This window comes from Mercenaria mercenaria, chromosome 13 (genome assembly GCF_021730395.1).
Source record: "Mercenaria mercenaria strain notata chromosome 13, MADL_Memer_1, whole genome shotgun sequence".
In the NCBI taxonomy this organism is placed as follows: Eukaryota; Metazoa; Mollusca; class Bivalvia; order Venerida; family Veneridae; genus Mercenaria; species Mercenaria mercenaria.
In genome coordinates this window covers 14,203,014-14,338,078 of record NC_069373.1, presented here as the reverse complement: position 1 = coordinate 14,338,078, position 135,065 = coordinate 14,203,014, and the positions used below count along the sequence as shown (strand labels likewise).

At 35.5% G+C, this 135,065-nt stretch overlaps 3 protein-coding genes across 5 annotated transcripts; all 3 read left to right on the top strand.

Annotated features, from left to right (window-relative positions):
• Positions 1 to 14,916: 14,916 nt before the first annotated feature.
• LOC123529739 (serine/arginine repetitive matrix protein 1-like) lies at positions 14,917 to 56,002 on the top strand. Of its 3 annotated transcripts, XR_008366677.1 has the most exons (9): positions 14,919 to 14,995; positions 22,495 to 22,628; positions 25,931 to 26,040; positions 30,306 to 30,431; positions 34,226 to 34,355; positions 39,178 to 40,308; positions 42,028 to 42,129; positions 43,295 to 51,954; positions 52,051 to 56,002. XR_008366677.1 is itself a non-coding variant. In XM_045310252.2 (8 exons), exons 2-8 carry the CDS (start codon positions 22,532 to 22,534, stop codon positions 44,602 to 44,604), a joined length of 3,006 nt encoding a protein of 1,001 aa, XP_045166187.2. In that variant the 5' UTR covers positions 14,917 to 14,986; positions 22,495 to 22,531; the 3' UTR covers positions 44,605 to 56,002. The 3 variants fall into 3 exon arrangements, 2 of the variants coding, with proteins under 2 accessions (XP_045166187.2, XP_045166186.2); XM_045310252.2 differs by having other exon boundaries at positions 14,917 to 14,986; positions 43,295 to 56,002; XM_045310251.2 differs by having other exon boundaries at positions 43,295 to 56,002.
• A 3,852-nt stretch (positions 56,003 to 59,854) lies between these two features.
• On the top strand, positions 59,855 to 87,803 carry LOC123529741 (uncharacterized). The gene is made up of 3 exons (XM_045310256.2): positions 59,855 to 60,304; positions 79,274 to 79,459; positions 86,766 to 87,803. Exons 1-3 carry the CDS (start codon positions 59,875 to 59,877, stop codon positions 87,389 to 87,391), a joined length of 1,242 nt encoding a protein of 413 aa, XP_045166191.2. The 5' UTR covers positions 59,855 to 59,874; the 3' UTR covers positions 87,392 to 87,803.
• A 7,370-nt stretch (positions 87,804 to 95,173) lies between these two features.
• On the top strand, positions 95,174 to 127,715 carry LOC123529743 (synaptotagmin 2-like). Its single transcript, XM_045310257.2, has 10 exons — positions 95,174 to 95,283; positions 102,147 to 102,327; positions 103,444 to 103,641; positions 104,154 to 104,271; positions 104,884 to 105,026; positions 105,588 to 105,761; positions 106,410 to 106,486; positions 108,872 to 108,998; positions 109,907 to 110,035; positions 123,935 to 127,715. The coding sequence occupies exons 2-10, from the start codon at positions 102,169 to 102,171 to the stop codon at positions 124,007 to 124,009; spliced, it is 1,200 nt and encodes a 399-aa protein (XP_045166192.1). The 5' UTR covers positions 95,174 to 95,283; positions 102,147 to 102,168; the 3' UTR covers positions 124,010 to 127,715.
• Positions 127,716 to 135,065: the final 7,350 nt, after the last annotated feature.

Below are 135,065 nucleotides of genomic sequence, written 5' to 3'. Positions count from 1 at the left end.
CTCTTTTTTTTCTCCTTATATCTGTAATTACTTATGGATTTATTTCAAACTTAAAATAGTTATTCCTCATCATCACCAACATCCTATGGCACAATGACCATAACTCTTACATCAATATTTCATGAATTATCCCCCTTTTTACTTAGAATTTCAGGTTAAAGTTTTGATGCACCTTCGCTATATCTTAATTATTACTAAATGGATTTGATTCAAACTGAAAGTAGTTGTTCCACATCATCTCCCACATCATATGACACAAGGTCCATAACTCTGGTACCGATATTTAATTTATTATCCCTCACTTTTACTTAGAATTTAAGGTTAAAGTTTTGATGCACTTTCACTCTATCTCAGTTATTACTAAATGGATTTGATTTAAACTTAAAATAGTTGTTCGACATCATCACTCACGTCATATGACACAAGAGCCATACTCTTGCACCAAATTTGATGGATTATCTCCCCTTTCACATAGAATTTCAGGTTAAAGTTTTGGGGCACTTTCACTCTATCTTAGTTATTACTAAATGGATTTGATTCAAACTTAAAATAGTTGTTCCACCTTATTACCCACATCATATGACACAAGGTACATAACACTGGCACCAATTTTTCATGAATTATGCCCCTCCTTTTCTTTGAATTTTAGGTTAATTTTGATGCATTTTCACTATATCTTTGTAATAACTAAATGGATTTGATCCAAACTTGAAGTAGTTTTTCGACATCATCACCCACATCATATGATACAAGGTGTATAACTCTTGCACCAACATTTTATGAATTAAGCCCCCTTTCTTGCTTAGAATACTTATTTAGTGTTTTAATACACTTTATCTCCATCTCTCTTATAACTTAATATTTTTTGACACAGACTCAAGCTATTGTGCAATATCTTCATCCACCATTGGAGTCATTAAACACTCCAGTGACAGCTCCAGCTTCCTCAGATGTGCCCAGTATCCAGCATCGAAATAGTCGAGCGCGCTGTCTTCTGTGACAGCTCTTGTGATACTTATTGGTACTGGTAATACTTCTTGCGTACTATTCTTGCCGATTGTCCGTTTTATAAGCCCGTTTTATTTATGTGATGGCAAGTTCGTCTGTCCGCCCGTCCGTTCGTCATAACTTTACAACTATTAAAGGTATTGACATTAAACTTCGCACATAGGTAGATGGCTATGAGATGATGTGTAGGGTGCTTGAAACGGCTCTGGTGGTAGCAGATTAAGCTAAAATGTCAACACTGTCCATCATAATTCGTGTCCGGAGCATAACAAAATAACCATACATGATATTGAATTCAAACTTGGCATTTAGGCAGATAGTGATGAGACGATGTGCAGCGAACATGAACATGGTCTGTAGGTTAAAGATCAATGTCGCAAATTGAGCTAAAAGATCAAATCTGTTCGTCATAATGTCCGGATCATACTATAACATGTTTTTAAGTAAAATATTTGATCAAATTTGAAAGCTATAATATCACATCGACGTGATGTCAACATAATATCGATGTGATGATAAAAGCATTGTCGCCACGACTAAACGAAGTTGGTTGATGACCTTATAATAAATATTCATCAAGCAGTTCATGAGAAAAAATAATTTCTATTTTCAGCAATTGTGAGATCCTTTAAAAAATATGGGAGATGACCTTATAATGATGCTACAGACTAAGTTTGATGAACATCTATCCATCTACCCATCGGTTCATGAGAAAAAGTCGTTTATAAAGATATTTCTATTTTCAGTTGTAATCACTCCTAAGAGGCCATCAACCCCATTTGGAAAATAAGGTCGAGAGGGCCTTATATTAATGCTACAGACCAAGTTTGCTAAAGATCCACCAAGCTGTTCATGATAGGAAGCTGATTAAAGGCATTTTCAGTTTTAGCCATAGTGGCCCCTAAAAGGGGCTGACTGTTCCCATTTGAATAAAATTAGGAGAGGACATTACAGCGATGGTACACTGATCAAGTTTAATGAAGATCCACTATGCGGTTCATGAGCATTCTCGCATATCAGAAGTTTACTTTGGTTCCCTACTTCGTCTCGGACTTTTGATGAACTCTGATGGATGAAAAAGTCGTTTAACATCATTTCTATTTTTAGCTATAGCGGCTCCTAGCTAAAGAAGACATTATAATAATGCTACAAACTAAGTCTGATGAAGATCCACTCCATACAGCGGTTCATCATTTATATATTTTTTTTTCTATTTTTAGCTCTGGTGGCCACTAAATGGGGCCAATGTGAACCATTTGAAAAAACTTGATAGAGGTCAATGCAAGGATGCTACTGACCTGGTTGGTGTGTAAATATGATCAGCAGATGATGACGCAGGACTACGGACGACGGATACCGGACCATCCACCTGTACAAGAATCTCACCCTGAATAAAGTTCAGAGGAGCTTAAAAAAAGTTGTAACTTTCCATTTAGAGAAAACATTTCATGCAAAATATTTGCATCATCGATCATTTTTTAAAATCAATATATGCTAAAATGGTTCTCATGATTAAAATTAACTAGCAGACATGATGTTTCCGCATTTATCTTAAGATGTAGCCTGCGGCATGACATGAAAATTTAAAATTAATGTTTAATGACTTTAACATTTTATATATATCTAAGTTGGAAGTTAGCTTCTGTGAAACGCAGGTGGCAGTAACTACCTAAGATACAGTATGGGTCCATGAGCCGTATACACTTAAATATATTACATTTTTAATAATATGTTTTCTAAGAAACAAAATGACAAAAAGTTCATTCGCTCATTGTCACGGGTGTCAAAAAAAAATTCTTTTAGAAAACATAATAATTGTAATATATTTAAGTGTGTATGGCTCGTGGACCCACACTATATCCTAGGTACGTTACCGCCACATGTGCTGTGAAACGGCTGTTCATGATTCCTGTAAGCAGACCAATTAGTTTTAAGATATTCTCCAAGTCATGATCTACAATTAGGTAAAATATGCCGTGTTATCGGTAAAATTATCCCCCTTGAAATCACCTGGCTGTGCGATATCGATTTTTATCTGGTTGATATTTTCCAATAGAAACAAAGAAGGAAAAAAAGTTTGAACAGGTACTGTTTTAATTAGAATGAACACACAATATTTATTATCCTATTGAAGTGTTCGTCATTCTTTTCTCTTTACAAAGATATAAAAATTATTTATCTAAAATGAAGAATTAATGCTTCCCTTGGCGGTTAAAAAACACCACTATCAGTCTCTGTTTTCGGCATACAGTTACCGAATAAAATAAGCAAAAAACTGTGATACGTATCTTATTCTTTCCTCTGTAGCCACTTTATTCATAATTTGAGAATATTTATTATCCTATTGAAGTATTCTACAGACAATAAATTTTTTAAATATGTTTTTCTTTTGAAATTATTTTAATGTCTTCTTGCTTCCCTAAGCGTTTAAAAGTTGGTGATTTAAAATGCGGATAGATATAGTCTATACTGCAAAGGATCAGGCAATATAACTAGAATGTTGAAGCCCAAATGGCAATAACGTCTAGCCGGTTATTTTTTGACACACTACCTTATTGACTCCAACAGTTGAGCCAACTGACATATAGTTCCATACGATTCATAGTTACAGCACAAGCAATGGTTAGGACCTTTGTCCTGTGGCAATACTCTGTTTCACTGAGGGAAATTTATCTGCCGCATGAAAAAGTATTGCTCCATATACGTGAAAGTTAAGGTAAGACCCGGACAAGTTCAAAAAATGATCTTCGGCTTCTAAGTGTGACCTTGACCATTAAATCAGTACTGTCTCCTTAGTTCGTCAAATCGTGAACGTCACTCCAGTCACAAATAAGATTAAAAATTTAGTGGTGATTACATCAAGAGACAGACCTAAACCATCAACATTGTATCTCTGGTTTGTGAATTCTTTGACATAGATATTCGTTACACTTGTTCTCTTTCCCTCAACATTTCTTTGTCCCTATAACTTTTGACCAAAGCTCCGTCTAACGTGTCGTCCTTTAAAGAGCCTGTAGTACTGTGCTGGAATGAAGTTCCAAGTAAAAGTATACGCTGGTCTTGAAAACTACTCGCCCTCCATATCTAGAACTGAAACGAAATAGTCGCCTGTGCTCTGGATGAAAACTTCACTGGAATTGACACCCTCATCAAACAGTGTTTCATATTCTAACCATCACCAGCTGTTTCCGTAACTCGAGTACACAGAGATAATAGTTCGAGTTATTGTTGCTAATGCGAAAATATCAACCTCAATCCCCATGTATCATCAGTGGCCATCACTGACTGGTCACCGGATCACGCATAACACTCCTTGTTCTATACAAAGAATAACCATCCCTATGTATGGAAACCGCGCGTGCTGGTATGTACCTAGACTGGCTCCCGTCCCTATGTTTGTTCTTATTTACATATATCAGTTTTCTTCATTAAGAGGGAAGTAACTCCAGAAGGTTGTTTCTACATTGAGATTTTTTATTGCCCCTGGCTCCGAACATAGGTTCAGCCATCAGATAAAATTGTGCTATTTTAGAGGCGTAAAATTTTCTTACAAAATGTTTCCAGTACTTATATAAAAATAACCATGCAGCCAGGAAGCCAGGCTAGTATGTACCAGTCCTGTGGCTACCGGTAGTATTGTAAGAGGTATTCACCTTTGCATGAAATACGTTGGACATTTTGTCCTTGTCTATCCTTGTCCACAGGCTCGACTTGGAACGATTCATTGGAACTTTTATGAAACTTTAATGACAGTTACATCGTCGACATTCATTAAACTTTTCTCGTTTTAAGAGAGAGTTTACGCTCATCCTTATTTTCTGTTATAAACACTTGCTCTTCACACCCTAAATCATGCTTCGCTTCCGTCGTAACCTACATCATTATAGTATAACATCTTATACAGCTGTTATTGTACAGTGTTCTAACCCGAAAGCCTCATGAATATAATACTAGGCATTCTTAATGAATTAACATATCGTATGGGTTCTTCCGTGTGCGCATGTTTTATTTAATTGGAATACTTTAACATAAACTAAAAGCTAATTATTTGCAGCAGACGGACTGACAGACTGAATCTTAGGCCTACATCCTGTAGTCATATGCATCGTCTTATTTCCCATATACATATGCAGAATATCGCTGGACTGATGCAACAAGAAGCTAATCATATTTTTCCTGAAACAGTTCATTAAAGGTCAGTCAGACCCGTTACAAACATGGCTAAACATGTAAATCTGGGGGTGCGCCACACTGTGCGGTACCCATACTCTCAGCCTCGGAGCACCAAGCAGTAAAATGGAGAATAAAAGAGAACTGAAACTGAAAAATTGACAGACAGTCTGTTAAAACATTGATGGGTGGCGCATTTCACCTTAAACCGAATTACAGCAGTAACATGAATTTGTGACATTGAGTTTATATGAATATTTCAGTAAAAAAAGTACGAGTTAGAAAAATGCTAGTTAAAGCTCATGCGTGTTATAAACAAACTCTTCTCCCGTTACCTGTGAAAACTATCATCATAAGGAGACGTCGCTATATATAGACACAGTTGTTTATGTGAAAATTGTATGTTTTATGTTTCAAAAAAGTATCACAGGCGTGGGAATGGGGACGCCCGTAAGTTCGGCGGACTTTGTCAATAAAAGAAATACATGTGTCATGTAATTATTTCAAAAGTTAATATTGTCTTTTCAGAATAGCTGATACACGTATAAATAATCATGAATGGTACCAACAGTTGTATCATAGCTCGGTGTTTTTTCTTAACAAACTTGGTGCAGGTAATTCGTATACACTGAGTACAGGGTGCGGTAAATAAAAGTGTGCAGGTATTTAATACCCGCACGCTAGTTACCGCACTGTTGGATAGGAAAGTATGCCAACGTGTCTGGAACAATAGACAGCGAAGTGTATTTGTAATAGAAAGAGCATTGAAACTCGAGGGTAAACGATTTGTACGAGGGGGCGTAGCCCCCGAGTATAAATCGTTTACCCGAGAGTTTTAATGTTCTTTCTGTTTTGTATCATAGCCATCCATATATGGTTGTTGTAGGCGGTCTACATTGCCATATACAGCAGTTCAGTGAGTACTTAAAATCCTTGCTTTACAAATGTGTAAAGCCCAGGTAAAATAAACCAATGTGAGAGCAGAAAATCAATAAAATACTCTTTGCTGTCTACTGTTCCAGACATGCTGACATACTTCCCTATCTACCAGTGCGGTAACTAGCGTGCGGGTATTAAATACCTGCACACTTCTAGTTACCGCACCCTGTACTCAGTGTATATGAATTATCTGCACCAAATTTGTTAAGAAAAAACACCGAGCTATGATACAATATTGATTTTCTGCTCTAGCATTGGTTTATTTTACCTGGGCTTTACACATTTGTAAAGCAAGGGTTTTATGTACTCACTGAACTGCTGTATATGTCAATGTGGAACGCCTACAATTACCATATATGGATGGCTATGATACAAAACAGAAAGAACATTAAAACTCTCGGATAAACGATTTATACTCGGGGGCTACGCCCCCTCGTACAAATCGTTTACCCTCGAGTTTCAATGCTCTTTCTATTACTAAACGGGATGCTTTAATACATGCATTGATGGTTTAATTTCATGTAAAGTCGTTCTTTCTGACATATTATTACATTGTGAATTGAAGTCATATGCTAATTAAGGGTGACTGCGGTGAACCGGTACACATCAAAGGCTTTCCGGTAATCATTTTGTAACTATAATGAACTTATTTATTCGAAACTGTCTAGATTCCAAACGGGACATTCTACAGTGTTTCAGTTATTAGAGATATTCCATCAAGTTGTTGAATCTAGAAATTTAACGATAATTTGCTTTCGATAAAGTATGACACAAAGACATTTTTAACTTCAAAAAGTTATTTGTTAAAACAGATATAAAGTTATCTTGCAAACAGAGCTCTTCATTATCTGTATCACTGAATGCAAATGCCGGAATTCCCTATGGTCCAGTCTTGTATACGTGTAAATGACAAAACAGAAAATTTAACATGCATGTATTACAAATGTTTTTTTTTTCAGATGGCATATCTCTACCTAGTGTAACGTCTTCTATAGTAAAGAGTGCAGAATAACTCTGTTCTTGAAGGAATTGTTAACCAAGACAAGTTTAGAACTTTTCGAGGATTTTAAGACATCATTGTGTTGATATATTTAGAATATGCCCAAAAAGTTAACATATCGTAATTTCATCAATATTTTATAATGTATTTGATGATTTTATATATTTCAAGAACCCATCCCGGCCAATTCTACAGTAAGAAATAGTAGTACATGGATGGTCAGTTATATTAATACATATTGAACTGAATTGCTCCTCAACAAGGCCAATAACCAATGTTACATTACATACATGAAAAAATTCAATATTTCTACAAAATATACGTAGAAAACAAAAAGATTTGATTCATGTTAATAATGATTTAACAAACTTTTCAACTCTGTATGCTTAAAGTGACTGCCTTGATCTATTCCTCAGCTCTTTTTATCCTATTCCACCTTTTTGAATACATGAATACAGAAAAAATGGCGTTACATTTCAGATATGTTTGTGTAGTAACGTAGGTTATTTTTTTTTACGTAGGTTAAATTATTTATTTTGTTATCGTATAGATTTACATTATGTATAGGGAGGGAGTTTCTAGGGCTTACTATTCAGTCCGCTGTTATTTGTAATACTACATGCTAAAATGCATTTTTGTTTTGTTTCTGTAGGGTTTAGCGTCACACCGACACAACTGTAGGCGACTTCCAGCTTTGATGGTGGAGGAAGACCCCAGGTGCCCATTCATGCATTTCATCACGAGCGGTCACCTGGGTAGAACCACTGACCTTCCGTAAGCCAGCTGGGTGGCTTCCTCACATGAAGAATTCAACGCCCCGAGTGAGGATCGAACCCACGTCGTTCAGGGGCAAGTGATTCGAAGTCAGCGACTTTAATAACTCGGAAACGCAGGCCCAAAAAATGCAAATTTGGTTAAGAAATATTTAAGAGTTCGTTGAAAAAAGTATTTACAGGCCAGAGCGCGACAATTAGTGTTCCACAAAGCCATTAATACCAAATTGTAGAATCATGCCTATGGTTACAGTTTCAATTGTACCTCTCTCAACGTGCAGGACTGGGCGTCCGCGACCAAGCGGAATTATGATGTCATTTAAATGACGGTCAAAACAACATGAAATGTATTTAATATGTGTAATATGTGTGCTTTGTTTATTCAGAAGATGGTACTTCTGATACTTCGTAACTGCTAGCATGAAGGAAAATAAAATTATACGCGTTTGAAGTTATTTTTTGTAAAACAGGTTTCACTCCTAAAACGAACCATTGTCAATAGGAAGAGCTACAGCACTATAAAACGAAAAATCTACAACAGTGTATGTATGGACATATACACCACAAATAAAGACAAATAAACATACTACAAGGACAAAACAAAAGATAATGGTCAGTGGTATAATATCATTTGAGCCGTCTCTTTAAATCTCCACCATGTACCAACAATAAAAGTTATGCCCGCCAGGTTAATCCTCTATACCCGTAACACAACAAGAGGGTCATAATGACCCTAGACCGCTCACCTGAGTAATATTGCCTACATGTCATCAAAAACAAGAAAGCAGGTTAGAAGGTAAAATAAAGTGTAAGTATTGAAATCTGTGAACATGGCTGATGCTAAAATATTCAGAAAGTAGGTCAGTAGGTCAAAATTAAGGTCATTCAGCGTCAGAATAATTAAAAATCTGCATAGTACTTATTTCCTCTTTAAATACTTCAGACTGACCACTGCTAATTTACAAGTATGAACATGCATTTTGTGTGATGTTCAGAAATTTCCATTCTATAGAAAACTATGTTGTCTTTGAATATGGAGATCACCTAAATAGCCTCTTTTTTCACCTTTTCAGGGGCCATTAACTCTGGATCCCATGATGGAAAATGGCTGGTTCAAGAAAGAAACCTAGATCTTATGGTGATACAAGTTGTGTGCAAGTTTGGTTAAAATCCAATCATAAATGAAACAGCTGTTGTGCAGACAAGACCAAAATAGCCAGTTTCTGGCCTTTCAGGATCCGTATTAAACTCAAGAACCCATAAAGGAATATGGCTGGTTAAAAAAAAAGAACCGAGATCTTATCGAGATACAAGTTGTGTGCAAGTTTGGTTAAAATCAAATCATAATTGAAACCACTATCGTGCAGACAAGACCAACATAGTCAATATTTGCCTTTTCAGGGGCTGTAACTCTGAAACCCATAATGGGATATGGCTGGTTCAAGAAAGGAACCAAGGTCTTTTGATGATACAAGTTGTGTGCAAGTTTGGTTAAAATCAAATCATAAATAAAACCACTATCGTGCATACAAGAAATTATTGACAGACGAACGACGGACGACACGACGGAGATCAAGTGGTCACAAAAGCTTTGGCTTAGGTGAGCTAAAAATGCTCGTGTTAATAAGTGTAGAAAAAAGATAACCCTGTGAGCCAAACACGCATGTACTCAATGTCTAATGGCAGAAGGCACATCAACAAAAGAAACACGAATAAGCACACGACGAGCATTATTTCAGTCACATGCGGGTACTTTGGTATAGAACCACTGGCTCCGTGCAAGAATGAAATAATTTAAATTTATACCCCAAGCGAGGTTTGGAACCCGCAACGGTGTAAATATGCAAATGTTGAGTTCTGATCGATCAACCCAGGGCTGGAGTAGGTGGACGGTGGCGTGCTGGGCGGTCTGTGTAGTTTCTACTTTTTCAATTTTATAAATTAGACATAGATTCTGTTTTGTTGTGTTTAACATTAGAATCTTCTTCCTGCTTCCTTACACGGTTACGTGCAGGCGTCGACAAATTAAGGTAGAACACCACAAGTTTGCGAACTTTCAAGTAGCGTCTTGAAACTTGGCATGTGTAACGTTGACCATATTTCAAACAAGATGCAGTTTATCTTATACCAATAGAGCCAACCAGTTTTTGTACACGAGACGTCAAAGTTGACCACCAAAGCCCGTTTTTTAAAATGACGTCGCCGCGTATCCTTGGCAACTGTTACGGGTACTGCAACGGCACCAACCGACAAATTTTCTTAAATTATATACTTTTCGACGAGAATTACTTTTTCCTTTATGGTGATGTAAATATCATTGTTTTACACCGACAAATATTTGAAAAATGGAAAGCCTAGTAAGTAGCATATGACAATAAGATTAGTTTCCATGGGCTTAATTATCCGCTCCACGCAAATGTTCACATATTTTGACGGCGGGACTTGGTTTTACTATTCATTATTTTGAAATTTTGTAGCAAAGGGCACTATTTGAGATATGAGTTCCATGACAATCATGATATGAGCCGTGCCAAGAGAAAACCAACATAGTGCGTTTGCGAACAGCATGGATCCAGACCAGCCTGCGCATCCACGCAGTCTGGTCAGGATCCGTGCTGTTCGCTTCAAAGCCTATTGTAATTAGAGGAACCCTTAGCGAACAGCATGGATCCTGACCTGGATCCATGCTGGTCGCAAATTTGAACTATGTTGGTTTTCTCATGGCGCGTCTCATATAAGAGGTTTCGCTTTACATACTATCCTAAAGTTATATAAACGCATAAGCGTAGCTTTATAAAATTCTGATGAGTTAAGTGCTAAATTGTTTGAAAATTGTTACATTCTGAATGTTGACATCTCAGACGCTTAATAAAATAAAAATAAATAGAATATAAAATCTTACACATATACTTGTACTCGTACAAGTCCTAGTATCTCGTAAATACGAAACCAGGACTAACAAGTTTGAGCCGTCGGTCCTACGTACAAAGTTACGATTCTTGAGTCGCTCATATAGATAACTGCAACATAGAATTATACATTTTTAACCGCTGTTGAGTTACAGCGAGTTTCAATCACAACCATTGTTTTCTGTCTTTCTTCCTTTTATCCCCTCCGCTTAGCTCAGTTCTATAAATCGCTTTTTTCGATCCCTGGGTAGGGCTTGACAATTTGGTAAAAGGAAGAAATCATTCGTCCTCCATCTCCGATTTTATGTGGTGAAGTTGGAAGTTACTTGTTGAGGAACAGTGGTTAGGTTAACCGCCTATTGTATCAGAAAACAGCGCTAAACCTAAAACAAATAAACAATTTTCTTTCTTTTTTATTTTATGGAATAATATTTATCATTTTTGGCAGAGTATTTACTCGTATTTGTTATGTTTGATAGGTTTCTAATATTAGGAAAATTATTATATATGGAATATGATTCTGTTACGTTCTATGAATGCAAGAATAACCTTCCTTAAAACACATCTCCGGAGAGATAAATCTATGGGCGGCGGTTACCGCCAAAATTAGTAAATATACAATCCATTCATAAATAAGTCAGTCAGCGCATAGCATTTCAACGCCGTCTACTCTAAAACTCCATCCCGTCCAGTAAATTTGCATTCAACGCATTGTATTTTGAAACCATTTAATACAAAACTTCATTCCATCCATCTAACAATGGAACGATGCATTGAAAAACTTGTTGCGATGCACCGTACTATGAAATCATCCAACAAAACATGATTCCATGCAGCTCAATGTGACGCCGTTTAACACAAAATGAGTACGTGCATTGTAAAATGAAATGATTTATTACAACTTGACGCCGTCTAATGCATATTAAAACCGCTTTGTGTAATTAAGAGCGGTGTATAAAAACTTGATGCCATTCAGTCCAATGTGAAGACGTTTAACGCAACATGAGTTCTTGCAGTACAAAATGAAACGATTCATTAAAGCTTGGCGCCGTCTAATGCATACTGAAACCGTGTTGTGTGATTTGGAGCGGCGTATCAAAATTTGATGCCATGCAGCCAAATGTGAAGTCGTTTAACGAAACACGAGTACGCGCATTGTAAAAGGTTAACAAGACTATCAGTTCATAAGTTTGACCTGTTATTATAATTTCTTTCCATTTTTCGAATATCTGTCGTTGTAAAATAATGGTTTTTACATCACGATAAAGGAAAAAATAATTCTCGTCGAATAATGTATGATTTTAGAAAATGTGTTGGATGGTGCCGTTGCAGTACCCGTAATAGTTGCCAAGGATACGCGGCAACGTCAGTTTCAAAAACGGACTTTGACGTCTCGTGTACAAAAACTGGTTGGCTCTATTGGTGTAAGATAAACTGAATCTTGTTTGCTATATGGTCAACTTTACACATGCCAAATTTCAAGACGCTGCTCGAAAGTTCGCAAAGTGTCGTGTTCTACCTTAAAGGCATGTTACCACTATGTGACGACAGCCTTTCCTTTTGCAATTCATACAAAATTAACATCATATATAATTATAATTTTCTTTGGGAAAAATTGGAAAATTTCTTATAAATGTCTGTTTTATTCATAAAGGAAAACGTCCAAATTACCTTCATTCTGTCACATTGTAGACAGAAATCCGTGACCATATTAAATGGCTCGTTATTGAATCATAATCTGTTCAATAGTTCAATAATAGTCAATCATTTGAGGCAAAATAACAGTATACTATAAATAATTTAACAGGCCTATGCCACCTTACTTTCGTTTTTAGGTTGAAACCGTATTCTAGACACTGCAAGAATTCAATACAAGACCACAGTTATTTGCCCTTGGTTGACCCACAATACGGAAGTGGTTACGCGGAAAATAGTTCCTCTGTTTGATGGTGAATATTGGTGAATTTTTGAGTGAAAGACCTGCAATAAATGGCATGATTTAATAGAGGAGATATGAAATAGTAGGTACATGTACAATTTGACAGAATGAAAATGTCAGAATATGCATAACATGACTTTTTGATAGGGCCTGTTTTGCCTGTTTGCGGCCATCTAGAGAGTATTCTTCATACGCATGTAATTTGGTTCAAAATGGTGGAAAAAAGAGCCGGTCAACCCAATGTTTACTGTGGCTGGAATTTTTTCTCTTGGATAGTTCTGTTGAGTTCAGGTATTTTTATAGGGGTTGGAATGCATGCAAAATTGCTATAGTGTCCAGTGCCTATATAGAACATATAGTAAAAATAACTGTGGTCTTAGTTTTCGCTGAAGCAGATTAATCCGCCGTTCTATGTCCGCACTACTTTAATTGATTATTTACAAGTATACCGACCGCTTATCTCTCTACATAATTTCTATGTAAAAGTACCTGGTCAGGTCTAACAATCATTTCAATGCACATGATAAAAGAAAGTATATCAAATTATACATTTTTGAAAAGCTCAATTCACAAGCTTTCTAACGGTGTATAACTTTAGAAAATCGAAAGAGAAACTATGACACACTGGCAGTTTAAAAATAGCATTTTCTATAGATTTCTAGCGTAAAGTAACGTTTATATCTTTCAATAAACGGCAGTATAGATTAGAGCTATGGAGGGCGTATTAAATATAGATATTTATAATCGAGACAGTTTACTCCCAGTAAAGCGTTACAGCGTTTTCAATTCTCATCGTTAAAAAGTATTATTATTATACCAGATTTATATAGCGCCCTTTTCATGATAAACACGTTCAAAGGCGCTTTACATATAGCGAACGCAGCCACACAGGACGCGAAATTCATCCTCTACTAGTACAGACACAGAGCGATCTGACCAGAGGGACAGAGTGAGATAAAGCCCCCAGAACAGATACTTTGTAGATACAGGCCTGTCCGGCTAACTTAGCCTAGCTCTTTGTGAATAGACAATCTGGTTCTTTAACCTGCCCGGTGTATAGCACCGATACACGCAAAGCCGTCTTTCCTGGGAAGAACCAGTACAGACCTCTAGTTGGGTGGGAGACACTCAAGAGCATCTCAGAAATTTCCAGTGCCTGGACCGGGATTCAAGCCTGGACCTCTGGATTAACAGTCAAGCGTGTTACCACTAGACCACCGGCCCACAACTAATTTTCACGTGTTTCGTAACATATAGTCAGTCAGTAATTAAATCATAAAGCATTCTTAAGAAATATAGCATTTATTTCCAGGTATCTAAAATCTTCTCGTTTTGTTGTTGTTGTTATTGTCGAAAGATCTGGAGGCCAGTGCCTTTAACAGTTAAATATGAATCAAGAAATTATAAATCCCAAACAGTGATTTGTCATTGAATAAAATCACTGTTTGGAGTTTCGATGCGAAGGAATTATAACACAAATGCGCAATTATCGAGGATTATGATGTACGCCATTGACGATATCCATCAAATATGTGCCTGATTTGTGTTGATTTTTTCCCCAGCGCGCCGCTTTGCCGTCTAACACTCAGACGTAATAATTATGACGTCAGAAAAATCAATTGCTGACCAATAACATACAGTTTTCAGCCTTCTTTGTTTCATAGGAAAACAAACTGAGTCGTGTTAGAGTAGCCTATCTAATATTTCTATTATCTATATTCTCTTTGAAACAGACACTGTATTTCATTTCTCAATGGTAACATTATAGTAAATTTTAATTAAGCCGATATATGGTTGCCTTACCCAATTTGTCAGAGTGTTTCAAGACACATGATGGTTTTAGTCAGAGCAGAATTTCTACTATATAATGTTACATTGATGCAAATGGTTTGAATGTTATACTGTTTCATGGAAGTGACTTATACTATTACAGTTGAGTGGTTTATTGCACATCAAATGCGGGTTCCAACCTTTCCGTGCTGTCAGCGCTTTGATTAATGAGTCACTTTGCGCAGAAATCGATCCTCATTACTGAACACGTGCTGAGTGTAGTTTATTCCGTAGCTAACCCGTACAATAATGTTATTTACGGTACGGCATGGTACGGTAAGAAAATAACGCATATTATTTTTATGGACAGGTGAGTCAATTATGTCAGGTAAACATCTAAAAATAGAACTAAAGTGTCATGGCGTCTAAACGGAAGACACACTGTGAAGTTGACAGAGACAATTAATGAAGTATACCTGTACGGGCTGTAGGTTTTAATAATTTTAATTCTACCCATAATATGTTTTGTATTACACTGTTTACCTGTATACCAATCAAGGTGTGTGAACACACCTGGATTTTTCAAAAAGAATCTTGCCATTTGAACTGTTTTGAAAATTTGTTTTACACATTTTTTCTACTTTTATTGTTTATAATTGTCAGTTTGGGTAATAAAGAAGACTTTTGTATAATTTCAAAAATTGTTCAAAAATTGTGCATCACGGGTCAAATTATGCTGTGAACAGTATTGGAAGCATCTTCTAAGGGACTTTAATTGTGACTGTTTTACTTACCTGTACAGGCTGTACGTTTTGAGAAGGCAGTGGCTACGGTACGGTAATCCTAGCCTCCGATTCTAGGATTACGGAAGTTCCGTATTCGTAGACAACCCTTTGAGAATAGGCTAGGATTACGGAAGTATTTAAGAGGCATCAAATAAATGTTAAGACATGCATACATGATGTTGTAAACTTACTTATTTCACTTAAACAAAACGTATTAGGGTGTTGATTTCGCCCGATTCTGATGCGTGGAAATCTAAATTTAAAAGACAGGCAATTTAATCAAATCATGAAATTTAAAGCATATATATATGGATATTTTTTTTATAATCCTTTTGAGCTATTATTCAGAATATAATTTTTCGTTTGTCGGCCAGTTTTAAAAAAAAAAAAAAAGAAAGATAAAAAAATAAAATAGAGATCTATTTAGTATGGTTTTGGAAAGAAAAACTTATGTCTACGGGTGTCAATTTCGCCTGTTTCTTTAAGATTATACTAACCCAAAATGGCTGATCGATAACACAAGATAACAGGGCAGGCAAGAAATAAACGCTATTTTAAGTGAAATAAGTAAGTTTACAATAACATTTATACATGTCCTAACATACATTTGATGCCTCTTAAATACTTCCTTAATCTATCCTCATAGGGTTGTCTAGTAATACGCAACTTCCGTAATCCTAGATTCGGAGGTTAGGATTACGGTACCGTAATCGTAGCCACTGCCTTTTGAGAAATATATAGATCTATTAGGTTGATGGGGTCAAGGTGCGGCATTCTAAATCTTTGTGAAAAGATCTCTTGCAGTGGACTACGCCAAATTGCAGTGGACTAGGCCAAAAAACAGGACGTTTTGGGATAGCCTGTTAACTTTTGACAGGTGGCTGTCCGGTCACGTCCAGACTTAATTATTCTGCATATTTCTGTTATGAAATCCGTTGGGAACATTTTCTGGTACACGTACAATGTATTTGTAATGATTACGTCTCTGATAATGAATTTATGTTGACATTAAAAGCATAAAATTGCCTCGCTGACATTTTTTGAATGTATAATTAAATACATTGTGTTATGTTTCTGCAATTCATTGTGATCCGCAGTCAGCTGACACTGTATTAATGGAAAAAAATGCACTCTTCCTACAGAATGACCTAACAGAAAATTCCATTATGATCCTCAGGCCATTTCTACACAACTGATTTCCAGGAAATCAGTAATGCAGTGAATTTACCAATTAATGAGACCGTCCTGGCGGAAAAAAAAATACGCAATTTAGGTGTAATGTCATTATTAGTTTTTTTGCCATTTATTACCAATTCTGCATGTATCATGTGTCCAGAATGAAACAGGAAAGAGGTTGGTACTTGCAGGTAGCTGTGTGTTGCTATCATGCAGATAATGTAAATCAAAATTTTCATAGGTTCAAAGTATTTGCATGTTGTCTGCAAAAAAGTGACAGATATCCAAAAATTTCAGGACTGGTGAATCTTGCTTAGTATGAGGCCACATTTAAAAAAGACTTTAGTTGCTGTCACCTGACCCTACTTTTTTAAGTTTGGTAGGTAGGTAGGTAGGCAGTTCTGTTGTTTTTTGCACACATGTCACACAGTGACAGTGTGAGCTTTTGTGATTGCGCAGCGTCCGTCGTCTGTCATGCGTCCGTGCGTAAACTTTTGCTTGTGACCACTCTAGAGGTCACATTTTTCATAGGATCTTTATGAAAGTTGGTCAGAATGTTCATCTTGATGTTATCTAGGTCAAGTTCGAAACTGGGTCAACTGCGGTCAAAAACTAGGTCAGAAGGTCTAAAAATAGAAAAACCTTGTGACCTCTCTAGAGGCCATATTTTTCAATGAATCTTCATGAAAGTTAGTCAGAATGTTCATCTTGATGATATCTAGGTCAAGTTCGAAACTGGGGCATGTGCCATCAAAAACTAGGTCAGTAGGTCAAATAATAGAAAAACCTTGTGACCTCTCTAGAGGCCATATTTTTCATGGGATCTGTATGAAAGTTGGTCTGATTGTTCATCTTAATGATATCTAGGTCAAGTTCGAAACTGGGTCACGTGCTGTCCAAAACTAGGTCAGTAGGTCTAAAAATAGAAAAACCTTGTGACCTCCCTAGAAGCCATATTTTTCAATGGATCTTCATGAAAATCGGTCAGAATGTTCATCTTGATGATATCTAGGCCAAGTTCGAAACTGGGTCACGTGCAGCCCAAAACTAGGTCATTAGGTCTAAAAATAGAAAAACCTTGTGACCTCCCTAGAGGCCATATTTTTCAGTGGATCTTCATGAAAATTGGTCAGAATGTTCATCTTGATGATATCTAGGCCATGTTCGAAAGTGGGTCATGTGAGTTCAAAAACTAGGTCATTAGGTCTAAAAATAGAAAAACCTTGTGACCTCCCTAGAGGCCATATTTTTCAATGGATCTTCATGAAAATTGGTCAGAATGTTCATTTTGATGATATCTAGGCCATGTTCGAAAGTGGGTCACGTGCGGTCAAAAACTAGGTCAGTAGGTCTAAAAATAGAAAAACCTTGTGACCTCCCTAGAGGCCATATTTTTAAATGGATATTCATGAAAATTAGTCAGAATGTTCATCTTGATGATATCTAGGTCAAGTTTTAAACTGGGTCACATGCGGTCCAAAACTAGGTCATTAGGTCTAAAAATAGGAAAACCTTGTCACCTCTCTAGAGGCCATATTTTTCCATGGATCTTCATGAAAGTTGGTCTGAATGTTCACTTTGATGATATCTAGGTCAATTTCGAAAGTGGGTCACATGCAGTCAAAAACTAGGTCATTAGGTCTAAAAATAGAAAAACCTTGTGACCTCTCTAGAGGCCTTATTTTGAATGGATCTTCATGAAATTAGTCAGAATGTTCACTTGATGATATCTTGGTCAAGTTCGAAAGTGGATGACGTGTGGTCAAAAACTAGGTCATTAGGTCTAAAAATAGGAAAACCTTGTGACCTCTCTAGAGGCCATACTTTTCATGAGATCTTCATGAAAATTGGTCAGAATGTTCACCTTGATGATATCTAGGTCAAGTTCGAAACTGGGTCACATGCCTTTAAAAACTAGGTCATTAGGTCAGATAATAGAAAAACCTTGTGACCTCTCTAGAGGTCATATTTTTGAATGGATCTTCATGAAACTTGGTCAGAATTTTTATCTCAATATCTAGGTCAATTTCAAAACTGGGTCACATGAGCTCAAATACTAGGTCACTATGTCAAATAATAGAAAAAAACGACGTCATACTCAGTTCAAAACTGGGTCATGTGGGGACAGGTGAGCGATTCAGGACCATCATGGTCCTCTTGTTTTTTGGGTGGGGGGATACTTTTACCATTAGATATGTATAGATACCATATGATCGTTTCTTACAGAACATTTCTTCTGTAAAAATAATTTAGACAGGTCTGTATATATGTTGTATAAAAGGATGAAATTAATGATACAATTTAAACTTTCTTACTTATTATTTTGCTTACTTGAAATATTATTGCGGCACTTGTAATATCGCAACTTAAAAAAAATTTGACCAGCATTATCCAAATTAAAAACTTTCGGGGAGCAGCATTTTAAGCGGCAGGGCCTCCTCTGCCATTCGCCAATGTAGCCAAATGCTACAAATACACGCAACTCAGGCTACAGATTTTTAGCTCAACTATACAAAGTATATGGAGAGCTATCCTACTCACTCTGGCGTCGGCGTCTTTCCACATTCCACCTTGGTTAAAATTTTATGCACTTTCTCTTTTTTCTCCTTATTTCTGTAATTACTTGATGGATTGCTTTAAACTTAAAATAATTATTCCTCATCATCATCCACATCATCTGGCATAAGGGCCATAACTCTCACACCAATATTTCATGAATTACCCCCCCCCTTTTACTTAGAATTTCAGGTTAAAGTTTTGGTGCACTTTCACTCTGTCTCAGTTATTACTATATGGATTTGATTCAGATTTAAAATAGTTGTTCCACATCATCACCCACATCATAGGACACAAGGTCCATTACTCTGGTACCAATTTTTCATGAATTATCCCCCCTTTTTACTCAGAATTTCAGGTTAAAGTTTTGATGCACTTTCACTCTATTTCAGTTATTACTAAATGGATTTGATTCAAACTTAAAGTAGTTGTTCAACATCATCACTCACATCATATGACACAAGGGCCATAACACTGGCACCAATTTTTCATGAATTTCCCCCCCCCCCCCTCTTTTTACTTAGAATTTCAAGTTAAAGTTTTGATGCACTTTCACTCTATCTCATTTATTACTAAATGGATTTAAAAAAATTGATACAAACTTAAAACAGTAGTTCCACCTTATCACCCACATCATATGACACAAGGTCCATAACTCTGGCACCAATTTTTCATGAATTATGCCACCCGTTTACTTAGCATTTAAGGTTAGTTTTGATGCATTTTCACTATATCTCAGTTATTACTAAATGGATTTGATTCAAACTTGAAGTAGTTGTTCCACATCTAGTCTGTGTTCAGACCTAATGTTTTGTTCATAGGAGAGAACTCTTGAGACTATTCAAATTCTGTGTAATTATGTCCCTTTTCTTTCTCAAAACATTCATAATCAGAGCCAGGACTGATGGTCAGAACTATTTACAGATTTTTTTTCTAAAAAAAAAAAAAGATCTAGTCGGTAGCCAGACTATTCCACATCATATGACACTAGGTGCTTCACTCTTGCACCAATATTTCATGAATTATGCCCCCTTTTTGCTTAGAATTATACTTATTTAATGTTTTGATACACTTTATCTCTCTTATTACTTAATACTTTTGACACAGACTCGAGCTATTGTCCAATATCTTCATCCACATTGGAGTCATTAAACACTCCAGTGACAGCTCCAACTTCCTCAGATGTGCCCAGTTTCACTATCCAGCATCGAAATAGTCAAGCGCGCTGTCTCCTGTGACAGCTCTTGTTGAAAGTGGCTACAAGAATTTTATTAAAATATTGCCAAATTTCAGCAATTTAGCTTCAATTTGGCAATTTCTCTCAAAAAGTGGCTACAACTTTCTGAGGCCCAGGGGAGGCCCTGAGCAGGAAGGTAGGGAGACAACAAACAAACATATTTTTAATTTTGGCCTGAGTAACAATTGTAAATCATTAGTCCTGTATAACTGAATTTTCTTTTTAATTGTTCCCTTCTTTGGTTCTTTAACATGCACAGTCTGTCCAGGAAAGCATAAATACACTCTGAACTGTTTTTAGCTCGACTATTCGAAGAATAGTCTAGCTATTCTACTCACCCTGGCGTCGGTGTCGGCGTCGGCGTCACACCTTGGTTAAGTTTTTGCATGCAAGTACATACAGCTATCATTTAAAGGCATATAGCTTTGAAACTTATTTATTCTTTTCTAGGTCAATTACCAACCTCACTGGGTCAAGTTCCATAACTCTAACATGTATTTTGAGCAAATTATGCCCCCTTTTGGACTTAGAAAATTCTGGTTAAAGTTTTACATGCAAGTTACTATCTCCAAAACTAATGCAGATATTGAATTGAAACTTCACATGTGTCTTCGGGGTTATAAAACTAGTTGATAGCACCAAGTCCCATAACTCTGACCTTCATTTTGGCCAAATTATGCCCCCTTTTGGACTTAGAAAATTCTGGTTAAAGTTTTGCGTGCAAGTACATACAGCTATTACTAAAAGGCATATAGATTTGAAACTTATTTTTTCTTTTTCTAGATCAATTACCTACCTCACTGGGTCAAGTCCCATAACTCTGGCATGTATTTTGGCCAAATTATGCCCCCTTTTGGACTTAGAAAATTCTGGTTAAAGTTTTGCGTGCAAGTACATACAGCTATTACTAAAAGGCATATAGATTTGAAACTTATTTTTTCTTTTTCTAGATCAATTACCTACCTCACTGGGTCAAGTCCCATAACTCTGGCATGTATTTTGGCCAAATTATGCCCCTTTTGGACTTAGAAAATTCTGGTTAAAGTTTTGCGTGCAAGTACATACAGCTATTACTAAAAGGCATATAGATTTGGAACTTATTTATTCTTTTTCTAGATCAATTACCTACCTCACTGGGTCAAGTTCCATAACTCTTAACATGTATTTTGAGCAAATTATGCCCCTTTTGGACTTAGAAAATTCTGGTTAAAGTTTTACATGCAAGTTACTATCCCCAAAACTAATGCAGATATTGAATTGAAACTTAACATGTTTCTTCGGGGTTATAAAACTAGTTGATAGCATCAAGTCCCATAACTCTGATATGTCCCCTTTTGAACTTAAAACTCTTTTGATATTTAACATTTTGGGTAATAATTTCCAGCTTCTGTGACAATATTTCGAATAGTCGAGCTTGGCTGTCTTATGGACAGCTCTTGTTCTTTGGTGGAACAAGCTGTCGCCTCTTAGTTTGATGGGAGATACTCTAGGAGCATGATGTATCTCAGAAGTTTCAGGTGCTTGGACTGGGATTTGAACCCTGTAACCCAGGATTAAGTTTACCGTGTACCTGTAGACTACCAGGCCCCTTCAGGTCTAGAGCGTTGTACAACCCTGTCTCGTAACAGCATGGCTATAGCGACTACTGAGGCAACACCTTGGTTATTTTTTTTGCCACATTTGCATCTTTCTTAGAAACATTTCTTGATAGTTCTTAGTCATTTTGCAGGGGATGCCATCTCCCATCATTATCCTGTCAAAGCTTTCGCATTTAAGCTCCAAGTAAATGTATTAACCTATGAAACACAAATCAAAGTCCTTTCTCATTTCCCTTGTTCATTGGTGTAGGATGCTTAACCCCAGGGATGACGTGTGAGCGCTCTTTCAGTTTGGGTAACAACCACTAAGTCTCATATGACACCAGTACTGGATTTTCAGGGTGGCTCAAATAAGCTTGAAGCTTTCATCACAGTCAAGCTAAAATAAATTAGTATAAACCAAATATAGGCTTTAGCATCTATGGCTCTAGATATGGATATATGTAATTCTAAGATAATGGATTTTTGGACGTTCTATTTTTACTAGAATTACAGAACTCAGTGACTGTGTCAAAAGAAGATGAAATGCATTACTTTTACAAAAAGTAGATCTGTCATTTTGAATCGTAAATAATAAGCACTAATTGTTATATTGATAAATTATATATCTTCTGTTCTAATTGTATTTTCACAGGAAAGCATTATGTAAGCATCATCTGTGAGACATTGCCATGAGAGGTAAAAGCAGAAAAGTTATGGAAGTTTACAGTGTAATAGTAATATTCTGTATGCTGCTTGGAAAGACAGTGGGGATAACTAAAAAAGTTTGTAAGTAGAATTATAAAAACACTGATAAAAACAGTGATTATGCCTGCCACTGCATCTTCATAGTTATAAAACACTAGTTAATTATGCTGTAGATTTCACTACTCTTTAAGTTTTAAGACTGCCAGTTTATGACATTAGACAGACATTCCCAAAATTTAAACCTACTTATTAATGAATAGTATATTACTCTGCATGCTTTTCTGCTTGAATACAGATATTAATCTAAGCAGTGGTCCTGGATTCCTTACTGGTATAAATCTGCTCCAGTGGTCCTGGATTCCTTACTGGTATAAATCTGCTCCAGTGGTCCTGGATTCCTTACTGGTATAAATCTGTTCCAGTGGTCCTGGATTCCTTACTGGTATAAATCTGCTCCAGTGGTCCTGGATTCCTTACTGGTATAAATCTGCTCCAGTGGTCCTGGATTCCTTACTGGTATCAATCTGCTCCAGTGGTCCTGGATTCCTTACTGGTATAAATCTGCTCCAGTGGTCCTGGATTCCTTAATGGTATAAATCTGTTCCAGTGGTCCTGGATTCCTTACTGGTATAAATCTGTTCCAGTGGTCCTGGATTCCTTACTGGTATAAATCTGCTCCAAAGAAATAATTGACAACTTCCCAACATGAATCAGTGACAGAAGCCATATTGAGAACAGTCACCTTGCTAAGTATTGCAACCTGTGACATCCTGATTGAACAGTCACCTTGCTAAGTATTGCAGCCTGTGACATCCTGATTGAACAGACACCTTGCTAGGTATTGCAGCCTGTGACATCCTGATTGAACAGACACCTTGCTAGGTATTGCAGCCTGTGACATCCTGATTGAACAGACACCTTGCTAGGTATTGCAGCCTGTGACATCCTGATTGAACAGACACCTTGCTAGTATTGCAGCCTGTGACATCCTGATTGAACAGACACCTTGCTAAGTATTACAGCCTGTGACATCCTGATTGAACAGTCACCTTGCTAAGTATTGCAGCCAGTGACATCCAGATTGAACAGTCCCCTTGCTAAGTATTGCAGCCTGTGACATCCTGATTGAACAGTCACCTTGCTAAGTATTGCAGCCTGTGACATCCTGATTGAACAGTCACCTTGCTAGGTATTGCAGCCTGTGACATCCTGATTGAACAGTCACCTTGCTAGGTATTGCAGCCTGTGACATCCTGATTGAACAGTCACCTTGCTAGGTATTGCAATCTATGACATCCTGATTGTTTAGACACATTTCTAGGTATTGCAACCTGTGACATCCTGATTGAACAGTCACCTTGCTAAGTATTGCAGCCTGTGACATCCTGATTGAACAGACACCTTGCTAGGTATTGCAGCCTGTGACATCCTGATTGAACAGACACCTTGCTAGGTATTGCAGCCTGTGACATCCTGATTGAACAGACACCTTGCTAGTATTGCAGCCTGTGACATCCTGATTGAACAGACACCTTGCTAAGTATTACAGCCTGTGACCTCCTGATTGAACAGTCACCTTGCTAAGTATTGCAGCCAGTGACATCCAGATTGAACAGTCCCCTTGCTAAGTATTGCAGCCTGTGACATCCTGATTGAACAGTCCCCTTGCTAAGTATTGCAGCCTGTGACATCCTGATTGAACAGTCACCTTGCTAGGTATTGCAGCCTGTGACATCCTGATTGAACAGTCACCTTGCTAGGTATTGCAGCCTGTGACATCCTGATTGAACAGTCACCTTGCTAGGTATTGCAATCTATGACATCCTGATTGTTTAGACACATTTCTAGGTATTGCAACTGGTGACATCCTGATTATTTAGACACCTTGCTAGGTATTTCAACCTATGACATCCTGATTGTTAAGACACATTGCTAGGTATTGCAACCTGTGACATCCTGATTGTTTAGACACATTGCTAGGTATTGCAACCTGTGACAACCTGATTATTTAGACACATTGCGAAGTATTGCAGCCTGTAACATCCAGATTGAACAGACACATTGCTAGGTATTACAACCTATGACATCCTGATTGAACAGACACCTTGCTAGGTGTTGCAGCCTGTGACATCCTGATTGAACAGACACCTTGCTAGGTATTGCAACCTACGACATCCTGATTGAACAGACACCTTGCTAGGTATTGCAACCTATGACATCCTGATTGAACAGACACCTTGCTAGGTATTGCAGCCTGTCACATCCTGATTGAACAGACACCTTGCTAGGTATTGCAGCCTATGACATCCTGATTGAACAGACACCTTGCTAGGTATTGCAGCCTGTCACATCCTGATTGTATTGATACCTTGCTAGGTATTGCAACCTGTGACATCCTGATTGAACAGACACTTTGCTAGGTATTCAAACCTATGACATCCTGATTGAACAGACACCTTGCTAGGTATTGCAGCCTATGACATCCTGATTGAACAGACACCTTGCTAGGTATTGCAGCCTGTCACATCCTGATTGTATTGATACCTTGCTAGGTATTGCAACCTGTGACATCCTGATTGAACAGACACCTTGCTAGGTATTGCAGCCTATGACATCCTGATTGAACAGACACCATGCCAGGTATTGCAACCTGTGACATCCTGATTAAACAGTCACCTTGCTAGGTTTGCAACCCATGACATCCTGATTGAACAGACACCTTGCTAGGTATTGCAACCTATGACATCCTGATTGAACAGACACCTTGCTAGGTATTGCAGCCTGTGACATCCTGATTGAACAGACACTTTGCTAGGTATTGCAGCCTGTGACATCCTGATTGAACAGACACCATGCTAGGTATTGCAACCTATGGCATCCTGATTGAACAGACACCTTGCTGGGTATTGCAACCTATGACATCCTGATTGAACAGACACCTTGCTAGGTATTGCAGCCTGTGACATCCCAATTTTACAGACACCTTGCTAGGTATTGCAACCTATGACATCCTGATTGAACAGAGACTTTGCTAGGTATTGCAGCCTGTGACATCCTGATTATATAGACACCTTGCATGGTATTGTGATCTATGACGTCTTAAATAAAGACTTACTTGGCTTGGTATTGCAACCTACAACATCCTGGCCAGACTGACACCTTGCATAGTGTTGCTTATTATATGGTTGATGACTGTCTAATGTCAATTAATAGCAATATTATATAGTTGATGACTGTCTAATGACATTAATGGCAGTATTGTATGGTTGATGACTGTCTAATATCAGTTAATAAACTTAATGCATGTATTATATATATTATGGTTGATGACATCTAATGTCAATTAATGGCAATACTGTATGGTTGATTGCTGTTTATTTAAGATAATATGGACTCTGCCCTTGACTGTGGTTACATTGGTTCACAGACAATAGAGAGTGGCCAGTCTGTAACTGTCAATGCTAAGGAGACAGATACATCATCATCCTCACAAGTAAGTGCACAATTTCACCAAATTGTAAGGTTCTCAAGTCTGAACAGAACATAACTGTATCTTCAATAACATCTAAGACAAGTTTAAACAAGAGGGTCATGATGACCCTGGATCGCTCACCTGAGTAATGAGCTACATTGACAAGTGTATGAGATCAGGTAAAACATCAAATGTAACTAAGTTAGCATTGAAATCTTTTCCCAGTTGTGTGAACATGTTTCAAGTATCAAACTGAGGCTAAAATATTAAGAAAATAGGTCAGTAGGTCACATTTATGGTCACTGAAAGTCAGTTTTAAGATCGGTGTGCAAAACTGTACATGTCAGTCAAATTTCAAGGCTGTATCTTAAACAAGAAAGTAGGTCAATAAGTCAAGGTCACAGTTTGGTGACCCCTAATTACTTGGGGTCATCAGGTAATTATAATTAAACTGTCTAGGAAATATGATCTGATAATGTTTGAAGTATTTTTTCCTATATAACTCATATAACAAGTGAGTCGCAAGGCGGGGCCTCTTTTCACCCAAGGGGCATCTTTTCAACTCAGGGTAATAATTTGAATATTATTGGTAGAGGACCACCAGACAATGCAACATACCAAAATCCTAAGACTTGCAGTTACAGACAAGAAGATTTTTAAAGTTTTTTTCCTATATTAGTCAATGTAAACCTTAAGACCACTGGGCGGGGCCTTTTTTCACCCCAGGGTAATAATTTGAACAATCTTAGTAGAGGTTCACAAGGCAATGCTACATACCAAATATATAAGGCCTAGGTCTTGTGGTTTCAGACAAAAAGATTTTTAAAGTTTTTTCCTATATAAGTCTATGTAAAACTTAAGACTACCGGGATGGGGCCTCTTTTTCGCCCAAGGGACATAATTTGAAAAATTTTCATAGAGGACCGTTAGATGATGTCACATACCGAATATCAAGGCTCTACGCCTTGTGGTTTTGGACAAGAAGATGTTTAAAGTTTTTCCTTTCATTTGCCATGCCAACCAGAGTTCTGTGTTGAATTTAATTCTTTGAACAATTTTAGAAGGGGGCCATCCAAGGACCATTCCTGTGAAGTTTAGTGTAAATCTGCCCAGTGGTTTCCAAGAAGAAGATTTTTTATGCCCCTGAAGGGAGGCATATAGTTTTTGAACCGTCTGTCTGTTGGTCTGTCGGTCTGTCCGCAATTTTCGTGTCCGGTCCATATCTTTGTCATTGATGGATGGATTTTCAAATAACTTGGCTTGAATGTGTACCACAGTAAGATGACGTGTCACGCGCAAGACCCAGGTCCGTAGCTCAAAGGTCAAGGTCACACTTAGACGTTAAAGGTCATTTTTCATGATAGTGCATTGATGGGCGTGACCAGTCCATATCTTTCTCATTCATGCACGGATTTTAAAAGTATTGGGCATGAATGTGTACCACAGTAAGACGAGGTGTCGCGCGCAAGACCCAGGTCCGTAGCTCAAAAGTCAAGGTCACACTTAGACTTTAAAGGTCATATTTCATGATAGTGCATTGATGGGCGTGTCCGGTCCATATCTTTGTCATCCATGGATGGATTTTCAAATAACTTGGCATGAATGTGTACCACAGTAAGACGACGTGTCGCGTGCAAGACCCAGGTCCATAGCTCAAAGGTCAAGGTCACACTGAGACGTTAAAGGTCATTTTTCATGATAGTGCATTGATGGGCGTGTCCGGTCCATATCTTTGTCATTCTTGCATAGATTTTAAAATTATTGGGCATGAATGTGTACCACAGTAAGACAACGTGTCACGCGCAAGATCCAGGTCCGTAGCTCAAAGGTCAAGGTCACACTTAGACGTTAAAGGTCATATTTCATGATAGTGTATTGATGGGCATGTCCGGTCCATATCTTTGTCATTCATGCATGGATTTTAAAATAACTACACATGAATGTGTGGCACAGTAAGACGACGTGTCATGCGCGAGACCCAGGTCCGTAGGTCAAAGGTCCTAAACTCTAACATCTGCCATAACTAGTCATTCAAAGTGCCATCCGGGGCATGTGTCATCCTATGGAGACAGCTCTTGTTAGCTCACCTGTCACAAAGTGACAAGGTGAGCTTTTGTGATCGCGCGGTGTCCGTCGTCCATGCGTGCGTCCGTGCGTCCGTAAACTTTTGCTTGTGACAACTCTAGAGGTCACATTTTTCATGGGATCTTTATGAAAGTTGGTCAGAATGTTCATCTTGATGATATCTAGGTCAAGTTTGAAACTGGGTCACATGCCGTCAAAAACTAGGTCAGTAGGTCTAAAAATAGAAAAACCTTGTGACCTCTCTAGAGGCCATATATTTCACAAGATCTTCATGAAAATTGGTCATAATGTTCACCTTGATGATATCTAGGTCAAGTTCGAAACTGGGTCACATGGGGTCAAAAACTAGGTCAGTAGGTCTAAAAATAGAAAAACATTGTGACCTCTCTAGAGGCCATATTTTTCATGAGATCTTCATGAATATTGGTCAGAATGTTTATCTTGATGATATCTAGATCAAGTTCGAAACTGGGTCACGTAGGGTCAAAAACTAGGTCATTAGGTCTAAAAATAGAAAAACCTTGTGACCTCTCTAGAGGCCATATTTCTCAATGCATCTTCATGAAAATTGGTCAGAATGTTCATCTTGATGATATCTAGGTTAAGTTTTAAACTGGGTCACGTGGGGTTAAAAACTAGGTCAGTAGATCTAAAAATAGAAAAACCTTGTGACCTCTCTAGAGGCCATATTTTTCATGAGATCTTCATTAATATTGGTCAGAATGTTCACCTTAATGATATCTAGGTCAAGTTCGAAACTGGGTCATGTGGGGTCAAAAACTAGGTCAGTAGATCTAAAAATAGAAAAACCTTGTAACCTCTCTAGTGGCCATATTTCTCACTGGATCTTCATGAAAATTGGTCAGAATGTTCACCTTGATGATATCTAGGTCAAGTTCGAAACTGGGTCATGTGCGGTCAAAAACTAGGTCAGTAGGTCTAAAAATAGGAAAACCTTGTGACCTCTCTGGAGGCGATATTTTTCAATGGATCTTCATGAAAATTGGTCAGAATGTTTACCTTGAAGATATCTAGGTCAAGTTTGAAACTGGGTCAGGTGGGGTTAAAAACTAGGTCAGTAGATCTAAAAATAGAAAAAGCTTGTGACCTCTCTAGAGGCCATATTTTTCATGAGATCTTCATGAATATTGGTCAGAATGTTCATCTTGATGATATCTAAGTCAGATTCGAAACTAGGTCACTTGGGGTCAAAAACTAGGTCAGTAGGTCTAAAAATAGAAAAAACCTTGTGACCTCTCTAGAGGCCATATTTCTCAATAGATCTTCATGAAAATTGGTGAGAATGTTCAGCTTGATGATATCTAGGTCAGGTTCGTAACTGGGTCATGTGCGGTCAAAAACTAGGTCAGTAGGTCGAAAAATAGAAAAACCTTGTGACCTCTCTAGAGGCCATATTTTTCACGAGATCTTCATGAAAATTGGTGAGAATGTTCACCTTGATGATATCTAGGTCAAGTTTAAAAGTGGGTCACGTGCCTTCAAAAACTAGGTCATTAGGTCAAATAATAGAAAAACCTTGTGACCTCTCTAGAGGGCATATTTTTCAATGGATCTTCATGAAAATTGGTCAGAATTTTTTATCTTGATGATATCTAGGTCACATGTGCTCAAAAACTAGGTCACTATGTCAAATAATAGAAATAACGATGTCATACTCAGTTGAACACTGGGTCATGTGGAGATAGGTGAGCGATTCAGGACCATCATGGTCCTCTTGTTTTTGTAAATGTTGACGGACGACGGACAATGGCCATTCCCTGAGCGGTCTCAAAAGCTCACCATGAGCCTTTGGCTCAGGTGGGCTTAAAAAAATATTTAAAAATCATGTCTCCCCATCTAGGGCCATCATCGCCTTCTTGTTGATTAGATATGGTTATATACAATTTCTCATACAATTTTGGACATTACCATTATATTTAAAAAAAAACAAAAAAAACTTGTATCAAAAAATGTCTTTCTGATATAGTGGGTATTGCGTATCAATTCACCTTTCTGTTTAGATAAAGTAGCAATTTCTAGTTTCATTTATGGATTCCGAATTCTGAATTCCACAAACCTGTTAAATCACTTCCTTCCCTAGCAGGTTAGCTCTGAGGAGTAAGCGGTTAACACTTTAAATTTTCACCAAATAAAGTCCTGTAATTTTGTGTGACATGTGAGGTTTGTTTTTATATTTTCAGCTTGGATGTACGATAAATTTCCTAACAGCAGACAATGATGCAACAATAAGGGTGGACTTTGAAAGCTTTATTATCAATACTTGTGCTGTGAAACTCTATCTCTCAGGGGACGGAAGTGGAAGTATGGTATGTAATAGAATTTATTTTTCAAGGTTGAGAAACTTACACTTGCCTTGCTTAATCCTAGTTATTATGTCTCCCACCACACAGTGGTGTGGGAGACATATTGATTTACTCCAGTGTGTGTGTGTGTGTGTGTCTGTCTGTGTGTCTGTCACAAAGCTTGTCCGCACTCTAAGTCGAACATTTCTCATCCGATTTTCACCAAACTTGAACAAAATGTGTTTGACCATAAGACCTCGGCCAGGCTCGATAACTAGCCAAATCGGTCCAGGCGTCTTGGAGTTATGGCCCTTGAATTACCAAAAATCGGTCTTTTTTTACTCTTGTCTGCACTCTAATTATGTCTCCCCCAGGAGACATATTGTTTTTGCCCTGTCCGTGCGTACGTCACACTTCATTTCCGAGCAATAAGTGGAGAACCATTTGATCTAGAACCTTCAGACTTCATAGGGTTGTAGGGCTACTGGAGTAGACGACCCCTATTGTTTTTGGGGTCACTCCGTCAAAGGTCAAGGTCACAGGGGCCTGAACATTGAAAACCATTTCCGATCAATAACTAGAGAACCACTTGACCCAGAACGTTGAAACTTCATAGGATGATTGGTCATGAAGAATAGATGACCCCTATTGATTTTGGGGTCACTCCGTCAAAGGTCAAGGTCACAGGGGCCTGAACATTGAAAACCATTTTTGATCAATAACTAGAGAACCACTTGACCCAGAATGTTGAAACTTCATAGGATGATTGGTCATGAAGAGTAGATGACCCCTATTGATTTTGGGGTCACTCCGTCAAAGGTCAAGGTCACAGGGGCCTGAACATGGAAAACCATTTCCGATCAATAACTAGAGAACCACTTGACCCAGAATGTTGAAACTTCATAGGATGATTGGTCATAAAGAGTAGATGACCCCTATAGATTTTGGGGTCACTCCATCAAAGGTCAAGGTCACAGTGGCCTGAACATGGAAAACCATTTCCGATCAATAACTAGAGAACCACTTGACCCAGAATGTTGAAACTTCATAGGATGATTGTACATGCAAAGTAGATGACCCCTATTGATTTTGGGGTCACTCCATTAAAGGTCAAGGTCACAGGAGCCTGAACATTGAAAACCATTTCCGGTCAGTAACTTGAGAACCACTTGACCCAGAATGTTGAAACTTCATAGGATGATTGGTCATGCAGAGTAGATGACCCCTAATGATTTTGGGATCACTCTGTGAAAGGTCAAGGTCACAGGGACCTGAACATTGAAAACCTTTTCTGGTCAGTAACTTGAGAACCACTTGACCCAGAATGATGAAACTTCATAGGATGATTGGTCATGCAGAGTATATGATCCCTAATGATTTTAGGGTCACTCTGTTAAAGGTCAAGGCCACAGGGGCCTGAACATGGAAAACCATTTCCAATCAATAACTTGAGAACCTCTCGACCCAGAATGTTGAAACTTCATAGGATGATTGTTCATGCAGAGTAAATGACCCCTATTGTTTTTGGGGTCACTCCGTTAAAGGTCAAGGTCACAGGGGCCTGAACATTGATAACCAGTTTTGATCAATAACTTGAGAACCACTTGACCCAGAATGTTGAAACTTCATAGGATGATTGAACATGCAGAGTAGATGATCCCTATTTTGGGGTCAGTCTATTAAAGGTCAAGGTCACAGTAGCCTGTTCATGTAAAATCATTTTTTGGAAATAACTTGAGAACCACTTGACCTACAATGTTAAAACTTAATAGGATGATTGGACATGCAGAGTAAATGGCCCCTATTTATTTTGAGGTCACTTGATCAAAGGACAAGGTCACAGGAGCCTGAACAGTGACTTGAGAACCACTAGGCCAAGAGTGTTGAAATTTAGCGGGATGACTGGACATGCCAAGTAGATGATCCCTATTGCAGCCAACCATCAGTGTCTCTTTGACTTTCGCTCCTGACCTCTATTGACTTCTTGCCTATAGGACTTTGCATTGGGGGAGACATGTGCTTTTTTACAAAAGCATTTCTAGTTCGAATATTTCTCATCCAATCTTCACCAAACTTGAACAAAATGTGTTTGACCATGAGACCTCGGCCAAGTTCGATAACTAGCCAAATCGGTCCAGGCATTTTGGAGTTACGGCCCTTGAATATTCGAAATATTGGCCTTTTTACTCATGTCTGCACTCTTAATCAAACATTTCTCATCCGATCTTCACCAAACTTGAACAAAATGTGTTTGACCATGAGACCTCGGTCAAATTTGATAACAAGCTAAATCAGTCCAGGCATTTTGGAGTTGGGCCCTTGAATTATCGAAAAATCGGCCTTTTTACTCTTGTCCGCACTCTAAGTCAAACATTTCTCATCCGATCTTCACCAAACTTGAACAAAATGTGTTTGACCATGAGACCTTAGCCAAGTTCGATAACTAGCCAAATCGGTCCAGGCATTTTAGAGTTACGGCCCTTGAATTACCGAAAAAATCCGTCTGTTTACTCTGGTCCGCTCTCTAAGTCGAACATTTCTCATCCGATCTTCACCAAACTTGAACAAAATGTGTTTGGCCATAAGACCTTACCCAAGTTCGATAACTAGCCAAATCCGCCCAGGCACTTTTGATTTATGGCCCTTGAATTACTGATTGGATCCACTCATCCAGACCATCTAATTGGATCCACTCGTGTAAAACATCTAGAAAAACTAACATTTTTCATAGGGGCAGTTGTGGGAGACATGTGCTTTTCTCAAAAGCATCTCTAGTTAAGGTGGCTGTTTGTAACACAGATTCCTGGAATTCTATCCATAGTACCCCAAACAGCTGAATATAAAGGATAACCTCTAGATGAGCATGGGTGACCATTGGCGCGAACTGGCCACGTGCAGCACATTCTTGGTTCTAAGCAGCATTTCTCAACTGATTTCAAAATTTTCATTTCTGTCTATCTAGAAACTATAAAATGGGTTTAAACTAACAAATAACTTAAGACACAAACCATACTTTCGTTACACCCTATCCTTATAATATGTTTTACTGTCAAGGAAATGAATTATGTCTCCCACCACACAGTGGTGTGGGAGACATATTGATTTACTCCTGTCTGTGTATGTATGTATGTGTCCGTCTGTCACAGATCTTGTCCTCACTCTAAGTCGAACATGTCTCATCCGATCTTCACCAAACTTGAACAAAATGTGTTTGACCATAAGACCTCGGACAAGTTCAATAACTAGCCAAATTGGCCCAGGCACTTCGGAATTATGGCCATTGAATTACCGAAAATCGGCCTTTTTTCTCTTGTCTGAGCTCTAAGTCGAACATTTCTCATCCGATCTTCACCAAACTTGAACAAAATGTATTTACCAATAAGACCTCGGCCAAGTTCAATAACTAGCCAAATCGTCCCAGGCACTTCGAAATGATGGCCCTTGAATTACCCAAAATTGGCCTTTTTACTCTTCAAGGGTATATTTATAATGAGTAAACAGTATATAAAGACTGACTTCCTATTTAGATGATTAGGCAGTTGTGGGAGACATGTGCTTTTCTCAAAAGCAGCTCTAGTTAGTATAAGTTTTCAATGAAAGCTTGTTTTCAGATCCTTTACATTATTTTGAGAGTAAATTTTATTGTATGTATGTGATTTATGTACACGAAATGTTAATAAAAACTGTTTAAACTAAACTAAAGGGTAACCTCCCTATATACATGTTAAAAGTTCATAGCTTAACCAGTTCCTACGAATGTTATTAAATTATCTGTTTAACTTGACTGTCATTCTTATTTCTTAAACTTTTAAATACAGAGCTCCTACAGTTGTGGTGACAATCCCAGCACTTACTTTTCTGTTGGACGAACAGTGACCATGACTTTACACAGAGCGAGTGTATCAGATAACCAGTATGGTTTCAAGCTTAAAGTTACAGCTGTTCGAAGTAAGGTTATTTACATTTTTCCCTACTTAGGGTAAACATTGTTAGAAAACAAAAGAAAATATCTTAATTTCCCCTTGAAATGGCTGGGACTAGGCCCCATTAATTTGGAAAAAAATTCAACTTAGGACATTACATAAAGCTGCTAGTTTCTAATTTTGAAATCATTTATAAGTTTGCTATACCTTCTGGTAATAATTATGTCTCCCCCAGGAGACATATTGTTTTTGCCCTGTCCGTCCGTCCGTACATCACACTTCATTTCCGAGCAATAACTGGAGAACCATTTGACCTAGAACCTTCAAACTTCATAGGGTTGTAGGGCTGCTGGAGTAGACGACCCCTATTGTTTTTGGGGTCACTCCGTCAAAGGTCAAGGTCACAGGGGCCTGAACATTGAAAACCATTTCCGATCAATAACTAGAGAACCACTTGACCCAGAATGTTGAAACTTCATAGGATGATTGGTCATGAAGAGTAGATGACCCCTATTGATTTTGGGGTCACTCCGTCAAAGGTCAAGGTCACAGGGGCCTGAACATTGAAAACCATTTCCGATCAACAACTTGAGAACCACTTGACCCAGAATGTTGAAACTTCATAGGATGATTGGTCATGAAGAGTAGATGACCCCTATTGATTTTAGGGTCACTCCGTCAAAGGTCACAGGGGCCTGAACATTAAAAACCATTTCCAATCAATAACTAGAGAACCACTTGACCCAGAGTGTAGAAACTTCATAGGATGATTGGTCATAAAGAGTAATTGACCCCTATTGATTTTGGGGTCACTTCGTCAAAGGTCAAAGTCACAGGGGCCTGAATATGGAAAACCATTTCCAATCAATAACTAGAGAACCACTTGACCAAGAATGTTGAAACTTAATAGGATGATTGGTCATGCGGAGTAGATGACCCCTATCGATTTTGGGGTCACTCCATTAAAGGTCAAGGTCACAGGGGCCTGAACATTGAAAACCATTTCCAGTCAATAACTTGAGAACCACTTCACCCAGAATGTTGAAACTTAATAGGATGATTGGTCATGCGGAGTAGATGACCCCTAACAATTATGGGGTCACTCTGTGAAAGGTCAAGGTCACAGGGGCCCGAACATTGAAAACCATTTCCGGTCAGTAACTTGAGAACCACTTGACCCAGAATGATGAAACTTCATAGGATGATTGATCATGCAGAGTAGATGACCCCTAACGATTTTAGGTCACTCTGTTAAAGGTCAAGGCCACAGGGGCCTGAACATGGAAAACCATTTCCAATCAATAACTTGAGAACCTCTCGACCCAGAATGTTGAAACTTCATAGGATGATTGTTCATGCAGAGTAAATGACCCCTATTGTTTTTGGGGCCACTCCGTTAAAGGTCAAGGTCACAGGGGCCTGAACATTGATAACCAGTTCTGATCAATAACTTGAGAACCACTTGACCCAGAATGTTGAAACTTCATAGGATGATTGAACATGCAGAGTAGATGACCCCTATTGATTTTGGGGTCAGTCTGTTAAAGGTCAAGGTCACAGTGGCCTGTTCATGTAAGATCATTTTTTGGAAATAACTTGAGAACCACTTGACCTACAATGTTGAAACTTAATAGGATGATTGGACATGCAGAGTAGATGACCCCTATTTATTTTGAGGTCACTTGATCAAAGGTCAAGGTCACAGGAGCCTGAACAGTGACTGGAGAACCACTAGGCCAAGAGTGTTGAAATTTAGCGGGATGACTGGACATGCAAAGTAGATGATCCCTATTGCAGCCAACCATCAGTGTCTCTTTGATTTTTTGCTCCTGACTCCTATTGACTTCTTGCCTATAGGACTTTGCATTGGGGGAGACATGCGCTTTTTAGCCCACCATCATCAGATGGTGGGCTATTAAAATCACTCTGCGTCCGTGGTCCGTCCGTCCGTCATTCTGTCCGTCCGTCCGTCCGTCCGTTAACAATTTCTCGTTATCGCATCTCCTCAGAAACTACTAGGGGGATTTTGACCAAACTTTGTCAGAATGATGTATTGGTACCCTAGTTGTGTCCCCCTGAAAATCAGACTGGTTCAACAATTTATGAGTGAGTTATGGCCCTTTGTTTATTTCTATATTTTACATAGATTTATATAGGGAAAAACTTTGAAAACCTTCTTATCCAAAACCACAGAGCCTAGGGCTTTGATATTTGGTATGAAGCATCATCTAGTGGTCCTCTACCAAGATGATTCAAATTATTTCTCTGGGTCAAATACGGCCCCGCCCTGGGGGTCACATAGTTTATAATGACTTATATAGGGAAAAACTTTGAATAACCCCTTGTCCAAAACCACAGGGCCTGGGGCTTTGATATTTTGTATGTGACATCATCTAGTGGTCTTCAACTAAGATTGTTCATATTATACCCCTAGGGTCAAATATGGCCCCGCCCTGGGGGTCATATGGTTTACATAGACTTACATAAGGAAAAACTTTGAAAATCTTCTGGTCCAAACCACAAAGCCTAAGGCTTTGATACTTGTAATGTAGCATCATCTAGTGGTTCTCTACCAAGTTTGTTCAAATTATCGCCCTAGGGTCAAAAATGGCCCCGCCCGGGGGTGGACATGGTTCATATAGACTTATATAGGGAAAAGCTTTTAAAATGTTCTTGTCAATAACTAAAACATTCAAATTTGGACCACATGTATATTTTTGAGTGGCAAGATGAACCTTGACACGAGTTGACCTTGATTTTGACCTAGTGACCTACTTTCACATTTCTGTAGCTACAGCCTTCAAATTTGGACCACTTGTATATTTTTGAGTGGCAAGATGAACCTTGGCATGAGTTGACCTTGATTTTGACCTAGTGACCTACTTTCACATTTCTGTAGCTACAGCCTTCAAATTTGGACCACTTACATAGTTTTGTGCACTGGAAAAAACTTTGACCTTGATTTTGACCTAGTGACCTACTTTCACATTTTTGAAGGTACAGGCGTCAAATTTAGACCATATGCGTAGTTCCGTGTTTCAAAATGAAATTTGACATTGATTTTGCCCTAGTGACCTACTTTCACATTTCTCAAGCTACAGCCTTCAAATTTGGACCACATGCATAGTTTTGTGTGCCGAAAAAAACTTTGACCTTCACATTGACCTAGTGACCTACTTTCACATTTTTAAGGTACAGGCTTCAAATTTGGACCACATGCATAGTTTTGTATTCCGAAATAAAATTTGACCATGATTTTGACCTAGTGACCTACTTTTACATTTCTCAAGCTACAGCCTTCAAATTTGGACCACTTGCATAGTTTTGTGTACCGAAATGACCTTTGACCTTTACATTGACCTAGTGACCTACTTTCACATTTTTAAGGTACAGGCTTCAAATTTGGACCACATGCATAGTTTTGTATTCTGAAATAAAATTTGACCTTGATTTTGACCTAGTGACCTACTTTTACATTTCTCAAGCTACAGCCTTCAAATTTGGACCACTTGCATAGTTTTGTGTACCGAAATGAACTTTGACCTTTACATTGACCTAGTGACCTACTTTCACATTTTTAAGGTACAGGCTTCAAATTTGGACCACATGCATAGTCTTGTATTCTGAAATAAAACTTGACCTTGATTTTGACCTAGTGACCTACTTTTACATTTCTCAAGCTATAGCCTTCAAATTTGGACCACATGCATAGTTTTGTGTACCGAAATGAACTTTGACCTTTACATTGACCTAGTGACCTACTTTCACATTTTTGAAAGTACAGGCTTCAAATTTGGACCACATGCATAGTTTTGTATTCCGAAATAGAATTTGACCTCGATTTTGACCTAGTGACCTACTTTTACATTTCTCAAGCTACAGCCTTCAAATTTGGACCACTTGCATAGTTTTGTGTACCGAAATGAACTTTGACCTTAAGATTGACCTAGTGACCTACTTTCACATTTCTGTAGCTACAGGCTTCAAATTTGGACCACATGCATAGGATTGTGTACTGAAACAAACTTTGACCTTGACATTGACCTGGTGACCTACTTTCACATTTCTCAAGCTACAGCTTTTGAATTTGGACCACATGCACAGTGTTGTGTACGGAAATGAAATTTGACCTTGAGGTAGTCAGTAAGTCTTGAAATTTGGAACACTCAAAAATGGCACATTGGTGGGCGCCAAGATCACTCTGTGATCTCTTGTTTACAAAAGCATTTTCTAGTTTTGTTTTCAATTAGGTACAAATTTATTTATTTTGCAAATTGTTGAAAGTTCTATTGAGTAAAGCTTACTACCCTGTAGACATCCTTTGCCATCCAATATTTTCAGCCCTAATTCTCACTGAAAACTTGAGAAAAATTTGCTGTATACTTTCGTTGATACTATCCATCTCCATTCAGATTTTACCATAGTTTTATATGCTGCCATTATAATGTTCAAATGCATACTAGTATATTTTGGGTAAGAATATTTAATTATGACAATTATGAGCCCCTAAATGTTTATCTAGACAATTTCCATAGGAATTAAAAACTACTTGAGAATTATTGGGCAAACACTTCTTGAATTGCCTTCAGTTATTTGCTTAAAATAAATTAATGGAAGACGCTGGGCGTTATATTTTTTCATTCGGAAAATAGTTGGCAAGCTTTAGATACATAGATTGCATGCAGTAAATGACAGAATTGCAAGCCTTTAAAATTAGAATTGAAACATGTTGTATGTACACTTCTAATTATGTAACTTTTTTTTACCTAGAAAACCTATGGTGCTAAATAAGGTCATGTATAAATTTTAGCAGCTTTGTCTTAATAAGATACCTGTTAACATTTCAGATGACAGGTATCCACTGCCTTCGGATTCCAATCCAATTGCTGTAGGGCTTGTGATAGGTATTGTTGGATCTATTTTTGGAGTCATATTCATTGCATCATGTGTTGGAATCTGTTGCTTTCGAAAGTACCGAGCTAGGCGCCGGCCCTTCATTTTTGAGCACAAAACGAGAGAAAATTTTGATGAAACATCAAATAGTGTTAGTGTAGGGTATACAAATGAAAGTATGAGGGGATCACCTGCATCTAAGAAAAAACTTCTGGCTCCCTCTGATAGTAGTGATGAAAAAGGGGATACACATAAGCGGAATGGGTATCCGGGAAATGGAAGGAGTCAAAATACTGGTAACATACCGGCTCCTCCTCCAGCACCTAGACCAGACATTCTGATGAATACAGGGAACAGAAATGATTTCAGAAGCAGAAATGCAGAAGCAATGAACGAGAAACCCTCAGAAAGTCAACAAAATAATCCCATGTTAAGTGCTCTGCACTCAAATCCGAAGTTTAGAAACTCTTTCAAGGAAAATGAAAGAGATGCTAATGAAAGAGCGAAAAGAATTTCATCAACATCTTCATTTGAACGATTTGGGCAGGCACCAAGTCCTCCATCGTCACAGGAAAATGTTTCACGTCCATCAGTTGAGCCAGTTCCACTTTCTAGATCTCCAAAAAGAGACAAACAAAAACGTGCAGGAATTGGTCGTCAACCAAGGACACCATCTTTTTCTTCTGATGAGCTAGGGCAGATAGAGCGTGGTCGTATGAATGATGGTAATAGCACAGCGTCATCAAGTGAGGCACCGATTTCTAAAGCAGAAGGAGAAAAGAAAAAAGCAGACACAACACATTCTCTAAGACCAGATAGAAAAGGTCCTAAAGGTCGGAAGAAACAAACACAATCAGTGTCAAGTGCATTAGATCCTGAACCAAAACCTAGCCCAAGGACTGGGCGGGATATAGTTGCGTCAACTGACTTGGTGATGGATGTTAAACCTAGCCCTAAGACTCAGAGGGATCGCTTTCTTGAAAGTAATAGAGAACCCAATGATTCATTTGAAAAGATGGGTTCAGGCAGATACAGTAAGAGGTCTACTGGGAGAAAGTCACCTAGACCACCCGGAAAAAATTCAGGTAGGAAATATTTTTTTAAGAGTTACAAACATTTAATATATCCCAGCTAGTGCCTGTGTGGGTATATGTAATGTGAAAAAAACTAAATATGTGTAAGTACGATACAGAAATAATAAAAAGATTACATAAACAATAAATGTAGTGAAAGATTATGTTTTGCATATACGTAAATTGTAATACAATGCTTTAAATTAAAACCCTTTGTTATAATATATAAGTATTTTGATTCTTATTAGATACATTGCTAGAACTGTTACACATTGCAAGTGAAAGATTTTTGGAAATATCTGTCTTTTATTACAAGATAAGATCATATTGCATCAACTGTTTCAGTCTTTGTAACCATAATTAGCTCTATTATTTTCTAATTTTCTGTATAATGCAAAAAGTACTACTTACATGTAATTTTAATTTCTATTTCAGTTTGTGCTTGTTTACATGTATTTTAACAGGCTTTGTGAAATTTCTAGTAGGAACTTTTTGCAAGGCCCCTGACTAGATGTCAGACACTGAGACAAACTGCAATGCATTCTAAAATAAGAGTAGTTTCCCTTGACTAAAACAAATATCAAACTTTGCTATTGACTATTTATGTTCAGCATCCAATCTAAACATATTTTGTATAATACTTCTTCATTAGAAAACCTTTTTTCATTAATTGTAACTAAGTGTTATTACTGTCATTATATCAAAACTATTCTTCTGTCTAGGAATAAAATATTCTGTATATGAGCCGTGACATGAGAAAACCAACTTAGTGGGTTTGCGACCAGCAAGGATCCAGACCAGCCTGCGCATCCGTGCAGTCTGATCAGGATCCATGCTGTTAGCTAACAGTTTCTCTAATTGCTATAGGCTTTGAAAGCGAACAGCATGGATCCTGACCAGACTGCGCGGATGCGCAGGCTGGTCTGGATCCTTGCTGGTCGCAAACCCACTATGTTGGTTTTCTCATGGCACGGCTCATATTTTGTCAAAGTTTTAATGATAAATTAACCAATATTCATGGTTGAAACAAGTTTAAAACAGTAATACACCTAAAACATTTATAGCTTAGCAAAGTATATATACTGCAATGTATGTACTAGCACTAAAAAGCCTGGAAGTACATTTTAACAAATGATTGTTACTGTGTGTTACATGACAATTAATTGTGAATGTTAAAAGCTTCACAAACACAGTTAGTTTATATATTTAGTCTACCGGTAGTTGAATTTTGAAATAAAAAGTTAAAAGAATAAAGAGATAAATATTCATGTTTTTAAATCATCTATTTAGTGAAAATGACCATTAAAGGGAGATAATTAAAAATGGCAAACTATATAAAGGGATAATTTTATAGATTGAGCAATTACTTTTGTTTAGAAAATGTTCTTGAAAATGGTTGAGAAGATTAAAAACTATTTTTGATTTAATGTGATATTAGGATAGACTGGTTCAAGAGCAAATTGCATGGTTACTGTAAAGAATCAAATGAAAAAGAAATTGAAAAAGAAAATGGTATGTCGCCCATCACAGACTATTGGCTCAAAGTTGAGAGCCACTGGCGCAAACTTTTCCTGATTGGCGAATTTGTTGGCGCAAAGTGAAATTGACCCAGAGGAAACCCTGATTCATTTGATGATTTTCTACATTTACAGTTAATATCAAAAAATAAACTACTTTAGTGAAAGATGCACATTGGATATCTTTAAAAAAATAATTTTTCTTTGATAATAGGCCGAGGTTTTAGCCATCGCAGAGCACGCAGTACAGATCAGTTTGATTCCCGTCCAACAACACCTAGCATGTACGGATCTTTGGAGGACCTTGACTTGCCACGTAAGTCACCCATTAATTACCGGTAGCCAACAGAGAATGTATGCTTAAAACTTTTGTGTTATGAACTGTCCATTCATTATTAGATTTGTCCAGAATTTCTCTACTTTTGGGAGAGAGCCTTTGTATAAATGTCCTCTCCACTATAGTAGGTAGCTAAGAACAGCATTTGGCTACATCCTGGAGTGATGTATATTTTGGTCTGAAAACAAACCAGATGTTTGATTTTTTCCTCCAGGACTGTGCCCAGTTGTTTGAAACTTTACCGTAACCGGCTTTTAAGATCACACATTAAATTTTGACTTGGTGGGCAACACTAGTATGATGTTTTGATTTTACTGTGAAGAAGTTTTTAGTGTTAAGTCTTAACTCATACATTTTGTTTTTTCTAAGTCTTCTAAAATGCCGAAATGTAACTAGAATAGTTAATCAACAGTTAGCTTAATCGTCGGTTAAAGTTTCGATATAACTGGATCCAGACCTTCGAACGTATATTTTATGAAAAAGTTTTTCAGCATTCCCAGGCCTGTATCACACTAGCACATACCAGTAGACAGTTGCAGCATATTTTGTTTTTTGAGTCAAGTGCAGAGCTAATATATATTACAGAAAATACCCAAATATGACTTCTTTAATCAATACCCGTAAAAAATGAGACAATTGAAAATGATTAGTACTAAACACATTAGGGGGAATAAAATTCTAGGTGGTTGATCTAGACACTGAATATTGTGCAGAAATATAAAGTTAACATTAATTCTGTTAATAGGAATGAGGAAAATTCTATGTTTAATTTCATCCCAGTATAGCCTTAAGTGAAATAAGTAATTACGGTAGTTATCTGTCATTGGTTTTACCTGTAATATTACTTGTATTTTCACATCTTGTTGGTACACAGTAGGTTAGGGTTCCATTGTAAAGGAGTCCTCTTTAAGAAAATTGAGAACATGTAGTCCATAAATATTAAATTAAACTTATCATGTAATCTCAATGTTGAAGGAAAAAAGTCCCTACTCTTTTGATCAGAATATGAAAAACAAATTTCCAAGTATCATTTTCAAACACATTGTGAAAATAACTAGTTAATTTCTGTAACAGTTGTCTTATTACTTTGTATGAAGTCCCGTATGAAAAGTATCTTTCAAAGAAATATCATTATGTTTTACAGCTTTGAAAAGGTCAACATCAAAGACTTCTCTTTATTCTTCCCGATCTTCCCTTTATGACCGACGCCGACGAAGGAAGGGTTCAACTTGTTCTTATGGAGAATCTGTCGCTTCGCATGTCAGAGATGATATGTCAGTTGGTCGTCATTCAAGGGGCTATGATGATGAATTTTATTCAGATGAGAGTGACTTTGATGGTTACGAGAAACCTCTTTCCCGGCGAGATCGGGACAGAATGTATAGGTCAGAGAACGATCTGGGTCGCAGAGTGAAAGAAATTGCGACTCAGACACTAAGAGAAACTGCAACACAGACTGGTGCTGAAGATTCAGTGACTTTTGAATCCAAACGTCTAGTGAAGAAGAAGCGCAGATCAAAAAGTGTGTCTTCATCAGCGACTCAGACTACAAAGAAAAAGAAAAAGACTAAATCAACTGAAAGATTAGATGAAATTGGGAAGGAGAAAGGGAAAACAGGAACAAAACGCTCAAAAAGTGTACCTGATATTCTTCACAGTGAGGAACTGGAAAAGCCTAAAATAAAACCAAAACCTAAACCCAGGAAATCTGCAAGTGCTGAAACACATCTGGATGAAATAGTTAAAAGTGCTTCAAAAGAAAATCTGGCTGATCCTAAAAATACGTACTATCCTCAGTCAGAAGGATTTGTTCCACAACCTTACCCTCCACAGCCAGCTTACCCAATGATGGTGCAACCAGGCTACCAGGGGCAACCAGGAATGCCTGTAGGATACCCATACCCTATGCAAGGGGCACCTCAGGGCTACCCAGGGTATCCTGCTCGACCCCAGCAGCCACCTCCCCAACAAATGGTGCCACCCCAGCCTCCAAGGAATCAGCCAGCACCCAGGCAACCAAGAAAGTCTAACTGGGAAATGCTATGTGAAATGACTGATGGTGAGTATAAAAAAGATGATGTGACAGAAACAGGTTCTGTTGCTAGCTCAGTGTTCACAAACAATCCTGCAAGTATGCAGGGATACGGACCCTCGTATCATCCACCAGCATATAACACACATCAGTTTTACTTACCGGTACAGCCGGGAACCAATCAGGTGCAAGCTCCGCCTCCACAGAATAGGAGTGTGGACAGTTATGAAAATGCTATACATGGAGTTCCCCCTCAGGACTATGAAAATGCAAATTTTGTAGCTAAAAACATTCCAGGTGGCCGACAAGATGATGCTATGAGTAAGCAGTCATCTTGGAGTCAGCTGAAAGAAATGACTGAACCTCCAAAAGCTACCACTAATGTAAATAGCAAAAACTCCAGGAATGAAAGTGTTGTATAAATGTACATGATTTTCTTATTGAAAAAGTTTATGTAATGTCATCAGTTACATGAATAAGACTTGTCATAGCAGTGCTGTACTTTATGTTTAAACATTTTTAGTTATGGGAATGATTTACAATGATGTTGTTCACTTCTTTTATTTATGTTGAATATAAATTACTTATGTTTTAATGCTGTTTTCAGCTCAGATTTTGAGTAATTAAAGACTTCTGTTAACTGTAAAAAAAAAAGTAAGAAAAAATAAAATAAGCTGTGATTTACTTCCCTCCTTTAGTGTTGTACCATCCTTTCATTAAGAATTTCCTTATTTGGTTTAAATATTTGAAAAAGTTTTATTTTTAAATCAAATAATTTTAGTAGGAAAATATCAGTTGCTTTTTAAAAAAAAAAATAGACATAGAACTTGAAGTAATGCTTATAAAAGATACAAAGTAGTTCATAAGGTGGATTTTTTTTTTTTTTTTTATATATATAGAAACACAAAAATTTTTAGTTTGATTTATATTTTTATTTTTTACATGTGAGTCAAGAATTATATAAATTTTGTAGATTTGTTGTATTATTATTGTATATTTTAATCTGTCTGATGTGCTTGAAGTATGTCTTTAGTAGTTTTGAACTTACAGATACTGGATATAATTTTCAAACTCTCTGTTGATTTTAATAAAAATTAAGAAAGTAAGTCTGAAAAAAATTATAACAGCATAACAGTTTAGGAATAACCATTGTTTAGGAATGTTTAATTTATACACAGTTTTACTTCTGTTGTGTTTTACTGTAAAAATAAGAAAACAAGCATTTTTATTGTGTGTATGGTTTATTTCATACTTTCAGTTTTTAATGTGTTTTAATTTCAGAACATGGGCTGATTTGTAGCACATGTTAAAGACAGTAAAGCGCCAAAATACATTACATTAGCCAGTACACTCAGGTATAAATCAAAGTACCTAAACACAGAATGGGGAAGTGATTGTCTTGCATTTTGTATTCATTTTTAGCTTGACTATTCGAAGAATAGGGGACCTATCCTACTCGCTCTGGTGTCGGCGTTAGCGTGAGCGTCACACAAAGTTTGCGTACCACCCCAAATATTTTCAAAGTCCATTGAGATATTGCTTTCATATTTTGCATACTTGTTTACCATCATGACCCCAGTCTGTAAAAAGGAGGCAACTCTATCAAGCATTTTGACTGAATTAAGCACTGAGAATAGTCGAGCGCGCTGTCAACTGACAGCTCTTGTTAGCTCAACAAGAAGAGCTATCCTACTCACCACAGCATCAGCGTTGGCATCACACCTTGGTTAAGTTTTTCGTGCCAGTCCACATTTTGACAAAGTCTTTTGAGATAAAGCTTTGAAACCTTCAACACTTGTTTACCATTACCTTGTCCAGTTTTAGACAAGAGTACAGAACTCCATCAAGAATTTTGGCTGAATTATGGCCCCTTTTAACTTAGAAACCTTGGTTAAGTTTTTGACCTATGGCTTTGAAACTGTTATCACTTGTTTATTAGAACAGTCTCTATCTGTAGGCATGAGTACATAACTCTGTCTACTATTTTGGCTGAATTACTGCTCTTTTAGGACTTGGAAATTGGTACAATTTTCATACAAGTCAGCGTTTTGTCAAAACTATTTGACCTGTGGCTTTGAAACTTTGAACACATGTTTATCATCATGATTTCCATCAGTAGGCAAGAGTACATAACTATGTCAATTATTTTGGCTTAATTATGGCCCTTTTTTGGACTTGGAAATCAGTTAAAAATTTCATACCAGTCCATATTTTGCCTGACCTATTCGTCATATGGCTTTGAAACTTTGACCACTTGTTTACCATCATAGTCTACATATGTAGGCAAGACTACATAAGTAGGACAAGGACTTTGCTCAGTAAAGGCCCTTTTTAGCTCATCTGATTTTTTGAAAAAAAATGATGAGTTATTGTCATCACTTGAGCGGTTGTCGGCGTCGGCGTTGCCTGGTTAAGTTTTATGTTTAGGTCAGCCTTTCTCCTAAACTATCAAAGCTATTGCTTTGAAACTTGGAATACTTGTTCACCATCATAAGCTGACCCTGTATAGCAAGAAACATAACTCAATCTTGCTTTTTGCAAGATTTATGGCCCCTTTTGTACTTTGAAAATATCAGATTTCTTGGTTAAGTTTCATGTTTAGGTCAACTTTTCTCCTAAACTATCAAAGCTATTGTTTTGAAACTTGGAATACTTGTTCACCATCATAAGCAGACCCTGTACATCAAGAAACATAACTCCATCTTGCTTTTTGCAAGAATTATTGCCCCTTTTGGACTTACAAAATCAGTTTTTTTGGTTAAGTTTTATGTTTAGGTCAGCTTTAATCCTAAACTATCATAGCTATTGCTTTAAAACTTGCAACACTTGTTCACCATCATAAGCTGACCCTGTACAGCAAGAAACATAACTCCATCCTGCTTTTTTGCAAGATTTATGGCCCCTTTTGGACTTAGAAAATACCAGATTTCTTGGTTAAGTTTTATGTTTAGGTCAACTTTTTCTCTTAAACTATCAAAGCTATTGCTTTAAAACTTGCAACTCTTGTTCACCATCATAAGCTGACCCTGTACAGCAAGCAACATAACTCCATCCTGCTTTTTGCAATAATTATTGCCCCTTTTGGACTTAGAAAAATCATTTTCTTGGTTGAATATTATGTTTAAGTCAACTTTTCTCATAAACTATCAAAGCTATTGCTTTAAAACTTGCAACAGTTTTTCACCATCATAAGTGGACACTGTACATCAAGAAACATAACTCTATCCTGCTTTTTGCAAGAATGATGGCCCTTTTTAGACTTAGAAAATCATGGGTAGGACAATATTTCTATTATACAAAAAAAATCAGATGAGCGTCAGCACCCGCAAGGCGGTGCTCTTGTTTGACATAGAAATTAGTTAAGTTTCCCATACCATGTCATATTTTGTCTAAACTATTTGATATATGGCTTTAAAACTTTGAACACTTGCTTACCATCATTGTCACACATTTGCCATATGGTGCAAGACTTATCCAAATCCACAAATACAGGCACATTGTTTGTCTTATCTGTTATTTTTCTTTTGTCTGAAAATCTCAGGTAATATTTTGACCCCATACTGCCATCAATGCTTCGAATAGTCGAGCACGCTGTCAACAGACAGCTCTTGTTAATGCAGATAGGAAATGTTTCACACCTGTGACTATAAGAGACAATCATAGTTAACAAAATGGATAAATAATCAGTTATATCATAAGCAGAGTTATTCTGTATAAGATATACATGTTACCTACATTCCTTGTGCAGATATCTACACAAGTATTTACAGTTCCCTCCATCGTCCTCTAATTGGTCTCCCATCTTTGAGATTAATGATTTTCTCGTATTTTCTTCACTTCCCTATGAATCTCGTTTCAGAATCAAAGGTCATAAAATCTTTAATGTTTTCAATATTAATTTTTTGTTTTTTTTTCATTGTTGAGGATAAACATTATTATCATCTTAAAGCTTATATACCATGCAAAAGCCACTAACTGGTGCCTCACATTTCACATTGTGCAAGTTAAATTCTACTGAATTACATTTTTGTATATTATTATATTCCTGTAAGTTACATTCCGATGAGTTACATTCCTTTAAATGATACTGTTGAAAGCTACAGTCCTGTCCATCAAAATGATAGTTTGAAAATCAAAAAAAAAAAAATTCAGATATTTTAATTATAGCCTTACAAAAAATAATGTTTAAAAGAAAGGTGATGTTATAGAACTATTTGTAGTCAGCATTGTAGAGGTATGCTTAGTTAAGTTACTGCCTGGCTGCTTTGTTAAAGGGACATGCATTCAGATTTTTATGCCCCCAAAGGGAGGCATATAAGATTTCAACTGTCCGTTCATTCATTAGTTAGTTCGTTCGTTCGTCACAACGTTAACTTTTTGCATGAAGGCACTTTACTTGCGAACCACAGCACCCAGGACCTTCAAACTTCACGTGCTGATAGTACTTATTGAGTACACCACCCCTACTGACTTTGGGTTCACCAGGTTAAAGGTCAAGGTCACAGGGGCCAGTGTTAACTTTTTGCATGAAGGCACTTTACTCGTGAACCACTTCACCCAGGACCTTCAAACTTCACATGCTGATAGTACTTACTGAGTACACCACCCCTACTGACTTTGGGGTCACCAGGTCAAAGTTCAAGGTCACAGGGGCCAACGTTAACTTTTTGCATGAAGGCACTTTACTCGCGAACCACTGCACCCAGGACCTTCAAACTTCACATGCTGATAGTACTTACTGAGTACACCACCCCTACTGACTTTGGGGTCACCAGGTCAAGGTCACAGGGGCCAACGTTAACTTTTTGCATGAAGGCACTTTACTCGCGAACCACTGCACCCAGGACCTTCAAACTTCACATGCTGATAGTACTTACTGAGTACACCACCCCTACTGACTTTGGGGTCACAAGGTCAAAGGTCAAGGTGCTGCGGGGGCATTTGTCACCATTAGTGACAGCTCTTTTTGTTCTATTTTTTTTAATTGAGAACTTGTCAGTAATTGCATGTGTAAGAAATGTGAAATGAACATAAATGCCATTGCAGTTAGGAAGATCTTGACAGTAAAATTGATTACAACGTTTATGTAGCCTGTGTGAAATATGTTGAAAAGTTGTCTATTGTACTAAATTAATTGTTTCTATTTAGCTGTGCATTAAAAATTCTTCCACATCTGCCTGCTTAGATCAGTAAGGAGAACCCAGATCTACGGTTCGCAGGATCATTCAATCCCGAGGCAAGGCCTTTGTTCTATGTGAGGATAAAAAGACATTGTATATGCAGTCATTCATCCCATAACTTTGATGCATGTGTGGAAGTTGGCATTTACTTGTGGAGAATAGGTTAGTACTGGTACAGGATACAGGAATACGGCTAGGTTAACACTTGCAGTTAAATAACTGAAATACTGTTGAAAATCGGCACTAAACCCAAAACAAACAAACAGATATAATGAATATATAAAGAGGTGTAAAGCTTCATTTCATCCCATAAAGCTTGCCTTTATCAGTGCATTTTGACTAAGACATCATGATTGCATTTAAGTTAATGTAAGCATGTCTCATAGATTTTACATTTTGAAAATATCGCTGTTATATTCACCTGTTTACATGCTTTCATTTATAAATAAGTCGCTTTATGTATCAATATTTTAGTTGCACAATCATGCTATGCATAATTTATGTAAAATGACTCGACAATTATCAATATTATGTGTGATAATTACAGTAGTTATACAGGGATGGTGTGCCTTAAAGTGATACTGGCATGCTAGAAGAGGTATTGGCTCATAGGACTTTATCCAGAATGCCAATACCTGTCTGGTACGCCAATATTGCCCAGAGGCACACCATCCCTGTATAACAGTCTGTTCATTGCATATGTTCCACTCTACTGCTTTACTAAAAACAAAATAAAAATATAAATTTATGTTTTATAGTGCCTTTGAATGTTCATTTCATGTGCGGGAATGTCAGTGTTTTATGATGACATTGATACCATTTCATTTTAAACATCTGTTATAAAATTATGCATTCCAGGGCCGTAGTTTCTTGTGTCAGCATTATTTAATCACACTAGAAAAGAGGAAGCAAGCAAAATATTGTTAATTTACCATGTTTTCTTTTGTAAAATAATGTTAGGTTGTAGATACTTGTCATCCTGTCAATGGAAGTACAAAATTAGGATGTTGTGGGCACCCGAAAATGTGCCTGATATCACCAGAAGTGTGTCAGATATCAAAATCTGACACACCAGCTCATAAACATTAATATCAGCCATATGCTGCTATATACGTTTAAATTCAGTGCAATATTGTTACAATATTTAGTAACATATGCAATAAAGTCAAATACATAAGACTTTAAACCATCCTTATTTCTGGTGTCTTGAAGTTTCTGTTCTTTTGGGAAATAGATTTTAGTTTTGCATGCTTTGTTGGCAAATAAAACATGGTTTTGAGTTCAGATGTGTAGTAATCTAATCATGAAGGTCAAAGGCCAACAAAGCACACAAAACTAAAATCTAGTGCCATTCTAACACATTCAATTACACCAGGAAGGGATACTTATCTTGAATCTTTTCTGAGGCGGAATAGCCATTTTGCGAAACGTGTTTTAATCGACATGACAATACACGGTAAAAAAAGAAAATCTTAAAATGTTAGAATTACATATATTTCATTTAAAGCGACTTGTTCACAATTTTTAGGTGAAAAGTTTTTTCTTTTAAAAATCTGTAAAATTTGGGTACTTAAAAGTGACCAGCAGTATAAATTTTTTGACATGATTTTTGCAAGGTGCCCTATTAAATAACCAAAAATATTGTGCAGAAGAGAGTAAACGTTTGTAATTCTTTCATTTTTCTTGTCATTTTACCAAGTTAGACCATCATATTCATGTATTGTAGCATTCATCTTTGCATATATAAAATACGGTACAAATAATACAGGGTTACACATGTGTACTCATAATTATATAGTTCAGGTAGGTTCTAGTCACTACATAATATCTATCCAAAACCATTCATTGTGGTATTTCACACTTTATAGAAATAGGTCTAAAGTCGAAAAACAACAAATTTAAAATTATATTACAAGGTGTTTTTCATATATAATATATTGCTTTAACATTACTATATGTAAAAATACATATTATTATCAGTTACCTTGCAATGATTAGGCATTTTTCTGAGTGGATTTTGAAGTTTTTGAGAATAAATCAAAGGACACTGGCTGTGAAGTGTATCCCAGTGTAAAACAAATCAAGCCAAATGTTATTAAATTATTCAGTTTGTTTAGACTCGAACCTGGTTTGAAACTAAGAATAATATGAAAGTTATATATAGGAATGTGCTTATCATACTTTGTTAAGGCTATTGTTAACTTCATTAACTTATATTTTTAGTTGACACAAAGTGTACCTTGATCAGGGAGATTTTCCTTGTACATATGTTTGCATGTAGATGTTTATTTTACTTACGTGTTAAATGTTGATGCAGAAGAGCAGATTTGTAATACAATAAACTGATTCTTGACAGTTGATTTATTCAGCTGATAAAACACATGGTTAATAGTTGCTTAAAATTTTGTTTTGTCAGTTAAGTTAAAGTGTTTTGTATGTGAATTACTAAACAGTCAAACCTTTGCCAAGGATGCCCATCAAATAAAGGCAACAACAGTAAATCCTGCTTAAAAAGGTCATTACCTTCCAGGTTTGACTGTATTCAATTATTGTGCAAGTTGGAATTATAAAAGTAGAGATCTAGTACTAATTGTTACCTTGATAATTTTAATAGCCAAGAAAACTCTACACAGCTTTGTCAGATTTTGATATAAATGAGTTAGTATATATATATATATATTATAACAGGTTCCCAATTTTGTAAAACAGTTTGAACACTCACATGTTAAGGTTGTAAACATTGCATAATTTTGGAGTGTAAGTTGATATACCAGTTCTGCTAATAACTAAGATGCCCTCCCTTTCATACAGAAGGGAAACACTCCTAATTATATGATTAGTTAACATTTTATTTTACCTCACATCAGAAAACACCAGAAGTTTTTATTTAAAAATTTGAATAATAGAAAAATTTTATGCTTAAGTAAGAACATTTTTATATGATATTTATTGTTCAAAATTGTTTTATTGTTTAGTTTATATTTAAAGAAGGACAGCTTTTTTAACAAACAAGTAACCAAAGAATGTTAACAGTTACGCATAATTCATTTTAGTCTAAGTACATTATTTTTATCTGAAAGTATTACTGTTTTAGATTAATTATAGAATTTTGTTCTTAAGTGCATGTTTTTAAAACATTTGTACTATTTCTGTCCAAATATGTATACTTGTAAAAGAAGTTTGAAGTTTTGACCTGTGAACTGTCAGCAAGAGTAAAAATTACTGTTGGACAGTTTCCTGTTGTACAATATGTTTAAGGTGGCATGTAACACTTTATAAAATTTGATTCACTAACGTATGAAAAGGTTTGTTATATTTTGTTAATTTAAGAAATTTATAAAGCTGTACATTTTTGGTAAGGCATTTAAATCTCAAAGCAGATCAGACAAATCTGACTATAGAGCTGTAGAATAAGATAAAAGTCACTAAAGGGAATAATAATAAATTATAAATTTCGAGGGTTCAATGCAATAAGGGCGTATCTACATATAATTATTATATGTAGATACGCCCTTATTGCGTTGAACCCTCAATATACTACCATCAGGCTAACAGCTACACCCCTATGCTAAGAAAATTTGCTATGCTTTATACACTATTGCCTGCTGAAGGGAACATTTTCACATTAAAGCAATGAATTGATTCAAATGTATCACCTTTCTTATATGATTAAGAAGGGTATAGCCCTTTGTCACTGCACATATAAAGGCATAAAATTAATTTGGGCTGGAAATACATTATAAAATGCAGTATTTTGTTATTAGGTATAATGGTGTAACCCTTGGTCAAAAACAAGATTATGGGAAAGGCATTCTCTTAAATAACACTGTCTTCTGGCAGACGTAGATTTTCAACCTTTCTAAAAATGTACAGGATTGTATATTTTCTAAATAAAGTTTTAATAAAAGATGTAAACCTTTGAAGAATTAAGTGTATCAAATTTTCTAAAGCGTTGTACTTTAAATTTCCAGCTGTTTGATCCTTCAGAACCATTAAAGAGTTTATCATAAATTGCTGCTTCATTTTGCAATATAAGTTATGTCATTCTAAAGCGCTTCAGGGGAGATAATAGAGTCTTTCTCAATGTAAAAATATTCATAATGTCGGGTCAATAGTCAATGTATTTTTCCCAGTGTGAACTCCAGTAGATTTATATGTGAAATTAAGAAACTGTTTTCCACAGTCTATGATATATTTACTTTAGGATTAAAATATTTTTTCTTGTGTTCTTGTGAGAGAGAAAATTTGCCATTTGTAGAATATGACTTGTGTCTGGTTTATCACTGATGCAATGCAGAAAAAAGCTTGCAAATACAAAAATGATAAAAGAGGAACTCATCAGTGTATGAGCGTCTCAGCTTAACCAATCAGATTGCTCAAATTAATAGATATTGGGACTCTATGGAAATGATACCTAATGCTAAGGTACGCAAAAAAGTTTGGTGATGATCAATAAAGAAACAAAACAAAATTCAAAATATTAAAACGATTTGGTGTCCTAAGTGGTTGAAATTTACAACGGAATACACACTTTTAAAGTTTGTTTCTTGATGGTAAATTTAAAGCTTATTAAGATGTTGTGAGAATTAAAAATGTACCCCTTACCAACCTCAGAATTCTTTGGCATGATGTATAATTTGAATTGTATTGTGGGGCCTCCGTGGCCGAGTGGTTAAGTTCGCTTACTTTAAATCACTTGCCCCTCATTGATGTGGGTTTGAGTCTCACTCGGGGCGTTAATTTCTTAATGTGAGGAAGCCATCCAGCTGGCTTACGGAAGGTCGGTGGTTCTACCCAGGTACCCGCTCGTGATGAAATGATGCACGGAGGGGCACCTGGAGTCTTCCTCCACCATCAAAGCTGGAAAGTCGCCATATGACATATAATTGTGTCAGTACGACGTTAAACCCAATACAGAAAAAAGAAATGTAATGTTTCGTTATTATTGAGAAATCAGGGAAAAATGTAATCACAGAAGAGGAAGATCAAACAAAAACTTCTTATATCTTCGGTGTGCTATGAATGCTATGTGTATATGTGCCATAAACTTGTTGTAAGATATTCTTTTTGTATAAATAATATTTATTACATCTAGAATTAGGATTGATAGCCTAAGCATTAACTTGTATTTAAATATTTGATGGTACAGTAGACACTCTTTATTGTTTGTTAGATAAAACATTTGTGACATTAGCTCTTGTCCAGTCCCTATCTAGAAGATATGTTGTTAGTGTGGGCTTCGGCTCTTAGTTAGTTGATTTCAGTTTAGTAGAAAGCATGTGACATAGGTCTGTAAATACATCACTGACCTCAGTCTTATATATTTCCACTTTGACACAACACTTTATGCATTTCAAATTCTTGTTTAATATAAACTCCACACACTTTTCTATAACGTACCAATTACATTTAGACTACATGTATATCTAAACACTGTAGCATACAGTAACTGTTCAGGATCACATGTTTAGATTACCTGATTGGGACATTTTGTAAATATTTAACTTGTCTTACCTGTAACCTGATCAAAAGATAATTTTTGTCTTCAAAACATTCCTTGCCAGATACATAGTATTGTGTGTGTGATAAATTGTTAGATTATAGTTATAATATGGCTGCGTATATCATGAAATATTTTGTACAGGTCATTATTTGTAAATAATTCTCATGAGTCCATGAAAAGATGTATATATTTTATAATCTTCATCATCATATATACATTCCACATTTTTTTTTACATTATACACATATATCTTCTTTTTTTATATGTTTGGTATCTTGCAATATACATGTAATAGACATTACACTGGTACATTTGTTTAGCTGTAACACTTTGTATGCTCATTAACCTTGAGCCTGCTAAATTTCTAAAATGGACTGGTCCATCATTCAATTTGGGGGCAATACCATTTATTATTCGAAGGGGTGTTCACTGAAATTTAACTGGCTAAATAATGAACGGTGCAGATCATGATCAGCCTGGTCTGCACTAGTCGCAAAAGCCGAATCACTTGCTGCCAGCAGGCTAAAGGTTAAAGAAAATTTAAAATAAAATAAAAATTAGTGTAGAAAAACCTTGTGATTGAAAAATAATCACTAAGACAGATTTTAGTAATAAAGTTAGGCAGTCTGGTCAGGATCAATGCTGTTCGCTTTCAAAGCCTATTGCAATTAGAGAAACTGTTAGTGAACAGCATGGATCCTGACCAGACTGCGCGGGTGCGCAGGCTGGTCTGGATCCATGCTGGTCGCAAAGCCACTATGTTGGTTTTCCCATGACATGGCTCACTTTAGTATTAATCAAAACATGGTTAGCAGATAATAGAACTCTGTGTGTTCTTTCCTTAGACAATATTTCTTCTGTATTTATAAGAAAAGGTATATAGTTTTTCTACTTTCAGAACAAGAAACAACTTTCTGTATTCACAATATTTTTAATTTAGCATGGTAAGGATTAATGTCAAAATTTTCTTCCATAATGGTATTTTTTTGATGTACACTTGAGATATATTTCTGTAAGTAATAAAATATAATGCTGATCCTTGGGTAAATATTTTACAGACTGCAAGTTAATTGTTTCATAAATGTTTGTACCAGTGTAGATTGAAATAATATAATGTAGTTAAAATATCACAAATTATTTAGTTTCTTTTGTTTTTCTTCCCGTCATGATAGATCTTGATTTCTGCATGCCAAGTAATATGCTCAGAATAGCTATATACATTATTGTGGACATGCCATTTGTACCACACTACCAGTCCAGAAAAAAAATGAAACTTGCACGTAGGTAATAATTCTAGAGCATTTTTCGAGAAATTTACGTATAGACTGTATAATTATGTTATATCGTAAAAAATCATGCAAATTTCTATAATTCACATTGTTAACAGTATATCATGCCACGGACATGTTCGATAATTAATGGACAATATTTAATATTTCATTTGTAAAAATCATTTGAGTTCTGACAGTTGTGAAATAATACCAAACATGGTTTCTGAGAAAAAAGATCCCATATGTGACACAACTAATTATGCTTGTATTTAATGACCTTGTCCAATCAGTGAACAACAAACAACAAATTGACCTGATACTATTAGATTTTGCAAAGCTTTTGATAGTGAGCCATGAGAAAGTGACTGTTCAAAATGTACAACTATGGTATATACGTAGCCAAACCCTGAAATGGATTAAGTTTTCCCGACAATCGGCTACAATCTGTAAACCTAAACGGCAAGGGTCTGTGCTTGTGTCCCTGCTCTTCCTTGCATATACATAAATGACCTCCCACATCATATATAGTTTATTTGTAGATGACAATGCAATATACATGTCACTTACCTCTGTTAGATAATCAAATACCTTTCAAAATGACCTTAAAACACTAGAAAAGTTGGAGTTGGACTGAGGTATGGAATTCAATCCCTCTGAGTGTCAAGTTATCCACGTCGCAAGAAGGAAACATATCATATTCCTTCACAATACTGCCTGCATAATACGCTACTAGAATATGTCCCCTCAGCAAAATACTTTAGCGTGGATATCTCAGACGATGTCTCGTGGGACACCCACATAAATATAAGGTCAACCAAAAAGGCAAATCATTTTAACTAGGTTTCCTCCACATAAATATAAAAACAAGTCCATATGGCATATCAGAACCTAGCCAGACCACAGCTGAAATATAGCTCTGAAGTCATACATACAAACCCAAACAATCCAAACAGAAGCGGTCCAAAGACGGGCAGTGTGTTGTGCTATGTCCAACTTTGGCCACACCTCCAGTGTCACTGAACTGCTATGCAGTCTAAAATGATGTAGTCTAAATCTCCTGCGCATTGACTCGACTCTCCTATGTATAAAATTTCAAATCAACTAGCTGCAATCCCTATGGAAGATTATCTTATCCCTCTAACAAGGCAATCCTGCCATTATCATCCAGTCGGTTCAAAAGCTCTTCAGAGCTTATGTTGTAATGTTGCCTTCTTGTCGACTTTAAATAAATCTTGTCTTGTCTTGTTTTTTGTCTCGTCTCATCTTGCCTCGCCTCACCTTGCCTCACCTCGCCTCACCTTGCCTCGTCTCGTCTCCTTGTCTTGTCTTACAAGCTGATCCCTGCAACCACTGCTACTACAAATACTCCCTAAAATTTCTTAGGACTATAGTCCTATGGATCACTCTTCTACCCGACATTCCCTTCCTTCTAACCCTTGAGCAGTTCAATGTTGCTGTTTGCAACATTAAACATACTTCACTATAACCTAAATCTTCATCTGTTTTTAGCTCGACTATTCAAAGAATAGTAGAGCTATTGGACTCGCCCATGCGTCCGTGTCCACGTCGGCGTCCGCGTCCCGATTGTGGTTAAGGTCTTGTATGTATAAGCTGGTATCTCAGTAACCATTTGTGGGAATGGATTGAAACTTCACACACTTATTCACTGTGATAAACTGATCTACATTGCACAGGTTCCATAACTCTATTTTGCTTTTTTACGAAATTATGCCCCCTTTTCGACTTAGAAATTCTTGGTTAAGGTTTTGTATGTAAGCTGGTATCTCAGTACCCACTAATGGGAATGGATTGAAACTTCACACACTTGTTCATTGTCATGATCTGACATGTACTGTGTAGCTCCCATAACTCTAATTTGCAATTTTTTCAAAATTATGCCCCTTTTTGGACTTAGCAGTATTTGGTTAAGTTTTTGTATGTAAGCTGGTATTTCAGTATCCACTTATGGGAAAGGATTGAAACTTCACACACTTGTTCACTTTATGAGCTGATATGCACTGTGAATGTTCCATAACCCTTTTTCCCATTTTTACAAAATTGTGCCCCTTTTTCGACTTTTGTATTCATTCAATTCTACATCTACATCTACAGGTTACTCCTCAACAATCAACAAAGATTATGACTGGGAGGTGCTAGTCAGGGAAACAGTGTTTAAGTCTAAAATAAGATAGTTAAGTGCATTGGTTAAAAGATAATAAGATAAAAGGAGAGTGCAAAGTTAAAATTAAAATGGAGATAATGCACTAGAGACTGGCCGTCGCCAGCCTCTCTGTAAAGATATTGAGGCTGGGACTAGCTTGGATGTGACCTGGGAGAATATTCCAGTAGCGGATAGCTCTAGGAAAGAAAGAGTTGAGATGGTACTGTGTTCGAGACTGGGGTATAAGGAAATTCAGGTTTCTAGTGTGGGTCAGGTGATCATGAACGACAAAAACTAGCTGGTGTTGTATTTTGTAGAGAAATATTACTGAGTTATAGACCCTTCTTTTGTATAATGTTTTCCAATGTTCTTCTAACATCTGAGTAACACTGCTCGTGAAGTCATAATTGTTACAGACGTACCTGTCCACAGCTCTCTGCACATGTACACTTTCTACCTTATTGGCAAGATGTTTCTACCAGGGGTGCCAAACAATTGAACAATATTCCACCTGGGGTCTAACGTAAGTTGTGTAAGCAGCCTCCTTAACCTTTTTGTTTGTTGTTTTGATGTTACGTTTAATAAATCTAAGTGAATTGTTTGCTTTGGATGTGATGTTATCTATATGCTGTGACCAGTCTTTTTAAATGGTAACCCCAAGGTGTTTTGCCGAGTCAGTTGCTTTGAGTATTGTGTTGTGCAAGGTATAAGGGAATATTAATGGTTGTTTTTTTCCTAGTAATTCGAAGAACCTCACACTTGTCAGGATTAAACTCCATAGCCCAGTCTCGTTCCCAGTCTTCTAGTTTGTAAAGGTCATTTCATAGCTAACTAGATGGATTCAGGAAGATCATTAATGTATGTTAAGAGACAAGGACCAATAACCGAGCCCTGTGGGACACCTGATAGTACTGGGAGTTCCTCAGATAAGTGACCATCAACTGCTACTCTTTGAGAGCGGTTGTGTAGAAATGACCTAATCCAATTGACAGTTTCTGAGTTAACACCATGCATATCTGTGAAATTCATGGATAAGTTTATGGTGGTCTACTTTGTTGAACACTTTTGAAAAATCCATGACTATCACGTCTGTTTGTTGACCTTTTTCTAAGCTATCAAATACTTCTTGTGTAAAGCTGACTAGTTGTGTCTCACAGCTGCGTTTTGACCTAAATCCATGTTGACAAGGCTGTTGAATAGTCGAGCGTTGCTGTCCTCCGACAGCTCCTTGTTATCTTTTAAATCACTAATAAATTTTCCTATCCCTTTTATTTGACATTTGACCTGGTCATTGAAAAAAGTATCTCAATATTTTCTAGCCCTAGGATCGCGTCAAATTAGTTGGACTAACATTTGACCCTATTTTCTACAGTACTAAGATCTTAAACTTGCCTCAAGTCCAAATCTTTGAAATCATTGCACACTTTAATTTTACTAATTGTCTAAGTATATCCTAAAATTTGAAAACAAAATCGAGGTTAAGTCAAATTCCACATTTGAGAAAAAATGTCTGAAGGAACGTGAAAAAAATATATGATTCCGGATCCCGGTTCCGGATTTTAGTCCCAGCCTTAATCATGGCGGAATCAGCTGGAGAAGCGATCGAAGTGCCAACAAAAAGAATCAAATTCGAAGATGCCGAGAAGCTGTTCTTCCAAAATTTTCTGTATAGACGTGAAAATCAAAGGACTTTATTGTCTTTACGAAATAACGCTACTGAGGTGGCACGAGGACTGTCTGATATGACCGTAACGTTTTTGAATGTGAAGACTGAAAATGCTTGCGGCTCGACTAGTTTTACCAACGCTACTTGTGAAGTGGCCAGTATACTGGAACCTGCAGATGGTGGCAATAAAGAGACAATTGTGTTGCCTTTAGGGGCACTTTTTAAAGATGGAATGCAAACTATTTTGCAGTTTTTGAATAAGAACAATCCATCCATACCACAAGATGTAGCGAAAAGACGAGCTTTAAAAGATTTGCTTACATTTCTTCATATTTCTTCTGGTAAGTACAGTGCTTTAGGGTATTCTCGATATCTACGTTATAGGGTAAATCCAGTTTTCCGGTATTACCCACCAGTAACACCCGTTCCCAGTTTTACGGTGAGTGGGTATCAGCCATTACTCTGTACTGTATAGCGGTAGTGTTTAATATTAGGCAGTGGCTAGAGAACCGGAATCGGTTCCCTAGACTGCGATCTTATTCGTCCGGAACCAGTTCTCTAAGCAAATTACCATGCATAGGCTAGGGAACCGGAATTTTATTTCTATGCATAATGCTGCCGAAATCCACTTTGTTTCTGGTTATAACACACTAAATAGTTGTTGTTCTTTATTCTATATAAAATTGACCTATTTCCAATGACCGCAGCACACATCAGGACCCATTTTAAATTTCTGTAACTTACATTTTCTTGAAGAATATTGTCAGTGCTAACTAAAAATCAAAAGAAAAGTGGGGGTCATGTTTGATGCAAGAAAAATAATTTCAGTCAAACACACAAACTGCAAAATCAGCTAAAAATGAGACCCCAAATTATACTGGTGGTGTATGATCTAAGTTTCCATGCAAAATTTTGTCATGGTGTTATTTCATGATCAAAATGCTATCTTCATGTCAAGCATAGATCTGTCATGTGATTTTACCAAAAAAATTGCAAAGAAAATAAGGAAAATAGCTCTACACAGCGAAAAAACTGAGGACTATTTGTATCCGCCATTATGCGACTACCATTTTTTTCGCGCCATTTTTCTGTTTAGTGTCTGTATGCCTATAAGAAAAACTTTTTTCTGACAGTGTGCCAATTTCATTTGAAATGTACAAGAAACCCAAATGCATGAAGAAATCCAAGGTTTTAGCTTGATATCAACAGTTTCCAGGTTTTTATGGCATTTTCAGTACCATAAGACAAAGCGTCAGATTTTGTCAAAAATAGCTGTCGCGACATAATGTTGAAGCAGTTACCCTAAATTCAGCCTTGTTTTGCCCTGTTTTGACATTTTCTACTCTGATCTGCATGCAAATTACACATTTAAACTGTTATATATCTTCACTTTTACCTCTGATGGACAGAAAATAGCAATCAGTAGCCTATAAATATGCAGTTTATGAAAAAAATACACCCAAAACAGTGAAAATGTGATATTTTTGGGTTTTATCCTCATTTTCAACAAAATTGCCATTAATTTGTCATTTTCTATCAAATTCTAATCAAACTAGCCCATTTCCACCATTATCTGGCCAGATTTCATTTTTAGCTCATCTGATTTTTTGAAAAAAAATGATGAGTTATTGTCATCACTTGAGCGGTTGTCGGCGTCGGCGTCGGCGTCGGCGTCTGCGTCGGCGTTGCCTGGTTAAGTTTTATGTTTAGGTCAGCTTTTCTCCTAAACTATCAAAGCTATTGCTTTGAAACTTGGAATACTTGTTCACCATCATAAGCTGACCCTGTATAGCAAGAAACATAACTCCATCTTGATTTTTGCAAGATTTATGGCCCCTTTTGTACTTAGAAAATATCAGATTTCTTGGTTAAGTTTTATGTTTAGGTCAACTTTTCTCCTAAACTATCAAAGGTATTGCTTTGAAACTTGGAATACTTGTTCACCATCATAAGCAGACCCTGTACATCAAGAAACATAACTCCATCTTGCTTTTTGCAAGAATTATTGCCCCTTTTGGACTTAGAAAATCAGTTTTCTTGGTTAAGTTTTATGTTTAGGTCAGCTTTTCTCCTAAACTGTCAAAGCTATTGCTTTAAAACTTGCAACACTTGTTCACCATCATAAGTTGACCCTGTACAGCAAGAAACATGACTCCATCCTGATTTTTTCAAGATTTATGGCCCCTTTTGGACTTAGAAAATATCAGATTTCTTGGTTAAGTTTTATGTTTAGGTCAACTTTTTCTCTTAAACTATCAAAGCTATTGCTTTGAAACTTGCAACACTTGTTCACCATCATAAGCTGACCCTGTACAGCAAGCAACATAACTCCATCCTGCTTTTTGCAATAATTATTGCCCCTTTTGGACTTAGAAAATCATTTTCTTGGTTGAGTATTATGTTTAAGTCAACTTTTCTCATAAACTATCAAAGCTATTGCTTTAAAACTTGCAACAGTTTTTCACCATCATAAGTGGACACTGAACATCAAGAAACATAACTCTATCCTGCTTTTTGCAAGAATGATGGCCCTTTTTAGACTTAGAAAATCATGGGTAGGACAATATTTCTATTACACAAAAAAAAAATCAGATGAGCGTCAGCACCCGCAAGGCGGTGCTCTTGTTTACCAATGTCATCTTATAGGTTATAACACACTAAATAGTTGTTGTTCTTTATTCTATATAAAATTGACCTATTTCCAATGACCGCAGCACACATCAGGACCCATTTTAAATTTCTGTAACTTACATTTTCTTGAAGAATATTGTCAGTGCTAACTAAAAATCAAAAGAAAAGTGGGGGTCATGTTTGATGCAAGAAAAATAATTTCAGTCAAACACACAAACTGCAAAATCAGCTAAAAAATGAGACCCCAAATTATACAGACTTTATACTGGTGGTGTATGATCTAAGTTTCCATGAAAAATTTTGTCATGGTGTTATTTCATGATCAAAATGCTATCTTCATGTCAAGCATAGATCTGTCATGTGATTTTACCAAAAAAATTGCAAAGAAAATAAGGAAAATAGCTCTACACAGCGAAAAAACTGAGGACTATTTGTATCCGCCATTATGCGACTACCATTTTTTTTCGCGCCATTTTTCTGTTTAGTGTCTGTATGCCTATAAGAAAAACTTTTTTCTCTGACAGTGTGCCAGTTTCATTTGAAATGTACAAGAAACCCAAATGCATGAAGAAATCCAAGGTTTTAGCTTGATATCAACAGTTTCCAGGTTTTTATGGCATTTTCAGTACCATAAGACAAAGCGTCAGATTTTGTCAAAAATAGCTGTCGCGACATAATGTTGAAGCAGTTACCCTAAATTCAGCCTTGTTTTGCCCTGTTTTGACATTTTCTACTCTGATCTGCATGCAAATTACACATTTAAACTGTTATATATCTTCACTTTTACCTCTGATGGACAGAAAATAGCAATCAGTAGCCTATAAATATGCAGTTTATGAAAAAAATACACCCAAAACAGTGAAAATGTGATATTTTTGGGTTTTAATCCTCATTTTCAACAAAATTGCCATTAATTTGTCATTTTCTATCAAATTCTAATCAAACTAGCCCCTTTCCACCATTATCTGGCCAGATTTCATTTTTTACCAATGTCATCTTATAGGTTATAACACACTAAATAGTTGTTGTTCTTTATTCTATATAAAATTGACCTATTCCAATGACCGCAGCACACATCAGGACCCATTTTAAATTTCTGTAACTTACATTTTCTTGAAGAATATTGTCAGTGCTAACTAAAATCAAAAGCAAAGTGGGGGTCATGTTAGATGCAAGAAGAATAATTTCAGTCAAACACACAAACTGCAAAATCAGCTAAAAAATGAGATTCCAAATTATACTGGTGGTGTATGATCTAAGTTTCCATGAAAAATTTTGTCATGGTGTTATTTCATGATCAAAATGCTATCTTCATGTCAAGCATAGATCTGTCATGTGATTTTACCAAAAAAATTGCAAAGAAAATAAGGAAAATAGCTCTACACAGCGAAAAAACTGAGGACTATTTGTATCCGCCATTATGCGACTACCATTTTTTTTCGCGCCATTTTTCTATTTAGTGTCTGTATGCCTTCTTGGTAAGTGTCATGCATATTATTTACTGGTACTGATGATAAACCCGAACAGAAAATGAGGTTTTTTACCTGTAACTTTTTTATTTCTGCAAATTGAAATCAATGGTCGGTATCAAAATAAAGCTTAACCTTTGCTGAAAACTTTACATAATTCAAATTTTTATTTAGTAAGCAAACTCACACGAAGTGAGGACCTGAAAGGGGTATGTAAAAGGAAGTGTCTAGGGGTACGGATCCGTACCTCTAGAATCTGATTCTAGAGGTACGGATCCGTACCTCTAGACAAGCCTGTTAGGTGTTTTCTAGGGGTACGGACCTCCGTTTTTCTAGAGATTAAGGGTCATTTACATTTCAAATTTTGTTGAAAATGAAATAACAAATAACATTTCACCAGAATTCACCTTAAACTTGGATCTAAATGGTTTACAGATAACAACGTTCATCCGATTTGTTACATTTTCTTTCGGAACGTAAATAACCGAGGAACACCAAATAAATCACGAGGATTCGAACTGGCAGAAAAAAAAGATATAAAGCTTAAACAAAATAATGTTAAATATGTTGGGGAAAAAACTGTTTTTAATTGATAATTAACCCTTAGTGTATTTATGTTTTTCACACATTTGGTAGCCGTTACGAGATACATGGGGCGTTTTCACAAACAGTTTCTTTTACTTACATTTGTATACATTGTAATGTCTCTTAATTGATTATTAAACAATCAGTTCCGTGCCGATTATCATTATACCTTGTTAAATAACAAAATGAATTGGTGCATATTATTATACCTAATATTTATTTTTTTTTTTTGCTGAATTTGAAACAGACTTTATTTAAGGGATAGATTCATTCATTAATCTAACTGTTATCAACAGTTTATTTGACAACAAACTAATCGGCACGGAACAGTTTATTCATTTGGAAATCCTCGGTTATTTAGGTTTTGAAAGAGAAGGTAAACAATCGGGTGAACGCTGGTATCTGTAAACCAATTAGATCCAAGTTTTAAGTGAAGACTAGTTAAAACTTATCTGTTATTTCATTTTCAACAAAAAATAAGATATAAATAACCCTAAATCTCTAGAAAAAGGAGGTCCGTACCCCTAGAAAACCCCTAACAGGCTTGTCTAGAGGTACGGATCCGTAAGGGACTTTATGAACGCTGACTGATGATAAATTCGAACCCTTTGTCATCTACAAAATTTTCTTGGTATTATTATATTGAAACTTTCCCCAAAAAGCTGCAACAGTCATTCCTGGTCAAGTAATGAAAAGTTAACAAATGTCAGGTCTTCATGTTTTGACAGTGAGCATGCGCAAAAAAACACCCTCTTCCCCAGTAATTTTGGATAAATATGTTTTATACAAATTTATGTTAGTCATTTATTTATACAGAATATTTACCAATTTTGTTTATGTTTACACCAGTTGGTGTTGTAAGTGGAAACTGTTAGATGGTGTTCAGTTTTATAAATAACCGATTGTAATCGAATATTTCCAAGGTGTTCGACTTTATCATCTGTCCGGGTTTATCATCAGTACCAGTATATTAATTAATTTTACGATGCCCTTGCATTTATCTGCGTTTAAAAGTGTACTCGCCGCATATATACTGTCTGCCGTATTGGAATGATATAAACTAGTACGAATGAATGCATGAAAACTACTTTGCAGTTTTTAAATGTTATTAGATTTTGCTTTAAACTTGTACTATGTTTAAATTATTTAAATATAAAATAATACTGGTTTGTATTTGTGTCATTACATGTTTATAGATGAACAAATTAATTTAATTGCCCCATAAAACATCATACAGATTCTTTGATCACTTTAAATACTGGTTTGTAACACCTCGGCATTTCACGTTCAGAGATATGTAATCAATACTAATTAACAGAAATTACTTAATTTGTTTTAATCGTTTCTTTTATTGTCTTATACCTTTTAAGTTTAAATTTCAAGTTTATTTCGGCTCCAGTGCCGACGATTTCGCATTCATTCGTACTAGTTTATTTTATCATTCCAATATTATATGGCGGACAGTATGCGGCGAATACACTTCTGGAGACACAGTAAACACAAATAAATAAAAGGGCATAGCTTGCTGAAATAGTAAAATTAATTATCTTATTAAGATAAGAACATGCACATGATACTTACAAAAAGAAACAAAGTGAATTTCGACAGTTTTATGCATAGAAATAAAAATTCCGGTTCCCTAGCCTATGCACGGTACTTTGGCTAGAGGACCGGTTCCGGACGAATAAGTTTGCTGTCTAGGGAACCGATTCCGGTTCTCTAGCCACTGCCTTAATATTATCGCTTTTTCAAGGTTGAAACAAAGAGAATGAATAAAAAAGTATTGCAGATTATCATAAAACATTGTTGTCATTAAGATTTAGCAAAACTATCCTCAAAGTTTAATTTATTAGCTCACCTGAGCACAAAGTGCTCAAAGGTGAGCTTTTGTGATAGCCCTGTGTCTGTCGCCGTCCGTCATCATGGTCAACAATTTGACTGTTAACACTCTAGAGGTCACAATTTTTTCCCAATCTTAATGAAACTTGGTCAGAATGTTACTCTCAATAAAAAGGCATTGATTTGCTGATTTGCCAAATAAAACTGTAAATAAAATTTTGGACAAGTTCGATATTGGGTCATCTGGGGTCAAAAACTAGGTCACCAGGTCAAATCAAAAGAAAAGCTTGTTAACACTCTAGATGTTACAATTTGGGCCCAATCTTAATGAAACTTGGTCAGAATGTTACCCTCAATAAAATCTTGGATGAGTTTGATATTGGGTCATATGGGGTCAAAAACTAGGTCACCAGGTCAAATCAAAAGAAAAGATTGTTAACACTCTAGAGGTCACAATTTGACCCAATCTTCATGAAACTTGGATAGAATGTTACCCTCAAGAAAATCTTGGATGAGTTTGATATTGGGTCATCTGGGGTCAAAAACTAGGTCACCAGGTCAAATCAAAGGAAAAGCTTGTTAACACTGTAGAGGCCACATCTATGACTGTATCTTCATGAAACTTGGTCAGAATGTTAATCGTGATAATCTTTAGGTCACGTTTGAATCTGGGTCAAGTAGGGTCAAAAACTAGGTAACCAGGTCAAATCAAAGGAAAAGCTAGTTAATACTCCAGAGGCCACATTTATGAGCATATCTTCATGAAACTTTGTTAGAATGTACATCTTGATGATCTTAAGGTCCAGTTGGAATCTGGGTCATGTAGGGTCAAAAACTAGGTCACCAGGTCAAATCGAAGGAAAAGCTAGTTAACACTCCAGAGGCCACATTTATGACCATATCTTAATGAAACTTAGTCAGAATGTTAATCATGATTATCTATAGGTCAGATTCAAATCTGGGTCAGATGGGGTGAAAAACTAGGTCACTACATGTAGGTCAAATCAAAGGAAAAGCTTGTTAATACTCTAGAGGCCACATTTATGACTGTATCTTTATGAAACTTAGTCAGAATGTTAATCCTGATGATCTTTAGGTCAAATTTAAGTCTGGGTCATGTGGGGTCAAAAACTAGGTCACCGGGTCAAATCAAAGGAAAAGCTAGTTAACACTCCAGAAGCCACATTTATGACCATATCTTAATGAAAGTTGGTCAGAATGTTAATCTTAACGATCATTAGGTCAGATTCAAATCTGGGTCAGGTGGGATGAAAAACTAGGTCAAATTAAAAGAAAAGCTTGTTAACATTAGAGGCCACATTTATGACTGTATCTTCATGAAACTTAGTCAGAATGTTAATCTTGATGATCTTAAGGTCAAGTTCGAATCTGGGTCATGTGGGGTCAAAAACTAGGTCACCGGGTCAAGTCAAAGGAAAAGCTAGTTAACACTTTAGAGGCCACATTTATGACCATATCTTGATGAAACTTGGTCAGAATTTTAATCTTTATGATCTTTTGGTCAGTAGGTCAGGTGAGCGATACTGGGCCTTCATGGCCCTCTTGTTTTTAAAATTTTATCTTTTATTCTACGCTTCCGTTGCGCCATACCAAAGGTGTGAAATTATTCGCATTTTTCAAGGTTAACAAATTAATTTTGCAAAAATTTTGTTGCCGAGGTCGTAAAATACTATTTTCATTGTGAGATAGTAAGAACTTTCCTAAAATCTTATCTTCTGGCAAAAATAATCACTGATATTGTACAAGGTCCTTATATCGGTTAATCTCGCCAGCCCCCCTAGCTGACCCTATTTACGGAAATACCAGAAGACAGGATTTATCCTATAATGTCGATATAGTCATATTCAGATTTTAGGGTATTAGAGGATAGGTTGATAAATTTTGTATTTAGACTTTAATTATTACATAAATTTTAATAGTATTCTCTTACTGGCATGCAGACATACATTTTAAATGTTTGCCTGTTGTAGTATTTATGTTATGTCATCAAATGGAATCGAGGCTATCCCTTACTGACTAAATCAGTGACTGTGCACGTGTAAAACACATCAGTAAATAAAAAGTATCTGATAGAAATTTAAAAAGCTGAATGTTTTTGAAAAGAGAATACTGTACATTAATTACTATTCTGATTTAAAGTGACAAATCATGAGAAATTTGTTTAGATGTGGATTTTAAACTAATAATGGAAAAAAATGACCAAAGCTATAACAATAAATAAGATAAACTCATCTCAGTGGCATACACCCTAAACCAGCACATATGTAAACAATGGCATTCAGAGAAAAAACACATGAAAAATTAGTTAGCTATCCGCTATACCCTAAAGCACTGTAGGTGCACTGTATATAACAACACTCCTGGTGGTTCATGCCGTGGTTCATGCAAATGATCGAGGAAGTGTACAGCTGCTTTTATCAGCTTGTTTTGAGTATCCCAACGTCATGTGTTCTTGACATACATGTATTCTCGAGCTGTTATGAAAATGGCCTGTATATTTTGCATGCAAAATAATCATCATGTACAAGTAAATACACACGAGTGTAAACGTGTCTGCCATTTAAAAATAAACAGTTTACTTCAAAGTTCAAGTCAAAGCAAGACAGTTTCAGTCTGATTTCAAATTATGTAATTAAACCAGAAAATCTTAATATAAGTTTTAACATGGTTTAAAAGTTGGTATATATCCATAAATCTTCCGTCAAGCATCATTACTGCTATCAAAATTTCTGCCTTGGAAGTCAATCAAAATAAACCTTGATGACATAAACCTGCTCGATTTCCACTGTAAGAGATGTGGACTTTGTAAAGTAGCAATAGGCATGATTACTGTCACAAACTGACATACGGGCCTCAATGTATCTGTAGTTTAAATGCAGGTATTGCATCATCTTTTTGTAAACTTTTGAATTATTGAGGTAGATGTCAGATTTTACGCATTATACCTCTCATGTTTTTCTGTTTTTCATAACTTAAATTTCCTTGTAAATTTTATTAAATTCGGTTCAGTAATAAGAAAGTTGATATTTTATAAACTTCAGTAATTTATGTTTTTATCCCCAAAACCAGTATAATGGGCCTTAAATTGTCCAATTCCAATTCGCGCCAAAGTAGTCAGCTTTCCTGGCTATATCGTGATTCCCATGGTAATCGAGATAGTCAAATTTCACGGCTATGCCGTGAGTCCCATGAAATCCAATATTTGGCGGGACATAACACTACAAATAGACTGGACTAGATATGCCTAGTGCACACCATTTTCAACATTATACGTCAGATTGATTTTTCTTGGTAGAAATTTTGCTCCATCGAGATAAGAAATTTATTTGTTAGATTTTTAGCTCGACTTTTCGAAGAAAAAGTAGAGCTATTGTACTCGCCCCGGCGTCACCGTTGGTTAAAGTTTTTGATAAAGTCAAGTATCTCTGTTACTTTCAAAGCTATTGACTTGAAACTTAAAATAGTTATTTACTATCAAAATCTACACAAGGAGAAACAATTCACATAACTCTGGTTTGAATTTTGACAGAATTATGCCCCTATTTAACTTAGAATTTTTGGTTAAAGTTTTTGATAAAGTCGAATATCTCTGTTACTGTCAAAGCTATTGACTTGAAACTTAAAATACTTATTTACCATCAAAATCTACACCAGGAGACCCAATTACCATAACTCTGATTTGAACTTTGACAGAACTATCATGCCCTTTTTAACTTAGAATTTTTGGTTAAAGTTTTTGATAAAGTCAGGTATCTCTGTAACTGTCAAAGCTTTTGACTTGAAACTTTAAATACTTGTTTACCATCAAAGTCTACACAATCCCCATAACTCTGATTGAATTTTGACACAATTATGTCCATTTTAAAGAGAATTCCTATAGTTTTTTTTCTTTCATAGAATTTTTTTTAATTCCCATATATGATAGGAAAATTTGTGCTGAAAACAATGAACAAATAAAAACAATAGGTCACCAGGCTTGTTTTTGTGAAAAATTGTTTTGAACACACCCACTGTTGCTGAAACTGCTAGCGATTTTTCAACATTTTCATAATTTTCTGCTTTTTATACGCCTGTTTGAAAAACGGGACGTATTATGGGAACGCCCCTGGCGGGCGGGCGGGCGGGCGATTTGGCGGGCGGGCGGGCGGGCGGCGTCCACAGACCTTGTCCGGAGCATATCTTCTACATGCATGAAGGGATTTTGATGAAACTTGGCACAGTTGTTCACCATCATGAGACGGAGTGTCATGCGCAAGAACCAGGTCCCTAGGTCTAAGGTCAAGGTCACACTTAGAGGTCAAAGGTCAAATTCAAGAATGACTTTGTCGGGAGCATATCTTCTTCATGCATAGAGGGATTTTGATGAAAGTTGGCACAATTGTTCATCATCATGAGAAGGAGTGTCATGCGCAAGAACCAGGTCCCTAGGTCTAAGGTCAAGGTCACACTTAGAGGTCAAAGGATACAAGAATGAAAACTTTGTCCGGAGCATTTCTTCTTCATGCATAGAGGGATTTTGATATAATTTGGCACAAATGTTCACCACCATGAGGCGGAGTGTCATGCGCAAGAACCAGGTCTCTAGGTCTAAGGTCAAGGTCACACTTAGAGGTCAAAGGATACAAGAATGAAAACCTTGTCCGGAGCATGTCTTCTTCATGCATAGAGGGATTTTGATATAACTTGGCACAAATGTTCACCACCACGAGACGTAGTGTCATGCGCAAGAACCAGGTCCCTAGGTCTAAGGTCAAGGTCACACTTAGAGGCCAAAGGTCAGATACAAGAATGACATTGTCCGAAGCATTTCTTCTTCATGCATGGAGGGATTTTGATGTAACTTGACACAATTATACACCATCATGAGACGAAGTGTCATGCGCAGTTCCCTTCTTTCGAATTACTTCCCTTTGTTGTTACTATAAATAGCTTATATTGTAACTTTTTCATTACTAGTCATAGGGAAAAATCGAGACCACTTTTCTGTAGTACAATATGCATGCTACATCCAATTTTGAGGTGTATTTTGACCAGTCTCTACCTGGTAAAGATTTTTGTGAGGTCTTACAATTTTTTTTTTATTTTTTTTTTTTTTTTTTTTAAGATTTACTTCCCTTAGTTGTTACTATAAATAACTTATATTGTAACTTTTTTATAATTGACCGTAGGGAAAAACCCAGACCACTTTTCTGTGGTACAACATAGATGTTACTTTCGAATTTTAGGTGTATTTTAAGGTATCTCTACCTGGTAAGGAGTTTTTTTGTGGACTTAGAAAAACAAAACACTTAGTTATAACTAAACAACCACAAAGTTAAAATTCCATTTGCAAATACAGGTGCTAGAGTAAAGAAATTTGCTGTGACGGGCGTATATTGTGACATTCTTGCACTCTTGTTTATAAATACCAACCAAAATATACATCAACACAGCACAATAAAGTTTTTTTCTTTTTACAGATTTTATCATATACTTATTTGATATCATAGTCATATGTGTAATACTCTATCCTTACAATAATGGGTACAAATGGAAAAAAATACTTTTTCATATTTACTTTTGTGAACTTTTTTCAGTGAAAAATACCTATAGGGAAGAATATTTTTTTAAATTTTGAAAAAATTCTTTCATAGAATTTTTTCCTATTTTTCTTGTATATAGATAATTGTATTGTGAGCATAAAAATGGCTAAAAATGTATGGGTCACCAGGCTAAATTTTATGTTAAGACCGCTAGAATACAACACCTGTTCGGACGGAAAATGGCGCGAACCTGGCCAAATTGATTACATGTATGTCTGCTAGAAGTTAAAAAAAGTTTTAAAATTCTTAATTCTTTCTATAATTGAATACTAAATAATCTGAAAGGTGATATTGTTTTATCAGTACTAAGTCAATTATCTTACATTATATGAACAACACTGTCTTTATACCAAAATGCGATTTGAAAACACAACCACAAAAATTGCAAGATACCTGTCAGGCATGATACTTGTCAATACAACATAAACCAGTATCAATATTTGATTATTGATAAAACTTATCAAAAATGTTATTTCATTCAAGATTCCTCTTATTTAAGACTGTCTGTAACATGTTTCAACAAATGTTGACTTCAGTTCAGTTTTCCATAGAAAGTGTTGGCTGCGCAGAAAGATGCGCATAAAAAACTATCGGAATTCCCTTTACACTTAGAATTTTTTGTTAAAATTTTTGATAAAGTCAAATATCTCTGTTACTATTAAAACTTTTGACTTGAAACTCGAAATATTATTTACTATCAAAGTCTACACCAGAAGACACAATTCCCATAACTCTGATTTGATTTTTGACAGAGTTATGTCCCTTTTTAACTTGGATTTTTTTTACTGGCAAAGCTCTAATTCAGAGTCAAGCACTGAGAAAAGTCGAGCGCGCTGTCTTACGGACAGCTCTCGTTGTATAACTTTTGAATTATTATAATATTATAATGGTTGTTGATTTGTTTTGGTAGTTACTGTCCCCGGTACGTCCATCCTGTCACAGGATGAAGAAAGATGAGAAAGAACTGAACATCTTTATTTTCTCAGATATAAATCAGGGCTCTCTGTAAAGAAAATATTTTAGCAGAAAAGTGTTAATTTTTAAAAGAAGTTCAGGCTATAGCCTTTTGATATGGTATGGGTAGGTTATGAAAAATATACAGCAAGTTTTCGAATTAATTCAATTGTCACATAAGTTGCTGGGCAACCATATCGTTTGTGCATACCTATTGTTTTAACCCTTTCGCTGCGGGGGACCCGATAACGTTATGTACACTGTATTTGCCAAGGCACTTTCCTGGAAATCGCCTTAGTTTTGACAGAATAGTTTAGAGGCTTTATTGTTCACAGAAAGTATACAAAATCTATAATTTTTAGAAAGAAAAATAATAAATGCATACAGATGAACAGATCTATTCTAAAAGAAATCTTGTTTTACTTTGAAATATGCTGACGTAAATGTGAGACGGGTATACCCGTCATACATGTAGACAGTGAAGGGCCTAGATGGTGAAGAATCACCATAAACAGCTATAAATTTGCTTAGTTTGTAAATCTTTATTTAGAAAACAATGCAATATGAAGTACCTTATCGAATCATCGACGTTTAGAGGGAATATTGCAGTTGTTTTGTCTACTTTACCCTGCAGCTGAATCGCTGTCCACCATTTTGAAATGTGGAAATTTACCAGTCGCTTAGGTCATTGTGGGCTTTCCTATGTACAGTATTCTAAAAATACTACAGCAAACACAGATGGAAAACATTCTTTTAATATGATTGGTTGTTCTGGGATTAATTCATGTGACGTCATTTGAATTGTTTATATGTTGGAATGTTGGGAAATCCCAAGACGGGTAAACCCGTCTTGTAGGCAGATAGGCTGACATAGAAGTGGGACGGGTATACCCGTCTTGTAGGCAGCGAAAGGGTTAATTTAGAAATATTAAAAAAATAGTGTTAAATTCCATTTTTATAAAACAGGACTGGTGCTATTTCCAAATTATATACTTTTTGCAGTGACATAGTTTCACAACAGTGATTTTAACGGTAAACGGTAAAAATATCAGTTTGTAACTATAGCTCGGGAATATATGACAGGTGATTCCTGGAACTAGAAAGTAGGTCAGTGATAAAGTGTGTTACTTTGAGCTTAAGAAAAATAGAATTGTGTAATTTTTTAATTAGGATGATCAGTAACATGAGGAAGGGATAAAATGTGAGGAAATGGTGATTTGAAAGATGAGTTTATCTGATTTATTTTTAAAGTATGCCTGTTTTTGTTATACTGTCGCCAGTCTGTCGGGAACACATGATGCCAGGATAGTAAAAGAGTATACACTAAAACACATATTAAAGTGAGTGTAATTTCACTCACATGCTTGGGTTCAGAAAGGCTAGGTGAGCAGCTCTGGACCCTATGAAACATCTTGCTTAACTTTTTGTTAAGATACATTCTGTGTGCATAGCTTTCAAAATCTATAGGTTGTCAATGTAGGACAATATTTTAAAATATAGCATACTAATTTGGTAATTTGCATACTGTGGGCAAATAATCTGTTTGGACTCGAATGAAACATCTTAGGTATTGTTTAATCATATTTTAATTTATTCGAGTATACTTTCTTTTTTGTTTAAAATATGTATTTAGGTTTAATATGAATATTTACATGGACAGTAACCTTACTCATCTGGCTTTAATATCAGAATGACTTATTTTATGATCTGATATTTTATAGTTTTCATCCCTTTAAGCCTTACCAGTATCTGCATTTCACTGTAAGGAAATCCTGTTTCAGTAACAGCAGACTGCCGATGTGACACTAAGTTACAGAAATAAAACACAAAATATACATTCATAAAATGTCAGTGAGGCAAGTTTATGCTTTTATGTCAACATAAATTCTTTATCAGAAATGTAATCATAACAAATTAATACTTTGTACATGTACCAGAAAACGTTCCCAGTGGATTTTGATTGGGTATTTCCTAACAGAAATATGCAGAATAAGTTTGGACATGACAGAGACAGCCACTGTCAAAAGTTATCACGCTGTCCTGAAACATCCTTTTATTTGGACTACATGGACAGGTAAATGGCGTATTAGAAACAAAGGGAAGTAACTCTGATTATCAGAACCCCAATGAGTAATTTCTGTTACTGCTGAAGCTGCTAGTTTCTGCAGGAATAATTAATTAAGTCTTCACAAACACTTTTTGATTTTCATTAAAACAAATTAAATTATGTGATGAAATGGAATTAATTGTTTTTGTTCTTTTTATATCTCAAAGAGCAAACACATACATTAATATTTAGAGGAAGGAGTGTCCATACTATTACTAAGTAAAAGCCAGGTGTTTATCTTATCTAACAAGATGAAGGCAGTATCCGGGGACTTTTAACAATTCTAACCAAAAAAATAATGTTAAAGTCAATGTTTCCAAATATATATATATCTCTCAGATGATAACTTAATTTGATCACAATTGGTTTTATGGGCGTATATATGCATTGGAACTGAGTCAAATGGCGTTGTAAACAATTCTCTACTGTGTAGCCTATATATAAGATTTAAACACCATTCATTGCATTTTCATTGTACCTAGTCATTAATTTATAAACAAAAATTAAACAGAATAAGTTGTAATTAGACATATACGAATGTTATTAGCTCCACTATTCGGAGAATAGATGGGCTATTCTACTCACCCCGGCGTCGGCATGACCTTTCTTGGTTAAAGTTTTTCGGCAAACTTTGTTTTTCTGTCATATCTTTGTTACTTTTGCATATATCTTACTGTAACTTCACATAAACATTGTCCAGCATACAAACAAAGTATGTGCAGGGGCTGGGCCCATGATATTTAAGGTCAAGATCACCAAGGTGTTATACTTAGACTATTAAATTTTGTAAATTAAAGTTTTTCGGCAACCTTTCTTCTTCTGTCATATCTTTGTTACTATTGCTTATATCTTACTGTAAGTTCACATAAACATTGTCCAGAATACAAACAAAGTATGTGCAGGGGCGGGGCCCAGTATACCCAAGGTCAAGGTCACCAAGGTGTTATACTTAGGTTATTTTTAAGGTTAAAGTTTTTTGGCAACCTTTGTTTTTCAGTCATATCTTTGTTACTATTGCTTATTTCTTACTGTAACTTCATATAAACATTGTCCAGCATACAAACAAAGTTTACGCAGGGGCTGGGCCCATTATACCCAAGGTCAAGGTCACTAAGGTGTTATACTTTTGTTATTTTTAAGGTTAAAGTTTTTTCGGCAACTTTTGCTTTTCTGTCATATCTTTGATACTATTGCTTATGTCTTACTGTAAGTTCACATTAACATTGTCCAGCATACAAACAAAGTATGTGTAGGGGCTGGTCCCATTATACCCAAGGTCAAGGTCACAAAGTCGTTATACTTGGAATTATTTTCATGATAAATTTTTTTGAAAGCTTTGTTTATAGACATATCTTTGGTACTTTAAAAGGTAATGACTTGAAATTAAAAATATTTCTTTATAATCATCATCTGCATGTGTGGCTACAATCCCCATAACTCTTATTGTATTTTTGACAGAATTCTGCCCTTTTCACACTTGATATTTTTTGGCAATCTTCGCTTTTTGGATATAACTTTAGTACAATATAAGATAAAGACTTGAAACTTAGATTTATCTTTATCATCATCATCATCAGCATGTGTGGTAACAATCCCCACAACTCTTGATTTGTATTTTTGACTAAATTATGCCCCTTTCATACTTAATTTTTTTTGACAAACTTTGTTTTCTGGACGTCACTTTGGTACTATATAAGATAATGACTTGAAACTCAAAATATATATTTACCATCATCATTAAATTTGCATGTATGGTAACAATACCAGTAACTCTAATTTGTATTCTTGACAGAATTATGCCCCTTGGTGTATCTTCCTTTTAAAAGTGGAGGTCTCTTATTGAGACATATATTCATTTTACTGTCAAATCGACAAAAAGTGGAGTGCGCTGGCTTACAGACAGTTCTTGTATTATATATGAAACAATGAAGGAATATTATTCAGTTTGTGAGTTTGTGCAACTGAGTTTTGTTTTTGATTTCACTCAGCAAGACTGGAGTTATAGCCCTTGAATTAGTTAAAAATGTGCATTAAGGGCATAAATGTTTGCGACATTATGTATCTCTAAAAGCATTTGACCAAGTCATAAAACATTCGAGTGGCTGCTTTTTAATTTTTTACTTTTGCAGCTCCCGCAGAATGACCGTCACAATATAAAACAAACTGTATACGTCGAATTAGTTCGACTATGTAGACGTTGACAGTGTACAGTACATTTGTAGCGGTTTTCATATCAGGTGGCCTCGATAGCTCAATTAGTAGAGTGTTGGCACAGTAAGCCGAAGCACAGGTAGTTTAATTTTTTCCAAAAAAATCAAACCTGTCTGTGCGTCCGTCCGCAGCCATTTCTCAGTAACTAGCAGGTAGATATTCGGTCACTTCCCAGTTGCAAAACAAGATTATTTTTCCCTGAGAAAGTCGTCCCAAAATGGAAAAAAATAATTTGGCAATTATATTTCACAAGTAAGAAAGTAATTTAGGTAAGGAAACCACCAAAGTTCTTCTTCTGTTAGAGACATCAATAGTCACAGCAAAAGGACCTTCTTTCATGGTTATCTGCACATCAAGCTTGTTATCCCCCACCGATGAAATCTGGAGGGGGCTATTGAAATGGCGCTGTCCGTCCGTCACGTCCGTGCGTTCGTCGGCAGCCATTTCTCAGTAACTAGCAGGTAGAATTTCATGAAACTTGAAATAAACATAATCCAACATACTGCAGTGATGCTCGTCATGTTTTTTTTCCCCTTAGTGTTATTGCCCTTGATTTAATGAAAAATGCCCCAAAATGTCCGTCTGCAGCCATTACTCTGTAACTAGCAGGTAGAATTTCATGGAACTTGAAATAAACATGAACCAACATACTGCAATGATGCCCGTCAAGTTTTTTTTTTGAACGGTCGATTTTCCTTAGAGTTACTGCCCTTGATTTAATGGAAAAATCCACGTCTGCAGCCATTTCTCAGTTAAAACAAGCTGGTAGAATTTTATGAAACTTGAAATAAATATGAACCAACATACTTCAGTGATGCCTGTCATTTTTCTTTAATTTGTCAATTTACCTTAGAGCTATTGCCCTTTAATTGTTTAAAAATCTACAGATTTTTACATAACAAACCATCCAATTGGTAGAATTTCATTAAACTTCTGTCATTCTTTTCCATGAACGTTTATTATAAACATGTGAAGTTGTGTACCCACACCTGGTCACCACCTTGCCTTGGTCACACCCCCTCCCTCCCCCCCCCCCCCCCCCCCCCCCAAATTAAGATAATTTTTCATTCCTTTTTATTATTTTTTTCTTCAAACCTTCCATGAATATTTATCAACATGCAAAGTTGTACCTTTCCCCAACCTCACTCCTCCACCCAGTCATGCCCACCACCCCGATCATGCATCACCCCCCATACCCACCTCACCCACAAATGTTAAAGTTTGCGTACCACCCCAAATCCCCAAAGTCCATTGAGATATTGCTTTTATATTTTGCATACTTGTTTACCATCATGACCCCAGTCTGTTAAAAGGAGGAGGCAACTCTATCAAGCATTTTGACTGAATTATGGCCCCTTTTCGACTTAGAATATGCTTATTGTAATGTTAAAGTTTGCATACCACCCCAAATATTTTCAAAATGAGATATTGCTTTCATATTTTGCGTACTTGTTTACCATCATGACCCCAGTCTGTAAAAAGGAGGAGGCAACTCTATCAAGCATTTTGACTGAATTATGGCCCCTTTTCGGTTTAGAATATGCTTATTGTGATGTTAAAGTTTTACTCATAGCTTATATTATACTATCAAGCACTGAGAATAGTCCAGCGCGCTGTCAACTGACAGCTCTTGTTTTTTTATATTTTTTTTCATTTTTTATTTTTAATCAACATGTGATGTTTTGTACCCTCACCCCGTCACTCTCGTTCTTGATGTGGGTGGATTACTGAAATCGGGTCAAACCATGATTGAGTTTCACAGCATTATTTTAATTTGTTGATCTATACAGGGCATTGACCTTAATATGCTTGCTGCTGTATAGTCAAGTTTTGTCAATAGAGCAACAAACTCTCATGTTTATCATAAAAATACATTTACAGTATTTTTGCTCAGTTTTTGTGCTTTTTCAGGTGATCTTTGGTTGTGTGAAATACCAGAATCAGGAAAGCGGTTGACAGCCAGATTAGCACAGCACTTGATAGCCCCTCTGGCACCAGAAAAAAATATTTTGTTTAACTCAACGTATATAAACGACATTGAAAACTGCTGTGATAGCGTACATCCTATATATGGTGAAGCTGGAGATACATCCTTTGGTGTGTTCATTTTAATATGCTAATATCATTGAATATATTATTATAATAGGAGTGAGCTTGTGGGTCGGTCGGTCAGATAGTTTTCATGGTTTCCGGACAATAACTCATGAAAGGCTTGACAGATTTTATTAATTTTTGGTACACGTGTAACATCATAAAATACAGGTCAAGTTCCATTTTGGCTACAAACCACCAATTTCTTGATGTAGATTATGGCCTCTTTCCAACTACGTAGAATTTGCCATACTTCTGTGACAAGGCCATATTGTGGGGGTGTCATTCGTCACTCCTGCGACAGTTCTAGTTACAGTAATGACGCAGAGATAAGGAAAGGTTGCAAATTGTGATGATTTGCACACTAGCTGGAAGAAAATCTTATTAATTATGCCCCCCTTCGAAGAAGGAGGGATATATTGTTTTGCAGATGTTGGTCGGTCTGTCGGTCGCTATGTAGATCAATCCGTTTCCGGATGATAACTCGAGAATGCTTAAGCCTAGGATCATGAAAGCTGATAGAGGGGTTGGTCATGACCAGCAGATGACCGCTATTGATTTTGAAATCGGTATCTCAAAGGTCAAGGTCACAGTGGCCCAGAACAGTTAAACAGTTTCTGGATGATTACTCAAGAACGCTTTAGTCTAGGATCATGAAAGTTGATAGGGAGGTTGGTATTGACCAGCAGATGACCCCTAATGATGTCATTATAATAATAATGTCAAAGGTCAAGGTCACAGTGACCCTGAACAGTTAATTGGTTTCTGGATGATAACTCAAGAGTGCTTTGGCCTAGGATTATGAAAGTTGATAGGGAGGTTGATCATGACCAGCAGATGACCCCTATTGATTTTGAGGTCAGTAGGACAAAGGTCAAGGTCTCAGTGACCAGGAACAGTTAAACGGTTTTCGAACGATAACTCAAGAATGCTTTGGCATAGGATCAGGAAAATTGATAGGGAGGCTGATCATGACCAGCAGATGACCGCTAATAATTTTAAGGTCATTAGGTCAAAGTTAAAGGGTCTTATTGGTCAGGAACAGACTTTTTACGTTAAACCATTTCCAGACAATTACTTGTAAGCGCTTGGGCCTAGGATCACAAAACTTGATAGGGTGATTGGTCATGACCAGTAGATGACCCCTATAGATTTTGGGATCAGTAGGCCAAAGGTCAAGGTCACATTGACTGGAACAGTTAAACTTTTCCAGACAATACCTTCAGAACGCTTGGGCCTAGGATCACAAAACTTAATAGGGAGGTTGATCATGACCAACAGATGACCTCTGTTGATTTTGAGGTCAATAGGTTAAAGTTCAAGGTCACATTGAACCAGAACAGTAGAACTTTTGTTTACAGTGAGCAAAAAAATTCTGTTCCTTGTGCAATGACTGAATGCATCAAGGGGGGCATTTCGTGTTCTACGAGCTCTTGTTTGATTAAAATTGATTTATGCCCTGATTTCTTCCAGTATTGAAATGTCCCATAATGGCCTTTTTAGTGTCTGCACATCGAAAGAAAGATTTCCTTTGACATAGACAATATATATTTAACATTGAAAAACAGCCAAATCTTAGTTGCAGCGACTTTTTAGCGTAGTTGTAGCGGTGATGCTTTAAATAAAATTAGCTGTAGGAACATTGTCAGTTACAGTAATTTTCTAAAGCCTATATTACGCCTTATAAAAAATAAATTATTTATCTTTAGCTTGCCTGAACTTTGTTAAGGGTCCGGTAAGCTATTGGTATGGGTGGATGATGCAGCTTTCAGTGTCGGTCGTCTAGTGTCAACATTTTTAGCTTGACTATTCAGAGAATAGGTAAAGCAAAGCTATTGGACTCACCCGTGTGTCGGTGTAGACATCCCGATTTGGTTAAGTTTTTATATGTAAGCTGGTGTCTCAGTAACCACTTGTGGGAATGGATTGAAACATCACACACTTATTAACTGTGATAAACAGGTTTCATAACTACATGCATATTTTGCTTTTTTACAAAAATATGCACCTTTTTAGCTCACCTCAGTCAAAGGCTCATGGTGAGCTTTTGTGACCCCTCAATGTACGTCGTACGTCGTGTGTCGTGTGTCCATCGACATTTTCTAAAAACATCTTTTTGAAAACCACAGCAGAATTACACGAAACTTCACAGGAATGATCCTTGGGTAGCCTCCTTCCAAAATTATTCAAAGAATTGAATTCCATGCAGAACTCTGGTTGCCATGGCAACTGAAAGAAAAAACTTCTTGTCCAAAACCATTGTGCCTAGGGCTTTGAGACTGGTATGTAGCATCATCTAGTGATCCTCTACAAGGTTGTTCAAATTATCCCCCTAGGGTCAAATATGGCCCGCCCCGGGGGTAACATGGTTTATATAGACTTACATAGGGCCTAAAGCAAATAAATTGTGACATTTTGTCAAAAAAATTATTGTCTTTAAATTAACTTTTTTCAGTTTCATTTTATAGCAAAACCATCAAAGTTTATAAAAAATGTTAGGTTTTAGAAAAGTAATTGACCGTTTTGAAAAAAAAAAACAAGGATATTGTCAAAATAATACAAAAATTAAAGACTACTTGGTAAAGTTGCATTGAAAAAGCTCACAAAGTGAGTGATGATTGACAGCAAATACACTTATTCTAGGGTGCATATGATTTGAACAAATGGATTTCTGTGTTTTACATGTGCCATATTTGCTCTCCAGTATTTTTTTTTCAGAATATTTCAGAAAATGAATAGGAGAAAGTCATTATAGGGAAAATTTTGAAAATCTTCTTATACAAAACCACATGGCCTAGGGCTTTGATATTTGGTATGTAGCATCATCTAGTGGTCCTCTACTAAGATTGTTCAAATTATCCCCCTAGGGTCAAATGTGGCCCCACCCCAGGGGTCCCAAGTTTTACATAGACTTATATAGGAAAAAAAGTGTAAAAATCTTCTTGTCTGAAACCACAACACTTACACCACTTAGACCTTTGATATGAAAATTTGGTTTGTAGCATTGTCGTATGGTCCGCAACCAAAATTGTTCAAATTGTACCCCTTGGGTGAAAAGAGGCCCTGCCCTTGGGGTCCCAGGTTGTACATAAACTTATATAGGAAAAAGCTTTAAAAATCTTCTTGTCTGAAACCATACGACCTAGGCTTTTGATATTTGGTATGATGCAAAAATTGTTCAAATTATGCCCCTGGGGTTAAAAGAGGTCCCGGCCGCCCCGCTCTGGGGTCACTTAGTTATTAACTGTCAGGGGTGTAACTGTTTCAAGTTATCGCATTTGAGTTATTGCTTATATTTCCATAACTTGTTTCAGTTATCATAAAATATTACAAAGCCCTCCTGTGCCAATTCCTCATTTTGAATGTGACCAATGCAATTATTTTCTGATTGAATCTTTGAACTCTTATCTTTCCAGCTATGCAGTAAAAAAAATTACGGCAAGGCTGATCATGTTTTATGCAAAAGGTTTAAAGCTATAAAACTCTCAGCATCCCATTATGCTTATCAGGTCATGATCAGACTAAAAGAGAATTTGATTATCCACAGATTGCTACTTATTTCACTGTTAGGTCACTTTGTGAGAACAGCAAAAAGACTTTTTTTGAATAACTTACCTGAGTTAACTTATATTTTATAACTAATACAGGTTATAAAATGCTTGAAAAAATAACTGAAATAGGTAACATAACTTAAATCAGTTACACCCCAAACTGATTATGTGAGTTATTTAGGAAAAATACTTAAAACATCATCCTGATCCTACTTCCAAGAATGTTTAATTATAATTACCTGATGACCCCAAGTAATATGATGTCACTTGACTGACCTTGACCTACTGACCTACTTTCTTGTTTTTTAAGATACAGCCTTGAAATTTTGATGACATACACAGTTTTGCACACAAATGGTAAAACTGAATTTCATTGACCATGATTGTGACGTACTGACTTTCTTAATCAGTTTGACATTTGAAACATGTAGCTCATATTACTCAGGTGAGCGATCCAGGGTCATCATGACCCTATTGTTTAAGATACAGCCTTGAAATTTGGATGACATGTACAGTTTTGCACACCGATCTTAAAACTGACTTTCAGTGACCATGAATTTGACCTACTGACCTACTTTCTAATATTTTAGTATCAGTGAACATGTGGCTCGTATTACTCGGGTGAGAGATTCAGGGTCATCATGACCCTCTTGTTATATGTATGCTGATATCTAAGTACCTGCTTATGGGAATGGATTGAAACTTCATACACTTGTTCACTGTCATGATCTGACATGCACTGCATAGGATCCATAACTCTACTTTGCACTTTTACCAAATTATGCCCCCTTTTTCCACTTAGCAGTTTGGTAAGTATTTTTGGTTCAGTTTTTGTATGTAAGCTGGTATTTCAGTACCCACTAATGGGAATGAATTGAAACTTCACTCATTTGTCCACTGTCATGACCTGATATGCTAATATGCATTGTACAGGTTTCATAACCCTGTTTTGCATTTTTGAAAAATTAGGCCCCCTTTTCGACTTTTTTATTAGCTCACTTGTCACATAGTGACAATGTGAGCTTTTGTGATCACCCTTTGTCCGTCCGTGCATCCATCCATCAATGATTTCTTGTCTGCACGATAGTGGTTTCATTTATGACTTTATTTTAACCAAACTTGCACATGACTTGTATCACCATAAGATCTCGGTTCTTTTCTTGAACTGGCCAGATCTCATTATGGGTTACAGAGTTATGGTCCCTGAAAGGGCCAAAATTAGCTATTTTGACCTTGTCTGCACAACAGCAGCTTCATTTATGATTTTATTTTAACCAAACTTGCACACAACTTGTATCACCACAAGATCTTGGTTCCTTTCTTGAACTGGCCAGATTCCATCATGGGTTCCAGAGTTATGGCCCCTTAAATATCCAAAATTTGCTATTTTGGCTTTTGCCGCCATATAGAGACTTCATTTATGGTTTGATTTGATACAAACTTCCAAAATATCTTCAACAACAATAAATCTTTGATTCCATGACAAATCTGTGAGATCCAGCTGTAGGTTCCAGAGTTATTTTATATCTGATTATCTCCCCTGATCGTAATCAAAATAGATTTATATCCGTAAGTCCTTATAGGACTTATTCGAAAATTCATTATTGTCATTAATTGGACTGAGACAATCAGAGTAGATAACTATGGACTGATTTTATGGCAAATTACCTCCCTTTATTTCAAATTAAAATGGGTATATCTCCATAACTAATGAAGATACTGATCTGAAATTTCATTTATGTCAGCAGATGGACATGGACAATTTATGACAAATTACCTCCTTTATTTTTTATCTAAATGAATACACCTAAGCAGCTTCTAATGAGATTGGTTTGAAACGTTATTTATGTCTCCCATGGTAAGAAATAGTCATATTAGATAACTCTTGATATAACATTTATCAATATGAATACTTTACTAATATATTGTTGTATAGGCTTGTACTCTGTATCTTCTACGTGCATATATCAATGCATGATGACCTCCCCTGATTTTAATAAAAATGGATTTATCTCAGTAAATATTAAAGTGGAATTATGCGCATTTTTTTTTCAAGTAAAAATGCAGCTGAAATAGATGTGTGTGTAAAAAGGGTGGAGGATATCATGGCTTTTAACCCAATATACCAAACTCTTCTTGTTACCAGTACGAAATAATAATATTCCATATATGAATTTTCTTATTTTGACTGGGGCAGTCTTTTTAAGAAAAGTCAAACTGCATGCAGGAGTTGCTTCCCTTCAACTTCAGAAATCTCTACCTATAGGTAAGGGAGATCACTGCGTAGAATATTGAAAAAAGAACTATTATTTTATTAGTCCGATTTCTTTATTTCTAAAGCATCAACTTCAAATACTTATGTGGCATTATCATTAATTTAACACATTTAAATGCACAGCAACTGAAAATTGCTTTTATAAAACATTCACCAAAAACACACTATGTGCAGTAAGATGCACATAATGCCACTTTAATAGAACTCATTTGAAATTTCATATTTGTCTTTAGTTGGACAGGCAATCCGGGTAGATAGTTATGGACTGATTTTATGTCAAATTACCTCCCTTTGTTTCAAATTTAAATGTGTGTATCTCAGTAACCAATGAAGATACTGATTTGAAATGTCATTTGTGCCATCAGATGGACTCGGACAATCAGGGTTGATAACTTGACTGAATTTATGACAAATTACCTCCCTTTATTTTATGTAAACGAATATATCTCAGCAGCATCTAATGAGATTGGTTTTAAATGTTAAGTCTTCCAGGGTAAGTAATAGTCTTATTAGTACAAAAATGCAGCATTTGAGCTAGGACCATCAAACTTGGTACGGAAATTGGCCCTGACTATGTCAAAAGGGACTGTTACAAGAAAATGTTTATCCTAATGATATTTAATGTGTATGCCTATGTGCTCTAAGTCAAAACTTGATCATATAATTTTTAGCAATGGTACTCATGTGAGCGATATAGGGCCATCATGGCCCTCTTGTTCATTCAGTTGACAAGGCTGTTGAAAAGTTGAGGGTTGCCGTCCTCCGACAGCTGTTGTTGTTTATACACTTTCTCTGAAACTATTGGTCAGAATTACACCAAACATGGTCATTAGCTTCCCAACAAGGACCTCTTTCAATTGTATTCAAAAGTCTTAGCTGTGTCCCTTTTAGGGGGTGTTGGAGATAAAAATTTTAAACAAACTGAATGACTAGATGGATATTCACCAAACTTTGTATGTAGCATTCTTGTGTGGTCCTCTCAGTTTTGTTTAAAGGTTCTAGTTGGCCTTTTGTTAGTTTTTGACTGGGAGTTGTGAAACTTAACTGGAATATACTTCAGCATGTGAAATTGTGCTCCTGGGGTTTTGTTTGGGAGTTCACCAGAGTTATGGCTTTTGACTTGTTGAAAGATATGCATAAAATGCTTAAAGTTTGTGTTGCATATTTGTCTCAAAACATTTCGAATCATTCTTATTTGTTGGGTAATTTGGTCACTTGGTTTGAACCACAGTTGAACCGCATCTCCTCAGAAAGAACTTGTCAAAATTTGATGAAACTTTACAGCAATAAACCCTTCCATGGTACTCTATCAAAGTTAAGGTCATTACAAAATTAGGTCACAAGACTAAAAACAGAAAATCTTTTAAGTTTTCTTCTTTGTAACTACATGGCAGAGTACATTCAAACTTTACTCAAACAAGCTGTAAAGGCCTATAATGGGCCTCTTATTATATATTTAATATTCATGGGAAAATCTGTTTTACAGGTTGTGTTGATGGCTGGCATGGTGAGGTAGATATCCTAACTGCAGATAGATCAGTAGCAGTCTCAGTCTTAGATGAGAAAGATGATGAAATACCTACAACAGTTTCTGATTCTTCACTTGACAACTCCTTATTTATGGACAGGCTACGGCAACAGATGTTATCAGAAACAATTGTGTTTTCATTTTTACTGTTTAATGAGACTGGTGGCTCCTTGAAGAATTATTTAGTGCCTACAGTAGGAATCAGTACTGAGAAGTTGAAGATTTTTTTCTATGACTGTGTTGAAGATATTCTTCTTGAAGCATGTCCTACAAACCTATTTTATACAGCTCCATCTGATCGGCAAATACATACAAGAGCAGTCCTTATGCTGTGGTTGACTCTGAATTATGAGATTTTTTGTACTGGAGTACCAGATGTTTTAAAAAGAAATAAGTCTGACTTTTTTCGAAAAATTGGTCATGAAGTTCACGAAAGGTATCGAAACAATGTTTCAAGAAATTTTCATGGGAAGCCTAAAGGAAGCATGAATGATGTCTACACTGGTGGGCAAAATGCAAATCATGGAATTCTGAATGAGGCAGAACTGGAAAAACCAACAAACAAAAGCATCACTTTGTTCTAGTTAAAGTTGTTGTAGTTTTTTTTTGTCAAATTATTCATTAGGTCCGACATGAATATCATGGTTACATTAAGAAGAAAATTTGTTATAGAAAAAGTCCAAAGTATTTGGAACAAAAATTTCAGTTAAGAGATTGGCAAAAAGTTGATGGATGTCATCAAATTTGCAGTGTTTATTTAACTTTTATACATGTAGTATGTTTGCATTAAAAAGATTTGTGAAATTAGTTATTTTTCCAAAGATAACGTTTGTTTCTATTCCCAGAGGCTTTGCTTTTGAGACATGTTTGACTTACAGGATTATGTCCTGAACATCCACATTTGCTAAATGTAATGCTTTTTGACTTGATTTCATTGTTACATGAATTACATGAACTATGATGCATAACAGGAATTACATGATAATTAGTGCTTAATCTGTTGGTTTGATTAGCTGAAAACGCCAAAGTGAAGATGTTCTTTCTGTACCCTGGCATGGACCTCTTTCAGGCTTGTAACAAATGATTGGGTGCATAAGGCTGCCAGAGCTAAAGAAAAAAAACCCTTTAAATAAAATTTATTTAAAAACCAAACTTTATCTGTAACATCCTTGAATGGACCTGTTTTAACATTGTTGAAATGGTTCTGCTTGGCCACTTTCAAAAGCTGCCAGTGATTAAAGTAGAAAAGATTTTTAGCTGGGTTATTCGAAGTACATGTATATGGAGAGCTATCCTACTTGACCCGGCATAAAGACTTAAAATAGTTCATCCACATCATCGTCTGCATCACATGTCACAATGTCCATAACTTTTGTGCAAATATTTCATCATTTATGTCCTCTTATTACTTAGAATTTCAGTTTAATTTTGGTGGGAGACGTATTGATTTACTCCTGTCTGTCTGTCACAAATGTTGTCTTCTCATCCATCTTCACCGAACTTGAACAAAATGAGTTTGCCAGTAAGTTCTCGGCCAAGTTCGATAACTGGCCAAATCGGCCCAGGCAGTTCGGAATTATGGCCCTTGAATTACCGAAAATACTGATGCCAGTGATACAGGTCTTGGTGCACGGTTGATTCAGATACATAATGGAGAAGAAATGCCTATTTAGATGATAGGCAGTTTTGGGAGACATATGCTTTTCTCAAAAGCAACTCTAGTGTTTATGCTTTTTCACGATACCTCTGTTGTTAGTTAATGGATTTGAATCAAACTTAACATGGTTGTTCCTCAACATCACCCATATAATATGACACTATGTTCATAATTCTGGCGTCAATATGATATGAATAATGCCCCCTTTTAACCTAGAATTTCAGATTCAAGTTGCAGTGCAGTTTTGCTCTGTCTCAGTTATTACATAATAGATTGAGTCAAACATTAAAAAGTTGTTCCAGATTATTAGCCACATGCTGCCAAACTCTTGCAGAAATTTTGTCATGAATTATGTCCAGTTTATACTCGGTTAATATTTTCATACACTTTATATTTATACCCCACCAAACATGTTTGGGGTGTGGGGTGGGGGCTATATAGGAGTCGGTTTTGTCGCATCACGTCAAGTCACAAAATCTATATCTCAGTTATAGTAAACGGATTTGATACAAACTTAAAATAGACGTTCCACATCATCACCCACAACGTGACACAAGGTGCATAACTCTGACACCAATTTTTCTTGGATTATGCCCCCTTTTACTTAGAATTCAAGGTTAATTTTGAAGCATTTTCACTGTATCTCAGTTATTACTAAATGGATTTGATTCAAACTTTAAATAGATGTTCCACCTTATCACCCACATCATGTGACACAAGGTGCATAACTCTGACACCATTTTTCTTGAATTATGCCCCCTTTTAATTAGAATTTAAGGTTAATTTTGATGCATTTTCACTATATTTCAGTAATTATGAAATGCATTTGTTTCAAACTTGAAGTAGTTGTTCCTCATCATCACCCATATCATATGACACAAGGTGCATAACTCTTGCACCAATATTTCCTGAATTATGCCCCCTTTTTGCTTAGAATTATACTTACATAGTGTTTTGATACACTTTATCTGTATGGTGTACCTCTCTTATTATTTGATATTTTTTACACAGACTGGAGCTATTGTGCAATATTCATCCACCATTGGAGTCATTAAACACTCCAGTGACAGTTCTTAACAGATTTAAATGTTTTTGGTACACAGGTATAACATGTAAAGTTCGACTTTGGCTATAAACCACCAATTTTATACATAGTTATGGCCCCTTTCCAACTTAAAATTTGTCAAACTCATGGTTGCCGGACAGTAACTCAGGAAAGGCTTGACAGATTTAGATAAATTTTGGTACACAGGTGTAACATCATAAAATACAGGTCAAGTTCAATTAAAATTGCACCTTCTTGTGGCCATGTCTTTCTTATGATTGCCATTCTTCTGTGACAAGACCGTATTATGGGGGTATTTGTCACTCCTGTGACAGTTCTAGTTATCTCTGTTATTACTAAATACATTTGACACATGCCCAGCATGTTCAGCAGATTTGAAGATTCAAACCTATAATTCAAACTGGTGACAGTAACCAAACCAGAAAAGGGTGTGGCTTGGTACCTGTAGCATTTTTGAGCAGGAAGGCATATAGTTAGTAGTTGGACTGTCCATCTGTCTGTTTCCGAATGCTTTGACCAACCCTTATCAAAGTTCATAGGATGATTGCTTGTGGTCAGTAGATGATCCCTACAGTTTTTGGGGTCAGTAGTCAAAGTCAAGGTCACAGTGACTTTAAGACTGAAATCAGTTTCCAATCATTAACTGAAGAGTGCTAAGGGTGTCAAACTTAATTGTATGATTGTCTGTTGTCAGTAAATGACCGTATTGTTTTTTAGGTTCAGAAGGTCAAGGTCACAGTGACCTTGAGACTGAAATAAAGTTTCTGCTCAATAAATGAAGAATGCTTTGGCCTTCAGGTGTCAAACTTCATAAGGTGACTTCCTGTTGTCAGTAGATGGCCCATATCGATTTTTCAGTCTGTAGGTCGAATGTCAAGGTCACAGTGACCTTGGGACTAAAATAGTTTCTGATTGATAACTGAACAACGCTTTGGCCTACGGGCGTTAAAATTTTAAGGATGATTGCCTGTTGTCAGTAGATGACACCTATTTGGGATCAAAAGTTCAAGGTCACAGTGATCTTGAGACTAAAAATTGTTCCTAATTGATAACTGAAGAATGCTTTAACTTACAGGCATTAAACTTATATGCCAGGGGCGTGCATGTTTTACAAACACATCTTGTTCCCCCTGTCAAAGTAGGAATATATATACTAGTATATATTAGGAACAAAAAAGAAAAAAAATCTGTCAAATAACTTGCATACCACATGCATAATACATGATAATTATCTTGTATTGTATTGTAAATAAGCATCACTTATTTAAGTTGACTTATAGGTCCACTGGGTCGGGTGCTTGTATTGTGTAATTTACTCTTTGTTATAATTATGTCTTTGCACATGTCACTATAATAATTTTCTTATCTTAACTTGAGAACCACTTGACCCTGAACCTTAAGACTTGGTAGCATGATTGGGCTCATGAAGCAGATGACCCTTAAAGTTTTTGGGGTTCAAAGGTTAAGGCCACGGGGGCCTGAAATTTGGAAACAATTTCCGTCCAATAATTTGAGAATCACTTGACACAGAACCTTTAAACTTGGTAGCATGATAGGGCTTATTAAGTAGATGACCCCTTTAGTTTTTGAGGTCAGTAAGTCAAAGATCAAGGTCACAGGGGCCATAACCTTGAAACAGGTAGAACCACTTGACACAGAATCTTCAAAATGATAGCGTGATTGGTCTTATAAATTAGATGGCCCCTATTGTTTTGGGGACAGTATAACAAATGACAAGGTCAGGGGGACCTGAACCTTTAAAAAACAATTACCCCTCATTAAATTGAGAACCACTTGCCCAAGAACCTTCAAACTTGACAGTATGATAGGGCTTATGAAGAAGCTGACTCCTATTGTTTTGGGGATTAGTAAGTCTAAGGGTAAGGTCACAGGGGCCTGAACCTTCAAAATGGATTTTGCTCAATAACTTGAGAACCACTTGACCTAGAATCCTCAAGCTTGAAAGTGGGGCATCGGTTGCCGAGTTGTTAAGGTCTCTGACTTTGAATCACTTGCCCCTCACTGATATCAGTGTGTTTAAGCCACACTTGGGGCCTTTAATTCTTCATGTGAGGAAGCCATCCATCTGGCTTATGGAAAGTTGGTGGTTCTACACAGGTGACTGCCTATGATGAAATAATGCACAGAGGGCCATCTGGGGTCTTCCTCCACCATCAAAGCTGGAAAGTCGCCATATGACCTGTAATTGTGTTGATAGGATGTAAAACCCAACAAAAACAAAACTAGCTTGAAAGCATGATTGGGCTTATAAACCACTTCTGTTTTTTGGGGTCAATAGGACAAAAGTCAAGGCCAGAGGGACCTGAACATTGAAAACAGTTTCCCCTCGTGAACTTGAGAACCACTTGACCCAGAACCCTCAAACTTGATTCCATGATTGGACTTATGAAGTAGATGACAAAGGTCAAGGTCACAGGAGCCTGAACCTTGAAAACAGTTTCTATTCAGTAACTTGTGAAGAACTTGACCCAGGTTCTTCAAACTTGATAGCATGATTGATGACACGTTTTGTTTTGGGGTTTGTAGGTCAAAGGTCATGATCATAGATATCACAGGACTGAAAATTAGATAAGCCATCATGGAGGGCATACGTGTTTTACAAACTGCTCTTGTTTTAAGTTTCTTTAACACATAACATTGCCATGGTTCATTATGTACCCTAATAACTTAAAAGTAATAAGGTGACCTGAACTTTGTTCTGGGTAAGCTGTTAATATAGGTGGATGATCTGTTGTCCATCGTCCTGCGTCAAAATCTTGTCTGAAACTTCATGTTATAATTACGCCAAACATTGTCAGAAGTATTCGAGCATGCACCTCAATCTAATTTGTTCAAATGGTTCAGCTTGTCTCCTTTCAGTCATTGCCAGAACTAAAATTTTAAAAAACCTTCTCGTGGACGGATCTTGGTCTGTAGCATGATGATAGGTCCTCTCCCAATTTTGTTTGAATGGGGGCACTTAGCTTCTTTTGGGAGCTGTCAGAGCTAAAAGTAGAAATACTTTTAAGCAATGTCTTCTCATGAACTGACTGCTTGATGGTTCTTCATTAAGCTTGGTCTGTAGCATCATTGTAAGGTCCTCTCCAAAATGTTGTTCAAATTGGGGCACTTAACCGCTTTTAGCTGCAACCATAACTAGAAAGAGAAAAAAAAAACTTTACATATCTTCTCATGAGTTGCTTGATCAGTATTTATCAAACTTGGCCTCACCCTATGGCATCTTTATAGAGTGACCTCTCCCAAGTGTGCTCCAATGGAGGCACTTGGCTCTTTGTTGGGCTACCAGTTTTAAATATGGAAACACCTTGAAACAACTTCATTTTGCGAAGTGCTTGATGGATCTTCATCAAATTTGTTCTGTTGCATGATTGGTAGGTCCTCTTAAAGTTGTTCCAATTAAGGGGCAGATATTGGAAAAAATTTAAAGAAAAAACTTTAAAAAGTTTCCTTATCAACCGCTTGATAGATTCTTAAGAAACTTGGCTTGTAGCGTTATTATAAGGTTATCTCTTAAATTTATTCAGTGGGCGAATTAACCCTGTTTACGGGCCACTAGAGCTAAAAGTAGAAAAAAAAACTTAAACAGCTATTGCTCATGAACCACTTGAGTATATATGTAAGGTCTTCTATTCATTTTGTTCCGCATGGTCACCCACATTATATGACACAATGTTCATGGTGCTGGCACCAAAATGCTATGAGTTATGCCCCCTCTTTACTAGAATTTCAGGTTCAAGCTGTGATGCACTTCTGTTCTATCTCACTTACTTGATTCAAACTTCACATAGTTACTCCACATTATTAGCCACATGATATGACACAATGTCATGGAGCATTACTGTTGCAGAAATTTCAGCTCCAGTGACAGCTCCAGCTTCCTCAGATATTTCCAGTTTCACTATCCAGTATAGATATAGCCAAGCGCACTGTCTCCTGTGACAGCTTTTGTTGTAAAATTCTACATTCTTGCTTTAACTATCTCAGCAAAAATCCTCTTAGCTCAAATTACCAATGCTTTGAGAAGAAAAAAGGGCATAATTATACAAAATTTGAATAGTCTCGGAAGTTGTCTCTCATGAATAAAACATATTGTATTAATAGACTAGAATAAACCAGTCTTGTTCACTTGTGTTGTTTTTTTTTTCTCTACATAAGCAAGTTAAGGCAAATTATATGCAAAGTCTTTTCTTGACAGCATTTAGGGAGGAGCAGTCTGAAGTGAGGCAAAGGTGAATCTGATTGCTCTTTCAAACCATAATGTTGTTAATGAAAACAGTAAATTTTTTAGAGCTATCATACATAACTATGGCCCTGTGATGCCCATTACAAAATAGGGTTAAATGAACTTTAAACAATGGAACTTCATAAATGAAAGCTAAACTAGGTTAAAATGCAAAAAATCACTTAAACTGCTATTGAATTGTCGGGTATAGATTTACAATAAGTCAAGGGTTGACCTACATTGATCTGTCTATTATATTTTGTGTCCAGGGTACAACTTCAAAACTATTTAAGATATTTGACTTTAAATTTTGAATATAGGTGGATGATGATGAGACTATTTGAAGAGAGCAACACTCCATATTACTCCCACAAAATGGAAAGGACCTTGCAATGATGCTACAGGGTAAGTTTCAAGAGGATCCATGAAGAAGTTGTTTAAAGGTTTTCTTAATTCTTGCACCAGTGACCCTTAAAAGGGGCCAAGTGTCTCCATTTGGAACAGATTTGGAGAAGACCTTGTGAGATAAAGCCACAGACCAAGTTTGATGAAGATCCACCGAGTGGTTCACATGAAATGGTCCTTTAAAGGTTTTTCAACTTTTAGTTTATACTAATTTAATTCAGCTCAATTGTGATGAAAGCTTCAAGCCTCTTGAGTCTGCTTCCTGAAAAAAACAACAGTATTGCTGTTGTATGAGGTGTGGTCATGGTCCCAGTGGGGCTCCAACCCACGACCCTTTGGTTTAGCGGCCAACTTTTAGCTCTAGCAGCTCCTAGAAGGGTCCTGTTGCCCCCATTTGAAATAAAATTGGGAGATGACCTTACAATGATGTCACATGCCAAGTTTAATGTAGATCCATCTAGGAATTTATGAGAAGTCATTCAGAGGCTTTTCTAGTTGTAGCTCTATTGGCTTCTGGGAGGCTGCGATTTTGGTACGAGGCATTCCCTGTTTGATATTTGTCTTTGTTTTTTTTTTCTGAAATTGACCAAGTGCCCCTATTTGAATAAACTTTTGGGAGGATCTTTTAGTTATACTACAGACACAGTTTGAAGAAGATCTATTAAGTGGTTCGTGAGAAGTTGTTTTAAGGTTTTTCTGTCTTTTATAGCTCTTTTGGGCGTAGAAGGGTGTAAGAAAAAATGTCAAAAATATAGACCGGAAAAAAGTAGTACATGGGTATGAAACATATGCGCAAAGTATTTAAAAAAAAGAAGAAAGAAGATATAGTTCTTTAAGGGAATATAAGTCTGCAAAAATCTGATACACTAAAAAATGTCGATATGACGTTACTAAATAAGTGGATTTTACACGAAATAAGAACATCTGGATTTATTGGTGTTCATCCTATAACTAGCAATTACATTTAGATAGATCAAACCTAACATTCTTTGTGAATATGATATTTTGTACTTTACACGACCCGATCACCAAGATAAACAACATGGCGGCATAGAAAAATTTGTCAGCCAAACGGCAAAGATCACAAAGCTTTTACCTGTTTACGGTATAAAAATTAATCTAGGGCGTATTGAAATTGCCACATGATATATTTCAAAATGTAGTAATGAGCATCTGCAATGTATAGCGAGTGTAGATAAAAGTTAGAGAACGTCTTTCCAGAAGTTGAACATTTTCATGTTTTTCTCTACCAAGTTTTTTTTAGGAGATTGGGAAGACGCTGGACGCTGGTCAAACTACTCAACGAGAAAAAAATCACGCGAAAGAGGCCAGTTTTGGGAAAATTTACAATGGGTTTTGGTCGTCAATCTTTCTGAAATTCTGATATCCCCGGATAAAGATTGGTTTCCGTCATGGAAGTGTCTAGCCGTCCGGTAACCGGATGTCTAGCCTGCGTTCTAGTCGTCCGGTTACCGGACGACTAGCAAATCCTCAGGGGATTTTCTAGTCGTCCGGTAATTGATTTCTTATTGAATAGGTAATGATTTTATACAGTTTTAAATGTTATTTACTTAAAATACCAATATTTATCTGATTTTTCAGTCAATTAAACGCAAGAGACCGTGTTTGTTTACAAAGCCGTTGATATTCTATTTTTAGAAATGATTAAACATTGATCGCCGAACGTCCATATGCTATTTTTGTAAAAAGTGATGTTTTTCTAACGGCCTAAACTTTAATTATTAAAACACAAATCTCTATATATATTTTAACTACTGTTTTTCTTAAAGTTTTGAACATTTCAGTGCCGCTTTTGAAATTAGATGTCATTTAAAACAGTTGTTCATTAAAAAATATTTGAATACTAAAATATGAAATTGAAATTTCAAAACTGTTTTAATTTTGAAAATCCAGTGAAAAAGTTGTTAAAATTTAAAAATTCCGATCCCATAAAAGCCTCCAGATGAACAGACTTTGATAAGTGACGTCATGTCGATCTCACCATCATTGAGTTCGGCAAACTTCCATTTTATCGGCTGAATAATGCAGTGATTTATTGTAAATCTGTATAATATGTATTCACACAACATTTTGTTTGCAGATAAGTATCAATATCTTAAGTAAATAACATTAAAACTATATAAAATCATGTCTTATTCATTTGGAAATCAATTACCGGACGACTAGAAAATCCCCTGAGGATTTGCTAGCCGTCCGGTAACCGGACGACTAGAACGCAGGCTAGGCGTCCGGTTACCGGACGGCTAGACACTTCCTTCCGTCATTGTATGTGGCGAATATACGCCGGATCTAGTGCACTTGGTTCCTGTCGTTGTATAGAGTTCCAGAACTTTTTAATTTTCTGGTTCTTTGGAGTGCTGACCCGATTTTTCCGATTTTGAAATAAAAATAAAAGTGATTTTCGCTAATTTTATTTTTATTTTCCCCGGCGATAGTCTGGAGCGAATTCAAGCAAAAATAAAATTGTAAACGGCCATTTCGTTTGTTTCGCTAAAAGCGCCGCCCATTTTCCCTTTCTTCAGCGCCCTTTTGCCCTTTCAGCACAGCCCCTTTGAATACCTGCCAATCATTTGTCAAAATAGGTGACGTCCCAAATAACTGTCACTTGATATGCAGATATGACACTTGGCTACTTCACACAGGTGCTGTGTATTTGCCTGAGGCATGTATGTAGAGTAACGGTAATTAAAACGATTAAGAGTCGATGACCGACTGAAGCGCAAAAACAACAATTACTGTAGAGAGGTCTGCAATCAAAGCAAACTGGAAAACAGAATAAAAAGGGAGAGAAAATATAATTTAGAACACAGTCTGTTGTTTATTTAGTAAAAAAACATTTGGAAAAGGACCAAATATGCAAGATTCCATTACATTATTCGATAGGGCGTTATCTTGGCGAATGTTTAGAGGATGAACATGTACTGATCGGACGGGTTTCCATGAATAATTTTGATAATTGATTTTGATACCCCAGTTGAAGTTATTCATGCTTTTGGGTAGGTGCCGCTGCGTAGGTGCATAATATATTCTTGGAGTAGCAGGAGATTGAGTAACAAACCTCCGATCTAGATGAAGCAAGTGATCACTAGAAATGCTCTAAAACTTATCCAAAAAAGGAAAAAATAAGACAGTAGAAAATAAATATGAAGAGAAGCGAGCAGAAACTGTAAAAAATGAACGTTTCTTAAAGAAATGTGCTGATATTTAGGGCACTTAAAAAAAATAAAAAATAAATGCCATTTTGGTGCTTTTTTTTTTTTTTTCATCTCGACACAAGGATTTGAACACTTATTTTTGAGTCGGCTAAAGGCTGAAAGCCTTTTGACGAGTCCTTGCTATCCAACGATTCTCTAAATGGACCAAATAACACAGTGAAGGGATGTAGTTCCATTAGATTTCTCAAACTTCAAACAGTTCACTGCATGAATGAAGTTAAGTTGTGTCAATTCCCTTTGCTATGACCAATATACGATGTAATCTGTCATATTTATGACTTGTAATTGTGCAATTCTCGAATGTAACTCATTAAGCATAAATGTGCATTTTAAGAATTGCGCAGGCTTACAAAGCTTGGGTAACATCCAGCGAAAGACAAAAAAATAGTTCCACAGGGCTCCAGATAAGATGCGTATTAGCGTAAATTACGTATAGAAATAATACAAATACGCATGTCTAATAATTTCTAAGCGTATAAAAACGTATATAAAACTACAGAAACGCACACAATGCTTTTTTAAAAACAAAATCTGAATCGTCTGGATGCGTTAGGTAACATAGCCGATCAGCCTTAATTCTCCCACATTGAACGTAAACACGCATCGTATGATTTCTATAAACTTTGCGTGGGTTGAATTTTGCAGTCAGTAAACGGATAAATTATCGGAAGAAGAAGCTCTTACTGGTTTGTTTAGTTACTACTGATATTAAAAATGATTTTAATTCTTATTTTTCGAGAAATAAACAAATCGGCGAAACATTAAATTGTATTTTCTTGTAGTTTTTGAAATCGAAAGTAGATCGTCTATGTTTGGCTGCTTTCACGAAACGAAACAACTTTTATGAAAAGATTTAAATAAGAGGTAATTTAACCGTAAACATCAATGTCAGATACTGCCAATTGCTGCTAAATGTCTTCGTATCATCACAATTTGTAAAATATATTGTTCAAACTAGAGAAAAGTGTAATCGTATCCGGATATAATATTTTGGGTAAATATCGAGCTGTGTTACGAAATTTTAAGAAAAAAAAAACTAAAAACAAACTGAAACTGGTAGACTATACTGTCAGTACATCAATCATTAGCCGACTCAGGCCATTCAGGCCTTTGATTATTTTCTTCTCGTACCGAAGAACCTGGCAAAAATCTCCCGAGAACCAGAAGTTAAAAAATTATGGCCTAATGAGTGTTGAATGCTGGGACACATTGTCCGTGACGTAATAAAACAGCTATATTTAGTGTAATCACCGTTTTGACTAGTTGCCTGCATTGTTGCTGTACATCAAACTATTAAGGATGCAATGATTTTTGAGATAAATGGATCTAATATTACTAAAACATAAAAATTGGAGATTTTTTTCGCCACTAGACTTAAGGGCAAATAAATTTTGGGGGGAAAATTTTCTGAGGGGAAGACGCCGACAATTGGCATCACTTTCTTAGTAAAAAAAAAATCTGTCTATGGACAGAAATTTTCAGAGTTTTACATATATCTGCTTCAATACTTACTCTGTCAATTTCAGTGAACAGTATGGCATGTCACCATGCCCAGTTTTAAATTGTAGACTGGATAAATATATTTTAGTATTTAAGTAGATCTATATAAGATTAATGAACTAAATATAAAATATATTTCATGACAAATTGAACTTCTCTACAAATAAGATTACATAATTGATACAAATATTATAATAACATAAATTCCAAAACAAACGTGAAATAATATTTCCAAGAAAATTTCTGGTAAAATATACTAAACTGTAACAAAAAATGCACATTTTTAATCATATATGTAACTTCTTTTAGCAGACATTTTGTTTTTCTGTAGAAGATGCTTACATCACACACAGTAGAATGAAAACACAAAAATCATATGGCTGGTATCCATGCCTTTTTCTGAGTTATTTTGGAGAAATTACTCGGATTTAAACCCAGGTTTTTACAATATATAATAACTCATTTTTAGATAAACTATTTGGGACACCTGCACTTTACCAGTATGTACTTTCAATAAGTAATCTCTCTTTATAATAATGGGAGCTACCGCCACCACACCCTGTTTATCTTTTTTGTTTATTGAATAGATTATTCGATGTTAAACTTAATTCAAGTTAATGTAGCAAGCACACTTATTATAATGCCTTTTAAAACCCTGGCAGGAAGTGCATACAAGTAAAGTGCATTCTAGCCAAACTATTTTAAGATATATTTTTAGTTTGCTTATTTCTGATAGCCTTTATGGTTAAATATGATTTCCTACACACACGATAACATTACAGATATATGAATTATTGCTTTTCCATGGATACATCTTGAAAAAAAGGGACAAAATTTAAAGAAAGGGAGGTTGAACAAGTTGACAATGTGCGAAAATCATATAAACAAATTTAGCCAATAATATTTTTTCATAAAAACAACCATATACTTCCCATTATAAAAGAACAAATTACCTGTATTGTTAAAAAAACTGCTTCCTCCCATTATAAAAGAAGAAATTACTAGTATTGCTTAATGATTCCCATTATAGAAGAACAAATTATTTCTTTAATGCTTCCCAAATTGTGGGGAGACTTTCAATGAAAACTAACGAGAGTGAACTGAGGATGTGGCATCAGAATTTCAGTACCAATATGTGATAATATTATGTTATAATTTACATTTTAGCCATGTCATGAGAAAACCAACATAGTGGGTTTGCAACTAGCATTGATCCAGACCAGCCTACGCATCCGCACAGTCTGGTCAGGATCCATGCTGTTTGCTTTTAAAGCCTATTGGAATTGGAGAAACTGTTAGCGCACAGCATGGATCCTGACCAGACTGCGCAGATGCGCAGGCTGGTCTGGATCCATGCTGGTCGCAAACCCACTATGTTGGTTTTCTCATGGCATGGCTCATTTGTTTTTGTACTCTAGTAAACAAAATTAACTATGGTGTATTTGGCTGTCACTATGTCAGTGAATGCATGCATGTGTCAGGGAGTGTGTGCTTCCATTCACCAGTGATAACTCTTGAAATTAAAGATGTTTGGATGATTATTGTTACAATCTTCTCTACTCTCCAGAGTGTTGTCCCCTTTTAGACTTATAATTCAACAAATTGTTGATATCTGTCTTGAGAGGACGAATGGATTTAATTCATTTTTGGTTGACACGTACATAATCATAAACATGATATAGTCAAGTTCAATTTCAGTTACAATCTACCAATTTTTGGCAGAGTTATGGCCCCTTTCTGACTTAAATTTTGCTTTGTCCAGTAAGTAGCTAGCTCAACAGACAAATGGATTGAATTTATTTTTAGCTCATCTGATTTTTTGAAAAAAAATAATGAGTTATTGTTATCACTTGAGCGGTTGTCGGCGTCGGCGTCGGCATCGGTGTTGCCTGGTTAAGTTTTATGTTTAGGTCATCTTTTCTCCTAAACTATCAAAGCTATTGCTTTGAAACTTGAAATACTTGTTCACCATCATAAGCTGACCCAGAATAGCAAGAAACATAACTCCATCTTGCTTTTTGCAAGATTTATGGCCCCTTTTGTACTTAGAAAATATTAGATTTCTTGGTTAAGTTTTATGTTTAGGTCAACTTTTCTCCTAAACTATCAAAGCTATTGCTTTGAAACTTGAAATACTTGTTCACCATCATAAGCAGACCCTGTACATCAAGAAACATAACTCCATCTTGTTTTTTGCAAGAATTATTGCCCCTTTTGGACTTAGAAAATCAGTTTTCTTGGTTAAGTTTTATGTTTAGGTCAGCTTTTATCCTGAACTATCAAAGCTATTGCTTTTAAACTTGCAACACTTGTTCACCATCATAAGCTGACCCTGTACAGCAAGAAACATAACTCCATCCTGCTTTTTGCAAGATTTATGGCCCCTTTTGGACTTAGAAAATATCAGATTTCTTGGTTAAGTTTTATGTTTAGGTCAACTTTTTCTCTTAAACTATCAAAGCTATTGCTTTGAAACTTGCAACACTTGTTCACCATCATAAGCTGACCCTGTATAGCAAGCAACATAACTCCATCCTGCTTTTTGCAATAATTATTGCCCCTTTTGGACTTAGAAAATCATTTTCTTGGTTGAGTATTATGTTTAAGTCGACTTTTCTCATAAACTATCAAAGCTATTGCTTTAAAACTTGCAACAGTTTTTCACCATCATAAGTGGACACTGTACATCAAGAAACATAACTCTATCCTGCTTTTTGCAAGAATGATGGCCCTTTTTAGACTTAGAAAATCGTGGGTAGAACAATATTTCTATTACACAAAAAAAATCAGATGAGCGTCAGCACCCGCAAGGCGGAGCTCTTGTTTAAGTACACAGGTAATAATTACAAAGAACAGGATGAGTTAGTTCAAACTTTTAGTTACAGTGCACATATTTTGAACAGTATTGTGGCCCTTTCCAGAGTTACAAAATGTTGGAATCTGTTCGATAACATTTAGGCTGAATAGATTGAATTCATTTTTGGTACACAGGTATATGATTGTGGAATTACAGTCAAGATTGATTTTGGTTACAATCAATCAATTTTTTGTTGAGTTATGGTCCCTTTTCGACTTAAAGTTTTGTTGTCTGTTCAGGAAGTCATGAACAGACAAATAGATTGAAGTCATTTTACGGTTACCCCATAAATCTTTTTACAGTCGTAAAATACTAAAAACCAGGTGTCATTCAGTCTGCCAAAAGGCCTGTTGTTCTAGGTATACTCTATTTCAGAAATTTCATAAAACAAGAAAGGATGTTCAGTAAGAAATTCAAGTCCCAGAGTTGGTCTCCTAACAAGGCCCTTAAAGATAGCCCAGAAGAAGTTCAACGCTTGAGTAACCTGTTGAAAGTAAGGTCGGAACATGACCAAGCTGTGGCTAAAACTGGCTGGGACAACTACCAGAGGGAGCTTGTAAGTATTTTACTACAGTGGCCAGAAAATATATGTGTCGCGCCATGAGAAAACCTGTTGAACATAGTGGCTTTGTGACCAGCATGGATCCAGACCAGCCTGCGCATCCGCGCAGTCTGGTCAGGATCCATGCTGTTTGCTAACGGTTTCTCTAATTGCAGTAGGCTTTAAAAGTGAACAACATGGATCCTGACCAGACTGCACGGATGCGCAGGCTGGTCTGGATCCATGCTGGTCGCAAAGCCACTATGTTGGTTTTCCCATGGCACGGCTCATATTTCTTTCATAGTTATGAAGTACATACTTGTTTAATGAACAGTTAAAGAGATGCTTTTCTTTGCATGCTGAAGTTTGCATACTTTTAAACAACAGCTAAGATGTTATAAATTTCATTTGGCTGCCTATATGTTTAATTGTTCAAAGCTGTTAGCAGTTAATACTCTGTAACATTTGATTTAGCTGTGTAAATGGCATTGTGTTTCCAGTTTGCATTTTGTTTTGTTGATGATAAGACAGGAGTCATACTTGTTACTATATATATAGAAATCTATATAATGATATCTAGCATAAAATGGGTAAAAACTAATAAATGACTATACTGTCCCTCAAGGTCATTAAATTTCCATGAAATTTGTGGGAATGTCTGTATTTATCATGTTGAAGTAATTTCCTTTTGAATTATCCACTTTGGGGCCTAATAACTTTAACTTTGCCATGGAATGCACATATATAAAAATATATATTATAATAGCATGAGAGGACGAGAATTTCTCTGTTAAAACATGTTCACTCTCCTGTTAAAACACCCCCAAAAAGTGACAAGAACTGTTACAGCAGTTTTATGGTAGAATATATATTGGCATGGCTCTGAAATAAAAAATGCTGTCAACTAATGTCTTTAAAACCATAAACAGTTCATCTGTGTTAGCAAGTGGTCCCTGAAAATGGGTAAAGATACATTGATTATTATCAAACAGGAACAGAAAAGGTGGTACTCTTTTTTTGAAAGAGGTTTTTATAGTTGTAGCCTGAGGGAGTGGAAAGTACAGGTTTCATGAATAAGAAATTACCAAGTAACAAGCAAGATAAGTTACCTCAAGTGTGTTTTTATTTCAGCAAAACAATCAGATGTTGAAAGGGTTATTTAAAAAGCTGGACCCCACTGTAATGAAACCAACAGGTGATATCAGAGGAGAGGTTCAACTGTCTTTCAAATATGACTTCAACAATGACATGCTCCTCATCAAGGTCATCAAGTGCAGGGAAATGGCAAACAAAGACATCAGAGCAAAAATGTCAAACTTCTTTGTCAAGGTATGTTTATAGCACTTATAAAATTTTCAACAGTATTTGTTCTTTGATCAAATTTTTGTATACCATTTCTGCTGTCAAATTTCTTTAATTGAAGTCCAAAACATCCCTGCTATTTCTGTCTGAGTTAGCCAGATTTAGCTTCATGACTTCAGATTGGTTAGTCATGGAGCATTTTGTTGAAGAATGAATTTATACTATTTATGTTTTCTCTTCAACCACTTTGAATCTTTGCATATGACTTTGTTTGATGCAGGTTTATTTTCAGATAAAAAAGATCAGTTAACCTACCTGGTTTTCCTGGGTTCCATTCTTTTGCTAACTTTTTAATGCTGAATTGGGGTGTGTCTGTCCATCTGTCTTGAAATCTTTGTCAAGCTAAATCATTCCACTGTTTCCAGTAGGTCTGGCCAAATGTGATATAAAAATGTATCAACTTTTGCATATTGTCATGACGTACATGTACCTGTATATACTTACACCTGGAAACAAATTTAATGTCTCTATATTTACAGCTGGAGTTGCTCCCTGATCCACTGAATCAAGGTGAGAGGAGAACAAAGGTTGTACATGGAACAAACAGCCCAAGATTTGATGAAATCTTCGGATTTTGCATTCCAGAACATGGGTTAGGTAACTGTGGTTTATATGGTTGATAAATTGAGATTTCTTTTGTAAAATGGTGTTAAAAGAGTACCGGTATATGAAAATTAAAGAACAAGGTACATATACTACTGTACATGTATATTTTAAAACCTTGATTAATGGAGCTTTTTACATATCAGTTATGAAGTCACCTTTGATGTGTTTTTAAAATCTTGAATTTTGGCAGGTTTTTTCTTTATTATTATTCACTTATGACCTTTACATGTAGCCTGTGCCGGTAGTGTTGACATAGGAGTTTCCAGTATATCTAGGGAGCCTGTGAGTCCAAATCTTGCAGATTTGGCTCCAGTCAGGTAGTCATATAAGGAAGTCATCCAGTTGCCTTTATGAAGATCACAGCTCTACCCAGGTGCCAACTGGTGCACAAAATAACAACTTAATACATTGCTAGGATCATCCTGCATAAAGATAGAAACTCGTCATATGACCTGAAATGTTCCTGTGCAACTCAGAACCTAACAAACTACATCCAATGTATTGAAAAAAAGTGATTTTTTCTAAAATCTTTACTCTGTTTTACATATAGCTTAAGTTGTTAAGAAATATGATGTATAAATACTATACTTTGTAATTATCCAGGTGAATCCAAGTTGATAGTGCAGGTGAGTGAACACAGCTTGGGTGGAAATGATGATGTTAAAGGGGAAGTCATCATACCACTGAACACATTCTCCTTTCATAGTGAACCTACACACACAGCTTGGTATGCTCTCAACATGGAGGTAGGTCCATTTGAACATGTTCTGTTTGACACACTATCCTTTATTGGCAAACCTGTACTTTAGATCCTTTTATGTTGTCAGTATGATGCAAAATTTATGTGACACAGTCTGTCAGAAAATATTCTCTTTCCATAGCCAACTTAAACACACACAGTGTATGCTCAGAATACAAAGGCATGTTAATGCAAATAAAAACAAAAGGTGGTTGTCTCAAAATGTGGATATGTGCATGCTCATACTGAGGTAAGCTGTGAATGTGAAGGCAGTTCAAAAGTAATCTATTTAAATAATTAGCCAGGTCAGTTTATCGGAACACATTCTCTTTTCCTGCTAAGGAAAATCAGTTTCAGGTACTTTTTTAGTATAAACTTACAAATGCAAGATGTCTTTTTAATATTGAGATGAGCAGATACCTGGACAGTCTGTAGTAAAAAAAAAGGAGTTGGCCAGCGACTTGTCTCAGAGCTGACTTATTTGACATTCAGATCAATATACTCACAGTAAGCATTACAGTTTTACTTCCTGGTTCTCTTACTGTATATACCAGTATATTTATTCCAGACTGACTTGAGTATATCAGGTAGCATTGATGTCAGTGTAGCTTTCCAGCCCCCAAGAACGCTACTGGTTACCATCCATGGGGCAAACAATCTGGCCCCGCGAGATGAAGGGCAAACTGCTGACCCCTTTGTGAAAGTTGCTGTTCCAGGAAGTGATCACATGTTTCAGACACAGGTCATGTCAGTTCTAATGCTTCAAGTTGTGGGCTCAGCACAGATCTGTTGTATCTTGTATTTCATTAACTGTTACAGTAGTTTAAGGTTGAGCCCTGGAAGTGTATTTTTAAACATATAAAAGACTAGTCATTTTTTTTTAAATTGAAAAATGTGTAAATTCATTGTGCTCCTGAGTATGATATAACACTGAATAAAAAAGCTTTATTTCGTAGAAATAAGCAATTTGTAACCATATTTCGAGATCTTTTCTATGTATTTTATTTTTAATTCATGATCATAAAGTAGAGAAACAAGTTGAGATAGATTGAATACTTACATACCTCATAGGTCTTTAGTAATTACTTGTTGTCATTTTTTGACATAATTTAGTGCTATTTTTACGTGTATTTACATAGAATTTCTTCTGCTAACTTAACATTTAGCCTGCTGCGGCAAGTGATTCTGCCTCTGTGACCTGTGCAGACCAAGATCAGCCTGCACGGACAGACTGAACTGTTCGCTATTCAAGTAAATTTTCAGTGAATACTCCTTTGAATAATAAGTGGTTCTTCCCAAATTGATTGATGGACCAGTCCATTTTAGAAATTTAGCATGGTAAATCATACTCAACTTTTATACTTATTTTTATGCTTATTTTTCTTTACAGGTGTTGAAGAACACATTGAATCCTGTTTGGTCAGAGACATTTGAGTTTCCACTACATGAAGAGGAGTTCCATGACAAGTAATTTATTTACTCACAAATTAAAATGTGTTTGTAAATGCACCTGTAATTGATGTAGTTGTTTTTTCTTAGGCAAGTTTTTGTGTGTTATGGTCATTTTGAGCCAGTGTTAGACATTTTTAGCAAATGCGTACATTTACAGTCATTTTGAGCCATCTATACTTTTGAGCCAGTGTTAGTCATATTTAGCAAATGTGTACATTTACAGTCATTTTGAGCCAACATGTATAGATACAATCATATTGAGCCAGTGTTTACAGTAATAGTCATTTAAAGTGCACAAAGATACTGTCTGTTTGAGCCAGTTTATACAGTCCTTTAAAGTCAGTGTGTATACATGTAGTTACAATTGTTTTGAAGCAATATGTGCAGCAACAGTCATTTGAAATGTGAACAGTAACAGTCAGTTTCAGCTTTTGAGTACAGTTACTGTCAGTTTGAACCCGGATGTGCAATTACAGTCATTTTCAGCCAGTGTGTACAGTAACTGTTATTTGGAGCCTTTGTGTACAGTTACAGTCATTTGGAGTGAATATGTACAGTTACAGTCACTTAGAGCCAGTGTATATAGATAGCAGTCTTGGCACCAGAGTAACCAGCCATTATAGTAATTTGGAGCATGTGTGTACAGTTACAGTCAAATGGAGACTGTGCATACAGTAACAGCCATTTGGGGCCAGCTTGTACAGTGACAGTCACTTTAGCTAGGGTGTGCAGTTAGTCATTTAGAGCCAGGATGTACAGTGACAGTCACTTTAGCCAGTGTGTACAGTTAAGAGTCATTTGGAGCCAGGATGTACAGTGATAGCCATTTGGAGCCAGTGTGTACAGGGACAGTCATTTTAGCCAGTGTGTACAGTGACAGTCACTTCAGCCAGTATGTACAGTGACAGTCACTTTAGGCAGGGTGTACAGTGACAGTCACTTTAGCCGGTGTGTACAGTGACAGTCACTTTAGCCAGGATGTACAGTTACAGTAATAGGGAGCCAGGATGTACAATGATAGCCATTTGCAGCCAATGTGTACATTTATAGTCACTTGGAGCAAGTGTGTACAGTTACAGTCATTTAGAGCCAGGATGTACAGTTACAGTCATTTTGAGCCTGTATGTACAGTTACAGTCATTTGGAGCCTGTGTGTCCATTTACAGTCAGTTGTAGCATGTGTGTCCAGTTTTAGTCATTTTGAGCCTGTTTATCCAGTTACAGTCATTTGGTGCCCGTTTGTGCAGTTACAGTCATTTGGAGCATGTTTATCCAGTCACAGTCATTTGGGGCCTGTGTACAGTTACAGTCAGTTAGAGCCAGGATGTACAGTTACAATCATTGGATCCAGGGTGTACAGTTACAGTCACTTTCAGTCAAGATGTGCGGTTACAGTCATTTTTGAGCCAGTGTGTACAGTAACAGTCATTTTTTTTGTGCAGGAAGATAATTTCTTGTGTGTGTTTTTTTTAATAGGTTAAGTGATATTTTCAGCTATATAATAATGTAAGGGCTGTCTGTTTATCTGTTTATAATGATAGATACTATCTTCCTTATCAAAATTGCTTACTTTTTGTCTCATGTTTTGAAGAAAATAATTTTTCAGTTGGGAAAATGACCCAGTAACACATCAAAATGAAATATCCACCTTGTTAGATTGTAATCAAAGGGTCAGTGAGAGGTCCTGCTTGCAAGTAGATTGTCAATGTCAGAGTTGTTTCAAAAAGTTTTTTGAGAAAATGTTATACAATAACCTTTTTGGTAAACTTTTGTTCTGATTTTGAGCAGGATGTTTTTTATATTGATCAATTGAATTACTAACAAATTTGAAGACTTTATCCCATAAAGTGTCAGGACACATTTTTCAACATTAAAAATATAGGTATAAGCAAGGGAGCACATAGTTAGAATGATGGTCTGATGATATGTAAGAAGAAACTGAATTTAAACAACACCTATACAAAAAAGTCTATAAATTTGTGTGTTGAACAGAAATATTTATTCTGGAAAGGTCTTTTTTGAAGCTGGAAAGGAAAAATCTGCCTTTATTGACAGGGATATATCTGCCTTTGTGGGCGGAAAATAGCTGCCTGTTTTGGCAGGAAAAAATCTGCCTTTGCAAGCAGGAAAATATCTGTCTCTTTGTAGGCAGGGGAATATCTGCCTGTGTGGGCAGGGAGATACCTGCCTCTGCATGGAGGGAAATATCTGCCTTTGTAGACGGGTATTTTCACCTTAATGGTGATGTTAACTGAATATTTCTGTAACAGCTCCAGCCATATAAATTCCATTTCTATCCATACATACACGTATGTTTTGCTGTTTTGTTAACTACTTGTTTATTTTTTCAGTGCAGCGGGTTGATGTTCTGAAATTTGGAGCTAACTTTGTTGTTTGCAGGTACATTATTTTCCATGTGATTGACAATGTAAATACAGGCAATGACTCACTGGGACAGTGTATTGTGGAACTGAACAACTTGAACCCAGAGTTTGGAGTATCTGGAAGCTTCGAGCTGTCTGATCTGGTGAGTAATGACTGATTGCTTCTGACCCGCTGTCGTATCTTGAGGACCATTTCAGTGTGAACATTGTTTAGATTGATGCATTAATAATTATCTTTACAATACATGAAATAATACATTGCACATTTCTGAGTAGAAGAAAGGATACAGAAGATGAAAAATAGGCCTTTTCTCAGCTTTGTAGAAAGTTCATTTTGAAAAATTAAAGCAGCATGCCTCCAGATTTGGCTAAAAAATAATCTTTCTTTCAAATTGAAGTTTGGTCATATTATGAACATTAGAATATGAATTTTTGTTTCTGAAATTTTTTTAAAGTTCCAAATCAAGAAAAAAAATATGCCGGGAATCGAACCCCGGGCCGCCACGGCAATAAAGATATTTTCCCGTCGTCGTAACCAATAGCGCTATAGCTGAAGTAGTGAATAATGACTTCAAAATATAGATATTTATAATCGAGACAGTTTACCTGGAGTAAAAGCGTGACAAACGCTTTTCGATTTTAATTGTAAAAAGTAGTAGAAACAGCAAATTCTCATGTGTTTCCATAACATAAAGTTTGTCAGTAATTAAGTTTTAAAGCCTTCTTAAGAAATATAGCATTTATTTCAAGATATCTAAAAAAAATTATTTTTTTTTGTGTTGTTGAACGATCTGGAGGCATGCTGCTTTAAAGGCATATTTGTAAAAACTGTGTCTGAATATAATTTGCTATTGTCTTGAATGTTTATAATTTGAAGTTAAAATCAATATAAAATGTGGAACTAAAGTTGGTTTATTTATATTTTATGAATTGTATGAATATTCTCTTTGATGTTCTCTACATTTTGAACTTAGAGCTACAGTGATAGGCGGACTATTCGAGAGAGACGTTCTTGTTTTATGTTAGTGTTTACCACAATTTTAAATTTCAGAGAAATAATGAACGTGTGCGTGCTAAAGTTTACCAGAACCGTATAGCCCAGGAGTTCCGAGAGGCTCTCACTGCCCACTCTGAGGCTCGAGCACCAGGTTGCCTCTTCAAGAAGCATGCAGGAGGAAAGGTAATGCATAGTTATAAATGAAGTGATGATACATTGAACTGTTGATACAGTTACCAGTGCAATGTATACCGAGGTTGTATTTGGGTCACATGCTTCAGTCATTTGTAATTTCTTTTGGGAAACCAGTCTCTGAAACGATTCCACATAATTTCAAAGAACTACATAACAGTGTTAACCAGCATAATATAAGAAGATAATATACACAACTTTGGTCATTAGGTCGAACTTCAAGGTCACACTAGAGATCAAAGGTTAAATAAATTCAACTTTTTAGTTGCTTCTTATCTTCTAAACAGCTGGACGCCTGCCCACTTAGCTCAGTAGGGAGAGTGTAGATCTACGGATCTCGGGGTCACAAGTTCAAACCCCGGGCAGGGCATATTTTCTCCCTGACGATATGATAAAAGACATTGTGTCTTACATCATTTGTCCTCCACCTCTGTTTCATGTGGGGAACTTGGCAGTTACTTGCGGAGAACAGGTTTGTACTGGTACAGAATCCAGGAACACCAGTTAAGGTAACTGCCTGCCGTTACATAACTGAAATACTGTTGAAAAATGGCGTTAAGCCCAAAACAAACAACAAAATCTAAAGAGCAGGAAGGATTTTCATCAAACTAACTCATCATAAAGACATAACAGAGCACACAACCTAGGTCAGAAGGTCCATGGTCAATGCTATACATAGAAGTCAAAGTTCAGGTACAGTTATTTTATGTCGGCTCTGTATCTTCTAAAGTGCTGTAAGAATTTTCATAAAACTAGCTTAAACTGTATACTTGATCAAGATGACATGTAGAGTTCATGAGCAAGGTCAAGTTCACACTTGGAGATCAAAAGCCATGATAGCAACATTTAACATTCCCTGTATCAAAATAGCACCTGCATTAATAATCAGCTTCAGTGATACCTTTAATTCTTATTATTTCAAAGAGTAAGAAATATATTTATACAGGTATATATAGCTGGATGATGAGAAGGTCTATATCATGTTTAAATAATTGTTGTAACTGTTATCAGTGATAGACTGTGAGTTACATGAAATGCCACTTTGAACATAAAAGGGGACGTCAATTTTGCTAGCTCGACATGAAAAAAATTCTAATAGTATGAAAACTGCCTTCCATGTTGGCTGCATGCAACATCTAAACAAAGGTCATCTGGTTACCTCAGACAAAAAGAAACAAAAATAGTCTCTAGGACATTTCTTTACATTATTTACTCATTAAAATTCTGTAAAAGACATTTTTTTCACTTTGGTTTTTGACTCGCTATCTGACTGTTATGGCAAACTAAGACAAGTGATATACTAGGAAGAATAAAATTCCCATTGCATTTCTTGATGGAAGGGAATTAAGTCATGCAGTATTAGTTTTGCCATACATATGTGGTTACCTCCCTTCAATTGGTAAAATTGAAACAGTTGATTGCATTGTGCAGTAATAATAGGACTCATAATTGAAAATTAATTTAAAGTTGATGCTGTCACTGAATGTGTCAGATGTTCATATTAGCTTAAATTATTCATTATTGGAAATTATTCTTTTAACTGAAGGTAAGGTCCCTTTATTTGGTACTCATGTATAGACTTAATTGAATAAATAAGAAATGTGAACACCAGTGTTAGAAGGCTTCTGCAAAACTTCTTGTATTACGTAGGTGTGTCTAAGACTTCAAAGAATTTCTGAAATTTAACTAAAAATTTTGCGAGCACTGTAATTGCTTATTTTATGATGTTCTTAACTAGAATTCAAGCAATAAATAAGCTTTTATTGTCTGGTTTTCTTTGCCAATGCAAAAGTTTTTTTTTCAGACAAGAACTTCTTTTTTTCTTAAATAAATATAGCATGATGTTTTAATAAACAGGGTCAGAAAGCCTGAATGAAAAATATGGGAGTCGTTTATAAATGTAAAAGTTGAATGTTTATGGCAGATTTGCTGTAGGAATGAATGCACACAGAGAAGCATTGTCCAAGAATGCTAGGCTGTACATTTCAGCATTTTGAGTGCTGTTATCTACAAGTGAGGACTAGAGATAACTATTTAATCTGCATTTTTCATACAATGAAGGTATTATTCCTGATGGAGATGTAGCTCAAGATTGATAAAAAGCATCAAGTTGTTACTATTTGTATGAAGTGGAAAATAGATAGAAAATAATAATATTTAAGTTGATACTGTCTTATCTTAATTGGTCCTGTTTCCTCCATCTTTCCTCTTTCTTAGTAGCATTACGTCAATGGTTACTTGTAAGTATCTTAATATAGGATTTTTTGTCATTTTAGCTTCAAAATTGATAAATTCATATGAAATTTGAAGGTTTTCAAAGTTTCTATGTTTGTCTGTTTTGATTATCTCCCTTTGCCCATTCAGTGAAACAGCGCTAAATGTTTTAGAGAAATTTACAGGAATTTTACATTATTAAAAGCAAAGATATTGAAGAAATAAATTTTTTGTTATCAAAGTTTCTATAATTTATGAATAAGTAATGCAAGCTAGTGGTTAGATCCAATCGTGAACGCAGCTTGAAGTGGACATTTTAAGTGCCCTCTGTTGTTATTGGTGGATCACTAGTAGGTACTTGAAACAAAAACAATGAAATATAAACATTGTTATCTATTAATTGTTATCTAAAAATACAATTTCCACTTGTTTCTTTTAAATTACATTTCCCGTACCCTCTGTCTATGGCTGTTAATTTGATGAAAGTTTGATTTTTGAAAACATTTTATGTCACCAGAATTTACCAAACTCTTTGCTACTTTCTAAAATATACTTTCTATTCTTGCGTTATCCTTTATCATATAAATATATAAAGCAACTTCTTGTTTATAATTATTATAGATAGTTATGATTGTTTTTAAGTATCTAGTGTAAAGAATATAAATAAATTTAACAAATACTTCTCTTAAATAAATAAATAAATAAATAAATAAATTATTTACTCCTCTCTAGAGATTTTGTTTATTAATTTTTACTTTGGTTTTATCAGAATATATTTTGCAATAAAAAAGATCACAGTGGGGTTGATTACATTTATAAATGAAGTTGATCATTTGAAAAATCATTTTTCCTGACAGTATAAAATATAGTGATTCAATAATTTCTGAAATAGAAATAAAAAAAAATCAGACTTTAATGGAGCAAAGATATATAACAGAAAATAAAAACTTGAGATTGGTACAATTTAACATGTTTCATAGAAAAAAAATATACAATAACATTTATAAATTAAATATGTACACATTTTAGTAGTAATTTTTGTTTTGGTTCAAAAAGAAAAGAAAGAGATATTATCAAAATTACTGAAATTGTTGTTACTAATATTCCAGATTTTCATGAGAGTTTAACTTTGGTGAAATATTTCTTAAGAGGGGGAGTAGATAAAAATCCTTCTGAAATGCGGCAATGAAATATTTATATGAAAATATTTTATGAAATGTTTTTTTGAAAAAAAACTGAATATATTCTTAGAATTTGTAAAATGTTTATGTTGTTCCATAAAATAATTTATCTGAGAAAGATTTTTTTTAACTTGTGTACATGATAGGGGTAGTGACTGTTTAAACATACGATTTTTTTCATTTTGCTACTTTAAAAGATGTGTTAAGTGACTGAAATGTGATAGGAGTCTTATCTTCGTACAGTCTGACATACATAACACTGTTTTGTTCTCGGGCCTTCTTCCCTCTACTGCCGATGAATACAACGTTCAGTGGACGATACTTTACGCTACTTTGCATAAAAACCATGACACTGCTCATTTTGGATACATTTGACACCAAAAAGTTGACTTTGAAATCTCGTAAAATCACAGCAAAACTATTTTTACACAAAAGGTTTTTGCCCTTTTGCAAAACAGTCTTTTATCAACCTATCACCCTGTTTGCTGGTAATTGTTTACCAATTGTCGAAATTAGTTAAATAATATTCAGATTGCATGATGTTTTACCGGCGCATAGTAATTAGCTAAATTTGCGGCAAAAGAAATAATTATTGCAACACAATAATTGGTATTGTCTTAAATGTAACGCAATACAAGTTATTGTTTAACTACTCTTAAGTCGGAATGTTAAGTTCCTTTAAGATGCGGTTTTAGTTACTTCAGCATTTAATTTGATATCTAACTAATCATCGTTGACTTGAAATTCCTTGTGACATCGCGCTTCACATGAAATCGTATATCTCCCAAATTTTGTATAGATATAGTCGGTTATATTAGTGGCGAACAGTGTATAATATGTTTCAGCTAGTCTTATCCTTTTAACATCTATGTTGTAAATAATGATAACATCAAAAATTTTATGCTGTCTTGATCTGGGCAGACTTTACATTCTGTTTGATTTGTTACAACCGATTTTATAAATGCATCTCAAAGTGTACAAAAAACAATACCAAATTTGTTATAATGTGATATCTACTTGATCATACTTACCTTGTGATATATATATATCATTTGATATCTTTAACCTTATATCAATGTAAATGGACTCCCTATCATATATTTTAGTGTCATATTTGATAATGGTATAGTGTAAGAGTAGTACATCTAAATAATATTTTTTAAAAAATGGGTTTTTAAGTACTTAAAAAATTAACGGCAAAACAAATTATGTAAATATTAAAATAAACTGAATTGACTTATTTTCGTCCACAGTTACAGAATTTTTTGCAGGTAACCTGCTGCTATTGGTATTAAAAAAAAAACAAGACTGTTTTTCATAAAAAAGACATAATATAGAATCATGTTTATTGAAAGATGGGACAGTACTGAGTATTGAATTGATTTTTTTTATTTTCTGTTTCTTTTATTCATTTAAATAAAAGTATGTTTAAGGTATTGGACCCCTAATAGTAATGTTCAAAAAAAATGGCATTTGCTTGGTATATTCTGAAAGTTGACCATGTTTTGCACTGTGTTGCAAATTTTAAACAATTTTTACTGTGCTGTTTTTTGTAAATTTTGTATAATTTATGGAATTTCCTCAAGCTCAAGTAGAGACAAATTTCCATGTGATGGCCGCTATCTAAAACGTTTGCAGAGAATTAATTACAGCATTAATTTTGATAAAAGAAACATCAAACTATTGTTAAACAGTTATAAAACACAAAATAAGACTGTAAATTTCATTTTTTGTAGGGTGCCTCAAGTAAACAGATTTAATGAGACGAATTCTAACTCCAACATTGAAAAATTAAGTAGGGCAGAAGTAAAACCTACCTGCATTTCTTCCACAATATGTAATATAAAGAATAGACTAGCTCCTAGAGTCTATATCCTATGTCCAATATCATAATAATTTCAACATCAGTCCTGTGTGAAAATCTCTAAAATAGACTGGCTTTTGTCCCTATGAAATTGAATCTGTCAAAAAAGGAAAAATATAGAAATACAGTTAGTGGCTAGTCTATCTAAAGAATGAAGGCAAAATAGAGAACTTTTACCGCATTTGACTCAGTATTTTTAAAGATGTCTAACTTTACCCCTCCTGATTCAGAGGTAAATTCACTTTGAACAGCAAGAAATCGCTTATAAAATGAAAATTTTCCTCTTTTGTACAATACATCTATAATAAGTCTTGAAAGAAGTAAAAACTTACTAGAAAACAAGGAAAATATGGAGAAAAAAAATTGGTCCCAGTGGGGCTTGAACCCACATCCCCCCTGAAAATTGCAGTCAAAGTAGGTTTATCATAGGAATTGAATACTGTTCAAAAAGGAGGTACCCTATAACGGGTCCAATACCTTAAATTCTGTTTAATATATATAAATGTACTACTTTGGGCAAGAAATAAAACAACATTTGTTTGATATATTGTCAAAGTTAAATCCTAAAGAAGGTTTTCAATGATAATTATGAATGAGATTGCTAATGAAATGGGTGCTTACTAACACCTGCTGAAGGGGAATCGTGGTCAGGTGGTTAAGCTGTGGGATTCTGAACCTAGAGGATGTTCTGGTTTGAGCCCAAATGCAGTCTTGACGTCACAACTCTCTATGTATGGACATCAGGATTTGTTTTAACAGGAAATGAACTCAGAAATGATTTAAATCAATACCTTTAGCCTGCCTTAGGCAGCAAGTGATTCTGCCTTTGCAACCAGTGCAGACCAAGATCAGCCTGCACATCCGTTCAATCTGATCTTGGTCTGCACTGTTTGCTATTCAGTCAGTAGTATTTCAGTGAACACCCCTTTGAATAGTAAATGGTACTGCCCAGATTCAAAGATGGACCAGTCTATTTTAGAAATATAGAAGGGTGGATGTTAAATAAATTAGTATACTCTGAAGTCATTGATATTAGTTAGTAGGGGACTAATTTCCGTGGATTTCATTGTTTGCCTTTCTACAAAAACAAATCCGAACAAACAAATGAAAAGGGAGGTGTAGGCTGATCTTCGTCTGCACTGGTTGCAAAGGCAGAATCACTTGCTGCCAGCAGACTAAAGGTTTCTTTCATTTAGGGAACACCAGAGGCAGTATTTTCGCAAGTGTCATAGCCACAATATGGTGTCCATGAATGAAAATGAAGTACATTTGTATATGGTGTTCATGAGACCTTCCATATAAGATAAAGAAATCTTTTTTTACATTATACATATCTAACTGAAATTTTACCCACTAGTAAAAATGTAATTGATCTTTTTCAACACGAAAACAGCAAGTATATTTCATTGAGTTATTCCAGTAATTCTTGGAAAACTTTTTATCAGTACTAAGTAACTCACCAATCCTACAACAGAAGTTTTGCAGGACTATAAACAAGATCCAAGAGACATATGTTTAAACTTTCCTACTTCCTCGTTCAGATTTTTATGCATCACCTCATTCAAAAGTACTAGTCAAACTTGTTTACTAATTTCTTTGTTTTTGTACTATAAACATTTTGCACATTGTCTGTGTGCATGGCAATAGATCAGATGATCTTGTTTTAATAAAAAGAAATATTTCTGTATGATTGGAAATTTTAAATGAGAATGTGACTCTATTTAATGTTTTGGAAAAAAGGCAGTGCAGTACAACTACATTCTTATCATTTTTAAACCCTGTTTTTTACGCTTTATCTAACACATAAAGTACAGTAATAATAATCTTATTATTGTTAACCCTGTTTGTACTATGTGACTAATCTGGTAAAGTGTGACAACATCCCTATCATTTTATGTCCTGATTGATTCTTGCATCTGTCACAGTTAAGTACATCTACAGTCCTGTTGTTGTAAACCTGTTTGTACTATGTGACTATCACAGTAGAATACCAACCTGTTATTGTAAAACCTGTTTGTACTATGTGACTATCACAGTAGAATACCGATCCTGTTATTGCGAATCTTGTTTGTACCATGTGACTATCACAGTAGAATAATGATTCTGTTATTGCGAACCCTGTTTGTACCATGTGACTAACACAGTAAAATACCGATCCTGTTATTGTGAATCCTGTTTGTACCATGTGACTTACACAGTAGAATACCAGTCTTGTTATTGTGAACCCTGTTTGTACTATATGACTAACAGTAGAATACCAATCCTGTTATTGTGAACCCTGTTTGTACTGTGTGACTATCACAGTAGAATACCGATCCTGTTATTGTGAACCCTGTTTGTACTATGTGACTAACACAGTGAAGGACAAAAACGTTCCTTTTATTATATGGCCAGATTGTACCTTGTGTCTAACATATAAAGAACAACTACACTTATAACATTTAAAGGTGGTCAGTCACATTAAAACAACATTTAATGACATTTTTTACTTTTTGTATATTCTGGTAGAGAATTATTTAAGGAACAAAAAGACCGATTACATAGAGTTAGATTCCTATTTGAAATGTATATTTTATTATTTTTATAAAATTTTGTAATTACTCCCCTTTAATATGAAAGTATATAAAAAGCTGGGTATTTCTTTTTATTTCGATACAATGTCTAGTTTTACATTTGCATTTGATAGACATATCAACTATTGAACAATCTGAACCAAAATGCAAGTTTAAAAGCTGTGTGTAGCTTCTGAATTCATTTATATCCAATCTATTTTTGTTGCGCAACCAAGATAGGCAAAGGGAGGTAATAATAACTTTTCAAACTTGAGTTTCTAATGAATTCCATCTAAATACATAATTTTTAATGCAAATATTTTACAAATATATTACAATATGTCTAATATTTATACATTTCCTTAAGCAAAGTATGTTTATCAAATTTATACTTATGATAAAATAACTCTATCTTGGTTGGGCAACCAGGATAGGAAAATGAAATTTTAAAAATACCTCCAGTGAAAATCTAATTTGTATTAAGTGTTTAGTGAACATAAATAAGTGTAAATGATCCGATGCTAAAGTTTCGAACAAATCCGTTACATGGCCAAAATCTGATTATCCACCTTTAAACCCCAGTTGTACCTTGTGTCTAACACAGTAAAGTACAACTATATTCCTATTGTATTTAATTCTGATTTTACTATGTGATTAACACAGTAATGTACATATATAACCCTGTCATTTTATATCATCCTTACACATTTGTCTAACACAGTAAAGAAAAAACTACACTCATCATTTAAAATCCTGATTTTACCATGTGATCAACACAGTAAATTTCTTTTCTACTTATTTACAAATTATAAATTCATAGTGCAAAGAATTAACCAAATCAAATTTTGTTTTAAAATTGAATTTCTTATGTATTTGCTGGGCTTTTTGGCTGATTTTATAGCCATTTTGGCCATTTTGGAAAATGAGAAAAAATCTCTCTTGTTTCCAAATAGTGTGACTTTGACAAAAACCAGTCACCACACCATAAAAATATTTCAATATCTGTAAAGAAATTAATGGATCAAAATTAGATTTAAATTAAATTGCAAAAATTACACTCTTGTTATCTTTAAATTGCCCTTAAAAAATCTCAGAAACATCCTTGTGTGGCATTTGTTATGAAAAGTAGATAATATATTAATATGCAAAAACATTTCTTTAATATTTTGTTTTTGAAAGTCATTATTTGGAGCAAGTCTAGAAAAATTTCAGATTTTGATTTTCTCCAGCTATTTTTAGCTCATTTTAGCCAAAATACTCACTGCCAGACAGGGTAATTCTGGGATATGTTTTGGGGGATTATAATTTTTTTTATGGCTATATACTTCCATTTGCAAACATTTAAAGATGTTGTTTAATACCCTGTAAAGTTAGTCTGCCCTTTTGGGGGCACTTCTTTCCATGTAATAGGGGCTACTTTTAACCAGAGTTATCCTACAAAAATATAGACCAAAGTTCAGTCTTTCTGTGCAAGAAATATGAAGAAATTGAGAATCAAAGTATGTCTGATAACTGGAAAATAGTAATTTTCATTCAGTTTTAACCAGAAGTCTATCAAAATTCCATGTACATATGGTTTGTAAATATTAAAAAAACAACCTTAAAGTGCTTTATATACAAGGATATAAATCTGAATTCTGACTAAACAATTTGTAAACTAAAAAGTATACTGAAATATTGATAGTGTATTCATTTTTTCTTTATCATCTTCCAACATTTAGTTTGTGAAAGAAAATAATTGCATTGTCTCATGTATTACAAACTCAAAACACTAATATTCAAATTTTGTAATTCTATACCTTCCTGTAAAAATTCTGCCCTTTGTAAATATCATCCTTGAGCAGAAGTGAGGGATTTTAGGGGTCAGGTACTTTCCATATAACATTTCAATATTTACACGTGACATTGTGGTATACGGGTGGTCTGCAGCATGTATTGAGTTTGTTCAAAATTGTGACAAAAAATCAACCTATGTTTACTCGATTTTAATCATTATTCATTTTTTATCAGATAAAAGATATCTAACTTATGTGCATACATTAAACAAGCGATGATTTATATTTAGTCTGCGTGTTAAAAACACACATTTTCAGGTAGTAGCGAAACTAAATCACGGATTTCTTTTAACACTTTATACAATTAGGTCTGATTATTGTTATTAGTTTATATAGGGAATGATTGATTGTTAGGAACTAAATAAGACTTTACGATTGCGGGCCATTTTGAATCATTTGTACGCTTTAATCAATTTGACCATGGATAATAATACGTAGCCATATTTAATTTAACATAATGATTTGTTGAAAGAAAAAACAACTTTCTAATTGGACATCCATGTCTAATTTGAAATTTATTTCTTATTAGTCATCAGTATATAATCGTGAAGAAGTCATTGAATGAAATGCGCAAACGATTGCGAAATGCAGTTGAATTGAGTGTTGCTCTGTAATTTTATCTGCATAATTTTGACACTTTCAAAGAAAGGTCATGCATAGGCAATGACTTGTGCACGATGGCTGACTTGGAGAAGATTTATGTCAGTGGTTTATAAAATGTCATTGAAACTTTTTTTCTCATGTGTCTGGTTATTGATATGTTATGAATGTAAATTTATGTCTTAGCTTGGATACAGTAACCCAGAACTGACTCATGCTGTAACACAGTAAATATGAGAGTGTTCTATAATGATATTTCATTCATGCTTATGAATGTCTGGAGTAAGGCTGCAAGTAGAATGTCATTAAATTTTTTCTCCAGTATTTTCTACATTTGGTTGTTCACAAAAAAATTTAAAATGGCAGTCAACATTAACTTCATTTAGCTGGTCTGATTTGTAATAGAAAGTAGCAAGATACTGTAAGCCCTTGATTGTTGGCAAGAATGTTTAAGTACAGGTTACACATTTTGTTTATGTCATATTTCCTTCAACACTGTAAGAGCTTAGCTGTAGATTTTTTTTATATGTTAGTAACAGTGTATCCACCTTCAATGGAAATTGTATGATTTTTGCAATGTTTCTAAATCTATATAGAACAAGACCTGGGCTTTCGAATTCTTGTTAGGCATCAGTATCACTTTGATTTATATAAATTTAAACCTTCGCCTGCTAAATTTCTATAATGAACGTGTCCATCTTTCAATTTGGAAAGTACCAAGTAACTGTTAACAGGGGTGCTTACCAAAAAGACACTGACTGAATGGCGAACAGTGCAGATCTTGATCAGACTGCATGGATGTGCAGGCTGATCATGATCTGCACTGGTCGCAAAGGCAGAATCAGTCGTGTCCAGCATGATAAGGGTAATTTGTAAAGATTGGTTGATAAACAATTATTAATATCACTATAATATTGCCAATGCTTCTTTTTAAGTATGAGGGCCTGAGGGGTTTTAAAAGTACGCAAAATGGTGTTCCAAATTTGATGTTTCTGGACAAATTTTGCTAAAATTAAAAGTATGATAGATAATTTATTATTTCAAAAGTATTGTCCCTACCACTTACAAAGCTTAACATCATGATCCTGTTATTAATCTCCTGCCACAAGTGGGGGTGGGGGTTATAGGAATGGTCTCCATCTGTGCTTCCGTCCGTCCTTGCTTCCGTCCGTCCGTCCATAACAATTGTGTCCGCTCCATATAACTTGAACTTGTTGAAGGATTTTCATGAAACTTGGGTCAAATGATTACCTCATCAAGATGATGTGCATACTTCATCAGTCAGCCATGTTTGCTTATGGTCAAGGTCACAACTCAAGATCAAAGGTTTGAGTCTTCCATTTTGTGTCCACTCTGTATCTCCTAAACCTCCTGAAGGATTTTCATGAAACTTGGGTCAAATGATCACCTCATCAAGACAATGTGCAGAAATCGGGAGTCAGTCATTTCAGCTCAAGGTCAAGGTCACAACTCAAGGTCAAAGGTTTTAGCCTTCCATATTCAATAACTGATCTACTTGCCAGAGTTTCATTGATGATCATGATTCTTTTTATATTAAACTTATTCCTGTGATATTTCTGTATACCTCTTGGAACAAATTCATTGATGTCATACATGGACTATAAAATATACTTAACAAGGTCAATGCTTCCACCCAATACCATCAACCCTTTCACTATCCATAACAGCAGCAGGGGGATATACCTGTCTTTCAGACTGCCTTGTATCAAATAAAATCAATCATTATAGTTTGCAGTTACTAGTAGTAAAATGTGTCTTGCCATAAAAGATGTACGACAACAAAAAAAGAGAATATTTTTAGGTATCAGGAGATTAATGCTATATTCCTTAAGAAAGCTTTGAAACTCAATTACTGACAGACTATATGATATGAAAACACATGAGAATTAGTTGTTTTAACTAATTTTCACATTGAAAATTGAAAAGTGTTGTAACGCTTTACTAGAGGTAAACTGCCTTAATCATAAAAATCTATACAATGTATTTAAAGATTGTTGAATACGTGTTCCTCTGAGGTGCATTGGTCAATATCGTGGTAAATCTTATATTGCCACTGTGACTTTGGTTTTATTCCTGACTTGGGTATCTTTTTTTATGCCCCCGGCATCTACTGATGCGGGAGGCATATAGTGATCATCCTGTCCGTCCGTCTGTTCGTCCGTCCGAGGTTAACCAAATGGGACCGTTTCGTCTAGCATCAATACTCCTTTCTAGAATGACTTGATACTAATGCAGATGTAACCTGTGAACATTCCTCATCTTCAAACATCACCTGACCTCAGTTTGACCTTGACCTTGACCTCATTTTGGACTTAGGTTGCTTTATATCTTTATATGGGCCATCTCTTGGTTAACCAAATGGGACCGTTTCGTCTAGCATCAGTACCGCTTACAAGAATGAATTGATACTAATACAGATGAAACCTGTGACCATTCTTCATCTTCAAACATCACCTGACATCAGTTTGACCTTGACCTTGTTTTGGACTTAGGTTGCTTTGTATCGACAAGGATGCCACCAGGGGCATCAAGCATTTATTGAACGTAGCTCCTTCTTTTCTCTTGGTTTGGCATTTTTAAGATAGTTTAGAGACAAAAACTCATATTCTAATGTTCACAGTGTGACCAAACTTCAATTTCAAAGAAAGATCATTTTTAGCCAAAATCTAGATGTCAGTGCCTGTAACCTTTACCCTGCTCAATTTCTAAAATGAACTGGTTCATCATTCAATTTGTGCAGTACCACTTTTTATTCAAAGGGATGTTCACTGAAAACTTACTAACTGAATAGCAAACAGTGCAGACCATGATCAGATCATAAAGGCAGAATCACTTGCCGTGCCAGCAGACTATAGGTGCATTTTCTGCACCTTTTCTACCCAGGAATAAAAACTGTTCATATATAAAATATTCCTTCAGTAATGATGAAATGGGACTCTAAAATGTGATGTGCTGATGCTGATCTGGGAGAGTTCTATAATATCTAAGGCATGACTGGACATTATTGACTTTTCATGTCCAATGCATTGGCTGTCAAGATGGCATTATCCTGTGTACATTATTTAGCCAAACAAATGCCCATGATATTCAATCCAAACTTAAAGTTGTATCTGTTTAATGCTGATTTTTGAAAAATTTTCAAAACAATATGACTTCCAAACTTTCTAATGAAGTCACTTTTATGATATAAAATCAATGGCCTTAAATGGTTTAATTTTGATTAATTTTGATGAGGAAAACATAGCTTTGAAAATTAGCAAGTAACTAATAATGTTTTGGACACTACAGGATAGAAAAAAAGGAAAAATTGGGGCCTGATGATATTACATGGGTATTATTTAATGGTATGTCCAAATAAATAAGTTTTTTTTTTAATTAAATATCAACTTACCATTTGCTTATTTACATTACAGAACAGTTTCCTTTGATTTTTGATGGTGCAAAAAATATGATACCACTTTACCATGTATATTTTATGTTACCCTCATAATTATGTACTTATTATTCAATAATTTTGTAAATTTATTATTTTTAGTTTTCAATAATTGTACTTCCTAAGTATATTATGTATTTGTTTTTTCTGCAGCTTACAAATGTTTTTATATTTCTAAATATTTTTTTAGGTTGTCACAGTAACTTGCCGTAAAGCCGGAGCTCAGGGAAGGATGAGAATTGTGGATGGAATTCCCATATACTAAACATTTGCAACCAGTCTACTTAACTACAACAACCAGTCTGCAAAAATAGGAGGAGTGTACAAGGATCTAAAACCAGTTTATTAAGAAATAACAAAATAACAACCTGTCCATGAAATGACGGCAATAGCTAACACACAAAAATAAAATTTGAATTAAAAAAAAACAACAATAGATTGATTTAACTGTGGAATTAACAAAAATACAGAAGAGTTAAAAATCAAAATAAATTTGATTTTATACAGAATGAATACTGTGTGGACATGCTTTAATAGATTTGTGGATAGATCACACGAATCAATATTAGTTTTATATACGCAAAGTGCAAATTGTAGGTTAAATAAAAACATTTTTTCATGAATAAAAAAAATGTACATAATAAATACAAATTCAGTACAGACTGTCTTAAGTCTGTTGGCAATCAAAAATACATTTTTGCAAGATTTACTTTCCACAATATATAATGATTTAAAGATTTATATAAAAAAAAAAAGAAAAAAAAGTAATAACTATGCAACATTATTGTACATATATACTGATTTTCTGATTAATTATTTTGTAGATTTTTTCATAAACAAGACTGTTTATCTGTCAGCCTTCAGCAGTGTTAAACATGTGTATTATTATGAATATTTACTAACAAGTAGAGCTGACTCAAAAAGATTTTTAAAATCTTTTACAGAACAATGATACAACATGAAATAACCAGATGTCACCGGATCATTTGTTTATCTTGAAACTTTTATTGTTTTTATTGCCCTTTACAGAAATTTTATTGTTGTTAAGATTGTGTTTTCTGACCTCAGCATATCTTGATTGATTTTGCCTTTATATGTATATAAGCCGGATGGTTCTCATAGATGTATAGTAATCTATACTAAAAAACAACAAAAAATATTTATGATTTGGGGTGCTCAGTAACTGTTGCAAAATTTGAATTGTGTGGAGACTGAATATATACAATATCTTTTATAAAAAAAGTGACATTTAACTGGTGTAATTTCATGATCTTTGAGATCACATAGCAATAGGGCTGTCATTGATAGAAACGATATCGATATATCAATGATATTTTTTGGTCGATCGATTATCGATTCTCATTTTTAAAAATCGATATTTTACAGGAAAAAAAATCTGTCCAGATAAACACTCTTTCTAGCATAAAACTGCTGTTATTGTCACTTTTCGGGGGTGTGTTAACAGGAGAGAAAACATGTGTTAACAAGGAGATTCTCACGCTCGTGTGCTGTTAAAACACCTTTTTATATATGTGCATTCCGTGGCAAAGTGTAAACGCCATTTGGCCCCAAAACGGATAATTCAAAACGAAATGACGTCAACGTAAATAAACAACTCAGACATTCCTGCGCATTTGGTGGAAATTTAATGACGTTGAGTGACAATGTATACATTTATCAGTTTTTACGTGTTTTATGCTAGAATAACGTTAGCGCATGTTCATTTTGTGTTATAACTATCTGCAGAATCCCTCGGGATTCTGCAGATGTTATATGTATAACACGAAAAAACATGCGTTATCCCTAGAAAAATAACTTTTCTGTCTGCAAATATGTGGCCTAAAATAACAAAAGTTGTCTAAAAAGGTCATGTCTAAACTTGTACTGTAGCAGTCTTTATTAATATTTATTTATTTCATAAATACAAATACAACACAATCAAACAGTAATATGAAAAGTAGGCAATAAAACAAAAAATAACATTAACTTATAACAAGAAGGTATATAGCATGCACATGAACAAACTGGTTGTTAATCTAACTTTGTAATCGATATATCGATGTATCGTCGATATTTGTCTTCCGATATATCAGTATCGTCGATATGCCTAAGACCCAATCAATGACAGCCCTACATAGCAACTGGGACCCATCCACTTAGTAGATGTCCATGATTTGATAAAAGACATGACGTGTCCGAAATAATTCCTCTGTGAAGAAGTTGGCAGTTTAATACTTGCAGAAAACATGTTAGTGCTTGGAAGAGAATCTAGGAACACGTTCTTGGTTAAGAGTCTCTCATTACATACATAACACTGGAATACTGTTGAAAAATGGCACTAAACTCAAAACAAACAAACACACAGTATTAACTGGTAGGTTAGATGTATCGATTATTTTACATAGCTATGCATTTGAGCCGCGCCATGAGAAACCAACAGTGGCTTTGCGACCAGCATGTATCCAGACCAGCCTGCACATCTGCGCAGTCTGTTCAGATTCCATGCTGTTCGCTTTCATAGTCTATTGCAATTAGAGAAACCGTTAGCGAACAGCATGGATCCTGATCAGACTGCACGGATGCGCAGGCTGGTCTGGATCGTAAAGCCACTATGTTGGTTTTCTCATGGCGCGGCTCATTTGATTATGTGTGTATGTTTCTGTTAGTAGTTTTTATGCAACAGGTTACATTTTTTTCCTATTGGCTGGACCAAAAATGTTATAACCTAAACATTTACTGTTTAGTAAATTGCATTTTAAAATCAAATGTTAATGTAATTATTGTTTTGACAATTTAGAAAATTTTGCTGCTGGCAGTGAACTATTTTTTGTATTTATCTAAAGTGTGATAATTCAGATAGTTAAAAAAAATTTCGGGCCATTTGTTTTGTCTTTCAGTTAAATTGTAAAATCAAAGTTTATAAAAATTTATAGTGCATGCATTTGCATGCATATTTTGATGATTATGACTAAATATACAAGAGAAAAAAAAACCTACTGATTTTTTTAAAATAAAACAATAGAAATAATTCACTGTATAACATTGTGTAATTTAAATTCTAAGTAAACTTACAAATGATTTAGTGATGAAAAAAGCAAATATTTTTTCCTTTGGCAGTAATTTGACAGTGTAATAGAAAGAATTATCCTGTAAGATTCAAAATTGGTTATACCAGGAAATATACAACATAGCAAAAATGATTTTTCTTGAATATTTTACATTTTTGAAGCAGTTATGTATTCCTGGCATCTCTTTTTTTTCTAACCCAAACTTAAATTTTATATATTAATATTTCCATAAACATTTTTCAATTACAAATTTGAAATCATAAAGGCAAAACCTTTTTTTGAAGACATTTGTGACATTAATTCTTCTTTTATGTTGTAATGTGTTTGTTTTTTGTTTTTCATCTACTTGTATTTGACAATGAAATAAATCGCAGTTCTTCATATCAATATACTACTCCTAAGCTATTTTTTATCTTTTATTAAGCATTCATCAGCGGTCATGCTAGTTTGAATTTTTACTAAAATCTCCTTAATCCAGTGTAATAGAAGTGTTTTGTCTGAACCCGCGCAAAACTGAGCATGTATTTGACCCTATCATGATGTGTTTAATCAGCCGTAATAGTGTATTAGATTAGCACGCTACTCTGTTTTGAGAGAAAAGTTTTAGTTATTCTTCAGGGTTATGTTTAAGAACAATTAACAATATTTAAAAATATTTTGGCATGTATTGTTTTACAGATTAAATGCTGATTTTGTTATTACTATTAAATTTCAACATTTTGACAAATTTGTTGAATTTTTAAAGGAGATCAGGACAGAGTTGCTTGAACTTATCCAGTGGATAAGTTGTCCATGGGATAACTTTACTTGATATCTGATCATCACCTATTGATGTGAATACACCAGAGTACATATAAAAACATTGACTTTCCTGGTTTGTAGCAGATTTAGGACGGTCATCTTTTTACCAGATCTAGTGATGTATTCCTTGTAGTCAGCCAACATAAAGTTAAAGTTTTAGGCAACTTGATCCAGATGTAATTTAAAAAAAAAAAATCTATCAACTTTAGTTCAAGGGCAGCTTTTAATAGTACAAGATTATTGTAATTTTTCTGTTTGAACAAACATTGAATATTATAAGCTTAGGATGGTTTTAAGTACACAAGATTCAGAGTAAGTGATATTATGTGGAGAGCTGTTTAGCATCTGTCAAAAAGCTAACTTGATATATTTCTAATGAAGTGCCTATGCATCATCCTCTTTCAGCTTTGGTGATATGCATTAGTTTTGCTACAGAACTAGACTTAATAGCTAAATATGGGCCATCGTTTTTAAGTAGGTTTTACCAGTTAAACATACTTATCTTTACATTGGAAGCTGTTGTCAAATTGAAATGTTCCCTATTTCAAAGCGTGAAAAGGGACCCAGCGGCAGTAAACAATAAAAACAGTAATAAACATTTCTCATGATTTCTTGATAACTTTTCAGTTTTGTTCTGGATGTGTAGCATCCTTTTATCAATCTTTTTTTCAATTTTCTATCAATTCAGTTCTAATACTTCCACGTTGAATAGACTTATGTAGATGAAACAGCTTTAGACCGGCGTAACTGTTTGTTTTCCGTGCAATACAAAGCTTTTAATTATTTTATACATTGCTATTGTTGCTTATTCGTTTTCATAAGAATAATAACAAGAATTGATTGTTTCGGAACATTTCTATGACGCAAAGATAAAGCTGCTGATTATGTACCATGTGTTACCGGAAAATTTTAATCTCATTTTTTTTTTCTCATTTTTATTTTATTTTAGTTAATATTATTTTGTGGGTGTTTTTTTTACCTTTCTAAGTGCACTTAAAATGCAATTATTGAAAATATGAAAAAAATCTGCTACTTTAAAATAAAAATGATAACAAAAAATATTAATAGTGAAAATTAAGTTTAGAAAAAAAGTTGCTTTTGTGTTTTATTATTAATGTAAAAACCATCTGGAAGCTGATAGTTTTTTGCCAACATATGTATTTACAAAATATCTGGAAGTGAGCATGTTGTAAAATGTTAAAATTTCACTTTGAAACATTAGTTGAAATATGACCAGCAAGGCTGAAAGATTCAAGTGAATTGTTATAAAATGGAGGCCAAAAACAGGTAATGTTGGAATCAACAAAACAAAAAATAAAAGTGAGACAAGTGAATTAAGAACACCATATCGAGATGTTTCGTAGTACCAATATTCTTTTCCCTGGATTTTTTTTTTATTATTTTAATAATAAATTTTAAATTGTAATATAATAGCTGATGTTAACAATGACAAAATTTTGATAAGTTTTCTTTAAATCCTACATACAGGTGTATGTTGTCTGTGTATGCAAGATATTTCATGATGAAAATAGTCTATGAAATTTAATTTAACACAATTTTCTATATAAATTGGTGGCAGACTGGTCTATATTCAGTACATGTATGTTGGGCTAAAGACAAAACCTGAAGAAAAAACAATATTTTTTTTTTATGTCATACATTTCAAAAAAGCACTTATTGAATGACTTGCTGGTTAATAAAACTTTTTGCTCAGTGGTCAAAAGTAAATATGTAAGGTATACCTTAAAACCTGTTTAGGGGATATTTGTATTAGTTCTTTATTTTCAAAGATTTAATGATCTTGAAATTCATTTTCATTTTAACTGTTTCAGTTGACTCTTTCCCACAGCATACTGAATCAAATATTGAATTGTTTCATATGGTAATCAATATTTTAGATGCTTGACGATCAGTTGTTATAAGTTCTTTGAGACAAGATTATTTAATACCCTTGTGCTGTTGTGATATTTTTGTTTACCTTTTAAGCAAACACAGTAAGTTCATTAGCTGGATAGAACTTTTTTCAGCTTGTGGGGAAGCAGTTTTGATGAACTTGATGTGTGCTTTTGAATCATTTATGTATTTGATATCATTTTGGGTGTAGGGAAGTACTATAATTTCTTGTGCTTTAAAGCTACTTGCCCACAGTTTAGGTGAAATGTTTCAACATATTCAGTTCCACCAAGTTTGGCACAGAATGTATATCCTTTCCGCAGCCTTAACGTACTAAAACGTATTAGCGTCTGATGGCCCTTTCACGCTTCCGTAGAAACAACATTTATTACACAAAACTTATTTTGAAAATATTTCTGAAATATCTAGGTCTGCAGCTCTCAAATATGGTTATATCTTACATCTGAGGCATATACTGACACATCAGAAATGACATTTTGAGCGATTTGATGAAGTTCCAAAATTATCAATGTACTCTTGGTCCGTTACGGACCCCTGTGGGATTTCTGTTTATCCAGAGCTCAAATATTTTTTCATAGATTAAAAGCTGACATGCTGTACTAAAGCCCAGGTAATTTCAATTCGTAATAAAGTGCTGAAAATTGGCTCCCCAATAGCAAAAAAAGAAGAAAAAGAAGTCCACGCGCATACATTTAGACGGGATGACCCCTGCGCGTGACCCCTGACTATCTACGAATCAAAATGCGGCTTTCGTTTTCAAGTTTAGCATTTCTACTTTCATTATATTTACTTCCGGAAATAGCTGAAGGTGAAGGTCGAGTGACGTCATTTTCTGTGTTGTCAAAAACATACATACGCCTGGCGAGATTGCATAAATATGTGCTGGCCGTCCTAAGGATATATGACACTGAAAAATGATAAAAGTGTGTGAAAATAAAAGTTAGATATTGGTAAAAATGCAAGAAGAATGTAAATTTTCTGCATTATATCAGAAGCATAGTAACGGTTTACTACCTACTGAACATTATTTTTTGGTTATTTATAAGAATATCTTGCAAAAATCTTAGAGTACACACTTTTTATGGATTTTTGAGAGAAACTATTTTTCGCCTAAAATGGGTGTGGGTTAGTCCCTTTAAACATGAGGAGAAATAGTGCACAGGTACTGCAAAAGATGGTTATGTGCACTATTGGACATTAAACTCAAGATTTACTTTTTCCTTGCCTGTCAATGTGACGCAGCTGTAAAATAAACAAACTACAGAGAATCACAAAAGAAGTATGTGAGTGCAGCATCCTATTCAGATGGTTTTGTTTATATCTGGTCGAATACAGACAATTGTCTCCACCGTCCAGTACTGCTACCTTTGAGCAGTGACCTAGAACATATTACCTGTCAACTATTGGACATACAGACACCCGTTATAGGGGTATCGTTCAGGGTTATCAGCAAAAACAAAATCTTATCAGCCTAATAAAATCTTTGTTGATTTACCTCTTGGTCACATTAAATAGCCAGAGTTAATCAAGCTTCTACTTTATGCAAATAAAACATGATTGGAGGGAAAATAGTCCTGTGTGAATTTTCCATTGTGAAGTAGCAATTTTTAATTGAGTACTGTAGCTAGGGCTGATTTATGTTCTCTTATCAGCCTTAAAGTAAAAAATAATCAATTGTAAAATGGCAATTTTTATTTCTTCTGTATGATATAGTAAATGTTAAAGATAGATTGCTGAGTGATAGGGTGCATGGCTATAATTACTGATCATCTCCCGACATGCTCAACTAACCACATTTCAATCAGCTGATTATTTTGTCCTGTAAAGATTTAGGAGAAAAAAGGTTCTATTTTTTGTCATCTTGGGCTTAATATGTGTATTATTTCCGTTAAGTTTTTCTGTGACTTTATTTCATTTTGTTTTGTTAATTAATGAAGAAATTTAAAGTAAAACCTTTTGATGATAAGTTGTTGAATATAAGTAAATAAAAATTAATGAGCGACATCTCTCTCAAATTTTCTTGCCAAGATGGTTTGCGGAGCAACATTTTTAATATAAATACATTTTTTAAAAAATTAAAAAGGATAAAAAACATGAGCAATGAAACATTTGATTTATGGCATTATATTATGCCTTTAGTACTAATATAATTTAACATTATCAGTTTTTGTTGTCTTGTCATCTCATATGACATAAAATATTGTTAGCATTTTCTGTGAGTAACATCTCTTTTTTTATTTGACTTAAAAAAATAAATGTCTTTGGAAAACTGCTTTTTCTTTTTATGTGTGTCAATAAATAAACATCCTTTTTAGCTGGACTAAGTATAAGAGGACTAACATAAGAGTGTTTGCATCTGTGTCCAACTTCCTGGCTAAAATTGTGATGCACTTTCTATTTTTTATGCCCCCATAATAAGCATATAAAAGTCAAATCGTTCATCTTTCTGTCCACTCTGTTCCCACTTTGCTTTTTAGTTTATCGTAAAATCTGTAAAAGAGTTTGATTTAATACTTGGAATATAGGTGGATGGTGACAATGAAGAGTGCAGTGCACAAGAACAATAACTCTAGCAGAAGCAGAAGCCAAATGTAATTTCTCTGTCTGTCTGTCTGTCCATCCACCTGTCTTTGACAAGAGACATTTTCTTGGCCATATTTTTGAAATTATTAGACTTTGTTAACCAGTAGGATTTTTTTTAAATCTCCGTAGGCACCACAGGCCCGATATTGAAATTACAATTTACCGACCTGGGCCCTGATCCTTTGGTGACCATCTACAAATTTTTTCAGATCATTCTGTTTCGTTAAAACACATGGCAGGCGTGGCTAGTGTTCTCAATATGGCTAAATGGAATGATGGAATGGAAAAAAGACTGTCTGCTCTGAAACCGCTACCCAATTTCAAGATAATTTCATAGCAATTTTCCTAATGTTGACCTCCGCCAAAGTCCTTCAAATTATTCCAATATTTCGTTAAAAACTTGGACATAAAGAGGGTGGGGCTAGCTTTTTTCTGTATGGTTGTATGGAAAAAAACCTCGAAAATCTCATCTAAAACCGCCGGCTCGATTTCAAAATAATTTCACAGCAATGTTCCTTGGGAGCCTGTATGTTGAATTTCTTTTAAGAACCACTTGGTTTCGTTAAAACATGGCCTTCTGTGAGGCTAGACTAGTTTTCCGTTTATGGCATTATGGAAAATTTTGATATTTTTCTCACCTCAAACCGCTGACAAACTTTGAAAATGATTTCCTAGCAATGTTCCTTAATTTACCCTTTACCACAGTCCTCCAACTCATTTCGTTTCGTTAAAGAACATAGCCGGTTTTATCCATAGGGCTATGTAAAAAAAAGTTTATAATAGTCTCCTCTAAAACCTCGGGTCCGATCTCTTAATAATTTGACTGCAATGTTCTTTAGGTGAGCTTCTACCAAGAACCTTTAAAGTATGACTAGGTTTCTAAATATTGCTTAATCTGCTCTGAACCTTATGGGCCGAATTCCAAATAATTTCACACAAAATGTTCCATGAGTGACCCCTACCAAATTTCTGAAAGCACTTGCCCACATAACCCGCCCCTACTCATAATTTATTTTTACCTATGTTTTTTTAATATTTCTTTTAGTATTACGTCATCACTCCCCACTGTCCGCATTACACCCTCCCCTCGAATATCTTTCTTACTATTTTGTGGACATTATCTGTTAGTATTCTCCATCATTATTCTTCCCCTCACCCATATTACCTGCCTGTCTTTATTGAACACTTTGAAAATCTTATTGTAAGGGAACACTAGCCCTGTTTCAAAATGAATTCACAGTTAATCTCCTCGGACGACCCTATACCAAGACCATTAAAACCTGTGAAACTCTGGTTAGCGATTTATGACCATCTATTTTATCTTCATTGTGTTTCTCGTCGTTGTTTCTTACTCAGTCAACTCTAATCCACCAAACATTTAACGCTTGTTAAACTTTGATGTTTGCTTGTAGCTGCCTTTAAACTTGGCAAAGAGTACAAGAACTATAACTGTAGCATGAGTAATTTTTGAGCAATCCCTTTTACGCTTTTATTGCGTTCTGTTGGTAACATAACTTTGAAATGTACAAGGATTGTATGAATTCAGACTCGTAATACAGGTAGATGTTGACAAGGAGGAAAGAGAGCATTGCTTAAAACTCAGCATTTTTTCCTGATTTCGGCATCTCTTTGCTTATTCTAGTTTTTCCGTATTGGAAATGAAAAGCTTCTTCTTTCACTTCTTGCTGCACGTGGTCAAAGTCTGACAGATCAGTTGATTGTCCCATCTAAACGTTTTACACGACGTATTTCCGAGACGTGCAGTTTGCCAAGACGTATTTCCGAGACGTGCAGTTTGCCAAGACGTATTTCCGAGACGTGCAGTTTGCCAAGACGGGACAAATCACGCTCTATCCAGTATACAAAGTAACTGCTGTTGAACAGTTGTTTCAACATCCACTTGGTATGGAGTAAGAAGCTGCTCAGACATATCTGACATTTGACATCCACAAGTAAAAACGTTGCGTTTCACATTATTGTTCTTAAACATGACATGTCGCTCGAAGATTGCAGTTTCAATCATTTGAGTGACGGTCTTAATTAAACCTTTTCCTGGTAATAGGAAATATGATTTAAATGTCGCTTAAAGATAAATTTTTAATGTCCTTTAAGAATTTGAAAGGTCTGTGATTTTCATTCAATGATATTTGTGTTTTGATTACCATGTCGATGTTGTTTTTCATAAGAATGTCAAACGTTTTGTCTCACTTAAATGTTTTAAACAGCGTCCAATGGGTTTGAATGTCTTGCGCCGTTCCTGTTTCGAATATCCAATGTCTTTCTATGTCATTATGGATTCGAATGTCCAGTGTCAATTTGTATACTGAATCTGCAATGTCACTCTTTACTGTGAATGTCCAACATCATACACTTGATTATGCATGGTTAACGGAAGGATTTCGGGAGTTCTTACTAATCTTTCCTCTGATCTTTCAAATTCTCAGTTTTATCATTTGATTACAGGCTAATATTTTATCAGAGGTTACAGATTTAGTAGAAACACTCTTTAAAAGCTGTTGACAAGCGAACAACGTCGCGACACAAGGCAGACTGTCATTAGCAGACTGTAACGTTACGGAGGTTATCAATCTTCCTCTTTTTCACTCTTCTTTTTTTCAACAACACATCCTGCTCCATCTACATGCTTTAAACACCATTAAAGAATCAAATAAATGGTTAAATGTGGAACAAAAATTACAGTTTAAGAATATTTGCAAGTTTTGTACCTGCAGCCAGACGTCTACACACTGGTACTCGCACGCTCACACACATTTTAGTTTCAGTCGGAACATCATTTTTGCTACAATATTGATCTAAATATAGAATGGAATGTAATTATTTCCCGCAATATTTCGAAGTTAATTATTAACCGTACCTGGTTCAAATGGCTCCCATACCCTCTGTAATGATTGATCGGGGAAGTACTTGCCTCCAGCATCAGCTTATCTCAAATCA

Bases quoted from the DNA above. Each gene is read 5' to 3' on its own strand.
- LOC123529739 (XM_045310252.2), top strand. From the start codon at position 22,532: ATGAGAGGTAAAAGCAGAAAAGTTATGGAAGTTTACAGTGTAATAGTA. The intron at 22,629-25,930 runs GTAAGTAGAATT...TGTTTATTTAAG, and splicing joins GGGGATAACTAAAAAAGTTT to ATAATATGGACTCTGCCCTT. The intron at 30,432-34,225 runs GTATGTAATAGA...TTTTAAATACAG, and splicing joins GGGACGGAAGTGGAAGTATG to AGCTCCTACAGTTGTGGTGA.
- LOC123529741 (XM_045310256.2), top strand. From the start codon at position 59,875: ATGGCGGAATCAGCTGGAGAAGCGATCGAAGTGCCAACAAAAAGAATC. The intron at 60,305-79,273 runs GTAAGTACAGTG...GTGCTTTTTCAG, and splicing joins ATTTCTTCATATTTCTTCTG to GTGATCTTTGGTTGTGTGAA. The intron at 79,460-86,765 runs GTGTGTTCATTT...TCTGTTTTACAG, and splicing joins AGCTGGAGATACATCCTTTG to GTTGTGTTGATGGCTGGCAT.
- LOC123529743 (XM_045310257.2), top strand. From the start codon at position 102,169: ATGTTCAGTAAGAAATTCAAGTCCCAGAGTTGGTCTCCTAACAAGGCC. The intron at 102,328-103,443 runs GTAAGTATTTTA...TTTTTATTTCAG, and splicing joins ACAACTACCAGAGGGAGCTT to CAAAACAATCAGATGTTGAA. The intron at 110,036-123,934 runs GTAATGCATAGT...ATATTTTTTTAG, and splicing joins AGAAGCATGCAGGAGGAAAG to GTTGTCACAGTAACTTGCCG.